The sequence below is a fragment of the Vipera ursinii genome (genome assembly GCF_947247035.1).
Source record: "Vipera ursinii genome assembly, chromosome: 2".
Classification (NCBI taxonomy): Eukaryota; Metazoa; Chordata; class Lepidosauria; order Squamata; family Viperidae; genus Vipera; species Vipera ursinii.
The window spans coordinates 241,243,970-241,352,608 of NC_139513.1; the positions used below are offsets into that span (position 1 = coordinate 241,243,970).

The 108,639-nt window shown below is 38.1% G+C and overlaps 1 protein-coding gene across 1 annotated transcript; it reads left to right on the plus strand.

The window, feature by feature from the left end:
• Positions 1 to 8,197: 8,197 nt before the first annotated feature.
• CEP120 (centrosomal protein 120) lies at positions 8,198 to 50,575 on the plus strand. The gene is made up of 21 exons (XM_083356250.1): positions 8,198 to 8,545; positions 12,231 to 12,387; positions 13,644 to 13,758; positions 14,504 to 14,645; positions 16,195 to 16,343; positions 17,329 to 17,526; positions 18,131 to 18,358; positions 18,492 to 18,696; positions 19,941 to 20,109; positions 23,764 to 23,913; positions 27,909 to 28,091; positions 29,881 to 29,977; positions 30,064 to 30,204; positions 32,124 to 32,213; positions 33,173 to 33,265; positions 33,741 to 33,902; positions 35,485 to 35,607; positions 36,757 to 36,855; positions 46,997 to 47,142; positions 47,729 to 47,906; positions 49,655 to 50,575. Exons 1-21 carry the CDS (start codon positions 8,491 to 8,493, stop codon positions 49,679 to 49,681), a joined length of 2,907 nt encoding a protein of 968 aa, XP_083212376.1. The 5' UTR covers positions 8,198 to 8,490; the 3' UTR covers positions 49,682 to 50,575.
• Positions 50,576 to 108,639: the final 58,064 nt, after the last annotated feature.

Below are 108,639 nucleotides of genomic sequence, written 5' to 3' on the forward strand. Positions count from 1 at the left end.
ATGGCATAATTAATTTCCCAAAGAAACGCATGCTGTATGCTTCACTCAACAAATTTTAAATATTTCATTTAACGTTTACTATTAAATTTATTCTTATAATGCAACTGATAATTTGTAATATGTGAAAATACTAAAGCTCTGCTTTCCTTTTTCAGCCTCCTTGACAAGTTAAGGGGAAATGAGGCTTGGAGCACACGATGTAAATAAAACATGCTGCTGACTGATCAGTTTGATTTTTACATGATAAATGAATAGTTCCACTACTAAATAGCTAGCTGACTATTATTAATTTGTGCAGGATAAACACAAAAGTAGCAACAAGATTTTTATGTAGGCATAATGATTTTTTGGAGGAAAAGAAGAATTGATTCACCGTTCATATTCCTGCCAGCAGTTGCAAAACAAACTAACATTATTTTAGTAATGTGAATGATTTGCAAAATATGCTTCATATATTTTATGGTCCATAAAGTCCAAAAGCTATTTTGCCCTTTATAGTTAAACTCCAGCATTTATTTATAAAGAAATAATAACATTTCAATTTTGACAAAAGTATGCTCCTGGGCTTTGTTTTGAAATTTATAATTAATTATGGTGCATAAGGAACTGGCCTTAACCAAGCTTTTGGTGATGATGAGGTATCAAAATACCATACCAGCAAATTCTCAAAGAAACACCTACTGGGAAAAATGAAACAGCAGCCAAAACAACTTCATAGAAATCAGGCACCAGAGAGCATTCTTTCCAAGTATACTTGATCATTTCCTTATCAAGATCTTCTGAAGAAGAAATACTTTACAAGAGATCATACGTGAGAAACATGCTAAATCAATAAAAGCCTTTAGAAACATTTCAAAGGCAAGGTATTTTATGCCCCATACAGGAAAGTCCATAATCTAGAATTGGTCCAGATAGGAGTTTGGTTCAGTGGTATGTTGCTATTCCCCAAGAAAAACTACTTGCTGGCTGGACCCATAAATCACATTATGCCATAACCCAGTTTGTCTGGTTTTTACCTTACCTTAGCCAATATGATGTGTAAATCATAGTTTTTATCAATTTTTTGCCTTTGGGGGCTTCTGTTTTTATTTGTATTCTATTTCTCTTGCTATTAAGGCATATCTCAAAGATATTGTGTGTTCAATTCCAGTCCCCTACAATAAAGCAAATTGCAATAAAGTGAGTAACACATTTTTCTTTGGTTCCCAATAAATATAAAAGTTAAGCTTACACTATACTATAGACCAGACATGTCATACTCGTGACATCGCGCGATGTATCAGAGCTTTTTCTCCACTGCCGGCAATGGGGTGGGCACGGATTCCTGGTGATGCATCCGGCCCACAGGCCTGCAGTTTGACATCCCTGCTATAGACTATTCAGTGTGCAATAATATTGTGTTTAAAAATGTATATACCTTAATTAAAGTTAAAAATGGTAGTCATCATCTGGGCCTTCACTGAGTCATAATCTTTTTGCGGATAGAGGATCTTTTGAAAAATTAAAGTGATATGTGTGAAGCACAAGAAAGGAAATGCAATAAAATGAAGAATGCCAGTATATTTTCATTTTTCATTGTTTTTCTACTACTATATGTAACTATATCCCCCACTGAGCCTCATAGTTGCATGTGTGTATTTCCTACTACTATATATTTCAACTACTAAATACATACACAGAAAGATGTGTGTGTGAGTGTGTGTATACATACATAGAGTGTACAGGTTTTTATAGTAAACTGGCTATGGTTTAATCAATAAACCATGATTAAAAATGAATTGCTTTTTATGCTTTCACATAACAAGCTTTTTTTTGTTTCTTTTAACTCCTTCAATGGGGTGGAATCAGGGTGATTGCATGGAGTTGAGTGTTTACTGGTTGGATGCCCTTCTTCACACTTACGTGGAGTTCACAGCAGACAATTTACTCATGCCCAGAGAGAGAAATATCTGCCACTACCTAGAATCAAACTTACAACCTCCTGATTGTGAGGTGAGAACTCCACCACTAGGCCACTACACTGCTCACATAACAAGCATCATTAATGCCAACAAAACAGTGATGAACATCCCAAGAAGAGCAACAGTGCAATGTATAGGATTCATCTTTAATATAGGAAAGAGAAATGCTACCTAAGCCCCATACAGTAAATAGTTGTGACTATCAGGTTTAAAGCAGCAGTAAATCAATCAGGCCTATCTCAACTTCATAAATTCAGTCCACATTTCAGGCACACCTATCAGGCTCATCAGACATGTGAATAAATTTGAAGGATGAGCAAGGGAAAATAACTGAGGGAAATGGTAGCTAGGAATTATAAGGCAAGAATCAGTAAGGTTTTCACAGAACACCATTGCTGATTCCAGGTTGTTTTCTAAATAATTGCTTCTTATCCTACCTGATCACAGCTGGCTCAGGCCTGGCTTCTTTGAGCAACTTACTGCAATGGAGCCTTGCCAGGTTTGCCTGAAGGCCAAACATTCCTGTATCACCTTTTGATGCCTTCTATTTGGGGCTGGCAGTCTTAAGGACTGGGGGGAGGAGGAGATGGTGGTTCCTGGTCTGGGTCAATTTCCACTGAGTCCAGAGCCAGAATGATGAAGCTAATTGCAGATTCAACATTTGTATGACCTCAATTTTCACACTGAACAGAATGGCAGGTGTTCCTACTCCCCAAATAGCACATTCTGGGTCTACTTTCCTATTGTTTTTCAGAAGCCCTACCAAGAAGCTTCCTCAGATAAAAGAAATTATCTGACTAATAATAATCTGAAATATCCAAATAATTTCTATACCTTAGAAATTCCTTTGAAGGGAGAACTCAAGGTCTGCTTTGTCCCCCAAAGAAAAGTGCAAGAAAAAGCTCAATTGTCGCCAAGGGAGGCAAAATGTCTGCTTTAAATAAACTAGGAGCCTTATTACTCAATCTGTATTACAGTAATTGGACCCTGAAACAAAAAAAATGGAAATACAGCTTTGTTTCCTTGTAAAATGAAATAAAGATGTTTTGTTGTGGGCAACAAATTGGCCACACACTGATATGTTTTTGCTAAAAGCTTTGACATCTATAATATCTAAATATTTAAACCAATGGGTAATTATCCCAATGTAACTTAAGTGCATTTTACAAAGTCTTGGATGACATGCCACAGAATAATAATGCAGGGCTTACATTTATATTTATTTATATTTTTCACTAAGAAAAAAATAATTAGAACAACTTCAATAAAAGAATGCACAAATATATGACTGAATATACATTTGAAATTACATAATGAAAAAGAGTTTGGGGTACGTGCTACATTAAAAATGGAACTTAAATCAGCTTCTTCAGTAATACAATTTAATCTGAGAATAACTAATAGAAAGAAAACAAGGAATAACATAAGAATAGCCAAAAATATACAGAGACCACCTAATTAGCTCTTGAGGCAATTTTTTTTTCAAAGGTAGATATCCTTGAGCTGACTTTGATTCCCCTTGACTGCATGAATTACAACAATAGGAAAATATTTTGCCATTCAATTTTTTAATTTCACTGTCTCATCTAAAATATTAAAAAGCATGAAATAGGAAAAAAAACAGACAAAATACTTTTCTATAATAGGCATTTTATCATAAATATACATGTTATTGGAAAAATTGCAGAGAGTTTAACTTCGAGTTAGTGCTGCTAGTTATATTATACCAAAATGATGGGAAAGTTAAGCAAGTAATATTTTATTTTCCCTTCTTTGGCATTGTATCATTCCCTCGCTGTTTACCAGCTTTTCTCTCAACTTTCTGCAGAAACTGTTAGGATGTCTTTGTGCACTTGCACCATTACAATGTTATAGAATTCAACCGGGCATGCAATCATCTTTCTTGGCTCCCTGCTTTCTCTGACCTTTAACCAGATAAATAATGTTACATTTTAAAAGTGGAATAGTGGCATGCTTTAAAGCAAAATGCCAGCTTTCTGCATTATTAAAGCACTCTTCTAAAAGGGAAAAATGGTGGGTGTTTGCACTCCAGTATTTCCTTTGGAAGTGTGGCCATAAACCTTTCTCTCCGCCCAAAAAAATCCAAAACAACTGATTTGAGTAAAATACAGTTAAAAGTATGCTGAAAGTAGGATGAAGCTTTCTGAAGAACATGGAAATGATGATAGGAATCAGATTGTGATTGGCTTTCCAAATTTTATCTGTCTCAGAGGTCCATATGAAAGGTTTTCCCAGCATGAAAATATAAGGAAAGCTTAATGTTACACATCTACCTGCCATTAAGTTGTTGAAAACAGGCTAGAATTTCAATTGAAACTGAAATCTTCAGTAGTTTTTCCATACTAAGGTCATGTCACATAATTAACAGGAAGAGTCAAATAATGCAAATATAGACGGTCTGTGTTCATTTAATTACTGGTAGAGATACATATACATATATTCTGGTTATGAATTTATAAATTTAAAAATAAATAGCTCATCCCAAGGAGGGTTTCTCTGCAATAAGGCCACAGAAGATCTACAACACTAAATAGAAAGATAATGTAAACACATTAGAGACTGAGTGAGGCACTTGGCTTCATTTCTGAAGATCACTGAAGCTAAAAATAGCCTTCCCAGTAATCTTAAAGAAAAAAAAAGATGTTAAACCAAGAGGAAGGATTATTCCTGCAGTGTATGCCTCCCAGCAACGGTCACTCACTTCAGGGAGGACCAGCCCATCTGCCTAGCGTGCGATGCATCCCCTTATGGGATAGGGGCAGTCCTCAGCCACTTAAGGGAGGACGGCTCGCAGGCTCCCATAGCATACTATTCCCGGACCCTGTCAGCGGCGGAGAGAAACTACGCGCAGATAGATAAGGAGGCCCTGGCAGTGGTCACGGGGGGGGTAAAAATAGTTCCACGACTACCTGTACGGGAGGGAGTTCCTCATTTACACGGATCACAAGCCCCTGCTGGGATTATTCACCACGGAGAAGCAAATGCCACAGATCCTTTCACCAAGGATGCTCCGTTGGTCCATTTTCCTTTCAGCATACTCCTGTAAGCTAATCCATAGACCAGGAAAGGAAATGGGACATGCCGACGGACTCAGCAGACTTCCCCTAAGGGAGGCTGGACCGGATCCCGCTCCTGCTAATCAGATATTAGCAATACAGGAGCTGGCTGAGTGCCCATTAGACGCTAGTGACATAGCAGCCGAAACTCCCAGGGATAAGATTCTTAGCAGAATTCAGTCCTGGGTTAGCAGCGGATGGCAGGACAAGTCACTGGGACCTGAGTTCACAGCATTTTTTACGCGGCGGCACGAGCTCTCAACCCATAAAGGCTGCCTGCTGTGGGGGAGCAGGGTCATCATCCCCACAAAACTTAGGGAGAAAGTCCTTCAGTCCCTTCTCGAGGGTCACCCGGGAGTGGTAAGGATGAAGGCTCTGGCCAGGAGTTACCTGTGGTGGCCTGGGTTGGATAAAGAGATAGAGGGGTTGGTAGCAGGATGTTACACATGCCAAAGGTCTCGCCCAGAGCAGGCACACGCTCCAGTCCACAAATGGGAACAAACTCACACCCCCTGGTCCAGGGTCCATATAGATTATGCGGGGCCATTTCAGGGACACACCTTCTTAGTCATCGTGGATAGTCACTCTAAGTGGTTAGAGGTGGTACCTGTGTCCAACATGACATCAGCGGGCACAATACAGGCACTAAGGGGAGTGTTTGCCACACATGGGCTACCAGATGTAGTAGTATCTGATAACGGAGCACAATTTACCTCCTCGGATTTCCAGGTGTTCCTGAGGACCTTGGGGATTAGGCATGCCACTTCAGCGCCCTTTCACCCTGCTAGTAACGGGTTGGCAGGTTCGTGCGGACTACCAAGGACACACTCAAACGAATAGTACAAGGGGACTGGAAACAGAGACTGGCCACATTCCTCCTCCATCAACACGCAACACCCTGCACAGCCACAGGAAAGAGCCCAGCGGAGCTCAGGTGGGGTAGACGCCTCATAACTACGTTAGACAGACTCCACCCAGACAGGGTATCAGCAGACACAGAACCCCCAGCCCTCAAAACCAATTTCAACATAGGGGAGCAGATCTGGGCCAGAAATTACAGCACAGGCCATCCATGGGTGCCAGGTGAAGTGGTGGAACAGACAGGCCCCCTCTCCTACAGAGTAAGGGTGGAGGGGGAACTCCTGTGGAGGAGACACTTAGATCAACTAAGGAAGAGAGCCCCTGAGAGGATGGATGGAGAATCAATGGAAACAGCAAGGGAGGAGGCAGAGCAAACACAAACACACACACAGCCACAGTCACAGTCACCCAGAAGAACAGCAGGAAGGGTTTTGGGGCATCCATCTGCCTGGCAGGGAGCTGACAGGGAAAGTAGGCAAGAGCCTGAGGGCAGCAGGTCACAAAGAGCCAACACAGAAACACATGCACACACACAAATCAGACCAACACAGCCAGACCAAGGAACAGGAAGCAGAACCGAAACCACTACAGAGCCAAGCCTGAGAAGATCAAACGGGACACACAGAGCCCCCAGCTACCTCAGTGATTATGTTAGCTCTTAAGCCTGGGGGGAGGAGGAATCTGGAGGGTTAAATGTAAAAATTGTAAATAAGCTGTATATAGTTAAGAAGGAAGGACAGAGGATCCTCCTCGCTATGGGGGAAGGGGTGCAGTGTATGCCTCCCAGCATACACAAAGGACAGCACAGCAGGAGGCTGATGGTGCAGATCAGCAGAGGGGCTGGACAGCTCTGGGCGATAACTGCTCACTCAGGATAAGCCTAAGGAGTTAAGCTGTTGATAGCCCTAGGCATGGTCAGCCTGGTGGGAAGCCAGGATCTACACCCATTGTCACCTGCACTGGCAGGAAGCCCAGGTTTGAACTGATTGGATGCCATCCACCTGGGCAGGTACAAATAGACGACAGGCTTCCCTGTTTCCCCAGTTCGTTCTGTTCAGAATAAACTCATCTTTACCCCAGCTCTGCGTCCGTCTCTATGTGAAGCACACAACTTTACAATTCCCTCCACCCTTCCAGAATTATATAGGGAGACGTAATGTGATTTGTTTGAGATGAGACCAAACTGGGGGAAAAGGGGGAAAACCTTTCATTAGACTGTTACATATGGTATGTTTGGGGGGGGAAGATGACTTATGTGAGACCGCCCAAACCAAGAGTGTGCTCCGTCGATTAAGTCTAAGTTATCACCCACACATTTGAAAATGGCAAAGCGGCTGAAAAGGAGACAATTTGGAGTAAAACCTTTGAGGGTGGGTGGATCCGACAGCTAGCACGGATGACCAAGGAATCTTCCGCAGAGAGTAAGCAGAGATCCCATTAAGGGATTTCAAGAAAGCATTGGAGAAACGCCCTCGCCGCCCACTTGCAATGAAAATAATTATTTGTACAGCTCTGTCTGGGAGGATGAGAAGGGCTTTAATAAAGCCCAAGGACTGGGAAGTTTATTTATTTTAATCCCATTTATATTTATTTATTTTTTATTTTATTTTAATTCCATTTATATCCCGCCCTTCTCCGAAGACTCAGGGCGGCTTACAAACTTAGCAGTAGCCTTCATTCTATGTATATGCCTGCTTATTAGGGCTTTCGCCCCCCAAGCAGCATTATTACAAAGTCAGCTTAATTGCCCCCAACAATCTGGGTCCTCATTTTACCTACCTCGGAAGGATGGAAGGCTGAGTCAACCTTGAGCCTGGTGGGATGCGAACCTGCACTAATTGCAGGCAGCTGGTGTTACTTAAGGAGGCATTAGCCCACTGCTCCACCAAGGCTCTTCCCGCCCTTCTCCGAAGACTCAGGGCGGCTTACAATCTAAGCACAAGCCAGTGCGCTTATCAAAGTTCACTTGCGCTGATTAATCTTTTGGTTTTAATCCTTCCCTCAGCTCCCCACCCCGGTAGCCGTTTCGGCCATCTGGTTTTGGATGGACGTTGCAGCTCCTTTGTGCACTTTGGTTAGCTGTGCGGGGAGTCCGGTTGCTAATTCGCACGTAAGCTGAGGACACCCACAGCTGTTCAAAACCGAAACGTATCCCTTCCCTGTGCGGAGACCAAATGGCACCTGCTGCTGCTTTTCGGGCAGGGCTCCCTTTCAGGATCATTTCCCGCCGCTCCAGTAAGTGGCGCTGTGGCTCTTCGCTCCGAAGACAAGAGACCGAGAGACGGAAGTGAAGCAAACGGGCTGGGCCGGCGGCGCTGCTTCTTCTTCCCTCGGCCTCTGAGTCTTGCGTTCCGGGCATGCCCTCTCCTTACTCCTCCCGGTTGCTAAGCGGCGCCTGACTTGAAAACGAGTCGGAGGCGCGAAAGAGCTTCGGGCCGGCGGGACTGGAGGAGAGAGAGAGACCTGCCTTCTGACGTGGCTCTTGGCGTCCGATATAGGAAGCCGAGCTTCGGACGTTACCAGCCGTGCTTTCTTCTGGAGCGAATAAGCCGCGAGCCAGCCAGTCTTGGCTCGGGAGCTGCCCGACCCGAATGAAAATGGACTCTAAGTCCGACCAGCTCCTCATTGTGGTCTCTATCTTGGAAGGTAATGTTTAAAGCAGTTCTCGGAGGATCAGCTCACCGAGGGTGTATCTGGGAGAGGAATTGGTGGGAATACCACCTAAATCAGGGGTCTTCAAACTTGGCCCTTTTATGACTTGTGGACTTCAACTCCCAGAATTCCTCAGCCAGCAAAGCTGGCTGAGGAATTCTGGGAGTTGAAGTCCACAAGTCATAAAAGGGCCAAGTTTGAAGACCCCTGACCTAAATCAACCCGGTCACTTTCAGATTTTAAACACTTATTGGCTCCTGGGGTTGAAGCAGACTTTGGGAGGAAATTATGGACCATCTTGGGTTTGGGGAGCGTTCAGGCATTAAATCTGAACAGCAAAGAGTAGTAGCAGAAACCACAATTGGTGCCGCTGCAGTGGCAGCAATAGTTTTTTTTTTCTTTTCTGAAGTGTATAGAAGTTTTCCAGCGCAATGAAATATTTTGAGGAAGCATGTGTGCCAACTGCAGATACTCCATACTTTTGCACAGATGGTAAGATCTTATCTCATCTGAATAAGCCAAGTTACATTCTAAAGAATTATTCCTTGAGCTCAGTACCATCCTGAAGTATGTGTTATGTGAGGTCTTTATTTTAACCAGTCATTACAGGGTTGGGCTTAAATAATTAATAAAATAACCATTAATTTCCTACATGGCTCCTATGAGAATAATCTTTCCTTTCTCATATTTGATCTGGAAGTTGTGAAAGGGTTTCCAATGGTTAAAATTGTCCTCACATTTTCCACTTAAGGACACATTTCTGGTTAGTGAGTTTCTGGCCAAAAGAATGTGTACTATAAAAATAAGTCCAGGGTTAGGGTACATTGGGGGGGGGGAAAACCCTACGAAAACACAATAAAGAATGAAGAATACATATAGTGTTGTTTTCAGATTATTATTTCTACGGTAGCAAGAATTATGGGTCGGGTTACATTGTTCACACTGTAATTTTCTATTTCAGAGCTGATAAAATTGATGTCCTTGATTTATGGGAGATTATTCTGAAACAGACAAACTTTACTCAAAGCAATACATTGATTTTGTCATTGTATAAGCATGCTTTGAGGTCACATTATTTAAACTTTTAGGCATATATTTATTTGTCCAATTTTAGTTTAGTTTCTACAATAGAATTAATTAAGCATCAGGAATTTTGGTTACATTATGGGTTGCTACAATCTGGTAAATTCATGCTTCACATTGTAGTTTTTGTAATAGCAAATGGTTTACAAATTTTCTGGTTATTACTCAAATTTTGTTGGTGGGTTAATCTGTAATGCAGTTATTTACAGTAGAGCTGAATCTGATTTTACATTGCATAGTATTTAAAATTTGAAATGTAACTATTGGAAAAAACCAAAACACAACTACAAGTTAATCTTCATACTATATGAAGATTATGAAGTATATTTGGTGTTAACTACATTTTGTCCTTGGCTTTAATTTCATTTGCTAGCAGGTCACACATGCATTGGAATAAACAATCTATCCATATTTACTCACAAATAATTTTTGGAGACCTAAATATATATAGGATTGCAACCATAGTATGTTTATTTGATCATATCATTTCAGAATTTCATAGTTTATGAAACTTGGCAGATGGTTTGGATTTTTGCTCAAGGGAATGCTAAAAGAATCTGTCCGATCTGTACATGTGTTCTACAGAATGAGAGCTGATGAGTAGAATAGTTGTAGCAAAAGGGCACCTTTTGACCAGAGAGAGAATTCCTCTTTCCTCTGCTCCGTCTATTACATGCTTGATTTGTGTGCAGCCTGAAGATGTGTGCTGCCTTGCTTCCCAGCTTTGGTTGGCAGCTGATAAAACAGGAGAGAAATTTTAACCATTTTCTTGATTGACATGTCGGAAGCCCCATACCAGATAGATAGAATACCATGTTTACATTGGTTATTCTTATAGTTCTGTTGTCCTAAAATATATTATGAGGCAAGACTTATATTCTAGAGTAAGCAAAAATAGACTGATGCTTTTCTCCTGCAGGAACCTTAAGAGACTGTAGGACAGTGAAGGTGAACTTTTTGGGCTCAGGGTATCAAAAATTTGGAAAATGCCTAACTTGACTCTGCTGGCATGTCCCATCCAATCCCCAAACAAAAGAAACCATTTTCTCTCTCTTCCCACCATTTAGGCCACCCTGAACAGCGGCATCCAAGGCCTGAAGTAGATGTCTTTGACTTCTGTCCTGATGCCACTGCAGCTTCTCAGGCCACATCGTGCCCTTTGCCATGGCTCATGAGCTGTGTATCACTTACCCTCAGGCAGTATTTGCTTTCTGTTGAAAGGCCCACACTGCCCTACCTTAGGCTAATCTGGGTTGCATGAGGTCTTTCTTGAAGCAGCTTTGGAGAGTGCTGTTCTACAGTCTCTGCACCCTGTTCTTGTGCAGTTTTCAAAGGCTGTGCCATTCCTCTGCACCCTTTGAAAATTGCATGAGAATGAGTGTGATTTCACAAATAGTTGTGTGTTTATGAACACTGACGCATCACCCAAAATATTGTGGCATATGACCTTTGATATGTGTGTCATATGTTTGCCATTACTGCTATAGAATATGAGTATGGGCTAGTCTAGCTGAGGGATTGGGGAGTACAGCCACATACATGCATTGGTTTTGATATATTGTGAAACACTCCATACTGTAAATTTTGTCAATATTTTCCTTAACAGGGAGTGGTTTTCTTTTTCTTTGTAGTGGCCATTTCTCTTAGAAGAGTGTAATCTGGAGCCTTTAAGTATGTGACTGCTATAAACCTGGTCCTAATTGTATTTGTACTTCATTCTTAATTAGAATTCTGGCTTACTGTGAATGAATTTGATCTCTCCCACTTCTGCTAACGTTAGTAAAGAAATGACCCATGAAAGCTTTGTGGTTCTTGTAGCAATATGCACAAACTGGAAAGATGAAAACCAGAAACTCCTTTTATTTGATAAAACAAACGAGGCAGCATTTCCTGTTAACATGTTATGCTAAACAAAATACATGAATTTCTGTGTTAGCTCAGCAGTAATAGAGAAATGGATTGTTTATGCTGTATGCTATAGCATGCTACCTACCTGTTCCCTTTAAGCCAGAATTTGGCTTAGCAGAATATGTAAATGCAAGCATTACACTTTTGAAGAAATCATCTGAGTTACCGTCCATTGCAGACACAATCAAGTTTTTTCTATAATTGGGAGAAGCTGTTCTTAATTTATTTGAAACCAGTCAATGGAAGATGCAGTTATTTTATTTATTTATTTTAATTCCATTTATATCCCGCCCTTCTCCGAAGACTCAGGGCTTACAAGCTTAGCAGTAGCCTTCATTCTATGTATATGCCTGCTTGTTAGGGCTTTCACACACCCCCCAAGCGGCATTATTACAAAGTCAGCTTAATTGCCCCCAACAATCTGGGTCCTCATTTTACCTACCTCGGAAGGATGGAAGGCTGAGTCAACCTTGAGCCTGGTGGGACTCGAACCTGCGCTAATGGCAGGCAGCTGGTGTTACTTAAGGAGGCATTAGCCCACTGCTCCACTAAGGCTCTATGCAGCGGTTAAGAATAGTTTTTGAATATTTGAATTAGCTTTGGCAATACATTTTGTGATTGATGAAATAAGTTTTCAGTTTTTCTATTTAAGAGCTTTTTAATTGTATTTTCCTTTTTTTTCCCCTAGGGCGATATTTTCCAAAACGTCCAAAGCGTATGCTGGTGGTAGAAGCAAAGTTTGATGGCGAACATTTAGCTACAGATCCTGTGGAACATACTGATCAACCAGAATTTGCCACAGAGTTAGCTTGGGAAATTGATAGGAAAGCACTTCATCGACACAGGTTATTACTCAAAAAGTTGTGGATTTGTAAATTACATTGACTTGCTTTACGTTCCTGAATTTGTTTTAATAATTATTATAGTGAGTTGATCTGTGATAGTGCTGTAAAATTCAAAGACACAAGAGATAAAAACCAGTTGTTGCCTACAGTTATTTTTTCAAAATACCTACACAATGGAAGAAATAAATGTAATGAAATATGTGATAGTCAACTATTATATTTATCTAAAATGAAAATAAGAGTTTCCACTCCCAGTTTTATTTTTCTTTTATTGGGAAGATTATCTTAGATTTGCCCAGAAAAAGTAATACAGGGATCTGTTCTCTTTTATAATTATCCTTTGGGGAAAGATTTTTAAATACTAGATTGTATTTCTTGTGAATAAAAAGTTTTTTTTCTGAGAGAATACTTTTAATTAGTATAGTTTCTGAAATATGTAACATATTAAGATAATTGCATTCAAACTCACAAAAGAAAAAATCAAAATCTGATTTTATATATATATATATATATATATATATATATGTATGTATATGTGTGTATATATATACACATATGCATATGTATGTATCTATGTTGTTAGCTGCGAAGTCATGTCCAACCCATCACGACCCCATGGACAACATTCCTCCAGGCCTTCCTGTCCTCTACCATCTTCTGGAGTCCATTTAAGCTCACGCCTACTGCTTCAGTGACTCTATCCAGCTACCTCATTCTCTGTCATCCCCTTCTTCTCTTGCCCTCAACCTTTCCCAGCATTTATATACAGTTATATGTCTTTCCAAAATATGTTAAACATATATTTAACTTGTAAATTTATTTCATTTTTAATAATGTTGGTTCAAACACAAAATAGATTCCATGCCATCTCTTTTAAGGCTGGTTCTGATTGTCTCCTCCTATATGTCAATATCATGTTGTTGTTAGTTGCGAAGTCGTGTCCGACCCATCGCGACCCTATGGACAACGTTCCTCCAGGCCTTCCTGTCCTCTACCATCTTCTGGAGTCCATTTAAGCTCACGCCTACTGCTTCAGTGACTCCATCCAGCTACCTCATTCTCTGTCATCCCCTTCTTCTCTTGCCCTCAACCTTTCCCAGCATTAGGCTCTTCTTCAGTGAGTCCTTCCTTCTCATTAGGTGGCCAAAGTATTTGAGTTTGAACTTCAGGATGTGGCCTTCTAAAGAGCAGTCAGGGTTGATCTCCTCTAGGACTGCCATATATATGTTCTTGCATGTGATTTATATTTTATACAGATTACAGCGTACACCTGTCAAGTTGCAGTGCTTTGCTTTGGATTCTCTATCTGCAGCTAAAGAGATGATAGGTTATATTGTGCTAGATTTAAGAACTGCTCAAGAGAAAAAGCAGGTATTTGTAATTTTGTATCTAATGATAAAATAGGTTCCTTTTTGTGTATTCCAGATTAAGTTGTTTTAATTTGGATTAATAATGTATCAGACATAACTTTGAATGTATATGTTTGGATTACACCATTTCAGATTACTGGTGAGCTTTCAAATAATTGTTAATCCTTCATAAAGGGGAAAAAAATGTAGACACAGGAAGGAATGTGTCTCGACTTTCTATCATTTAGCTTTTGAGTGGTAGAAAATTTCTCAGTGCAGGAGTTTGGGATTCCACCTGCAGTTATACAGCAGTCTAGGAAAGATACTGTTTTATTCTTCAGTGAAACTGGGCCTTATATTAACTAAATTACATAATGTACATGTTCATACAATATGTTACATAGTGGTTTAACCAGAGTTTATTGAAGCCCATAGCCAGCTATGTTCCACAATACCATAATAATATCTTTACGTTGCTTAATTGTTTTTGGCTTTGGGAAATTGAACTAAAAACTGATAGTACATAAAATAGATAAATATCTGCCTGTATACTGTACATCTGATGTTTTTTTTATGCAGTTATTATAATGAAAAGGGTTTGGCCACTTAGAAGTATTTGTTAATTTTATTTTTTGAACTCTTAAATATTGGTGCTTAACTGCTAATTTATCTTGCTGCACCTCAAATGTATTTTTTATTGGCTGCTCATTATTGATTCTTTATTGTAAGCATATTATTTATCTCTTTTTTAAATAAAATGACTACAGCCACCAAAATGGTATCCTTTACTCAGCAATAGATACACAAAATTTAAGCCTCAATTGCAACTAAATCTGATGTTAGAAACTGACACCAAAGCATCCATCAATGGCTTTAAAGCAAGGGAAGCTCCTCCCAGAGAAATGGCAGGTTAGTAGTAAAATAAATGCTTCTTTTTTCATAGAAAACAGTAGAAATTTTGTGAATTGTGATAAATTATGAATATTTCTAGGTCCAGAAATGGTTGACAAATTTGCCATACAAATGTCTTATAAACTTGTTTATTATTTCTAGTGAACACATTATTTTGTGCCTAAAATGAACTCGTCAGCTTCATGTAGTAGCACTCTATTTTATTAATTTTAAATATATGTCCAATTTTATTATTCATTTGATTTTACTTAAATGCTGCTGGTGGACCTCCAGGTTAGTTTTTTAAGTAGACCCATTAAGCCAGAAGTCTGCTCAGTCCTATTGGAAAAGTTTGAGACCTTATTTCTGACTGTTTTCTGTTTATAAGTGTACAGTATTATATATCCAGAAAATCTTGCTTAATAACTTTTATTTAAAAGTTTATATACAGTTATATGTCTTTCCAAAATATGTTAAACATATATTTAACTTGTAAATTTATTTCATTTTTAATAATGTTGGTTCAAACACAAAATAGATTCCATGCCATCTCTTTTAAGGCTGGTTCTGATTGTCTCCTCCTATATGTCAATATCATACTCAGACTAATTTACTTTAACAATTAAGACGTTAATCACACTTTAGAATTATAAACTGGATTGCATATCTACTATTTTCCCTGCATTGGAATTTTAATTTTTTGTTTTCATTACATTTTGTAATACTTATTGTTTCTCTAAATTAATCATTCTTACTACTGTTTTTTAATCACTTTTCAGCATGTGATACTCTACTTAAACTTTATTCAACATTATGGTTTTACTCTTCATACTTTTAAATTCTCTGTCCTAAATCTTTTTTATATTCTGTTGTAAATTTATGCAGAGTATAAACTTAACATGTACTGTATGTCATATGGTGGAATTTCTTTTCATCCGTATGCTTCATAACATTTTCTTGCAGCCTTTGTGTTAAATTTGTTTGATTTATAGACAGTTTGTATAACATAATGAAGCCAGTTTATTTAAACCCAGGCATTGTGCCCACTGTCTATGAACAGTGCTATAATATCTGTTTGTACTAATGATCTTCAGTTAAACTGGTATACTTTATTGCAGTCCTCCTCGGTAGTACACAGGAATAAATATATGGAAATGCTTTACAATATAAAAATGTGATATTTAGGAATCACTTTCAATACCAAATTATGCTAGATTGTTCCAAGTTGATAAAGAATTGACCGATTCATATTTATTAAAAGATAGGTTTAAAAATTTTGTGTGTAAATGTGTGTTTACCTACCTATCAAAGAATACACACATGCGTGCGCACACACACACACACACACACACACATAAATATATACACAAATGTGTAATAAATTTATACAGTTTTATGTCTACTAGGAAATGTTTTAGTTTTCTTGAGGCACAACTTTTATAAACTGCAGTGATCAAATTGGCATTGGTATTCACAGCATAAAAATCTATTAATACTTCTGTTATCTACCCAACTTTTGGATCAATTTTTTTCAGAAAGTCCAAGTCAAATTTCTTCTTTTTTAAAGTATCTTTTCAGTTTCCTGGATTGGACCCCAAAAATCTTGTACCTGTGCTGAATGAAGAGGAAGGATATCATCAAATTGGACCAGCAGAATATTGTCATGACTATTTTGTTTTGTCAGTTACTATTGCATTTGCTACACAGTTAGAACAGGTAATAATATTGATTCATGTTTTTAAATGGCTAAGTTCTTGTAGTGAATGCAAATTCATATTTGGTTACCATGTAGAATATTTTATAAAGCATGATCTTCACAGTGCATGATGACTTTGTAATATTATCAAACCTGGAATTCCATATACTCTTTAAAATTATTAGAAAGAAATATTTTGAACCTTTTTTTTAAATCCCATTTATATCCCGCCCTTCTCCGAAGACTCAGGGCAGCTTACAATCGAAGAAGCACAAATCAATGTGCTTAGCAGTAGCCTTCATTCTATGTATATGCCTGCTTATTAGGGCTTTCGCCCGGCATTTTTTACAAAGTCAGCTTTTGGCCCCCAACAATCTGGGTCCTCATTTTACCTACCTTGGAAGGCTGAGTCAACCTTGAGCCTGGTGGGACTCGAACCTGCACTAATTGCAGGCAACTGGTGTTACTTAAGGAGGCATTAGCCCACTGCTCCACCAAGGCTTTTTATTGCATAGCACCCATCTCTGCTCATTAAAGCTGTCCATATTTTTTTCAGCTGTGACTGCTTTGTGTTTCATTAACTTTAATTGCTTCTTTCAGTGGGTCACATCACTTGCACAGAAACCTGGAATTAGACAAGCTTTGTTAATGAGTATTAGTGAGGGACTGGATTATGCAAGTTCTGAATCACTTCAAATTATATTTGCATTATGCATGGTCCTGTTATCTATCTCTCTCTTTTTATTTCTTGCTCTAAAATCTGAAAATCTAAATTAACTGTATTCTGTCCTGATGAGAGTAGCTAAAAAAATGAGCAGGAGCTAATAGTTACTCTTATCTTCAAATCCTCTGATTTTATATTTGCTAAATATTTAAATGCCTAAATAAATTTAGTATAATGTGGAAGAATCTTTATAGTGGAAATGCAGGTGAATGCTCATAGATCCAAATGATCAGTCTGAGGATGCATAGTCTGTTTTGTGTTTTCCTCTACATTCACAATAGTTAATACCTACCACAGTGAAAATTCCAGAACGACAGCCTGAATTCTTCTTTTACTATTCACTCCTTGGTAATGATGTTACCAATGAACCATTTACCGACCTGATGAATCCAAACTTTGAACCAGAAAGAGCATCTGTTAGAATACGCAGCAGCATTGAAGTTCTAAGAGCTTATTTTTTTGCTCACTCAAAGTTGCAGGTAAGCAGTTTTATCATTTTTGTTCGACAGTTTAAACTTTAATAGTTTGTTCTAGAATCTGAGATAATCCTGTGGACTAATCACAGTCTAGTCTGGCATGTGCACAAAGGTTTTGGCCCTACAGAAAAGCAATATAATTCAATAGGCTCATGCATCAGCAAAATTGGAGATATTCTTGTTATACTTTAATGGCAGGCAGCATTTCCCTCGGCTTGTGGGGTGTTTAAGTAGAAATGATCTAACATCTACATGTAATGATGAAGTCTCTGCACGGTTTAGTAGTACAATTAATCTCTGGATCAGTTTTGCTGTCCTTGTTTGGGTTGTGAGTTGTGACTCATGTCCTGTAATATATTTATTTGAAGCTGCTGCTAAATTGTGACTTGAAGTATTAGGGATTTTGAGAAATACGATAATCTGAGGAAAATCAAATTCTGGGGAATCCTTGCTTCCATAAGAAGTTAATCTATGATTCATTATGAATATTTGTATATCATCTTTAGTGCTTGCATTTGGAGGTGATTGTGTAAGTTCTTGAAATATGACTAATCAGTATGATCTATTTGTTTACTTTTTTCCCTAATAATGCTCTTCTGAATTCTAGATTCATCTTTGTTGTGGGGACCAATCTCTTGGAAGCACTGAAATTCTTTTAACTAGCTTATTAAAGAATGGAAGTACCGAAATTTGTCAGCATCCAGTAGCTATAGAAGGAGCATTTATTCTTGTTCCACCTAATAGAGCTCGGCAGAAACTGCCACCCTTGCCTTTGGATATGGCACCTACTGTTGGAGTATCGGTATCACTTCAGAAGGATGGCAGAGTTTGTCAGGTGCAGCTCATTTTTTGTTACTTAGTTTTTGTTACTATTTAAAGTGCAGAATACAATAAAAATATACTGATGATCATTTTTACATGAAAATGAAATTAATGCTAGTCATAAACATTGCTTTCTGTTTGTTCAGCCTATAATCCAATCAGCTGCAAAGGCTGAGACTGAAAATGTGAAAAAAGGTTTGTCCCCAACACATGATAAAGAAGTGAGACCTGAAAATGACTCCCAAGATATTCTACCTCAGACACAACATTCTCCCCCCATAAAAGAGGATGCTACAGAAAGTGAAGTAGAAAGTATTCAATATGACAAAAATCCAAAATTAAAGAAAAAAGGTAATAATTGGACAGAGCCTATATCTCATAACCCAAACTTATTCTTTCCTTGTATCTTTTTTATAGCAGCCTCATAGAAATTTTTTTTTACTCTGCACAATGATTTGATTTAATTTAAAACATTCTAAAAGCTCTGAATAGATGGAATTCCTACCTATGGAATTCCTTTATGTTTAGTTTGAGAGCATCATCTGTTTATGGTTGTAGGTTTCATATTTCATTTTAAAATAAACTGCTAGTATAAAAACACCAGTTTTTATACCAGAGGTCTCCAACCTTTCTCGGTTGGTGGGCCGGAGAGAAAAAGAGGAGAAAGGATTTTACATGCTCACACACACAAATGGGGCTGCGAGCAGACATGATGCAAACGGGGCGGTGCTAGCCCCCGTGTGACACTCACTAGCGGCACCCTGTTTTCAGCTCACAGCGGCCCATTTTCGGCCCATGGCACCTCGTTTTCACAGTGGCACCCTGTTTTTGCCACATGGCGTTCAGGGTGCCCCATTTGCATGGCAGCGGCGCTAGCACGAGTAGGTGTGAGTACACGCACACGTGTGCACGTTGGCCAGCCTAACCCGTTGCCCACAGGTTGGCGACCCCTGCTTTATATGGTTTTGTCCTTATATGGAAACTTCTTGAAATGTGAAAATATATTTTGTAAATACTAATCTGCCAGAAATATTAGCCTGAATATTTGTCTTCAAGATGCCACATGGAATATTTTTTATGAACCTATAATAATAAATATATACATATGGTTGAGAATTGTGTTTTTAACAAATAAAACTAGAGTAATAATGGAAAAAGTTTCCTCTGTCCAGTCAAATCTGACTCTAGGGGCAGTGTTCAACTCCATTTCTTAGGCAAGGGAGCCAGCATCGGCCAACGACACTTCAATGGTCTTGTGATTATTATATGCTGAGGTGCACAGAATGCTGTTACTTCCCCACCGAAATGGTACCTATTTATCTAATTGCATTTTGCATCCTTTCCTACTGCTAGGTTGGCAGGATCTGGGGCAAATAATGGGAGCTCATCCTGTCATGTAGCACTCAGATCTCGAATCCAGCTGTCAGCTTTCCAGCTGACAAGTTCAGCATCTTTAATCACTGAGCCATCACACCACCTTAGAGTAATAGTAACTTACACTTATTTAAAACTATTGCTACTCTATGTGGAGAAGCTTTTATTGGAAAAAAAGCTTAACACTTTTTTAAAAGTTAATTTTGTGTTTATATTTGCAGCTTTGAAAAGCAAACACCCTGCTTCTCAGACTCAACATCCCAGTACTTCTGAATCTACTACAGGACAAAAAATTGCTGTTCCTGCATCATCCCATCATTTTTGTTTTTCGGTAGATTTAAGAGCTGTACATAATCTGGATGCTGGATTTCCTGTTAATTGTATGTTAAGGTATGAAAGCTTTACATTGTAATGCATTGGGAAGGCATGATTTATTTTTGCTATGTAAAACAATGTAAAATCTTAAGATACAGGTCTAGATCTTAAATAAACACTGTGAAAAAACTATTTTATGGGATTTACTTTGGAGGATATTTTCTTGTTAATAAATACAAAAACCTTAAATACATTGTTTTCTCCTAGAAATGTTGAGATTCTTCGCGCTCATTCCTTTCTGATATATTGTAACAAATTATTATTTTTGAATACCAGTGTATCTTTTCTGGGATTCCAGACATTTTGAGATAAAAAGCAATAAATTGGCTAGCCAGGATGCTAAATTGGAGATTTCCTGCTTAACAATGGAATGATATATAAGGAAAATAAAATAGTAATGTTTTAAGGTAAAGGTAAAGGTTCCCCCGCACATGCGTGCTAGTCGTTTCTGACTCTAGGGGCTGGTGCTCATCTCCGTTTCAAAGCCGAAGAGCCAGCGCTTGTCCGAGGACATCTCCGTGGTCATGTCAGCATGACTAGACGCCAAAGGCGCACGGAACACTGTTACCTTCCCACCGAAGTGGTCCCTATTTTTCTACTTGCATTTTTACGTGCTTTCGAACTGCTAGGTTGGCAGAAGCTGGGACGAGTAACAGGTGGTCACTCTTACGCAGCACTCGGGATTCGACCCGCCTTGGATTTGTCATACTATGGCAGAGTTTATTAAGCTAAATCATGATGTGCTTTTCTAGATTCTATTCTAGAATATTATATGTGGCATTATTAGTAGCAAAGTATAATTTATAGCTTAACTTAGTTTAGTTACTAATCTAAGGGTGGCTTGTGGATTTAGTAAATTTGGTTTAAAGTAAATTATGGTTTAATATACTATGTGAATACAAGTGGTATTTATGTAAAAGTACCTCTTAAAGAATGCAGATATTTTAGTTTCTTTTTGTAAATAATTTTCCTGAAAGTTCCTCTTATTTTGTGTACTTTTTACAATTGAAAATACTGCTGTAGCCACTTAGTTTCTAGGTAGGGCATCACTAAGTAGTAATGGAAGCATTTAATTTTTGTCTGGACCTCTTTTAGTATTCTGTCGTACATGATGTGATTTGGAATATGATCATTCTATTAGACATTAAAAAACCCTTGGGATACAAATACAGGGAAGAATGTTTTTATAGGAGAGAAGAAAAGTCCAAATGAAATATATCTCCCTCTCGGGTCTGGATGGGGAGGAACAGACTCCAGCTCAACCCCGACAAGACTGAGTGGCTTTGCATATCTTCATCCCGGGTTTATTCGGACATTCCACCTCTAACTATGGGGGGTGAATTATTACCCCCCGTAGATAGGGCTCGCAACTTGGGGGTCCTCCTAGATTCACGGCTCACCTTGGAAGATCATATAGGAGCCGTGACTAGGGGGGCCTTTGCACAGGTTCGCCTGGTGCGTCAGTTGCGGCCCTATCTTAGCCGGGATGATCTGTGCACGGTCACTCATGCGCTCGTGTCCTCTCGTCTGGACTACTGCAACGCTCTCTACATGGGGCTGCCCTTGAGGACCACTCGGAAGCTCCAACTGGTACAGAATGCAGCCGCGAGAGTGGTGTTGGGAGTCTCCCGATACTCCCACGTTACACCTCTGCTCCGTGAGCTGCATTGGTTGCCAGTTGTCTTCCGGGTGAGATTCAAGGTACTGGTAACGGTATTCAAAGCACTCCATGGCATGGGGCCGGAGTACCTCAGGGAACATCTGCTGCCGGCATCAAGCTCCCTGCGCCCTGTGCGTTCCCACAGAGAGGGCCTCCTCAGGGTGCCACCGATCAGAGAATGTCGATTGGTGGCCCCCAGGGGGAGATCCTTCTCTGTGGGCGCTCCGGAGCTGTGGAATCAGCTACCGGTAGAGCTCCGGATGGCGCCCGATCTTCGCTCCTTTCGCCGCGATCTCAAGACATTTTTGTTTGTACAAGCCGGCCTAGCCTGAGGGGGAGTGTTGGGGTTGTTTTATCTTTTGTTTTTTAATTTTTTTGGGGGTTTTTAGCGTTGTATTTATATTGTTTTTAACTAGGGCAATTGTTTAATCTGTTTTTAATGTTTGTATTGGTTATTTTATTCTGCCCTGTGAACCGCCCTGAGTCCTCAGGGAGAAGGGCGGTATATAAATGTTATTAAATTAAATTAAATTAAATTAAAATTTAATATTAGACCGAATTGTGATATGCACATTCAAAACTTCACTATATATTTCTTGTACAGACTTAAATTTGATCTTGTTTTCAACCTGATAGAAAATCCACTACAGATGGTGATGCCATCAGATGCTGTTCTAGATTTAATATGTTAATGTTTTAGAAATAGCCATCAGCAGCAAAAAAAAGTCTCTAGTAGGAACTAAATAATCCTTTTTAGGAGTCCCGTCCCATTCATGTTGGAAAAACTGAGGCACTTCTGGGTTGAAAGGATTAGCCACTGACATCACCGTTGCCCAGGGGATACCCAGTTGAGGGCTTCTCTTAATGTCCCTGTTAATGAGCCCCATTTAATTGGTACCTATTTATCTACTTGCACTTGCATACTTCCAAACTGCTAGGTGGGCAGGAACTGGAGACTTTTTAGGAGTGAGAGGCTTTAATCCCACTCTTTTATAGAGAGATAACATCCCTTCAAAATACTGCCAAAGATCACTTTTATGTAGACTGATTTTTTATGTCTGATTCCACCATGGTTTGTTGAATAAACCACAATTGGTTAGTTTTATCAACAACTCATAAACCTTGCTATGTTTGATTGAAAGATCACATCAGATCAAAATCAAATAAACTGCATGGCTTGGCATGATGTTAGCCAAAACATTCTCTTAATCATGTCTCTTCTGATAAATCATCTATTCCCAGTTCTCCTCTGCCTTTTAGTGTCTCTCATATGCACACACATATTCCCCTATTTGGACTGGACTATAACTACAAAAAGTATTTGTATATTTTTAGCCTATTCCACAGAAGCAGAAGACCTTTGCTTGATTAGTAGAAGCAGTTTTATTAGTTCCGTGGGCAATATTTTGAGATAATTTAAATTATTTTCATTTGAAATTGTATTAGGCATGAGGTTATTTTGATGGTATTAAATATAAGTTTCCACTTTTGTCTTATACAAAATGATCTGGGACTGTTAAGATAATACACAAGATAGGCCTGTTCATTTGAGGGGAGGGGAGGAGATCACTGCTGAAAATAAGCTGCAAAAACTTAATTATTCAGTGATCTTTGGGAAAACTGTGTCCCTGGTAGAATATAACTTCCCTTTTCCTCCTCTTTTCTCCTTTTCCTTTCATTAGTTTTTCTTACCCTTATTCAGATAAATTAAAAAAACTATCCCAAGTTTTTTTGTTTGCGATATCAAGGAATCCCCATTTCATAAATAGAATTCTGCTCAATCTTCTCTGGATGTATTGCAATAAAATGAGACCTACAGATGTGTAGTGAGATTACTATTACTTCAGTCTCCCTGACAGATTTTATAATTAATACTGCACTTTGCAATTTTCAAGTTCAAAGATGTTATTAAGCTATTAGTACTTTGAATTTAAATTATATTTCCTGAAATTTGCTTAAAATTACTGATGGCCAGATTGATTTGATATTAATTTTTTCTTCCTCCATAGGTATTCATATCCATTTTTTGGCAGCGCTGCACCCATTATGACAAATCCTCCTGTGGAAGTAAGAAAAAACATGGAAGTATTTCTTCCACAATCTTACTGTGCATTTGATTTTGCAACTATGCCCCATCAGCTTCAAGATACCTTTTGCAGGTAACTGATGTTCTAAGATATTGTTTTAATAATGGATACATTAATACATTAATGGATACATTAATACATTAATGGATACATTAATACATTAATTGTTTTAATAATGGATACTTCTATGTAAACTACCTTTCCTGTACTAAGATGTTTACCGTTTAAATTTGTTCTAAATCACTTTTTTGTTCAAATAGCAAATGTATCTTGTCCCTACGTTTGTGCAATGTTTTTTAAAAAAAGAAGTTCTGGTTGTTTTAAAAGTATGTGATCCTACCTTTTTATGAGGAGTAGAATTTACAACTTTGAATTGACCTATACAAATCATAGATTAACAAGCAGAAAAAATAGATCAAATTGTCATCATAATTGCCTCAGAAATTTGTGATATTACTTTTAAAACTAAGACCATATATGCCACTGCAGGAACTAATAGAGGTTGTTAGTTTTGTAATGCTACAGTGAAAATGCAGAACAAGTATTGAATTTAATAATTGTATTTATTTATTTGCTAAATTTTCTCAGGGACGCGGTGGCTCAATGGGTTAGGACGCTGAGCTTGTCGATCAGAAGGTCGGCAGTTTGGCGGGTCGAATCCCGAGTGCCGCGTAACAGAGTGAGCGCCTGTTACTCGTCCCAGCTTCTGCCAACCTAGCAGTTTGAAAGCACGTAAAAATGCAAGTAGAAAAATAGGGACCACTACGGTGGGAAGGTAACAGCATTCCGTGCGCCTTTGGCGTCTAGTCATGCTGGCCACATGACCACAGAGACGTCCTCGGACAAGCGCTGGCTCTTCGGCTTTGAAATGGAGATGAGCACCGGCCCCTAGAGTCGGAAACGACTAGCATGCATGTGCGGGGGAACCTTTACCTTTACTATTTGCTAAATTTATGGACTACCCATCTAACCTAAATGACTCTGGACAGTTTACACTATTGTAATAAAACCATATAAATACATGAATAAAAGCATAAATTAAAAACAATGAAAAACAGGTAAAATTTCCCAAGCACAGATCAAATCAAGGTACAAAATTCAATTGCACCAGCTGAAGCTTCTGAATGTTTTTCAAGGGCAGCCCCCTATAGAGCATGTTACAATAATCTATTCTAAAGATGGCCCGGGTATGAGTGACTGTAAGTAGAGCTTCACATTCCAGGAAGGATCACAAGTGATACTTAACACGAAGCGGTGCAAAGTAGGAGTTGTGAGTCTAGAAGAAACCTGTGTTGCACACTAGATCCCTCTGGGGCAGTGTGCCACTTCATCCAGTACCAAAGATGGTAACATCCCAGAAGCAGAAAGCCCCCAAATCCAGAACCACACAGACTTGCCAGATTTCAGCTGAAGCTCCCCATACAAACCCCTTCAAGTTCCCACTCTGGGACAAAATGTCAGCCACATCACTCCACTACAGGTAGAGATATATAACCGAGTATTGTCAGCATTCCTCACCTCATGGCAACAGATTATTTCACTCAGCTTCATGTAGATGTTAAAAAGGACTAGAGAGACTACTACCAAACTCTGCAGAACTCTACATAGCTATGGACCTCTCACTTCCAATTAAAAGTATCATTAGTATGCGTCTCTTAGCATTGTTCCAGTAGGCAGGATCAAATAATTTTCCTTTGTATCACTTAGGAGGCAGTAAAGAACAATGTCCTAGCCAGTTTTTACTCTTCACTAAATTTACACTTTCTTATTTTTTTCTATATCCATATTTTAAATATCAATTTCTCTTTTCTTTGTGGGTCTGTATGGACCTCTTGACAATCCAGGAAGTCCCTGACTTTCTGATCAGATCAGAACAGTCTTAAATGGCTAGAATTGCTATTTCTGTTAAGTCCTTCAAGCACAGCCTTATTGATAAACATTATCCACTTTATTCCTCATACTCATGCCAAGACGTTTTTTGTCAATTGCCTAGGAGGAGGCAGGAGCCACGTGGGCTACTACCTCTGATTGATAATGTTAAACCAAATAATCCGATGAATCGTAGCAGCATAGTGGAGAATATTTCCCTCAGCATGAGATTGGTGGGACCACCCTCCATCTGTATTTCTGTTGCTAAATCAGACAAGTACCGTAATCTTCACCGAATCTCCCTCTGATCCCAGTATTCTTTCCCTGGGAATCTGAAAGGCAATTCTTTTTTCTTCTCTGAAAGCCGTACATGTCAGGCAGATGATTGAACAGGACATAGGTTCAGTCTATTCAACATGAATCTTGGAGAGCAGATCCTCCAAGGCTACTGAGATCACCATGAATGTGTCAGACTTTAAATAGACCTCTTTGCATTGCTAATCAGCTGCAAGTTGCCCTAATTCATTTCCTGATTCTTCAAAAAAGAAGCATTAGCCTAGGATGCTCTAAACACAAATTAGCAAAATATCTACACATCTTCTCATCACTCCCCTTTCTAAAATATCTGGAGAAGGTAGAAATCGTCCTGGTGGCTTCCAAGTGGCCCAGAAGACTTTTATATTTAATTACAGCAGCTGTTCATGGGCTCTCCTCATCAGGCTGGATCTTCTCAATCAGAGATACTGTTTCACCTAGATCAAGTTTAGTTTTAGCAGTTAGGCTGTAGGTTGATTACAAACATTGTGGACTTTAGGTTGCAATGCAGCCCTCATTCAAACTGTTTTAGCTTCTTGTACATGGTCAGATTGTCTGGATTCTCAAAACCATTAAGCACATCTTTTTGTTGTACTTTTTGCCCCTGCCCTTTGCAATTTCTCAAATAACGATTTTAAAAGCAAACCTAATGATTCAAGTTACTACTCATATCTGCATAGAGGTATTTAAGAGTAACTTAAACACATCTACTTGTCAAGGGATTCTTACACAGAGTTTCAGGCTCCATAGCAGAAGCTTCCTATGCATACAATCCAGTGCAGGTAAATAAAAATCTGCATGGTATATTGGAACACAATGTTTCTCTGTTAACATGGTGTCCCTTATAGCCATGTTAGTTTAATTTTGGCACTTTTTTTCCTGCTGCTTCAACAGTTTAATGGACATTTGGATTTGTGCTTCTAATCTTGGAGAGAGGAGGTTTTGGTTATTGACATATCAATACTACTATTCTTTGGTGCTGTTACTAATATTGTTCATCAGCCCCTTAATTGGTTAAAAGATCATTCTTGTTTGTAGCCACTAACAAGGCCTCTAAAAAAAGGTTATTCTTGGGAGGAGCATGTCAGGTAAGGAAATTCATGGTGGAAAAATAAGATTTCATTATATGTCCAGTATTCCAACCTTTGCCTGCTACTGTCATGAAAAGGATTCTGTATTTTATCATGTAGTGACCCAGATTAAACAACTGAAGCCTATAAAACTAGCAAGGCTTATTTTAAACCAAATGTACTTTTAGAAAATAATACTTGTCAATTGAAAAAGTAAATATATCAGAGCGTGTTTATGAACATTGATAGCTGTTGTGACAATGCAAATGTGTTACAATGAGCTTTCAAATATCAATGGAAATGGAATGGAAAAAATTAACAACTGCGTTGAAGTTCCAATCTAGAATTGCCTCCTATTTTTAGAATTGTAAAACATAAAATGGCAGATGAAGTCTAAAAATATATTGTAGTACTTTGATTTCTTTTAGGATGAGTTGCCATATCATTTGAGTAAATCACAAATATGTGTATCTTTAAATTTCAGGTTATGGTATTTTTAAAGCATTTACTTAGGCTTATTTGTTTATATTAATAGCAAAACAATCTAATTAATATGTGCTTATTTCTTTATATTAAAAGCTAAACAATTTAATTAAAATACTTTAACTTGTAGAAAAAAATATAGTTGTTTACTGCATTCTTCCATTCCTCTTCTGTATAACTAGGTTAGAGTACTTATAGTTTGCACCTTAATTCCAAGCAAAGTGACATTTTAAGAATAAAAGGTGCATACTTTCAGTGAGGAAAAATAGGGGAAGACTGACAAAAAAAAGTAGTTTCTAGTAAATTACCTATTTTCTTCCTGTATTTCAGGTTACCACTGCTGGTGGAACTGTGGCATAAAGATAAAACAACTAAAGACTTGCTTCTAGGAGTTGCAAGACTCCAGCTTTCAAAGATTTTGGCCATGGAAAAAACACGTTTTCTAGGAGGAAATGGCGAGCAGTGTTGGCGTCAGACCTTCAGTGAAACTATTCCTTTTACAGCCGCACAGGGGTAAATATTTTGAAAAATTGGGATTCCTGCAGTACAGCCAATTCTTTTTAATACTATAGATCAGTGTTTCTCAACCTCAACAACTACGATGTACGGACTTCAGTTTTTATGTTGGCTGGAGGAATTCTGGGAGTTGAACTCCATATATCTTAAAGTTGCTGAGGTTTAGAAACACTAGCATTGACACATTCTGTATTATACAGGTAGTGCTTACTTAACAACTTCCCTGCTTAGCAGCTGCTTCATTTATGAGGGCACTGAAAAATAACCTTATGACCGATCATACTTAAGACTGTTGCAACATCCTTCAGGTAATATGCTCGAGATTTGAGCCCTTCACAGTTGGAAGACATTTATAGTTGTCAAAGCATCCCCAACTGCATGATTGCCATTTGTGTGCTTCGCAACTGGCTTCTGACAAGAAGAGTCAATGGAGAAGCCTCCCTTGACTCCCTTCACAACTGTGACATGATGTCTCATTTAATGACGGTAGTGCTTAGCAATGGAATTGGTGCCAATTGTGGTCATTAAGCAGGGACTGCCTGTAATAAAAATGCAGAGTTTAGTTTTATATAGATTAGAATGAAGAGTTTACTTTTCTCTTTTTCAACTTGACAAATCTGTTTTTAATGATGTAATATTTATTAACTTATTTCATTACTTAATACTCATTTAATAACTTAATATAATGCAATAATACTTTGTACACCTTTTTCCATTTTAGGAGAATATATTTGAATTCCAAATTGTATTTGATCATTTAGATTTGATATTTCAGTATTGCTAGAAGATAAATCATGAATCACTGTGTAGCCAAATATAATAGCCACTAGATGGCATTGCTTCAAATCTAATTAGCTTTAGCCCCTGATGCAGGGAAATATTTCCCTCTATTTTCTAATGTAATTACACTAGTTCTCTGCTTAGGTTGGACTATTCCAGTTATGCTATTTATATTTGTTTTTCTTATATCTAGGTACTCAATATTTTATTGTACTTGCATAAGGAATTATTAGGTATTAATGAAAATGAGTGGGAAATGTAAACTGTAAATAAAGGTTTTGCCGAGTGAAGATTTCATTTTTTGACTCAACCAAAACAATTAAAAGAGCCTATAATTCATCAAGACTTGTCAACCTATATCCATACTTTCAGATTTTACAAGGTGTCAAAAAATTGGTTTGGATTTTTAAACTGGTTTTCCTAATTGTTCAGGAAAAGAAAGAGTAGCTTAAAAGGCTGACTTTTGTTCTTAAAACATTAGCACTCTTATATGGACTAATTAGGGTGTGGTGCTATACAACTGAAGTACATATGAATATATCTAAGATAAATAGTAATAGGATTTGAGGACATACTTGATATACTATTAAAAGGCTAGCTAATATATAGGATTAATAATCATCATCTCAGTCTCCTGTTGGAGCATGGGCCAGCAAATCTAATGCAAAATAATTCTCTGCTTTTTGTTTAAATGAAACACATCTTTTAAATCCTGTTGGTCTTTCAGCAGGTACCAAGTTATCTCAATTTAAAAAAAAATCATGTCAAGATGTAAAGAACCTGAGCTTTTAGAAGAGTCTGGGAAATTCTGGCAATCTTAACAATAGCAATATAAAAGTATGCAATTTTTTAAAAAAAAACATACTTCCAGGATTAAGAGGGAAATCCTGTTTAATGTCAAGATATGATAGCTATGTAGTTTTATAATTGAAAAATGTTTATCTCTCTCTCTATTGTTTGTGCAAGAACTTTCTTTTATAGCTGAAATGTGTTATTTGCTTTATAGGCCAAGCAACAAGATTGCAGATCTTTCATATATTGTGACTCTAGAAGACTATGGACTTGTGAAAATGCATGAAGTTATAGTGTCTGATTCTTCTCAGGTAAATGAATATGTATCGTTTCAGATTAAGAGAGAAAGCATTCCATTAGAAATCATTTGAAAGTATTTATTTTACTCCATGTTTAGTGTTTAGGTGCTGATGAGCTACTAGGAGTTCCTAAAGTACAGCCTGAAGTCCATACTGAACCAAGAGAAACACTGGAATATAAAGCAGCACTTGAACTAGAAATGTGGAAGGAACTACAAGAAGATCTTTTTGAGAATCAGGTTATTTCATAATTTTTATAGCTGTTAAACTGTGGATCTACTTAGATGAGTGAAAGAAAGAATAACCTCCAGTCCTTTAGCTACATCATACAACTGCATTTGCTGTAATGTTGGGCAAGCACAATGAATGAATACTTCACATGGTTTGGAATTCTTCAGTATAAAAAAATCAGGCTGATACATAAAAGGTAGCCAAGTAGGATAAGCAAAGAGGAAAACATTAGTTGTGGCAATACCCAATGCAAAAGGCAAGTCTAGAAGCAGAAGGCTCTTTATGCAGCCTTCCTACCATGTTTCCTCAAAAATAAGACTTGGTCTTTTTTTTTTTGCCCCCAAATGAGGCTCCAGGTCTTATATTCAGGGTTGTCTTTTCCACTCACATAGCAGCAGCGGCACTGACAGCCCCACCCAGCCGGCTCACTTCTTCTGTAGCCAAAGGAACAGCTGAGAATGGAGCTCCGGCCTGCATTTCACCATCAGAGATCTTCCAGAAAGGCCTCTGCATCCAAGAACTGAGCTAAGGATTAAATCCATAGCTCGGTTCTCTCCATAGCTCAAGTCTCAGCTGCAGAGGCCTTCCGGAAAGGCCTCTAACGGCCAAGTGCAGGCCGGGGGATGCTGCAGAAGAAGTGGACCATTGAGAGGCAGGCTGCAATGGTAAGTGGGTGCAGGGCACGTGGGGCAGCTCCACCCACCCCGCCCTAGGGCTTATATTTGGTGTAGGGCTTACATTAGGCCCATGCCCCAAAATCAAGCTAGGGTAGGTCTTACTTTTGGGAAAACATGATATAAACAAAAATCAGAAACATCAAATTGTTCCCAAAGTCTGTCAATACTTAAATGTAGAGTAATTGCAAAGTAAAGGTTTAAAAGCCCAGAGGAAAGCCAGTGTGGTGTTTTGGTTAAAGTATTGGATTAGGACCTGAGAGAGAAAGAGGTTTAAAGCCATCTTCAGGCATTGTAATTCACTGGGTGATACCACACATCCACCCACTAAAGCAGCAGATTGCCTTTTATAGTATCTGGCAGTGGAGTGTGCAGGATTCTACTGCTTTTTTCAATATAAAAGGCAGTCTGCTGCTTTGGTGGATGGATGTGTGGTATCACCCAGTGAATGGCAATGCCTCCATCCAACCTAACCTCCAAGATTTGTTGTGGGAAAAATAGAAAATATTCATGCATGTCATGAATATCTCTTAGACATAAAGCAAGGTGCAAGTCTAATTAATTGAATGTAGACATAACCAAGGTGTGGTAAAACAAAGAGATCCATGATTGAGTTGTAGGGTATGAATAAAAACTTTTTAGGTCACTGACTACTTCATTAATTTGGAGTAAAATTACAAAAGCTATTATTCCAAGAGATAAATAGGCGGGAATACATAAAACAAAATGACCACAATAGATATTCAAGTAATGTTTACTTGCTATTTCTTCAGGATTTGACCAGGTTTTAAATTATCTAATTTAAGCTATTCTCATGAAATGCTCAACTAGAGTGGGGATTTAGACGGGCAATTTCTCTTACAAATCATGATTTTCATTACGATATATCGGAAGTCCAGAATATTACTGTTAATGTTTTGATCTAGCTGCTCAGAATCTCCTATTCATGGACTTTCATAATATTGCAAAACAATATTATCTACATATTAAACTTAAGTACCAGGAGGAAACCCAGAAAAATACAAATTATATAGTGTACGTGCACATGTACTTGTCAGTAATGACTCTTTAGATTTAGTTTTTCACCTAAAGGAACTATCCATTGATAATGGGTCTTCAAATATCATGTAAGTATTCTTTGTTATATCTGATAACCTGGACTGTACGTGATACAATAAGTGGAAGCTTTAATGATAGAACTGTGTACGTTGCCCTTTTTTTTCCAAAATAAAACAAAACAGTGCTTTTTGTAGTTGAAGAAGAAGGAGTTGGCTCATATGCAGGCACTGGCAGAAGAGTGGAAAAAAAGGGATAGAGAAAGAGAAGCCTTGGTAAAGAAAAAAGTAAGTGCTTTAGAATTCTCATATGTCATTGTCTTCTGAAACCATTTGCCACGATAATCTTTAAACAGGAGCAGTACCAAGAATTTTCTGTAAATGGTAAATTACATAAAATACCATAGGTAGCTCATTTTAAAAATAGAACAGAATTTATTACTATTCACATGTTTGTTTATTTATTTATTTTTATTTTAATTCCATTTATATCCCGCCCTTCTCCGAAGACTCAGGGCGGCTTACACGCTTAGCAGTAGCCTTCATTCTATGTATATGCCTGCTTATTAGGGCTTTCACACATACCCCAAGCGGCATTATTACAAAGTCAGCTTAATTGCCCCCAACAATCTGGGTCCTCATTTTACCTACCTCGGAAGGATGGAAGGCTGAGTCAACCTTGAGCCTGGTGGGATGCGAACCTGCACTAATTGCAGGCAGCTGGTGTTACTTAAGGAGGCATTAGCCCACTGCTCCACCAAGGCTCTTCTGTTAAGCTGCATTATTTTTTATTCCTCTTAAGTGTGTAAAAATGTCTATTTTCTCTAAACAATAATGCAGGTACAGGGAATCCATTTCATTCATTTTATACAAATGGTTCACCAAGTCTGAAAGACTATTAAATAAGTCATACACAGAGTTATAGTCTAGGTCTAGGAACTTTTGGGGGTTTTTTGATTCAGAAATTAAGGTAGTCTGCCATTGTTCGAAAAACAGAAAATCTATATTGATACTTCAGAATTCAGTATGTATGGCAGAGCCTAATTGTGCATCTTTAATCATTCATTTTCTTGGTTTTCCGTGATATTATTAGTTTTCCTCAACAGAGTTCTGTCCTGTTTCTTCAAAAGTTTGAGTATCAAAACTATGAGCCATTCAACTAAAAGGACAATATTTAGGTTAAATTTTTAGAAATATTTCAATATTTCCCATTTGGTCTACTTTACTTTCTTCTATATACACCTTAGGTTGCAGAGTATACAGTTTTGGAAGAAAAACTTCAAAAAACTTTAACCGACTTAGAAAAACGTGAAAAACAGCTTGTCAATGCTGAAACTGAGGTAAATGGATGCCAAACTATGCTATCCATTGTACAGTACATTAAAAAAAAACACAGTCTTTTTGTCACAGTGATTTCCAGTCATTTTAAGTATTTTTGTGTTATACTTTTTGTCAGCAATATGCATCTGGATTTTTTTCTTGATAGATCCTTGAAAATTGGCATAAAATGCCATATTTTATTTTCTGTGTGTAACTTTTGCTGATTGATAAGGTATATCTTTGCAAACTTTTATCAAATGTTTTAAGATCTATTTCAAGCTCTCTGGATAAAGATAACTGGATAAAGTGATAATGTACAGTAGTTTATTAAAAAAAAGTTAGTTAAAGAGTTAACTACATGCAGTGATTTTTGAGAGTACAGAGAAACAAATGGACTCATTTGTAATGGACTCATTTGTAAAGTAATGCCAAATACTAAGTTGTTCAGATGTGAATGTGTGTTTTCAAATTGCTTTTATAAAAACTCATTTTAAGCTCCAGCGGTTAAAGAAGGAGCTCCAAGCAGAACATGAACGAAATCAGCAGGAAGTTCAAGATACAATACGGCGAGTCAGACAAGAATGTGCACACCAGATTGAGTTGGAAAGGGGGAGAATTAGGCAATTTGAGGAGGATAAGATCCGTGCACAAGAACAAGTACGTGCTGTTTATATTTTCCAACTTAACTAAATTATTCATTAATTCTAGAAATACATATAAATTTTAAAAGCAAATCTACTAGTGCTCTCAGTTCGATTAATAAATGTCTAAATCACGGGTCTTCAAACTTGGCCCTTTTATGACTTGTGGACTTCGACTCCCAGAATTCCTCAGCCAGGCACGCTAGCTGAGGAATTCTGGGAGTCGAAGTCCACAAGTCATAAAAGGGCCAAGTTTGAGGACCCCTGGTCTAAATTATCTAAGAATGGCATTGCTACTAAAGCATCCCTTTCTTTAATCCTGAAGATCAACTATATATACTTAACACTGGTTTCTCAATTGTTCAGTGTCAGGCTTTGAAGGGACTTGACATTAAAAACCTCACGGAACAGCATTTTTGTATCTATTACGTTTGTTTCGGTCATGTGGATTTTATCCACATTTTTCATTTCCTACAGCTTTCCTGTGTGTGTGTGTGTGTGTGTGTGTGTTTGTGTTTGTGTGTGTGTACGTGCACGTGTGTATTGGGAGTTGCCTTGTACATTCTTTGCCTATAGGAATTATTTTTTTCCTAGTCATATGTTGTTTTAAACTTCATTACAGCCATTCATAAGTAAAGCCATACATTTTGTTCATATTCAGTAATTAAATTGTTAATATAAAATGTAAGGATAAGACAATACAACATCAGCTAATAGTAACACAAAAAGATAAAGGCAAGCAAAAAGCAGTACATTTTATCCTCTGCCGCCACTTGAAACAAGAGCAGAAATCCGGCATATTTTCTAAGAACTTCCACACAAAGACAACGTTAAAAATTGTTTTTAATGGTCAAGCCAAACATCTGGCTGTACTATCCCTAATAGAGACATTAAGTTAACTCCCACATTCTCACCATAACATTTTTATCCTCAAATATTTGCTTCCTTTTTTTTTTTTTACATACTAGGGAAGTTTTGAAATTCTCTGATTTGACTTCAAATGTTCTCCCAAAATATATTTAATAGCTTTCTAAGTTGTATTATGAAGCTGGTGTCTTTTTTGTACATTTGGAAACACAACATATGCTTTATATGAAAATAAGACACCTCACTACTAGTGCAGAAACTAAACTATAACAGTGGAAGTTAATCAAAACTGAGATTGATAAATAGTTATTAAAGCCATTTTGTATTTAATTATCCTCAGTGTTGTTCTGTGGCAGAAAGTCCAACAACATGTATACACATCAGCCATCCACACAATCTCCAGATTCTGTTGAGTTTAACTTGAAGTTAATTAACTTTCATAGGCAAGGTGTATGTATTGTTCCCAAGAATGGTTTTATTCCACCCAGTGATGAGCGAATCAAAGAGATAAATCCATGTTACCAGAGAATTGTTATTGATACACTTTCTATTTTCCCTCTAAATCTGTTCTTCTAGAGGACTTCGGAAGTTCTGGAGAAGTTTTGGGAGCTTATGAGCATATATTATAAATGTAATATCTGTTATGTTGGCCAAAAAAATGTTCCTCTCAGCTCTGTGTTATGGACCCTGCAAGTGTTAAATCCATTCAGATTATTTGTTTCTGAAAACAGCTATGCCAGGCAGAAAACAAACATAAGGCTCTGGAGAAAGAATTTCAGCAATATAAGGAGCAACAAAGTAACAGACCGGAAATCCGAATGCAATCAGAAATAGGCATTCTAACTTTAGAGAAGGTACAGCTATCAACTTCTAATCCCACCTCCTTTTCAGTTGTATTTATTCCTAAAGCACAGCATGCATTAATAGCATTATAACTCACTTAAGAAAAGCAGGAAATCAATTTTACATTTTAACAGCAGCCAAAATGTGGATAAAGCAAAGTAACCGTTACTGTACAGGGAAACAGCCAGTGATAGTATCCCTCTGTAAGCCGTGGTTTATTTATTAATTTATTGGTGCACTTTTTTCAAATTATTATTGATAACTAAAAAATCATGATTCATTCTAGGTCAGAGCTTTATTTTGATGGCTTAGTACAGAGGTCCCCAACCTTTTGGGCACCAGGGACGGGTTCCATGGAGAAAGGTTTTTCTGTGGACTAGAGGGTGCGTGCTGCCTGGATCTCACGGATGGGGCTTTGCTTGTTTGTACGAACCAGTTGCTGGCATACCGCAGCCTGGTACTGGTCCACGGACCGGGGGTTGGGGACCCCTGGCTTAGTACATTAGTACATTATTAACCTAATATTAACAATATAAGGTCCTAAAAGCTACCAATAGTATAATAGTGTACTAATAGTATACCAATAGAATAATTCAGTTTTTCCTATCTAAAACAGAAGTAGGTTTAAGAATGGACTATTTTAGAAGTCCAAATGGCAGTATTACTATAAGAAAGAAATCAAAGAGTATACTATTTTCTGCTAATTTTGAAGGCAGGTAGTCATTTATTACAGAAATGTGATTGTTCATATTGAGGATTTAACCTTACAGTCTGAGCAAATGGAAAACAGACATTAACTACAATTCACTGATAATATATACAAAGACACTTCATATTCAGTTAAACTAAAAAAGAATGCTAATGTGCATTATACAAAAGTAAATGTTATCTAACCCTTTGAAATGTTTAAAAACTGTTTATATGAACTGTCTTGGAGTACAGATTAATCTAATTATGCTTTGTTTGAAAATAAAAATAAGGTTCTCACTTAAATGAGAATATTATGTCACAATATTTACATTAAGTTGCATAACAATTTAATGGTGCATATTGTACCAAGCAATTTTTGAAATCCAAATTCTGTGTATCTGTTTATATAAAGAGTCGTTCAGGTTTTTTTTAACTGTACTATATATTGATAAGATTATATTTTTTACTAGGGGGATCTTGAAAGAAAGTTGGAATCAGCTACTAAAGCAAAACTACATTATAAGCAACAATGGGCACGAGCTTTGAAGGAACTAGCAAGGCTAAAACAGGTGTGTAACAAAAATAAAGTAAATGAATGCATAAGGAATTTCTCCATAAAGTGTGGTAGGGATTGCTGGACAAATCTAATAATTGATCTAGTTAAGCATCCCTGCTATGATGAATTCATAGAGAGCACATCAGATGTCTGGCTGATTATTCTTTTCATCAGCTTTTAGCTTTGTACTTCTAATAAAAAAAATTTTATTAGATTCTACCTTTCTGAAATTGCCCATTTTATTTTTACTCCTCTGTTGTATACATTTCTCTCTAATTTCTGCTGTAGAGAAATTATAAGGGGTAGGATGTAAAAAGTGGTGGCTAAAGAAAAGATGGCTTGCCATTTTTATTAATTAACTGAATTTATGAGAAGAAATTTATCCAAGAATAGATATAGTTGTGCCTCTCAAAATATAAAATTTTAAATTCTAAAGAAAAATTATGGACATAAGTCTTGATGACATAACAGTAGCAAGAACATGCTTTCCGTCATATTGGTGGAACCAAAGCTACCGCTCCACAAAATTATTTTTTGAACAAGTTATGGTAATACAGGTTATCCTCGACTTACAACCACAATTGAGCCCAAAATTTATGTTAAGTAAGACATATGTTAAGTGAGGTTTGCCCCATTTTACGACTTTTCTAGCCACAGTTGTTAAGTGAATCATTGCAGTTGTTAAGTTAGTAACACAATTGTTAAGAGAATCTGGGTTCCCCATTGGCTTTGCTTGTCAGAAGGTCACAAAAGCTGATCCCAGAACACTACAGTTGTCATAAATATGAACCAGTTGCCAAGTATCCAAATTTTGATCACATGATCATGGGGATGCAACGGTCATAAGTGTGAAAAATGGTCATAAGTCACTTTTTTCAGTGCCGTTGTAACTTTGAATGGTCGCTAAAAGAACTGTTGTAAGTCAAGTATTACTGCACTAGCAAAATAATCTTTCAAGTGTCCCATTAGAGTTCATGGTTGGAGAGAAGAGAGTGCCTATTAACATGTGATCTGTGCCAAAACTCAACATAGAATGGTGTATTTTTATGAGGTAAACTCTAATCTGGAGTATTGTGTCACTCATGAGATGTTTTGGTTACAATTCATATTAAAGTCAATTGATATGTCCAGGGCCATGAAATATAGAAATTGAAGAATGCTATGTTGTTATCCTGACTTGAAATGGTAATTTGATCATGTAATTCTGATGTGCAAGTAGACTTTGTTGCCTGCAATTTTGTATTTCTGCACTTGTTAAACAAAGCAGACTTTCTTATCTGTGGTAAACGTATCTACCTTTTGGAGATTATTTTATAGATATGCAAAATAGTGAACTGAGTTTTGCATATAGATTAGTACTTCAGTACTCATCGTTAATTGATTCTGGAAGGCACACTGAGTATCAAAAACAATGAATACCAAACAAATTTACCATAAGAAATAATATAGTGAATCACAAGCCCGCCAACACCAAATAATGAGTACCGGAACAAAACTTTCATGTCAAAATGGCTTTGAGTACCAAATTTTATGAGTTTCAAAGCAGTTGAGTACCGTGGTACCACTATATATATTATTAACTGTCTTTTTATCTATGGCCTTGTTACTCATGGTTGTTTGGCTGGATTAGAGCTGCAAATAATGAAGGCCACTTATTAGAAATATTGCAACACTAATTGTCATTGGGTGTGTTTGTGAAATACAATCTGGATACAGTGCTTACATATTTAAAATGCTGCATTTTAGAATAATAGGTTTTGAGCTGCTGCTCTCTTAATTATTTGAGGGATTATAGTACACATAGAACAAGTGAGCTACTGCTTATTTTGTAGTGTCTTGTCTGCAATAATGTGTACGGATAACTAAGGTTAATGGGATGCGGTGGTTTAGTGGGTTAGGACGCTGAGCTTTTCGATCAGAAAGTCGGCAGTTTGGTGGGTCGAATCCTGAGTGCCGCGTAACAGTGAGCACCTGTTACTCGTCCCAGCTTCTGCCAACCTAGCAATTCGAAAGCACGTAAAAATGCAAGTAGAAAAATAGGGACCACTACGGTGGGAAGGTAACAGCGTTCCGTGCGCCTTTGGCATCTAGTCATGCCGGCCACATGACCACGGAGACGTCCTCGGACAAGCGCTGGCTCTTCGGCTTTGAAACGGAGATGAGCACCGGCCCTTAGAGTTGGAAACGACTAGCATGCATGTGTGCGGGAACCTTTACTTAACTAAGGTTTATTAGCTGCAGAGGAGATTCTCTGGTTCCAGTAAGCTTGTTAGCTTTATTTCAGCCATCAGTGCCTGAAAACTGCATTGCGTGAGCTGTTATACTTAAGAGTTTATTTTTTTTCTGGATCTAGTAGTATGCCTAATACCAAGACCCCTAACCCTGGAGCCGCAAACTGGTACTGATCCATGGCCTGTTAGGAAACGGGCCACACAAGCAGTGAGTGAACGAGCAAAGCTTTATCTGCACTTGCTCAGGATGTAGGTGGTGTGTGAAACCATCTCCCTCTCCTTCCCCAGTCCCTGGAAGACAATTTTTCTTCCAAAACTGGTCCTTAGTGCCAGAAAGGCTGCGGGCCACTGCCTAGCACAATAGTTAGCTTATTTGATGTAATTTTAACATGCAAGAGAAAGTGCAGAAATATATAAATATTTGTACGCTTAGCCAATTAAAATAAGTTTTTTAAAACTTCTGAGCATACTTTTTTTCCTTTTGAGTTTAGGCTAAAGTTAAGCTTAAAGATTCTTCTATTATTGAAATTCAAATGTTGTGGATCTTAAGGAATATTAAGCCTGCTTAAATTTTTATGATTTGTGCCTGTGTGTTTGTGTTTAATTTGGTTTAATATTATTAATTTCACACTGATTCTCATGAATAGGCAGCAATTTTTGCCAAAAATGTGTCACTCCAAAGCTCTCTGGAGATTTGCACAAAACATTTGTATAGTGAGAATTAGAAACAGAAAACAGTATCTTCAATTGTTAATAAATATTAATGATAAAACATAACTGACAAAATTTTGGAAAGGGGATGAAATGCTTTGAGGCCACTGCCAAAGAATTGTTTAGAAAGATTTCTAATAAAAAATGACAGGCATAATAAAGATATGAGTTACAGGATCATGTAAAATATACAAGTATTTTGCATAATATCCTTCTACTTAATTGCTAATTTATATTCCCAATTTTCTGTGCTGAGGTCAGTAACAGTCCTTTCTGATGGATATATTAAAATATAAATATAAAAATTTACATATTTCTACTGCAGAAATATGTAACATAATGCTAGTGCTAATTTAGGCAGAATTACAGCAATTGGTTTAAACTGGTGTCAGTTCAATAACTATAATCATCTATAATACTGAGACAGGATTTTAAACCTTGATTTATTGAACAAGCCAAAAACAAACAATATTATGTATGAGTCAGGGCAGGAGGTAACTGATATACAGGTAAGTGTACATTTTCTGACTGGAAAACTCAGATTGCTCCTATAGAGCCATGTTAGTTTATAGCATCTTTTCCAACTAACAAATGTTATTAATATGTGTAAGCTTTTGAGAGCTGCAGCTTATTGTAATGGATTTGATGAAATGACCTGAAACTCTTAAAAGCTTGTCTTTTAATTAAAAAAAAAGTTGAAAAGGAAGCCACCAGGGTCCTGATAGATTGCTATAGAATCACAGCTACTATATCCTTAAGGATGAGAATGACATCAACAGCACACGGAATAGCTCCCATATTTGTTTTCTCAAATTGAAGACTTCTAGATGTATTGTGGTGGCAACACTTAGAATTCCCAACCAACATTGAACTACACAAGTTGGAAAAAGCCTAGTTGTTTAATGAAATTGCACTAGCAAATTGGCATGGCGTACATGATCGGAGAATGGGGATGGGAGTTTGCATAAGCTTGTGGAGAGTTTTCAAGGATGTGGAACGTAGTGGGCCTTGGAGTTATGATCTAGGGCTTGCCATTTCCTGGTGTATCCTCACAATTGTAGTGTATTAATAAAATACAGCGGTGAACTGACGTGGTTCTTATTCAAGAACTAGTCTGCTCTAGACTAACTTTGGGGGAAATTATAAGATAATAGATCAACAGCAGTTGGCCAGCAGAGTAAGGCTAGAAAATACAAAAAGAACTTGCAGAAAAGTTGGTATTTAACACAATTGTGCAAGACATGGCAAACTTCCCCTTTCAAACTTTGCATGTTCACACCACATAACATTGAGGAAAGGTGATTTGATTTGCAATTTGAATCTGTAATCTTTACAGCAGTTGCAGAAATTACTATTTTTCTTTACATGATGTTCCTGTATGTATAATGCATGTGAATTCCTATATAAAAGGAACTTCCATTTAGAATGTAAAAAGAGATCCTCAGATAATCAAAGCATGTATGTCAATTACTTATTACCAACTTTACATAACCAAAATATAATGGATTCTCATATGCATGTTAATATTCCAGTTTGAGCTTTTGTCAAGAAAATTACTTATATTTGTTAATATAAGAAACCTTAAATTAGAAAACTTATAGCATATTGCTTTTGAAGTTATAGTTAGAAAGAATGTTGCAATCCGACTTGGTGATTACAGAAGGATCTGTCTGGATCCTGAATGTTTCTGTAAAAACTCAAAGTATGTACTTTTGAGATAAGTGGTTATTAAAGAGTTTTCATACTATATGGGGGATTTGTCTGCAGCACAACCAGCACATTTGTTTTAAACAAACACAGACTTTATTGGCTGACACTGTCTCTATCTTGTCCAGCCTCCTGCTTATCCTCTCAAAGTAATTAATGTGATTAATTTACAAGTAATTTAGCCAAGAAGAGGATGTAAATCTTTCCTTAAAAAAACAGTTAGAAGTCCAAGTCTTAGTTAAAAACTGTGTCTTGAAACCATCCAGACCCTCCTACTAACTTGTCAGCTTTAGGTTATTTTCAGAAAACTTGAGTTGAGTTGCTGCGACTTATTTGTACGGGTTTTTTTCCCACAGATTTTTTTTTTGGTATGTGAAAGTGGGAGAGTGAATAGTCTCTGCTATTTAGCCATTGTTTAGTCTAGTGTATGTATGTTTACATCTTCCCTCTGGATGTATAAGCTGCTACGAAAAAAATAAAGATCATTTTCGATTGATTGAAGAATTTCTTAACTATGGCACCTGGTAGCATGCAAGAATTGTTTTCTAGACTATTTTTTTTAATATTAGTAATTTATTATATGTTTGATTTGTTGTTGACATACAGTCTAGAGTCCAAATGAGACACAATTGAAATAACATTAAATATCTTACTTTGTAAATTTGTAAATTTACTGCTAGTTAAATAGAAAACATGAGAAATATAACAGAAGTATAACTAAAAATATTACTCTGCTTCTTTTTATAGAAATAAAGAAGTAGTATCTAGTTAGCGTACTGTATACTTTCCTACAGATTTTACTTTATTCTAACACAATAGGGTAATGGAGAGAGAATGTCTGTTGTTTAGGTATTCAAGTGAAACTTGTGATTACAAGGCTTCTTTTCTGTTCAGTCTTTTTGCAACTGATATATGCCGTTATTGAAAGAGTTTTTCTGTAATATTTTCTGTCAGGATGATACATATTGTTGTAATGAGAAGTCTGTGTTTAAATATGTATAACAAACACCATGCTTCTGCTTTCAAAGAATTTATCTGGTGTTTCTACAGACGTATGTTGACAATGCCACTCAGCAGTCTCATACCAACAATTATTTCCATTCTTCACGTTCCATTCTTCATGTAATGAAAATGAAAATAATTTCTTTCTTAGTGTTTTAAGAATTGAAGAAGGATCATGGATTATAGTTCTTCAGGGTTATAAATATTAGTGGAATATCAGGTGAAGATTACAGCAAGGTTCTCAATGAAGGGCAAGATATCTCTGGAAAGATGCTAGATCAGATCTGATAGCCTTGCATGTTTGTCTAAAATGTTATTGAAACAGCAAGTTTTAGAAAATTAGCATAGTCAATAACTATTTTCTGTCAGTATGTGATTAATGAATGCGTATTTTTAAAATTGTATTTATTTATTTATATCCTGCCTTTATTATTTTTATAATAACTCAAGACAGTAAGCATACCTAATACTTCTTCTTCCTCTTATTTTCCTAACAACAACCCAGTGAAGTGAATTGACTTAGAGAACCTGATTGACTCAAAGTCACTCAGCTGGTTTTCATGACTAAGGTGAGACTAGAACTCACAGTCTCCTGTTTTCAGGCCTGGTGCGGGCCAGTTTCTTCATACCGAAGCTGCACCCACCCCATTGCCAGTAATGCAAAAAGAGTCGCAATATGTCGCAACACGTCACGTGATGTGGCAAGTTTGACACCCGTGCACTAGAGCAAACTGGCTGTCATGAGATCACTAAAATGGCTTTTAAGAAGTCATTAGTTCAAGCACTAATGTGTGTATAAATACACTGCACATATAGGTAAAGGTAAAGGTTCCCCCGCACATGCGTGCTAGTCGTTTCCGACTCTAGGGGCCAGTGCTCATCTCCGTTTCAAAGCCGAAGAGCCAGCGCTTGTCCGAGGACGTCTCTGTGGTCATGTGGCCGGCATGACTAGACACCAAAGGCGCACGGAACGCTGTTACCTTCCCACCGTAGTGGTCCCTATTTTTCTACTTGCATTTTTACGTGCTTTCGAACTGCTAGGTTGGCAGAAGCTGGGACGAGTAACAGGCGCTCACTCTGCTACGCGGCACTCGGGATTCGACCCGCCAAACTGCCGACCTTCTGATCGACAAGCTCAGCGTCCTAACCCACTGAGCCACCGCATCCCTAAACACATATAGGCGCGTACTCAAAATGAGGAAGAGAAACTCTTTGTTTCTTTGTTTCATGTTCAAAACAAAATAGCCTCATTTAGAATATTCCAATTGGACACCATTCTAGCATAGGATACAATGGCAATTTGCAACAAGATTTTTCCTTTTTTTTCTTAGGTTCTCAAAAATAGATAAGGTGGTAGTCCATATCTGACATCCCCCTACAGAAAATTGGCCCAAAGACCAACTTTTTTAAAAAAAAATCGTAATTCAAACAAAATATTTTAATATTTTTACTCCCATTTTGCAAACAATTTGAAGAGATAAAAATTCATTCTTACAGTTGCCTGAACGAAGAATCTGAACCCAGCAAAGAAACAATAGGCATGGATTCACTTCAAGAAAACCTTAAACAACATAACAGAAAAATATACTTCCTTAGTGATTGATTTGAGGATTCTTCCTAATACACATAGAATTACAATTGACATTTTTTTTATATTTGGAAGCCTCCTTGCCAGATTAACAGACAAAGCAACATTATTTTTATACTGTGCAGTTTGAAAGTTGGATATTGTAAGGGCGCTTTTTTGTATTTGACAATGGAAACAAAAGCCTAGCATGCATAAAATGACAATAATATTATGTAATAGACTATGAGGTCTAATTTCCCCATACAGGAACTTTAAAAGCAGCAGTAAATATATACCCAGGAATGCTTAGTGTTGCTCAATGTTTACTAATTAACTTTTTGCTTAACTCACATTCCCTTGAGTAGTCTGCCTCAACTAATATTGGATGGTGCACATTCTAAAACTCTATGAAATAGGGTTTTGTTTTGTTTTTTTAAAAAGCTAGTTGCAAAATATTAAAACAATTGAAAGGGCAACAAACTAGCCTTCTTTTGTCCCAAGAGAACACAGATATGTTTTGTCCAAGCTTCAAATAAAATAGCCTTTCCATGCTTTGAGTGCTTTGCACATCCTTACCATAAATATGTGGGAAAAATAAACCATATGCGCTTGTGCAGTTAAGATTGTTAAGACCTTCATTATTGGTAATCTTGTTGTGGAAATGTATACATTGCTATTTAGAGAAAAATTGAAGTGCATTTCAAGTACTTTGAATTGTTGTCCATATAATTAGGACACTTGGCTAGCGTGGCTGTAAACTTTCAAAAATACGCAGAAGGGGAACGAAAGTTGTACAGGCAGACTAGAATCACGGAGATGGTTGGTGCAGTTTTCAGTTATTTAAATAGTCATTAAGACATTAAAATATGGGGTGTTTGTTTTCTGTAGTATATTGTGTGAAGCGAAGGTATCTGAAAAAAAAACTGCTGTAATGGCTCTCACTTCAGTACCAAACATGGATAAAAAATCTTTTCAACCAAAAATCTGCCTTACAGACAGTTCATTCTTTTTATAAACCTCTACTCTAATCATCATAAATCATCTACTTCAGACATAGTCTGGGAAGTTTAGAATGATTTGGATCCTACAGTCCTATCAGACATGTAGAACTTTAAAGTTGAAAGCTGGCTAATTACTTTTGCTGTTTTAACAAGAATGTAACATGTGCCTAATATCATGTATCACATGCTTTCTAAGAAAATTATTTTAATCCTTATAAGGGCTTAAAGCACAGGCAATTTGTATTTGGCTTATTCAACCTTTGAACAGACATAATATCTCAGATATAAAAAACAAAATTTTGTTTGGATTATTGAAAGAAAGAAGACCAGTAACACATGTTTTTAATCCAAAACCAGATACTCTGTAATAATTTCAGCAATGCAAAACTATTCAGTACTAAATCCTATTGAGTTCAATGGAATTTGCTTCCATCAATGTATCCATAAGTCTGCAGCCAACCTCTGTGTGCGTATGTGTGTGTGTTGTGTACTAGATAACCCATGACCTGTTAGATCATCGTTCCAGAGACATTTCCTTACAGATTCCACCGTTTCCTTCAACATTGACAGGGCTTCTAATGTACCTGAAAAGTTCTTAAACATTCAGAGAGATTTTTGGAGATGTATCTGCCTTGAAGGTAGTCCATGTTGAACACTTGTAGCAGTTTCAAACATCAAGAATTTTATGTTTTATGACACTTTACATCAGGGATCTTCAAACTTGGCCCTTTTATGACTTGTGGACTTCAACTTCCAGAATTCCTCAGCCAGGCACACTGCCTGAGGAATTCTGGGAGTTGAAGTCCACAAGTCATAAAAGGGCCAAGTTTGAAGACCCCTGCTTTACATCATGGCATAAAATGCTTTATGATAATTTTTATATCTTGAATTTTTTTAAATTAAATTTGCCACATTTCAATTCCACAGGAGTCAGGGTCCCCAGATTATGGGCACACTATGTAAGGTAGCTCATTTGAGGTATCTTGGTTGAAAAAGTTTTGCCCTACGATGCATGAGTTTAAAAGTTATAGCCATGAGAATTTTAGTAGATTATAGAAAATTTCATCCAACTTGTATTTCATTACAAGTAGTCCTCATGTAGCGACTACAATTGGTGCAAGCAATTTGGTCAGTAAGTATTGCTGTCACTAAGTGAAACTGCTACTGTGCTTATGATCTTTATCATTCCTTTTTCATCACCACATAACTATGATTGATCACTAAACCAGGCTATCACTAATTAAGGGCTATCTGTATATTCTTTCTTATGTTACCAGTTCTGCATCATTATCCTCATCATCATAAGGGCATAAATCTACCTAGTTTATTTCCTTCATCCTTTTCCTTGGAGATTTAGGAAAATTTTAATATGCTGTTTTAAAGTATATTATATACATTTTCCAGAAGTGGTGTGTATTCCAATGAGAGACATCATTATTTGGGGTGTATAATTAGTCAAACTATTGGGATGGTACATGTTTAAAAAAACATAACATTTGTAGCTTATGATGTTTTTAATGCATAGGCAACTGAAGGGGCAATCACTGAACAATGAAGTATAGGCCACCTCTGTTTTAATCTTTTTTGCTGCCCAGAGATATGGAGGAGTGGGTGGCCCTAGAAATTAATTAAATTAATCGTCATTTATTTCAACTTTTAAATAAATTAGTAAAAGGGGGGAAATGTACAAATACATGGGTTTTAAGTCTCTTTCTGTGTATCCCTATTTCTGTATGTAACTCATGTAAATGGTTTCAGCACTTTTCAAATAGAAATGTAGATGGTGGTTTTTATGATGCTTGCTAAGTACTCACTTATGGTCTGTCTCAGTTGCATACGCACAAACCAAATCCGCAGTTCCTGATTAAATAAGATAAGCTGTCAAATACTGTGGAAATATTTCTGTAAAATTAAATGCAGTTGGCTTTTCCTTAGCGTGAGCAAGAGAACGCTATGGCCCGTCTTAAAAAGCAGCAACAAGAACTTGAACACATGAGACTTCGGTACCTTGCAGCAGAAGAGAAAGAATTAGGGAAGACACAACGGCAAGAGATAGAGGATATCAGAAATGAGCTGAACAGGTATTGTACCATTTGCTGGATTTTTACTTCTGCTGCTGAATAGGTGAAGGTTCAGCTAAGTTAAATTTAATTGGCTGTCAGTCCTGTAAAAGAACACAGCTTTCTGTCCCTTAGGTAATATTTGCCCATTTATAAAATGTAGCAACCTTGTTTTATAGGAAATCTATGCCAAAGGCCACCAGACCTAGTTTTTTATCTTGACTCTAGCAAATAATACAGCAAGATATTTTTTTTTTACCTCCTGTTCTAAGCAAACCTGTTTGCTGCATAAAAGACATATTAATAGTTCTCACATCTCTCACTTTCTATTTTAAATGGCCGAGTGCTTCCAATACCCTTAAACGATGTAGTTTTGAATGTTTTCAGACAGTTTAATTCTTAATAAAGATCACTCAAATTTATACACATGAGAAAACCACTTGTGTCTTCCAGCAGAGGGCTTTTGCAATCAAATTAGCATTGAGACTCTTCTAATTAGATAATAGTGTCTGTTTCTTTTCATTTCGACTAATTTCAATAGAAAGCTGGCTCTGAAAAAGCAAAAGAGCAGAATGTAGAGTACAACTCAGTGTATTTTTCCTTTTAGATTGAAACAAGAAGAAGACAAGAAAAAGTCACAAGATACCCAAGAGTTATTGGGAGTCCAACTGCAAAATTCTCACACTGGGAAAGGAGATGAGGCTTTGGATGACTACCTTGCACGTCTAATAGAGGAGAGAGATACCTTGTTGAGAACAGGTGTATATAATCATGAAGATCACATTGTAAGTGAGCTTGATCGTCAAATCAGTGAAGTGCTTGCAAAAAGAAATAAAAGCAAGTAGCAGGATTCAAGAGAATTAGTCATAATTTTTTTTTAACTTCCAAGATTCAGGTTTTAGCAAATGGTAGATTGAATCAGATTTTTGAAGGATTTGTGTATATACTCCTCTGTCTCCCAAGACTTACTGCAATACTAGAACATCACTACACTACTTCTAAGAAATGGGAAGAAGCATTGACTACTTCGATTATTTTATTATTATTTTTACCTATTTATTTTTGTCAATTGGTCAGTATTGCAAAAGCTTTCATTTACACAGTGGAAGTATTTCTTGTCAGAATTTATTGCTTGCTTATTTTATTACATGCCTGCTTTTTTAAAGAAATTTCAATAAAACTGCATTTAGGAAAATGTCCTACAGTAATTTGTAGTAACTTTTAAGCAAAATTGAGATTACATCGCAGCTTGACATTTTAATACTTTTCTTTATTTTGCTTTAAACAAACTACTTTACTTATTCAGATGATGAATTGTTTAACAATAGGTTGTACAAATAGGCTCTTATTTAGGTTGAAAAGCACAATTCTTACTGACAAGTAGCTAAACAAGTTATGTTAATCTCTCAATTCAACTAAGATCCATCAAGCAATGGCACCTGGTTTAACTGGGCCACATTTGTAGTGAAGTAAATGGTGGAAGAGTATTTGGAAAATTTGGTAGCAGATAGCCAAGCTTTTAAGTGCATTCCTCTGATCTGTAAAAGGAGATGGCTTACTTAATATTACATCCAGTTTATAAACACTTTGCATATCAAATAGTTGTCAGGATAGATTAATGTTTTCCTTACACCAATATTATTTTCATCCATATATTAAAATTGTACGGAATTAAGTGAGGGATTATCTGTATATCTGGAAGCTATTGCCTACATCAGTTGTCCAATCCAACACTAAGCAAGGGCACAGTTGCTTAGATATTACTATGCCTGCATCTTACTACACAGTGATTTTACATGTGTAGGATTGTTCAAGACAGATTTTGCGATATAAATAATCTAGCATATCAGGTTATGGCTCTGTGCTTAAAATTAGAAAATAGAATGGTTAATTCAACAGTGTAATTTATTGGATTTAATTATTTAATTAAATTTAATTATTAAATATCCATCTCTCTAAAGGATATTTTAAAAGATGTTGGTAACTTGGGCTATACTCAAATAATTTATCTCCTATGTGATATGTAATAGACACACACACACATTCTAATCCTAATTCTCACTTTATCGTGATTACCATGTTTTCTTTATATTGTTTTACTGATTTTCCTGCTTGATCGTTGTGAGAGGCCCAAAGTCATTGAAAGTTGGGCAACATACAAATTTAATAATATTATATTCACCACCAAGTAAAAAGTAACAGTGGAAGAAAGCTTCAACATAGAATTGATTTTTGACTCAAAATCATATCATGCAGTTTCTGCCTGAGTTAGCTATATCAACTTTGGTGATGCATAATTCTCAGCAATATGTTCAGTGTGTGCTTTTTATGGATGGAGTGTCAAATGTGCATGTGAAGTATGGGATTGTTTTATTGTATGATTTGGATGGGAATCTGCATCCTAAACCTTTAATAGTTACTAGCCTGAATGTTTCCAGGCCAGAACATTTCCTTTGTGCCTACAACTGAAAACATTCAGCAGGCATTTTTCCTGAATAAGGAACTTAGTTTATCTTTTATTTTATATCCATAGTTTAAAATGACTGAGGCTGCAGCATAGTCTTAATCAGGTTGGTGCCAGAAATGATAGAATTCCAGATGTGATGATGGGCAGAAAGAAAATGGGAAAACATCACTATCACCTAAACGCTGGACAGTGTGTCTTCAGTAATAGGCCCCTTTCCTTTTCCTGTCTGTTATCTAATGAGAAACTCAAAATAACCTAAAAGATTTGTGACTTTAAATGTTGTAATTTGAACACTGGAGTGTTTTTTTTCTGATGATAGAATTTTATTTTTTTCCCATAAACTTAAAATATGTTTACATTCAGAATTGAATATATGGAAGTAACGTGAAAGTTAAAAAAAAATGATTTTAAAAAATGCTGGTGATGAACTCCGCTTTTCAGTATTTTGAGACAAAATACACACATTTGTATTTTCCACACATATTCTGTTTGAATAGTTTCATTATACTTCAAATCTCACTTCTACATCGAACACCGTATATTTTATGTTATTTGTGGCTTTGTTTGTATTACAGGATTTTAAAAGGTATTTTAAAATGTATTTACGTTGTAGATCTATTCACATTGTAAGCAACATTTGTGCTGATTATTCTTTTAAAGGACTGAAACAGGAAGATATTTTTTCTTCAAGTTAATTTTCATTAACTGTACCACTTGCATTTAAAGATTTTGTAATGTTGAACAGTTTACTGCTATATGTGATATATTTGCAATAAATCGCATTCATAATTATCATCCTAGAATTTAAATAATGCAGCAGTGAGCAATTATAATTTGTAAAAAATTTAATTTATTGCATCGTTAACATGTCATAAAAGAAAATGCCAATAAACCTGAAATATTCTTTTATGTTTCATGCAGTTAAATTGTATAGGTCTAAAATGTAAATCAAACATTGAGTTTGCAACTAACTCTCAAACACTAGAGGGGGCCTTAACATTAAATAAAAGGCCTTTTTTCAATCTAAAATGTATTTTAAGGTTTGGTGAGCATGAATTCAACACAAACCTTGGAATGTGTATTATTTAACTCCTTTTAAAATAGCATTAAACACAATTTCACACACATTCCTTTAAAGATAAAATATACAAATTGAATCCACTACACTTTTTAAGTATCTCCTTATGCATATCTGTGAAGCTTATGCAGCAGTTGATGCTCTGCAGCTCCAAAGATGGCTTTTCACAAGGAATCAGATAGCATAATAACTTGTAACAGTTACCACAGGAAAAGTGAGCTAGTGTTTATCGGTCTCCAATTTATCTCCACAAACATGATAAATATGGATATATTTGGTTTCATTGTTAATTTTTCTTTGGTCTAGAAGAGATCCCTATCTGTGCAGAATGGAGCATTATTTAACACATTCCACTTCCATTGGAAGGTTTTGACACTTGTTAATAGTCTTTAGGAGAGCCAGTTTGGTGTAGTGGTTAAGACATCATGATGGAAATCAGCAGACCATGGGTTCTAGTCCCATCTTAAATTACAAAGCCAGCTGGTTAACCTTGGCTTAGTCTCTTTCTCTCAGCCCTAGTAAGAAGGCAAAAGCAAAACACTTCTGAAAAACATTGCCAAGAAATCTGCAGGGACTTACCCAGGCAGTCTGCTGAGAATGCGACACAAACATAAGGAAGCAAAAAGTCTGTAATAAAACAATTATTTATGAATATGTTCTTAAATATTTATAACATTGCTTTACATCCTTTATTGACTTGATTTTCATTCCAAATAGCAAAACATCACCTTAACTCATTAGTCATTATCTAATTCATTTTTTCTACCTTCATTGTTAACAGCTACACAGAGATAAATAGTAAGAGAAATTAAGCAGCATAAATAGAGGCAATAGAATCTATTTTTTTTTTAAAAAATGTATTCTAGGGTAGTCAAATAAGAAATCCCTGCCTGCCCTTTGGAATGATTTACCTGTGGAACTCCGGACTGCCCCCGACCTGCGCTCATTTTGCTGGTACCTGAAAACCTGGCTTTTCAATCTATCTGGCCTGGACTGAGGGGGGGGGGGTTAGTTTTAAATTTTAACATTGTTTTATTGTTGGGCTATTATTAATTTAATTCTTTTTAATTCTATTTTTATCTTAATTTATATTGTCTTTTAAATATTGCCCTGTAAACCACCCTGAGTCCTTTGGGAATAGGGCAGTATAGAAAACTAATAAAATAAATAAATAAATAAATAAAGTATAATTATTTGATTATATGTGTTGATTCAAATAATGTCTATTCCCAGCAGAAGACATTGCTGGCAAAATAATTTATACTTCATTTTATTTTACTACTGCTGTTTATAAAAAATCATGACCTACAGTATCTTTAGAATGGGAAGCCCCAAACATGCAATTGTTCAGGGAAAACCTAGAAAACAACGTCTCCATATGCTTAGATCTTATTTCATTTACCTCTCTGGAGGCTTGCATTTCTGTTTTCATTAGAAATGTTTTTACAGATGTTGGCTCTCCAGATATGAACTCTCTGGTGGAGAGGTGGTAGGATATTTGGCATCTAGAACAAAAATCAAAAGAAATCGGCTCTGAAAGCCTAATATAGTGAGAAATAATTTACTGTCTTTATGATGTATAAATGTATAACAGCTCTACAGAGGCTTTAAGGCTGAGTAATTGAATTTGAGCTAATACAGAAATATTTGCAATTAGTCTTTTAGAATGAAATATATCATTCATCATGATAAAGGACTAAAAAAGCAGCCATAAATAACACTTCTGGAAAAATTGTGCCCACTAATTTATATTATTTTCCTTTTCATGTGAAATAATTATATTAATCTGGCTATATATCCAATAGTGTGTAGTGCTTTGGCCTATGTTACCAATGTGGCAATATTGATGTATGTCAAATACTTGAACCCAGGATAGGCATCATTGGGAAGAATATCTTTTTTGTGGCAATGTTTAATTTTACTAAATAATCAAACTGGAACAAACATCTCAAACAGTGATGGCATTCAGACTAATTTGAGCTGCAGCAAAAAGAAAGCATATTTTGAAAGGCTTTGCACAGGAGGATTTTGACTTTTCTGTATTCTGTGAAGTGATGACATCTATTATTCAAATTTCACTTGTCTTATTTCTAACTGAAGCAGAAAACTTACATTTGCTTTGGATAGAATAATGTTTACAATTTCAGATTCCAAAACTATTAGTGATACCCAATATTGTGTGAACATACTAACTTACCATCAGCATTCCACTCTCTGGAGCCAATTTGTAATTAGGGGAAATTTCAGAGATGAGAAGATGGAATCTGCATACCAACAGGGTCTCTTCCACTGGCCAACAGAAACTGAATTTTATTGCTTAAAATAATAAAAATGAGTTAAATATAACTCTTAAAAACATATCCGGACCGTTGTCATGGTACTTTTATGGAAGTGACTTATTGACTTCTGCTAAGACAATTTTCAACATCCTAGTCTACCAACAACCATGGAATTCTTATGTCTTAACTATGTACCATACTTAAAACAGAAGCATGATTATAGTTTTATTCCCTATTTTTGCTTATTTGAGACTCAGGATGTGCAAGGATTGCTTAATATGTTTGTGGCCAGCTACAAACATACTCCAGATCACGTTATATTGGTCTGCAGTTGGGGAACAGATCATCCCAATTTGTTTATGATTCTGGTATTCCCTGTCTTTCCAGAATCTAATATGCAAAATATAAATGTTTAATAGCTTCTATAACTTTATTAAAAGAGGATGAGGTTTTGAGGAAAGTTAGAGATGAGCTGATTATCTGATCAGTAATTCATGTAAAAAAAAATTTTAAACCACACAATCATTCGACCATAGCATGTACTTCTATAAGACTCAGTAGTCCAACATGACGATATATGTAGGGACTTGGACAATCTCTCGAGGGTCAGTGCCTAATCAGAGCTAAAAGAGGTAATTTTTTCCTAAGAACTATAGGTATGGTTATTATATTATTTACAGTTAAAAATAGAAGCTAATAATGATGAGAAGAAAAGATGAATTAGGAGAACTAGGTAAAAGAACTACTACATTTTAACTGTTTATTTTTCTAAATTAAATGCATGAGTCTTCTAATTTGTAATGGTTATATAAAAACACATCCACTACAATGAAAACAAAGAAGATGATAATAGCTGCCTTAAAAAAAGCTAAACTATATAAACAGGGAAGACATGAGAAAAGAGATAGGAAAAGCTACATCAACTGAAAAAAGGATTAAATGACACTGGGGATGAGGATAAAAATGTGAGTATTTTTTGCAAGTAGTATTGCTGGGAGTACAACCATACAAACAAAAAATTGAGCCACACTCAATTTTGTGAAGGCAAGAGTGAATATGCATCTGTCTTTCTCTTAGCTGTTCTCCTCTCCACAAAGCAGGGTAACACTGTTTCAGATCAATTTGAATTCAGTACTCCTGACTTCCGGTTTGCCGATGCAGCCGCCATGGACGCCTGGAAGATGAGCTCTGTCTTCTTCGTCCAATTTCGCATTCCTGGGGGACCCTGAAAAGGGTCGAAGGTTGCCCTGTAGGGGTGGCCAGCAAGGAGAAGCCCTTGCTGGATCACGGGAGAGCGGTAGCTCTGCTGCTAGAGTCGGTGCAACCCTCCAAACCAGCAGATGAAAGACCGTCCATAGTAATATGGCCCATCACTAGGCTGCGGATAGCCGAAGTCACATTACCATGAGGCAACTTTAAAGCAGCATGGAAGACACTGGGTGAGATCTACCTCTTAAATCCTAACTACTTTTGTTACCTGCATAAGCTGCTAAAGTATTTTTCCCTCTGTGGAGAGGGAAGGGAGATTTTTAGCCCTCCCTCTAGAAACAGTGGCGACCTATTATTCAGGGGAGTTTAAAATGTTAAAAAAATAACTGGATCCCAATCGGAATTTTATTTCCTAAAGTTTGTGGGCTAAAGGATTTTCTATTTTCTATTCTTTACTTTTTATTTTTACTGAAGATTGGGGTTTTTTCTTACAAAATAGAAGCAAAACTGAAAAGATTAAAATAACCTTGGGATTCAAAGGAAAACTTCAAATGGTAGGGGTGACATCTTGTGTCTAAACCTGATACTTCAACTTGTTATTGTTTAAAAGAGACTTGGCTGACAGCCCAGAAAATAGACAAGACTCATGTAACCTTGAAATACCCGCTGTGAGAAGTTCAGCTGTGCTCCTTACTCAGTGGGAAAAAAACACATTTCTTTCTGGATTCCCTGATTGTAAAACTTCTAGTCTAACACATCATTATGGAAGAAGATCAAGAACAGATTTTTCCAGTGGATGAAGATCAGGAACAAATGCTTTCTATGTTGAAAGCAATTTATCAAATCCTCCTTACAGCTGGTGATGAAATAAGAGCCTACAGAAAAGAACAAGAAAGCAGCCCGGATATGCAAACTCAAACTTTGACTACAACTAAAAGATCAACTATACAGAATACAACAGAAAAAGTGAAACAATTAAATATTATGACAGAAGATTTAACTGCTCAACAAACACAGATAATGGAAAATCCAGAAAAGAAACTGACAATATGGAAAAAGGAAAAGACTTCCTTTATAAATCAGAAGGAACCTGAAGATCAAGAAGAAGAACAGAAGATAAACAGTTCAGGACAACTATGTTGAGATGGAAAAATAAAGAGTAGACCTGCTAGCCCTCTCAGAAAAATGATGACCACATGGTTTTTTCAACATCAAATAATATATATAACAATAAAGGAGATTTGTTTGACAACTCAAAAGCACGGAAATGGAAGACAATTTAGCAAAGAAAGAAAGCTAGAATATGACTGAAGAAGATGGGGTTTTGACCTACTTACAAGAATTAAAATAGAATATACTCAAATAGATAAGATATGTACTTTGAATATAAGATATTGTTATGAATGGAGATAAAGAAAACTTTGGTCATTTAAAATTTAGAAGTATAAATATTAACAGTTAAATTTGAATATTGATTTGCTCATAAAGGTCATGTAAAGGTGAATAAAATATTTGTAAGCTAAAAACATTGATGAATCTAATAAATATGTCTTGACATAGCAGTAAGAATGAAAATTATTAGCTTAAATATGAGATAGTAGATACAAAGAGGAAGAGAGAGGAAGTATTAATCGTTGAAATAAAAAAAATTGGTTACTAAATTTAAGATATTTGGAAATTATTTGAAAATTAGTATATTATATTGTATTATTAATTTGTTGATGTAGATGGTGAGAACTTAAATAGATAAGGCGTGTACCCTGAACCCAGATTTTGTGAGGAATTGTGATAAAGGGAATTGGGGTCATTTAAAAATTGGAAATGATAAATATTAAATTTAAATATTAATGGAAAATTAAAATTGGGAAAAATTCTCTAGGTCATTATTGTCTAAAAGATTGAATGTTAAAACAAGATATATATAAACTAAAAACTTGATAAATGTAAGAAAGTTATTTTTCATTTGATTGATAGAATGAGAAGTGTATTGATTTAAATATGAAACAGTACATATTAAGAGGAAAAGAGAAGAAATATTTACTGTAATAGTTGTGAGATTTGTACTAATATTTGTACGTAATTGAATTATTACAACTCAGCCGCCACGTTGCTTTTGAAAGATATAAATGTAACACTAGAAAATCAATAAAAAATTTTTAAAAAAATGAATTCAGTACTCCTTACTTCCACTGACAAAATATGTGGTTGGGCTTCTGGAGAAAGAAATGGTGGGCTGAAGGCAGCTCCATGAAAAATGGAGTTGACAACTTCAGCAGAGAACAAAGAGCCAACAGTAGACTGGCTTTTCAAACTTCTCCAGACAAAGAGGGGATGGGAGATCACTCACAAGTACTCCAGAGAGTTGCTTTTCATGAAGTAACTGCAAAACAACAGTTTGCAGCGGATTTTAAACATGGGCAACAAGGGAACAGCCATCAATTAGAATGCACCAGGTGAGTCTGCCTTCAAATCTTAATGAAAGAAAATTTTAATTACAAGCTTAAAAACTAAAAAAAAACCTAGGAAAAAGCTAATGAAGACTTTGATTCTAGAAGTTATAAATGCATCAAGGGTCCAGTTAAATTTGAAAAAAGGCTTTGAAATTAATTTTCTTTTATATATCACGTTTTCATGCCACATAAATTTGGAACAAGTGTATGTTTTCCATCACATGAAAAATTTTCATAATTCTGATTCTAAAATCACAGATTATCTCATTGTACTTACAAGTTACTACGTTTCCATCGTCTTCGCGTTCACTGACTCCTGACATTTCTGTGTGGAAAAAACAAAGCTTTTACCTTCTGGGGAAATGGTCAAAAACATGTGAGGTAGCTTTATTTTTCAAGCTTCAGCAGCTTTTTCTTACTGAAGTGATACTGGTCATTTTAGCAGGAAATCCTACTTTTTTATTACATTTATCTACTTCACATTGTGATAAACTTAAATAGAAAAATGATTCTTAGCAATCTTTCACATTTTGTTTTTTCATTATATAACTGTCTGATTCTAAATGGGAGAAAAGGGTACATAGTATTTCATTCCACTCAAGCTTATTGTTTTATGGAGATAGTTACAATTTCTGAATAAATTTAATATACATTGATGTTGCAAAGCTTTGTTTTATACTGAAATGTATACTTTTTTCCTAAATATTCTGAGAAGGAATTATTCCAAAATACTGAGGAGATTGGATGTCTTGATGAACCAATATTGTTTCTCTTTTTGGGAGGGGCAACTTATTGGCTATATATTAGTCATTTACATCCCAAAATTGTGCTGCTGAAATTCAGTGATAAAACTATTGATTTGGGGCTATTCAATTTTGGCTTGACTTATGTTGTTGCAAAAGAAGGATAGGGAAGCAGGAGGCTTCTCGAACAAATATCCATCTTTAATTCGCTCTCATACAGCCCATGAACGTTGATGAACAATTCCAGGCGTTTGGGACTTTTTCAAGGTGGGAATAGAAGGAAATTGACCTCTAACCTATCCCAGGCTCATCTCCACCCAATGATATCAAGTGTGGTCAGGGAAGTAAGTTCCTGCCCCCAATCCTGGGAAAGTTGCCTTTCTCTGGCCTAGATGTTTAACAAAAGACCCAAAGGCTGGTGTTTAGTTTTTCTCTGAAAGGTGTTTCTGACCTGATAAAGCAAACAAATATGCAAGTTTGCAATTGCTGGGGAAGGATAGGCAGTTTTTGTCGGTGGTGTGAAGGGAGCTCTGTTAAGTAATAATGCCTGAGAAAACTTAATGTTAAAAAACCCAAATAATAACCACTACTACACTAAAAACTACACATATAACTATATATTTACTACATATTTTTACACTGGCAAAATGAATAAACAAATATTCGTATATTGAAGGTTTTTATCTTCTCATTTTATTATTAGCAGTTAATAGAAGGCACATTTTTACAGTTTACAAAGTCAGGCTGGTAAAATAGTTGTAACATTTTGAATGGCATCTCCATTTTAATTTTATGCAGATCCTTTTTTTTTTCTCTCTCTCTGCCATTCTGGAACATTCCCCTAAAACCAGACCAGTAGGTTTCATACTCTACGATTCAAGATCCAAGAGAGGGAAATGTTTGCACAGGGCCATCTCCTTCCAGTTGTCTGAAATGTGTGCGATCTGCTCATGCCCCACCAATAAGCAAATTAAACAACCATTTCAGTTAAGTTTTTTAAATAATTTATGTTCCATTGTTCCTTCTCAACAAAAATTCCAAAGTAGAAACTCATCATAGATAATGCATATCAGAAATAAAAGCATCATCAACATCATCAGTAGTAGTAATGTTGACCATCAGGAGAAGCTACATAACCAGTTTTATCCTATTTGGGACTTTATCAGGCATGGGAAGCCAGATACTATTCTGGGCTTCAAATCCTCCATCAGGAACTGAATTTATTGACTTTTGCACTTTAGATGACTATATGCAATGCATTAGCTTTAGGCTCTATCAAGGTCCTGATGCTTAGTGGTTGCAGGAACTGATACACAGGATCTATCTAAATGGTGCATGCAGTCTGCTTTCCATTAAGCACTTGGGGTAAAGAAATACAGATGTTATTTACGTTATACAGAATTTACATGAGTTATATCTCCCTGTTGGAAGGTGGACTGGGTATACCATTCTAATAGATACTATTACTAATGAAGACTAAAAAGATTTCCAAACTAGACAATATAACACCACATTACCATATGAAAAAAGAGCAAAGCTTTTAACCAATAACAGTACCACACAGATATGTCAATGAAAGATACTTTATTTTTTTAAAGACCAGAAACGTGGGTGAATTGTCCCTTACCAAGATGTCCCTGTCTTTAATCCCTGCCAATGTCACAAATCCTAATGATAAACAAGGAGGTAAACTTTGAACTGATCATATAACAATTTATTAAAATGTCCCATTATAGAACAGTGTGCGTAGATTTGGAATAAAAAAGCTGCTACCCATCACTGTTTCATGTAGTCTCAAAAAGTGTTGTAACCTTTTCTCCCCCTTTACAGCTTCTTTGAGTATTTGATACAGTGAATTTAAAAAGGATTCTGTATTCCATATTCAATATATTTTAAGAAAACAATCTAAACTGATTTTCTTACATTCCATTTTTGGTATCATAATAACTATTGTAATGGCTATTAGGCTACAACATTCATACCTTATCTTTGTCAGTTAATGTTTCTAATTCCACCATTCCTGGAGGGAATAAACCCTGAAACTAAAGCCTGCAATATATTACAGAATCAAAAACCGCTTAGGCAGAACAAACAGGGGATTTGGCTTGGATAAACAGCAGAAGGCCCTGGTCTTTTATGTCCAGAGTTCAGAACACAAAGTAGAAAATGACTATAAATCATTCCGGCCAAGCAACATAACATGAATGTATGTTTATTTAAATCTCCATACTATCATTTATCTGGCTATTGTTGAGTTTCAAAAAATACTCTGCTGCAGTAAACCAAGCAGTGCATAATGCAAACCATTTTACTGTAATAAAATTAGCTTACGAGAAATGAATTCATTTAAATGGATTCAACATAGCTTGATCCAAAACATCAAGCAGTGCAATAATTCAGTAATAACAAACTTAAAAGATTTAAGCAAACTTCAAGTTCCTTTTGAATACCACAATTTCAATGGTCTGAACTCTAAAGAAGCAGCACTATATGCTGAAAATATACAAGGATTGAGTATAATGCTGTTTTCTAAAAGTGAAATGTCGACTTTAAAAGAATTCTTTAGTTTATTGTTTAATTAGCAACCCTAAAATAATCTAAAATGGGTAATAATAAATCTAAAGTTACCAATGTTATTTATATTTTCTTGTTTATGCTGTTTGCTTTTCCTTCCAGAAGCTAAAGGTGCAGCTTCTTCCAGTGAGATGAAGTAGACAAAGTGATAATAATTAAGCTTACTACATAACAGCAATAACTTTACTGCCCAGCTAATAAATCATTATATAAGTCATAAGCAGATTAGCAAACATATTAGAGAGACAAAATACATTCTACCATTTCACCAACTCTCAGCAACATAGCAAATGTGTTTATCTGCAGAACTTTTTAAACAATAGATGTCATAGCATATTGAGCTAAGCACATGTTTACTGGTTCTGTTTCAGCATGTTAACCCCTGCCCTGCAGTGGTTCCCATTTCAATAGCAGATTTCATCTGGAATCAGACTTACAAGTATTGCCTTGTCAAAAGTGATGGCAAGCAGGTGAATAGTATTTCTACTACTGATGAATTGTGTGGCAAGAAGATAATATTACACAACATCAAATCTGGATGCCTCTCAATTATACTGATGCAACCACCAGATTGGTGATTGGGACAACAGTTTTCAGCAGGATTACCTCAAGATACTTTCTGGCCTGAGGGGAAGTTAAAAACAGAAAAGTCTCCTATTTTGATATGAAGACTTTGGCTTGGCTAGCAACGGAATTTCATTTCAGCATCGGCTGCACTGCTTTTCACCATTACATTAAAGATAGCTCTCTTTTTCAAGCCTTGTTATAGACTAGTCAATTACACTGATTTGCAAACCAAATTTAGGTGCCAATAGTCTTCTATTATAGATGAGGATCTAAAAGATATTTCTCCCTTATAAAGTTGCTCTTAATTAAAATCTCATTAACTATCTTCTTGTATTTTCTTACCAAAAAATGTTGCCGTTAGAAAAATGACTCAACGGCAGCGTCCCACTTCTAGAATTTTTCATGTAAAACAATGAAAATATTTCTATTTCATCTATATTTTAATAGTTTAAATGAAAACTAATTGGAAACTAAAAAAAATACTCTGTTGGTGGTTTCATTTGATAAATCATGGAGGTGGGTTTTTTTGGAGTAACATGTAGGACTAAATTGTAGTCAATGTTTATTTGAAAAGTTACAGTGTCCTTAAAGTCTATGCTGAAAGCCTGTGTCCATTTGTTCAGTGCTTGATTTGCACAGACCATGTAGATAACTTGTCTCTGTACTAATGGTTTTAGAGTTACAATTGGAACACAGATAAGGTCACACACCAAGCCTGAACCTGAAATTCAGCTTCCCTTCCAATCCTATTTTGACCCAGAAATCTCTCCTCACACAACTTGCTGCCCTTTATTAAATCTTAGCCTGGTTCACTCCTACCTAGTATGGTAAATTCTTGACATTTTTTCTTTTTTTTTTTAACAAGTGCAGCTTGATTGTAAATACTACCTAGTTGAGAAACCACATTTTCAAAGGGGAAGGGAAAAATAACTGAGCAGTGTGTGTGCTAGAGAAGGCAGGAATAGCACACACGTAGCTATCAGTAGACTTAAGAATGGTGTCTGGAAAGCTTCAGAGGATGCTAATCTCAATTCAGGTTTTTCTTTTAAGGAATAGCAATAAAAGAGACTGGTGAGATAGCAGAACTGTTTACATCCATTTTGTGCACATCGCTAACTGAATGTTCCTTCCTTTAAACATCCAGAAGAAAAACCTGACATTCTGAGCAAGGTGTCTTACTTTGTTGTTGTGAAGAAATAATTCTGTTGCATCTCAACATGTCTAGCCAGATGTTTAGAAGAGGATTTATTAGTTGTTCTTATGCTATTGAGGGTGGTCTGTTTGTTGTTTGTTTGTTTGTTTGTTTGTTTTCTTCTCAAGGAAAATAGGCTTTCCAACTATTACACTTGGTAAAATGCTCTGAGCCAAGCTGGAGTATAAAATCTGCAGCTGAGAGCATTGTGGGCTATCACTAGCTCTACCAAATATGTTTCTTCAATATATTTATATAGCTGGCCTTACAAAACAATTGCAGATGAAGCCTCCATTAAGCTTAACAACAATTAAGCTACACACTCAAAAAACAAACAAACCCCAAAACCTTGTGTTGCTAATGCTGTAATTAACTCTTCAATAATGATGAGCCAGAAGAATGACTTCTAATGCCAAACCTGAAGATTAGGAAGGTTCAAATGGGTTAAATAAGTCCTTAAATTAATACAAGCTATTTCTACAGTGACCTTAATTTAAAGCATATGCCTAGAGAATGCCAACACTTAAGAAGTGAAGACTTTGCTTCCTCCAGAGCACTATTTGCACAGGAAGATTTCAGATTTCTTACCTTCCTTCTTCCACTCTTATTCTCAATGAATTTCGGCCATCATTCCCTCTATCCATCAGACATCTTTGTATGACATCTGAGCTTGCTAAATTGCATCAGGTAAAGAACCAGGATCAAGCACTCAATTAAAAAAAATCTCTCTAAGTCATATTATTGCATTAAATTAGGGTGTTTAAAAATGCCACGGTGAATGCAACCCTGAATGTACAAAACACGGTAATGAACTGTGGGAGCTTTGATATAACCTCAAAGAACAAGGATATGTTTATTTAAAAGTAACTCGACTTTAGTGATTTAAGTGAAGGTCCAAGAAATCTAAAAAAGGGAAAGGTATGGATAATTACCTCAATAGAGCAGGATAATGCCAGCAGGAAATTGGAAATGGTGCCTGGTGACTCAAGTTTTTCTTCCCTCTTTGCATTTGTGATGTTTTCTGGTACGTGACCAAGATTAGCAATTATATCCTGGTGAAATTTTACACAGTGCATCCAGTACAATTCAAATGACAAACAACATACACTCCCTCAAGTTAATCACTTAAGAAGTATTTGTGATAGGCACTGAAATGTTTGGCTAGAAAGAGGACAGCTCATCACAGGCAGCTTTGTTTCTAATGTATACAAATGCTGGAATGCCTTTGGTTTCATCATGAAAGCCTGTGAGCATGCATTGGTTGCAACCTAAATAAATGTACTGTTTTGCCCCAGAGCTTGGATAAATTTATTATGCTTTAGATATCTCAGAAAAACACTCTAGGAAAAAATTTGACTTTTACGATCTGAAAAGATAAGTACTATGTGCGTGAGAGAAAGAATTTCATATTCTGAAGATTCCCAGGAAGAGAGTTATTATGGATTAGGTCAGAAGAGTGACTTGGACATTAGATGATTTTTTCCCCCTCCAAAGATAGAGGTGTTCATAAGATTTACATTAGATCCTTTATTTCAATTTCTCACTTGTGCCATTAACAATAATGAGAGGTATAGATCTCATAATTTGTACTACAGCAAGTTCTGATTGTCTACTTCTGGACTTCACTGTTTGTCTTAGATAAATGGAGTGGGCCCAATTAATACAAGCCGTGGCCAATGTGACCAATCATTTTTTGACAAATGCCATACATGTTGGTTACTTGCAAATAGATTTCCCATGGTGTGTAAGTATTTCACTGCTGTCAAAACCTATGGGGAAAAAGTTTTCAAATTGTTGCTATGTCATGGGAAGCCATTTTGCAGAATCTTCTGTTCATCCCACATATGTATAGCTGTATCTTCCCCTGTGAGTTGCTTTTTCAATCATTGGGCTCTACAACAGGCCAAGGAAAAATGTTTTTACTCTATGGGTAACAGCATACTTGCACTGGATATCAATGTTGTAAGCAACTGGATTCAGAATGAAGGATATGATTTATTCCACTTTTGCCATCGAATATCCACTACTCAATGCCACTTACATGGATACTTAAAATTTTAAAAAGACTGTTGGACTACAATTACTATTGTTTCTACTATTGATCTCCCAGACTACAGGTAATGGGATGGTCTCAGATGCCTCTACTATAATAACATATCCCTATATGTACACATACACCATCCATGTAGCCCTGTAAAACAATTGCCATATGTTGCATCAAGAAACAAGTAACATTTCTGTAAACCAAATCATCCTCCTAAGTTAGGATAGAAAGTGCCAAAAAAATTGAACAGTTTGGTATTACTTCCACTTCTTTTCAATTGTCAGAGGAGCCACAATTATTTACACTAAACAATACCCTCATGGTCCTCTAAAGGTAAAGGTAAAGGTTCCCCCGCACATGCGTGCTAGTCGTTTCTGACTCTAGGGGCTGGTGCTCATCTCTGTTTCAAAGCCGAAGAGCCAGCGCTTGTCCGAGGACGTCTCTGTGGTCATGTGGCCGGCATGACTAGACACCAAAGGCACACGGAACGCTGTTACCTTCCCACCCTAGCGGTCCCTATTTTTCTACTTGCAGTTTTACGTGCTTTCGAACTGCTAGGTTGGCAGAAGCTGGGACGAGTAACAGGTGCTCACTCTGCTACGCGGCACTCGGGATTCGACCCGCCAAACTGCCGACCTTCTGATCGACAAGCTCAGCATCCTAACCCACTGAGCCACCGCGTCCCTCATGGTCCTCTAAGGCTGTCCTATTAGATCTTCAATCAGAATCAGAATAGGACTGGAAGGGACCTTGGAGGTCTTCTAGTCCAACGCCGTGCTCAAATACTCTTTGTTCAGATGAACTATATACAAGGAAGAAAAATAACCTTATAACTAAGAGCAAGAACTGTATTAGATTTCAGTTTAATTTCCAATTAGGTGTTCCAGAACCTCCATAGCAAGGTCTTTAGCAAAAAGGGTGTGGGTGTGGGGGGGGGCAAATGCTATAATGAAGACTGAGCTAAGCAACAACAAATTCTCCCCTTCTTCCAAGCCCTTTCTCCTTTACAAAAACTTTTAGTCCCCTTTAAATGCATTAATGCATGCACTCATGTTTGGCTGTGATTTCAGTAACGCCAGAGTTACTAGAAGGGCATTTACTGTATATTATACTCTGTCTTCTGTATCTTTCATAAGGGAGTTATTATGTGTCACTTGGAAATACTGGATAACACTCTTTATTAGCCTCATGATACTGAAGCCCATCAATACCTGTCTAAACCTGATGAGATCATGATTGTTAATCAGACTGAAAGAAAAAAAAGTGAGAGGATGAAAAATATCTTTAAGGGAAAAAATCAATTAAAAACTGTAGAATACAGGTAAATATACTGAAATTCCTGCATAAAGTAAACAGCTGATTGGCTGTAAGGTTAAAACGAAGTAGAGTTTTAGCACTGCAGCTACTGCATTAATTTAGTGCTTGTGGCAGAACATGTGATTTTGCAACTGTGTTCTATTTCCATTTTAAAAAATACTGTTGAATCGGAAATATTTCTGTTTGAGCAGTGGCATTAAAATATAGTTGTGCTCTGGTTATTACTGTCTTTAATTTACTAGATACTTACAAAACTTTGTAATATAAACATTCCTATGTAAATGTTCCCCACTTTTCATCTCTGGGCAGTTCCTTTCTGTTCTCTGGATCTGCTGTACCAGTTTTCAAGAGAAGGTATATATCGTTAAACTTTATTTTTCTGGAAGAGACCAAAGCTCAGTTCACAGAGCATGTATTGGGCACACAAAAGGTCACCTGAGTTCTATATTGAATTATAAGGCTCAAATGCAGGAAGAAACACTTTGGCTAGAGGATCTGTGCTATCTAGAGACGAATCATAGAGGTTGCAGTGTGTGTCTTTTCTTCCCATATTCAAAATTCTGCTAATACCTGAACCTCTATTTCCATTCCCACCATAGCAGCCATTCTTTGAACAAGCACTTTCTATGACAACTGTTTGGGAACAATATTACAATATTATCCTCAAATTTATTTAGTGGTTATTCTCATAATCAGAATTTTCTGGGCAGGTTAAATCAATCAAATCAGAATTCAACTTTAAGTTGATAAACATACCTGTATAAATATAGTACTAAAAACAAATGACAGGAGAGTTAACATAAACGAAACCAATACAATTGGATTTCACAGCAGAATCAGATCTTACTGTCTTCTAAATATCAGAATCTTCGGAACTTTATGTATTTGCAGAAATATAAAAAGTTCCCCAATAACAGCTTGGACAGTAAGCACCCAGGAATCTCTCCAAAGCAGGCCTTCCATCACTGAAAGCAGAATTAGCCTGCAATACAGCATTCTAACCGCTGCACCACCACACCTCTTTAAATACCTTTAAATACCATTACCCAAGTTATAGTTCCATCCATGCAGAATTCCAAACTCAGTGGAATTCTGAGCAAATGTATCCCCCACAGGCAATGGTAGCAGCAGGAGACAGACAAAATGTCAGAGGTACTTATTCCTGCAAGTGGAAACCCCAAGGCCATCTAGCTCACTAAAGGTGGACAGGTGGCTCCCCCCTTTGCCTATCCTCACCTTGTGAGGACCAAGAGTGCAAGGGATGGCTCTGGGACATAGCTCCACAGGTTCCACAATGCAGAAAAACTTTAAGCAGGCCAGTGTGGTACCAATTCAAAGTTCTCATCCCCCTCATACAAACCCCTCCCCACCCCCGGGCTCCAATAGATTATGTATTAAAATGGCTTACTTATATTGGGCCAGTAATCACTGATACATCTAGCTTCTTCTTTTCAAATTTGATATACCCGATTCGTGCTTAGAGTTTTTCTCCACCAATAAGTTTTAGAGAAACCCAGCCTTTGCTGTGGGCAACATATTGCCGCTAACATAAGGATGTCCTGGCTTTCTTTATCTATTAAATTTATATGCTGCCTATCTCAATGTCTGTCTTTGGGCTATGTTTGTATCTACCAAGTGTTTTGCAAAATGGGTAACAGATGGGCAAGAGTGTGTAAATCATGGCCTGGGGATGAAACAAGGCCAGAGTTATGGGGAGCAGGGATAAACCTGCACTCTGCAATAATAACTTGTTCTGTAGTTTTGCCTTGGCTGAATTGTCCTGATCAGACTGACTTATCTGTGAAAAGGTCTATTTGATTATTTCCCTTTTCTTAAATACTTTAGTCACAAAGTTTTAGATGTAGACCCTCCATATGGCTGGCTATATAATTTTACGTGGGATTTGTCAAGAGTGCATTCTTTTTTTCAGTGTCCAACAATATGAGATGCTTTATCACAACTAGAGGGTTCCTTTTGGTTTCTGCTGTGTTAAAAGATAAAATTTGTGAGCCACGACCTTCTGGGATGCTCACATTTTCCAAAGCATTCCTCAAGCCTGGAAAACTTAAGCAAACTAAGAATGGATCAAATGAAAGCTGAAGCTTTGACTTTAAACTAAAATAACCAAAATTGACAGTTCAAGAGAAGGTTTGTTGAAAACTATGTGCTAAGTTAAATGTAGCTAGCATTAATTATAGGACACTGAAATAATCTATGTATATATTCTGTTCAAATGCTGTAGTCTTTAATTATGTTGGCTATCTACCTGGGAAGACTATTTTTTATGGCCCTCATCCTCCAACCTCAAATATGCAAAGCATACTTCCTGGAAAAAAAAGCATTTCAGAATCTCAGATTAGGATAAACCTACATTCCTTTGGACATCCATAATTCTATGTGCTGGAAATATTAATGGCTAATCTGGAAAATGAACCTTTTTGCCAGTTTGTTCCTTCCATTTGCTCAGCTCACAATGTACAGTTCACACTGCAGAAAATCTAAGGGGACAGCTAGCAATTCATGCAAGTTAAGTCAAGATGACATCAGACTAATATATTCATAATATGCAACACCAGGCAGGAAAGCAGCATCTAAAATAAATTAGATTGATAGGCTGCTTTGGGGCTCTTTTAGAGAGTAAGAGTCAGTGGCTTCTTTAACCTTTAATGCAATTTAACCCCTAAATGAACGACAGGTAGAAATACAACACATATTTCCGTTTACTAATTGCCATTATAGATTCCATTCTTGCAGTTTACTATGTCAGTGATCACAGAAGAGGGGGGCAAAGTCACCAGCTTTTGTGACTTTCTGCTTAAAACTAATGGGGCAATTGATTTCACCCTTGATTTTATTTTCTCAGTGTGTCTTCTACACAAGTTCCGTTCTCAGTCAATGTTTTTTTGTTTTTGTTTCCTATCTCCTTTCCTTTGGCAGCTTAAGCTGTCATACCTTGGCTGTTCCCCTCATTTTATCTTTGCAACATAGTCTTATGCTCTTGACTAAACTGAGATAGACAGGATTTCAACATCTCACTAAGCTAAAAGAAATTGGTTTGTTTACTGTATGTGGATCCGGTTTGTCAACCGTAGTTTATAGCTTCATGTGATGTGTGACAAACTTTGATGAAATGAGCAGACACTATATCACCCGTAGTCAAGTGGGGACTTGAAACTGGGTGTTTCCAGTCTCTGTCCAGTACTGCTGCACCACACTAGTTGCATCAGTTTTCGGTAATTTGGTCCATTAAACTGCAACATCAATTAATGTGAAAATTAAAATGACCAGATTTAGCAAAGTGGTGCTTCTCAGACCGATGATCCATCCTAACTATCTAAAAAGAGTCCTGAAGGGTCAGATCTAAAGGCCTGCCAGTTTTACTGAGAATTTCCTGTCAGAGTTGCCCTCCGCCTACAAACCTGCAGTGTATGCTAAGAGACAATGGGTCCTATTAGATTCATTATTCATCATAGTCTTCCCCATCTCTGCTGCCCTCCAGCTGAGAGAGTTTCTTGAATTATTTTTGGAGATGTACACAGTTAATGGGTTGATTAAATCATTCCCGTTTATACTGTACAATGCCATTTTAAGTATACAGTCTTCAAAGTATAAACTCATGTAGAATGTATTCGGCCCCGTTGCTTGTTTTAATTCTGAAAAGTAGCACTTGGATTCTCCTAAATGGCTGCTGATGGATGTATCTCATGTAAAGTTGCACAACACTTCAGATTCAGAGGCTAAAATGTTCTTTGGAACATGTGAGGGTGATCTGCAACTTTTTAAAGGACCTGCAATTCTTACAGTTGTATAGCTACAGTACATCTGCAGATATGTTTAGCCTAAGGATTTGGAGAAAATGCTACATGCATGTTCCTTTGTGCTGTTTACCTTCAAAAAGGAAATGTTATAAAACCATACTTTTAGGCACAAAATGATTGGGACTCAGAGCACAGGACAAGGATTGTTCTTTTTTGATTTTGGAATAGGATATTCGTTATAACTTAATAGTAATTCTATTCTCCTTTAAAAGTTGATTGTGGTACAGACAGCAAATTTGGTACAGTGGTTAAGGAGAGAGAGTCCCATTCTAGTCCCATCTTAGGCACAAAGCCAGATGGGTGACCTTAGGCCAGTCTCTTACTCTCAGCCCTTGGAAGGAGGTAATGACAAACCACTTCTGAAATCTTGCCAAAAACACCTTGCAGGGACTTCTTAAGGTAGTTGATAGGAATTAACACTGACTCGAAGACACTTTTTTTTCAAAGTTCTATAAGCAAATAATACACTGGTTTAATTTGTTTATCTCCATGTCCTTTCCTGCCTGTCTTTTGTGACTTCTGTAGTGATGTGAAAAGATCTCTGCCTACACATGAATTTCCTAGGAAGGAAATTCTAATTTTTGTCATATAAAAATCACCAAGCTGTTTTATGCAATAGAGAAAGACAGAGATGGAGCAACAACAATATATTTATTACTTTACTATTTATCACACTTGTATGCCACCTGACTCTCAATGATTCTGGGCACTCATAACAAAGAAGAAAATTACAATAAAATTAATAAAATATTTTTTTAAAAAAATACAGCATGGCAAGCACAATAGACAAGATGGAATGAAGCAAAAGGTCTCACTCTTCTTCACCAAAGACCTAGATAAAGAGCCAAATCTTTAATAAAAATGTCAGGGCAGAAATAGAGGCAAAATTAACAATACTTTCTCATCACTTTTCACCTGTAAATTCCATACAGAGATTTATAGATTGAATTGAATTCAGAGTTTGAATTCTAAGTGTCAGAGGGAGAATGTTGCCCCACATATAGCTCTATTAGCTGAGCTCCCTTCTTATTGATATATAGCTCAGGACTCAGAGGCAACCACAAAGGGTGTCAAAAAAGTCAAGATTGTGGCTACAATCATGCAACCATGGTTGCCACCTGGACTTTTTTTAACCGTCTCCCCCATGCACACCCATCAGACAGGGGTGCCTTATCAGAAACATCTGCACCTTTTGAGGTGTCTCTGTTTTGATGCTGAGTGACTGTCTCTGGTGAATGTTCACTAACAGGGAAAATCCATTGTAAACTTTCTATTATTCTCTAGAAAAATATCACAACTCACCCAACTGCTGCTGCTGCTACACTGTGTCTGTGTATCTCTGTGTCATTAATATCCACTAGACAGAGGTTAGAATTGTTGATCCTTCAGTCATTACTAAATTATAATTCCTAAAAATCCTAACTAGCATGATCAATGAGAAGAGATAATGGGAATCATAATTCAGCAGTATCTGGGAGACATTGGTCTTCTGGATAGCATTAGATACTAAGATTGGATCCTAAGCAGTAACAAACCAGTGAAATGGCTTAAAAATCAGGTGGAGAGTCCAAATAGCTGAGACCACCCAGAAACAAAATCAGTTTGTATGTACATGGAAACAAACAAACAAATTCTTTCCCATTGTATTTACATAGCATACAGAGGAATTTACATGGGTGCTCAATATGGTTATGTTCCAAAAGAAAATATGTAAAACAGAAAGGCACTTTCAGGTTAACACATTCAACATTTCCAGTTTCTAATTATTCTTTCTTTCCTACTTTGTTTGCACTGATTATGTTAACTATCTGGGTAACAAAACACTGCAAGCACACAATCAAGCTCAGAGAGCTCCAAGAACTCCAACCCCAAGCTGCAGATCCCATCTTGTATTGTTCATCTTTTTTTATATTGGGCAGCCTAGACCAGGCCTTTTCCACTTTTCACCCATTGTACCACTTGGCAACATCCAAGTACCACCAGTCGCCTAGCAAGGTGTCAAAAACTTGATGACCAAAAAAAAAGAAAGAAAGAAAAGGAAAAAAGTGATGAAGTTAAGGTAGTCCTTGACTTACAACAGTTTGCTTAGTGACTGTTTGAAGTTACAATGGCACTGAAAAAGTGCCCCCCAAGCCACAGCTGAGCAAGACACCTGCCTGCCTGCCCAGCGGCGCTCTTCCTCCTGTCCGAGGTTTTCATTATTGAGCATTTCTGTTGAGGATTGGCAGCAGGGGTGGGGTGTTTGGTTTTTATTCCCCCCCCCCCCGTCTGCTGGGTTGGTGCAGCAGGTTTTGGTCACTTCACATGACCCTGGGACACTGTGACAGTCATAAATATAAATCAGTTGCCAAGCATCTGAATGTAAATCACAAGACCCTGGAGATGCTGCAATATTCCAGCTGATTGGTGCTTCTTGTGGGCTCAGCAGAAGCTCCAGGATCAGTGCCGAGCTCCAGCTGGAGCCTGGCGCTGATCCTGGCGCTTCCGCTGAGCCCTGACAGCCCTGCAGCTCCAGTCATCTGTCTCTCAGGCTTGTGTGGTGCTGCAACTGGTTCTGCTCATTCCCCTCCCCCGCTACCACTTTTCTAGGATGGTTGCCTAACTACCTGCTAGGTGCCAATGTACCACAGGTGGTACTTGTTGTGTACTGAGTTTTTTGCTGGCAATAAGCGAGATGAGAGGTTGCAAATGCAAACAGGAACATTGCTTTTTTGAGGCAAACAGGAACAGAACAGAAACAGAGGCTTCTACGCAGCTTCTTCTATGGTTGGCCACTAGGTGGCGGCCAATAGGTTTAAAGGAACCCATTCCCGCCCCAAATCATCCAATGATCTTCTTGGAGACAGCAAGTCTGGCTAGTCAGTGACCGTTACACAGACACACCAATTGAGCAACCTTAAGCAGCATTCAAACAGACACGTGAAACAGTTCAAGTAAAATCCCAATACATTACATCCCTCCCCCCTAGAATGTACATACATTATTTAAGAATATAATCTAGTAAATATTGTGGTGGTCTACGCGACCATTCTGAACACCTGGGGGATCCAAGCAACTTCCAGTCTACCAGCTTGCCTGCCAGGATGGGTAGACCTGGGTTTTTAGGTTCACATGAGTCAGATTGACTCAAGTCCCTTTGGCTGCCCATTCCTGGTCGGCCCAAAAGAAAGTCCAATGAGGTAGCTGTATCAGCCAAGCTGCTGCTGTGTTCAGGTTGACTTTCCCCGTCTGGAGACCCATGTTGCACTCCCAGACTGTCCATCTACAGCCACCTTCCCATTGTACTGACTGATTGAATTTTCAGAGCGTGTGAACTGTCCTGTTTGGCTGCCGGTTTCTGGCTCTAATTGCGGACCTTCCATGAGGTCCTCGTTTAGTGCTTCTGCAGCTGATCAATATGGCGGTGAATGACTTGCCCACCATCTATAGCTATCTCGTAAGAACGAGGTCTGGAAATTTTGACAATTTTACCTGGCACCCACAAGTTCCCATGTCCATAGTTCCAGGCCCACACCCTATCACCCACTGTCAACCCCCTTGGAGCCCTTGGGCGTGCGGTGTCTCCTGCCACCCGGTCAGGATGCAACCTGTCCAGTTTCGTGATGAGCTTTCTTCCCCAGTGAAGCTCTGCTGGGCTCTTGCCTGTTGCTGTGCAAGGTGTAGTGTGCTGTCAAAGCAAAAAATCAGCCAGCCTATGGTGCCAATCCCCAATCACAATGTGCTTGAGTGACTCTTTTGTCATGTGCACCATCCGTTCGGCCTGCCTGTTAGTCGAGGGGTGAAAGGGAGCAAATGTTGCATGCCTTATGAGGTTAGTCCTCTAGAAGGCTTGAAATTCTGCTGCTGTGAACTGGGCCCTGTTGTCTGAGACTATGACATCCGGCAGCCCATGTGTGGCAAAAAGCTTTCTAAGCACCTGGATGGTCCTAGCAGTAGTCATAGTAGATATAGGAATTGCTTCCAACCATTTAGAGTGGCTGTCGACCACTATCAAAAACAGCTGTCCCTGAAAGGGCCTAGCAAAGTCCATGTGAATCCTTGACCATGGTGTATGAGTCTTTTCCCATTGGTGGACAGGGGCCTGTGGCATTTCTGGTCTGGACTGTTGACATGTGTAACACCCATGTACTTGGGCCTCGATAGCCTTATCTAACCCTGGCCACCGTAGGTAGCTCCATGCCAATGCCTTCATCCAGACTATGCCCAGATGGCCCTCATGCAGAGACTGAAGCACATGGTGCCTTAATGAACGGGACAATAACCCTACTCCCCCATAAGATGCAGCCTTTCTGAGCTGAAAGCTCATGTCTACATGTGAAATAGCTCTGGAACTCTGGTCCAGGGCTATTTTCAAGCCACCCTGTATGAATCCATGACAAAACTCTACTTTAAACCTTGTCTGCAACAGTTTCTGCAGCCACATCCCCAGCATGGAGGGGAAACTCAGGCAAATCCTGAACTGACTAGATGCGAGCTGCTGGAGCCAGATCTGAGTCTACCTGTGGCAATGGCAACCTGCTAAGGCCATCTTCCTGGCCCATGTCTTTGCTGGGTTTGTGCACCAGCCTGTAGCTGTAGGCTGACATAAAAATGGACCATCTTAACATTCTAGGGGACAGTATTTGAGGCATCTGCCTATCTGTAGTAAATAACCCCAACAGTGGCTTGTGGTCTGTGAAGATCATGAATTCCCTGCCATACAAGTAATCATGGAATTTCCTCGCCCACAATGGCCAAGGCCTCTTCGTCAATCTGAGCATAATTGTGCTCAGCTGAGGACAATGTCCTTGAATAATAGGCAATGGGAACTTGAGTCCCATCACTAGACAAATGGCTTAGTACAGCCCCCACCCCATAAAGGGATGCGTCACATGCAAGGCATACAGGCAATGTTTCATTAAAGTCCGTAGGCACTGAATTAAAGGATAGTAGTGATTTTACTCCCTTAATACTATTTTCATGAAGCTTGGTCCACTTCCATGGGGAGTTTTTGTCTAAGAGCCGGTGTAACAGCTCTGCCACTGCAGCCTTGTTAGGAAGGAACACATGGTAAAAATTAAGAATTAAGGAATGCCTGCAGCTCTCCCTTTGACCTGAGGCTTGGTGCCAGCTGAATTGCCTTCAGCTTGGACTCTGCAGGGTGAATGCCCTCAGCATCAATACAGAATCCCAGGAACTCAGTGGAAGGAACCCCAATTTTACACTTGTCCCTTTTCACTTTGAGTCCCACTGTGCGGAACCATTGAAGGACGGCTTTGAGCCTCCTTGCAAGCACCTCAGTGGACTCACTGGCGATGAGCACATTGTTGAAATAGGGGCAAACCCCCAGAATGCCCTTGAGCATACACTCCATAACTCCCTGGAAGATTCCTGAGGCTACGCTAACCCTGAATTGAAGGCGTTTGACTTTAAAAGCCCCCCTGTGTGTTACAATTATTTATGCAGCCGCTGTGGCCTTGTCCACAGGTAACTGCTGATAGGCCTGTGCCAAATATAACTTAGCAAACACGGTACCCCCTTGCAGTGATGCCAAAATGTGGCTAACGACTGGCACTGGGTACGTGTGCTGCTGTAGTGTCCAATTAATGGTGCACTTGTAATCAGTGCAAATCCTGACCTCCCCCTTGGCCTTAAGTGGCATGACAATGGGAGTTTCCCACTCACCCCCATCTATGGGCTGTAGTACCCCCTGACTGACTATCTTGTCCAGCTCTGCGTCGATTTTGTATTTTAGTGCAATTGGCACTCTATGGGGCTTGATCCTAATAGGTGTTATGGTAGGATCAGGCTTAAAGGCTATTGGAGGGCCCTTGTATTCTCCCAGTCTCATGTCAAAAACATCTGCGAATTCCTCGCATACTGATGCCAAGTTCACCGCTTGTATCCGGTGCATCTCGGTTACTTGAATGCCAAGGGCATCAAACCAATCAAGCCCTATTAAGCTCGTTCTCTGGCCCTCTACCACAATCACATCTAGGGCCCCTGAAAACCCCTTGAATTTGATGGCCAGTGTGGCCTCGCCTTTGATGGCTACTCAGGAATTCTAGAAGTCAGTAAGGATGATGTCGGATGGCCTAAGCTTGGCCCATCTCTTTCTGTGGTTGGACATGAACTGGAAAGTCTCCAGGGAAATAATGGATACAGCTGAACCACTGTCCAGTTCTATCCTGCAAGGAATGCCTTGCAGCTTGACTTGAAGCTGAAGTTTTGGCTTAAGGGGCGATGAGCTCCAGTGCAGCAAATGCTCCAATAACTGGAACAGAACCCTACTCTATGCTGCCCTGGGCCCCCGGTACCTCTCCTGATTGAATCATCCGATTGGCGGTCCTTCTGGCGACCTCTACAGACTGCTGCGATGTGGCCGCTTTTCCCGCAGGCCCGACACATGGCTGTCCGGAACTGGCAGTCCACTTTGTGGCGGCCGCCACAGCCCAAACACCAAAGGAAGGGAACTACCTTGTAAGGGGGCTTCAGTTTCTTGTTGAGGTGCCATTGGATCTTGTCGACTTCATGGTCGGAGTCGATGTCTTCTGAATGCTCGGTATCCTCGTGGTGGACAGCTTCCTTGTGAGGAGTGCTTTTGGCAGGCTGCAAGGCCTTCATGGCCCTGCTGGCAGCTTCATTTGCCATGATCTCTTTTAAGGCTTCTTGGAGCGAGAGAGTCTCTTTTGCAAAAAGTTTTTGTTGTAACTCTCTGCTCTTGAGTCCACAGATGAGTCAGTCATGAAGCCTTTCTTCCAAGTCCGAAAATTGGCACAGGTGCGATGCTTGTCTCAATGCCACAATGAAATCTGTGGCTGTCTCGCTGGGTTGTTGAACTCGTGCCTCCATGCTATCACCAACAGCTTCAGTTGGAAATGGTTGCTGAGCCGTTTCTTCAGGTCTGCATAGGTAACAGATTCCAGTTGCACCAGTGCAATTAAGTTCTCTGCGATGTCACACGTTGCAGACCCACAGACACAGAGAAGTGTTGCGGCCTTCAGGCCATCTTTGGAGACTTGGTTGGCTCGGAGGTAGTTCTTTGCTCTTGAAATGTAGGACGACCATCTCTCTGGGTGAGTGATGTTAAATTCCTCGAGCTTTCTGACTTTCGCCATGGTGGAAGTCTTCGTGTCTCGTGTCTCGCGTTGTCTCATGGTGCTTTTCTTCATAGGCCCTGGGACTGGTCTGCTGGGTGGGGTGATCACTAGTGTGGCTTGCTAGGCTGACCGATGGGTGGGGGAACACGGTTCCTGCCAGGTGCTTTACTGGCCTCACCCCCTAGTGACTTTCAGCTCTTTTGGAGAAGCAGCATCTCACCTTCGTCGCCAGTGTTGTGTAGTGAGTTCTTTGCTGGCAATAAGTGAGATGAGAGGTTGCAAACAGGAACATTGCTTTATTGAGGCAAACAGGAACAGAACTGAAACAGAGGCTTTTGCGCAGCTACTTATACAGTTGGTCACTAGGCAGCGGCCAATAGGTTTAAAGGAACCCATTCCCCACCCAAATCATCCAATGATCTTCTTGGAGACAGCAAGTCTGGACTAGTCAGTGACTATTACACAGACACACCAATTGAGCAACCTTAAGCAGCATTCAAACAGACACATGAAACAGTTCAAGTAAAATCCCAATACATTACAGTACCCGTACCACTGGTTGAAAAGCCCTGGCCTAGGCTGCCTGTTTTTGCACTTTGCAATGAAGAAAACACATTTAGAAGCCCCATATTTGCTATCTTCCTCCAAACTAATCTATTCTAAGCCCTTTTGCCTATGTCTGAATTGATACAAAATCTGAACTACAATATTGAGGTTGATAACCACCACATTCTCCCAGCTTAAGACTTTTGCTTCCTGAATGAAAAGTTGCACTTAAAAATCCACTTCCTAGTATTCCCATATAGAGTGTAGAAAGTGGATGGGTAACACATTTTCCCCCACTCTGATTAGTTTTCTCATGTAACGGCTCTTCTTAACCATTTAACAACTACAGAGCCTGCAAGAAAGTTGATGAAAGGATGATAAACAAGAAGAGTTAAGTAAAGTAACTTACTCAGGGCTCCATATTGTCCCCAAAGCCATTTTTGTGGGCCGTGGTACATTTCCTAATCCCTGTAGTTAATTTGGATGCCTGCCATTTTTATGTAACAATCCCCTGAAAACAGAGTTTCCATTAAAATAGTCTTAAAAGGAATAAGTAAAGAAAGAGCAGTGAGGAGGAATACCGGTACCTTTTTTTAACAACTCATGCTTCTCCAATTAAAAATAAACCTACAGCAATAAAGAATCATGTTAAATGTGTACTCACAAACCTATTCAGCCCACTGATAGAAAAGAAAATTTGTAGCTCAGGATTGAACTATGGAGTCCTTGATGCTCTCTGAACTTGGCAGTTTTCTTGAAAATGTTTCATTAACAAACTAGGTAACATCGACAGTACTAGAAGGGAGTTCAACTTTTTCAACCTTTACAGTTGCAGACCATGGTTTTATATATATATTTCTGTGTTAATGGTGATGCTTCACAGTAATACAGACTTTACAAAGTACAGCTTCATCTAGTAGTAGTAGTTGGGATTTTTTCCCCAGCCCAGATGTGGTAGCTGTGACAAAATAATCCCATAAGTCATGTTTCAATTTGTCTCCAAGTTATTTCAATATACATCTTTGGTGTTAAGTATGTAACAGTATATTGTTTCAGTGTTTTGTTCTTGTAATTCATTCTCAAGTAAATATTTAAAGTGTAACTTTATTATACTTTATGGGTGAACGATCAAACCTTAGCACATAAAAATTAAAAGGTCTGTAACACAGCCCAGGCCAAGAATGTAATAATAAAGGATTGTTCAGTTTATTTATGTTTTTCAAGAGAAGGGGGAAAAACTGGTAACAAACTCTGTTTATAATTCTCTGTCACATCCTGTTTTACCTTTCTCCTGACCCATACAATACCAATTAATGTCAGTTTAAGGACATACAGTTTCTCTGGGGGAAAATTCCACACCTTAAAAACATAGAAGACTGAGAAGAAGAAAAGATAACTGACATTTCAGCCAATGTTATCACCACTAGTGCTCAGGGAATTTAGTGTGTGGTCATTGTCAGTCGATCATCCTCATGCACCAAGCAGGCAGCCATTACGATGTTGCTCAGCAATTTTACAGGCAGGGCATGTTTGTATTTCTCATTAATTTGTCAGCTTCCATTTTAGAGACATTCTTGTTTAATCAGTGAAAGTCAGAAGGTAAACCAAAATATTTTTGCAGACTCTATCTAATGAGACTATTTAGTCAGCTGTTGACAGCAAATGTGACAGGAATAGAAGTAGATGCTCGAGAAGATTTATACCAATTTATACAACCACATACTGTGTAACCCATTCTAGCTGCGTCCTCAATGAAACTCCAGGCACCACTTCTACAGTTCAGTAACTATAAGATTATACTTTACCTACTTAGTTCTCAGAAGGTCCCAGGCTATCTAAGTGGAGCTGGAAAAATTCTTTCCTAGACTTCTATTGTGGACTTCCATTATCATACTACTAGTCAGTATGAGCAACATTATGTTAGATGTACCAATGGTCTAATTCAGTATCAAGGTGGCTTCTTTAGGCTGCTATATCTTTTTCTGAGCTTGTGATTAAATAATGGATTGATGCTTCCAATACCTAGCAGTACTTTTTATTTACCTTTGAAATGATTCTTAGTTGTTTAAGATTGCCATGCTCACATGGTGCAATTACAATAAAGATAATGTCACAAGATATGGATACATGGAAGGGAAATTATGACAAGCTACCTCATATATATCTAAAAGAGTAAGTACATCACCATTTCAGTGGGATAGAAAGCCCTTGGAATAAGCAGGACTGAATTCTGTGCCCCATGCAGAAGAAGTGGAAGAAGAAAACAAAACTGTGCACAAAAAACTGCATATGAATTGATTTTATGTGATAACCAGAGGGTTTTTTTAAAATTCCATTTATATCCCGCCCTTCTCCGAAGACTCAGGGCGGCTTACAAGCTTAGCAGTAGCCTTCATTCTATGTATATGCCTGCTTATTAGGGCTTTCACACACACCCCAAGCGGCATTATTACAAAGTCAGCTTAATTGCCCCCAACAATCTGGGTCCTCATTTTACCTACCTCGGAAGGATGGAAGGCTGAGTCAACCTTGAGCCTGGTGGGATGCGAACCTGCACTAATTGCAGGCAGCTGGTGTTACTTAAGGAGGCATTAGCCCACTGCTCCACCAAGTTTTGTGCTTTTAAGATAGTTAACTGAATTGAAAGCTAAGCATGTAGTGTTTTTTTAACACTAAAGAAAGGGTATAAGGAAATAAATGACAAGGAGACTTATGGTTTGCCATGGTGGTCACCGTGGATGCCGGAAGGTGAGCTCCGTCTTCCACGTTAGGTTTCACTCTTCTGGGGGGCCCTGGAAAGGGTTGAGAGTTGCCCTGTAGGGGCAACAAGCAAGGAGTGGACCCCCCGCTTAATCATGGGAGGGCGGTAGCCCTTCTGCTCAATCCAGGGCAGCCCTCCAAACCAGCAGATGAAAGACCAGCCATAGAAATATGGCTTGTCACTAAGCTGCAGACAGCCGAAGTCAAACTTACTCCCAGGCACTTCTAAAGCAGCACGGATGAGACTGGATGAGATCTGAACCTCTCTTCAATCCTAAATATTTTCTTCTCCTGTAAAAGCTGCACAGAGTATCTTCCCCCCTGTAAGGAGTGAGGAAAGGGAACTTCTATCCCACCTTCTAAGAATAGCAGTGACTGACTATTCAGGGGAGTTAAAACACTGAAAGAATAACCTTAATCTAACTGGATTTATATGCTTCTAAAATTTGGGGACCAAAAGATTTCTTATCTTTACTGAAGACTTTGGTTTTTATTTACAAAAAAGAAATAAAATTGGAAAAAGGATTATAAAAATTTTGGACTTAAAAAACCTTAAACAGGATTGGTGCCATCCTGTGGCCAAAATTGATATTACAACTTGTTATTTAATAATTTTATAATTTAATTTGTATACCGCCCTTCTCCTGAAGGACTCAGGGCGGTGAACAGGGCAATACACAATAAAAATAGAATACAAAAATTAAAAAGCCATTAAACCTTATGCCCATAAAATTAATACATATTAAAATTAAAACTATTTATAAAAACCCAGCCCCATCCCATCAGACCAGGCCAGCTTGTTCGAAAAAGAAAGTTTTGAGATCGCGCCAGAAGGAGCGAAGGTCGGGGGCCATCCAGAGCTTAACCGGTAAGCGGTTCCAAAGGTCTGGCGCACCCACAGAGAACGCTCTCCCCCTGGGGGTCACCAATCAGCATTCTTTGATCGGCAGCACCCTGAGGAGGCCCTCTCTGTCGGAGCGCACTGGACAGAGGGAAGTTGACGCCGGCCACAGGTGTTGCCGTAGGTAATCCGGCCCCATGCCATGAAGGGCTTTGTAAGTCATCACTAACACCTTGAACCTCACCCGGAGAGCAACCGGTAGCCAATGCAACTCGCGGAGCAAAGGTGTAACAAGGGAGTATCGGGAAACTCCCAAGACAACTCGCGTGGCTGCATTCTGCACCAGCTGGAGTCTCCGGGTGGACCTCAAGGGCAGCCCCATGTAGAGAGGATTACAGTAGTCTAGACGAGAGGTCACGAGCGCATGAGTGACTGTGCGCAAGGCATCCCGGTCTAGATAGGGCTGCAACTGGCGCACCAGGCGAACCTGGGCAAAGGCCCCCCTAGTCACAGCTCCAATATGCTCTTCCAAAGAGAGCTGTGAATCTAGAAGGACCCCCAAGTTGTGGGCCCTATCTACGGGGGGTAATAGGTCACCCCCCATGGCCAATGATGGAATAATCGGAATTTCCCGGGATGCCGGCACAAACAGCCACTCAGTCTTGTCAGGGTTGAGTCGAAGCCTGTTCCTCCCCATCCAGACCCAGACCGCCTCCAGGCAATGGGACATCACGTCGAGGGCATCGCTGGGGTGGTTTGGGGTCGAAATAAAAAGCTGGGTATCATCAGCATATTGGTGATACCCAACTCCAAAACCACGAATGATCTCACCCAGCGGCTTCATATAGATGTTGAGCAGGAGAGATGAGAGAACCGATCCCTGAGGAACTCCGCAAATGAGAGGTCTCAAGGTCGATCTCTGGCCCCCTGCCAACACCGACTGTGAACGTCCCAGAAGGTAAGAGGAGAACCACTGGAGAACTGTGCCTCCCACTCCTAACCCTCTGAGACGACGCAGCAGGATAACATGGTCGATGGTATCAAAAGCCGCTGAGAGGTCTAAAAGGACTAGGACAGAGGAGCAACCTCTGTCCCGAGCCCGCCAGAGATCATTCACCAGCGCGATCAATGCTGTCTCCATGCTGTACCCAGGCCTGAAACCCGATTGGTACAGGTCTAGGTAATCAGCTTCATCCAAGAACAAAGGGAGCTGCTACGCCACCACGCTCTCAACAACCTTCGCTAAAAAGTGAAGGTTGGAGACCGGACGATAGTTGTTTAAAATTGCTGGGTCCAAGGCAGGCTTCTTGAGGAGGGGTCTCACCACCGCCTCCTTCAAGGCGGCGGGAAAGCTACCCTGACTCAAAGAGGCAGTAATCACTGCCTGGAGCCAGCCTCGTGTCCCATCCCGGGCTGCATAAGTCAGCCAGGAGGGGCACGGGTCCAACAAACACGTGGTGGAGCTCAGCTTCCCCATGATCTTGTCCACTTCTTCAGGAGTCACAGGATCGAGCTCTTCCCAGATTAAATTGACAAGGCCGCCCGTATCCTCTTCGTCAGACTCTGCCCAGTCGGATCCGAGCGATTTTGTCCGACAGAAATCGACTAAACTCCTCGGCTCGACCCTGCAAGGGTTCCTCCCTCACCTCCTGATTAAGGAGAGAGCGAGTTACCCTAAACAGGGCGGCCGGGCGATTATCTGCGGACGCGATGAGGGTGGCAAAGTGGTTAGACCTAGCCACCCTCAACGCTGTGAGATAATTTCTCATAAACGACCTTAGTCGTAACCGGTCGGATTCGGATCGGCTGGATCTCCAACAGCTCTCTAGGCCCCATCTCCGACGCTTCATCTCGCGGAGCTCCATGGAGAACAATGGGGCCCGTTGAGATCTGTGTCGGGTCAAGGGCCGCATGGGTACAACTTGGTCAAGTGCCTCTGTGGCTGCCCTTTCCCAGGCTTCCACTAGGGCATCGACCGAGCTGTGAGCAAAGGAGGCAGGTGGGGGCCCAAGCGCCATTTGGAACCGCTCAGGGTCCATAAGGCGTCTAGGGCGGAACCATCTTGTTGGCTCAGCAACCCCACGACAGGGAGTGGCAAAACGGAAGACCATCCGCAGGAGATGATGATCGGTCCATGACAGGGGTGAATTAATTGGAGAACCCCCCCTAAGATCATCTAACCACCGTCTGGATAGAAAAACCAGATCGAGCATGTGACCCCCCCATGAGTTGGGCCCAGAATAACCTGCTTCAGGTCCATGGCCGTCATGGAAGCCATGAACTCCCGAGCTAACTCAGATGACCCCCCCAGGGATGGTAGGTTGAAGTCACCCAAAACTATAAGTTTGGGGAACTCAACCACCAACCCTGAGAGGATATCGAGAAGCTTAGGCAGGGCTGCTGCCACGTGTCTAGGCGAAAAGTACACCAGCAGCAAGCCCAACTGAGCTCTGGGACCGCATCTCAGGAGGAGGGACTCACACCCGACTATCTGGACCATGGTGGCCTCCCGCGGACATAAGGTCTCCCTCGCAACTACTGCCACTCCACCACCCCTACCCTGAGCCCGAGGCTGGTGCAGCACCCAGAAGCCTGATGGGCAAAGATCAACCAGGGGGACCCCACCCTCTGGGCCCAACCAGGTCTCCGTAATGCAAGCCAGGTCCGCATGCTCCTCCTCAATCAACTCATGAATGAGAGGAGCCTTATTCATTACGGACCTGGCATTAAAATACACGAGCCTGAGTTCAGGTGGCTGCTCATCCTCGCTCCCGGTACCACGGGCCGAAATCAGAGGGTCGGAGCGCATCACCACTTGAAGACAGCGGGGACGCACTCCCGGATATTGATACGGCCCTCTGTTCATACACCTGCGGCCATTCCCTACTGCCATGGGAATAGGCAATCCCACACCCCGGTCTGGGGCCCTGTAGGCCCCCAACCCAAGCCCCACCATGGCGTGAGCAATCCCCGGCCTGGTCTGAGAAACGGTTGGTGGAACCCCCCCAGTCTCCAACCAAACCTTTTTAGAACCCTCCCCTCTCCCTAACCCCATAAAAAATTGAGCTAAAAAATGCACCAGGGGCCTCTTATTAAATTTGTGATGGAGGCTCCTGTCCTTGCCCAACCATCTTTCAGGGTCCCAGTAATTGGGCCCGTCATCAAGAGGATAGATTGAAATAAAGGCGGGTCACACCCAGGAAGGGGGGGCACCCTTGAGCGCGAATAAGTCCGTGCTTGAGTAGGATAAAACCATTTATCAGGTAGATCCAGCCAGGCAGTCCCATAGTCACTCGGAAAGATGTAAGACAGAAGATCAACAATGTCCAGTCCACCAGCTCCCTGCCACTTGAGCTGGCCAGGTGACTCCCAAGACAGATCGGGCACCTCTCTCTCACAGAGAACCCAGACCTATCCAGAAGCGGACAGAATACCAACCCAAATAAAGCATACCTCCCTAGATCTCTCACCTCTAGGGAGATAGCCGATGGTATAGGGTGGTGCCATTGATGGTATAGCTGAGCCACCCTCTCACAGCGGCTCAGCTCCAGACCCTCTGAGTCCGATGGGTTCGTGAGGGGAAAAGAGGAATTAGAGCAACAATTAACCAACATAATCTGAGGATGACAAAAGTTCCAGTCACAAGAATCTTCTCAAAAGCAAGAAAAGCAAAGAAGGCTAAAACAGCAGATTGATCCAAGCCGAGTAGCTCAAGTCCAAATGGCCACAGGCCACGAGCACCATGAGCTGACCTGTGCTGCCTGACCAACAGCGTGCAGCGCCAGAAATCCAACGCCCAGCCGAAGGTCCCCTTCGCCAGAGACAGGCACGAAACAGACTCCCAGTGGCCAGCAAACAGTAGCAGACAGCAAGAGCAAAAAGCCATTTCGCATACTCTCAGCTTTCAGCGTTCCGCGTTCTGGAGGCCGCTCTAGGCCACAGCTCTATGGCTCCAAGAAACAGCTGCTCAGAGCCCTCCAAGCCGCGGCAGCTCACCGCTCCACAGAGGGTCTGCGAAGAGGAAAAAACGCTGGAAAACGCTCCGAAGAAGAAAACGCTGGAGTGCTTCAGAACGGGTCTGCATCGCCGACAGAAATATCAGCCATCTCTCTTCCTAGCTCTTTCAGCTCAGCAAATTCCAATGCAGAGGGGAAACACCTCTGCAGCCCCCCCCTTCGGACTCCGAGGACGCCAAGGACGCCAAAATAGCCGGAGCTCACCACGGAGCTCACCCAAGCACGTCCGCTATCTTGGGCAGAAGAGACTGAACAAAAGAGACTTGTCTAAAGATAAGATAAGATAACCGTTATTGTCATTTTTTTTACTGTGGGCACAACAGCACACATCAAGAATGAAATTTACTTGCCCGCTCTCAAAGTGAAACACATACAAGACACACACCTAAACATACTATATACAACATATGTATAGACCCACACCCCTACATATACATAACAAATAAATATTAAATACTGTCCATCTTGAATATATAATGGAAGGAGGAAGCTTGAGAGTTCACAAGGTTAATGCTGTATGAAACTATGGCTGAATCCGGATGTTCTGCTATGGATACCAAAAAGCCTCCTCTCAGAAGGCAACAAGGAAAACAGGTTATGAAGAGGATATGTAGTGTCTCAGATAAACTTAACAGACCCTGCTCAGGCAATGTTCTGTGCTATGTCCTGGATAGGAGGGAGGGAACTGCCAATGATCTTTTCGACCATCCTCACCACTCTCTGCACCACCTTCCTGTTTGAAGCAGTGATGCTTCCAAACCAGACTGTGATACTGTATGATAGGATGCTCTCAATCTTCCCCCTGTAGAAAGTGGTCAGGATAGGGGAAGGAAGATGTGCTTTTCTCATGCAATGCAGAAAATGCAGGTGCTGCTGTGCCCGCTTCACCAGTTTCTCACTGTTAAGCAACCAAGCCAGCCTACTCGTTAACTGCACACCCAGGAATTTGATGCTGGTAACCATCTCCACAGGTGAATCATTAATGCACAGAGAAATGTGGCTGTGCCTGTCTTTTCTGAAATCAACAATGATCTCTTTGGTTTTTCCAGTATTTAAAACTAGGCTGTGTTCCTTACGCCAGTTCACCAATTTGGCTTGAAGCCCAGACTACAGATAAGACTTTTTCAACCTTGACAAATATCAGCTGTGAGAAGCTCAGCTGTGTTCTATACTCAGTTATAAAATTATTTTCATTCTCTGACTTTAAAGCTCTCAATTTAACAGACCATTAAGAGAATATGGATGAAGACCAGGAGCAGATTATTTTTATGTTGAAAGCAATACATGAAACCATTCTTTCAGCTTGTGATGAAATAAGATGCTACAAAAAGAACAAGATGTCAGCCTAGATATATGAACCCAAATTTTGACTACAATTAAAGAATCAACTATGCAGAACATAACAGAAGAAGTGGAACAATTAAATACTATGATAGAGGATTCAACTGACCAACAAATATAGTCAATGGAAAATCCAGAAAGGGGACTGACAACAATGAAAATGTAAAAGACTTTCTATATATACCAGAAGAAACACGAGGAGCAAGAAGAAGAACAGATCAAAGGGAAGACAACTATGTTTGACAACAGATCAAACATATCAGGACAACTATGGGGATCTGGAATAATAGAGAGATGATTCGCTAGCCCTTCCAAAAAAATGGCAACTGGATGGTCTCTTTTATTTCAAAATATATATATAACAACAGAGGGAGATCTATTAGATGACTTAAAAGCATTGACATGGAAGGTGAACTGGCAAAGGAAGAAAGCCAGAATAAGGATGAAGAAAATTGGGGTTTGAATTATTAGAGAGGATTTTATATTGCTAATTAAAATAGAATATACTCAAATAGACAAGATGTGTATTTTGAATACTAGATTTTGTTATGAATTGAGATAAAGAAAACTTTGGTCCTTTAAAACTTGGAAGTATAAATATTAAAGGTTAAATTTGAATATTGATGGGAAATTAAAAATTAGGGAAAACGAATAGGATATTAATTGTCTATAAAGATTGAATGTAAAAGTAATTAAGATATGTATAAGCTAAAATTTTATTGATAAATAATAAACATGTTTTTACTTAGTTGATATAATAAGAACTGTATTAGCTTAAATATGAGACAGTAGATAGTAAGGGAAAAAGAGAGCAAAAATTTGATGTTGAAATAGGGGAAATTTGGTCATTAAATTTAAGACATTTGGAAATTAGTTGAAAATAAGAATGTTATACTGTATTATTAATTAGATGATGTAAGATGGTGGGAAATAGAATATACTCAAATAGATAAGATGTGTATCTTGAATATTAGACTTTGTTATGAATTGTGATAAAGGAAACTTTAGTTACCTAAAATTTGGAAATTATAAATATCAAATGTTAAATTTAAATATTGATGGGAAACTAAAAATTGGGAAAAACTATTTTCAGGACATTGATTGTCTATAAAGATTGAATGTCAAAGTAATTAGGATATGTATAAGCTAAAAAATTATTGATAAATGTAAGAATGCTATTTTTACTTAATTGATACAGTAAGAACTGTATTAACTCAAATATGAGACAGTAGATATCAAGGGAAAAAGAGAGGAAATATTTGATGTGGTAGCTTGAGATTCGTACTAAAGATTTTTGTATGTTATTGAATTATTGATTAACCCAGCCACCACGTTGCTTTTTAAATACTTAAATGTAAAATAAGAAAATTAATAAAATATTTTTTTAAAAGGAAATAAATGACAAGAACAATGGCCTTTTTAGTCAGCCACATATAAATGTGCTATATGTTGGGTTTCACTCAGCCAGCCAGGACAACATGGGGTGATGCAGTTATTCTCTTCAACTAGTATGATTGCCACTATATAGCTTTCCACCATAATTTCCTTCTTTTAATCAGCAAATAGGAGCAAGGTGAAAAGGATGAAACTGTTTTTCTCTTTGTAATTGAAACCAAACAAAAAAGAAAAAATGACAATACAGTATCTTGGTAGTCAATTTGAAGAGGCCTATGAAGTATATAACCATATTATAACTCCCAAATTGGATTAAAATAATATCTTGAGTTTAATAATATCTTGAATATGTAGTAAAGAGAAGAAAAAGGTATTGCAGGGTCTTGCCTAAAGAAAGGAGACCATCCAAATTTCTAAAGAATTGGGGAAAGGTTTGAACATAGCCAAAATTACAACCTGCAATCAGAAATCTGGAGCTACTGGAATTTCTTTCTAAATCCTGAAATATTTAATAAATGGTTCTGGGCTCAAAAATATTTCCTTCCCCTCAGCTAGACTGCTTTTTTCTCAGGGAAGATTCAACGAACAAAAAGCATTGAGTAAACTTTTCCCTGGCTATTTAACCTTGGAGTGGAACTGTATTTGTTCAGAGATGTAGCTAGTGAGCTTTCTTAGGCATTGGTAGTAGATGTGGTAAAAGCAGAAGGAATAATAGATGTAAAAGGGATTAGATTACATGTCAGTTATGTATACATTCTTTAACAGAGAACTCTGGAAGCTTGCTGTAAGAGCCTGTTATGTAAGATAACTGAGATCTGTATATTTTCAGACACATTATTTATCATGTGGTAATAGGGAGCAAAATCTTGTATGTAGGCAATGAGAATCAAAATAAACACTTTGCATTTCATTGAGCATAAATAAATGTGCGTATGCATGTACTAATCTTTCTCAAGGATTACAAATACAATGTCAGGAAGCGATTATTCTTTTAGGCAACTTAATCCAGGTTTACAGATATCACTTTGGTGCAACTTCACATTTGTTTGTTTTAATTAATACGCTTGGGACTCCAATGATGGTATTAAAACCTGTTAAGTGATAACTAAATAGATTAGTATTTTGAATATAAAAGAAAGCTCTAGATCACGTGTGTCAAACTCGATTACATCATGTGACATATTGTGATATATTGTGACATATTGTGATGTTCTTTGCCTTTGCGGAACCAGGGTGGGTGTGTCCTACGCGTGACCCATCCAGCCTTCCAGTTTCACGCCCCTGTGCTAGATCTTCCTAATTAGGTATTTTGTAGCTGTCTTGGGACTGCAACTCCCATCATGTTAGGAAGTGGTAGTCCAATACATCAGGGGGATGGGGAAGTGGCAGCTTAACACATCAGGCTTGGGGAAGTCTCATGTATTCTAAACTCCTTGGAATTTGTATCTCCAGCTCAAGGGTTTCTCCAGCTGAAGTCATGATCTAAATTCTGATGCTAGATTACACATATAGTTTGTGGCTGAGAATCTGCTGAAGTCTTTCCAATTTTATAGCTCTGTTTCATCAGTAAAGGCCATAAAAAGCGATGTTTTTAAAAGCTTAATGCTGTACTAACTCTCTAATGTAAAACCTTGTTCTTAGAGAGAAAAAAACGATATCTCATTTTGTGAGCTTTAGGGTAAAATTTCATTTCAGGGCTCTCTTTTTCCCAGACCACGTACAAAAGAGATTAATGTCTGAAATTTCAACTGTATTTGTTTTACAAATTTGTCCAACTCCCTTGAGAAGAATTGTCTTGTATAATTTGAAGACTAGTAATTCCATTGCAATGACCTCTAGTGTTATAATTATAGAAAGAAAACTTGCACAAAGTCAGGCAAAGTGAAAATTAATAGTTTCTCTCTCTCTCTCTCTCTCTCTCTCTCTCTCTCTCTCTCTCTCTCTCTATCTCTCACTCACTCACTGTGTGTGTGTGTTAGTCCCTATGCTGCTATTGCTATGCTGAAATGTTTGCAAAAAATGCCATGTATTCTGCAGTTATAAACATTAGAGGTTTTCTTGAATACTCACTTCTTTTCTAGCTTAAAAAGTACTATTTTATCATGTCATCTTTTTTATGACCATGCTGTAGTATAATAGTCAGTTCTTGTAACTTGGCCTTGATCAACTTCATGAATATTTTATTAATCATGTTTATATAATATAAGCAAATGAAATAGTGCTGGCATTGGGTGTTAGAAAAGGTGAACAAAAGCAAGTATGCGCCATAAGTAGCTCACCTTTTTTCCCTTTGCAGATTATAATTTCATCACAAACCAGAAACAAACCTCGTTTCCAAAACATTACTCAACACAAGTTAGCATGGTGCTTTAGATATACAGTTGAAATTGACCAGATCTCTTTCAGATGAAATAGATGGAAATGTCTGCTGTAGTCTTGCACAAAATTAATAAATGGTTAACCCTCTCCCCCGATCCTATTACTTCAGCAAGTGTACTCTTTCCCAAAGCTCCCTGGGAATAAAAACTTGTTGAACTAGGCAATTCTTGATTTTAGGTACCAATAATTCTAAAAGTGTGACAAACAGAGGGAGTCATATATTAACATCTCATGGCTTACAGTTTTTCTACTATCATACTACTTAAAAATTATATTAAAAGAACAATATTGGTTCTCTGGCCCATATGGTGCAGAATAAAATATGAATGGAATGAATATAAAATGTAGCATGGAACATCATGGTCCAAAAGTTCTATCAATTTATTTTGAATGAACCCCAGATATGTGGAAACAAAACCTTTAATGTTTCCTTTATTCCATGTTTTGATAAAACAAAAACTGAAGGATCTCAAAATTCTTCTAGGGCAAGTAGGGCCCCATCTGATTGCCCCCATCTCCCAAACTCTTCTCTTTCATATTCCTCAGATGATGTAGGTGGTACCTTGCCCAATATTTGTGCCATATATGCCCCCAATTTCTCTTTTTTCTTCCCTTTTTCACTTAAGCCATCAGTGTTGCAGCCTCCAACTATCAATAGAGCAATGTACCACAGCTCCACTTTTGAAGTTTCAGATGTCACAATAGCATCTTGGTCTCTTGTTATTTGTTAATAATGGCCTATATGATGTCCTCATGCGTATTCCTACTGCACTGCAGACTTTCTTCTATAGACTTTAGATACTTGCCTTCTCTTCTCATCCATGCTGTGCCAAATCACAGCATTGGATATGTTCCTCAATGTCATGTTTTGGGGCCTTTTTAATCAGATCTGGGGCCTCAACAAGTACCCCATAATATCAAACTACAAAGCACTGAATATAGAAAACAAGATTTGCAAAGCATCCACATTATCCAGTCACTGATCTATACTTAATGTATATGAGCTGTCTCCTAGTTATGTTAACTATTGAGATAAATTCATGGTGTCAGCAAGCACACCCATTCAAGGTCATTGCTTTCCCTATCACTGATCTAAAAGAAGCAAAGGCGTTAGTCAACTAGAGCACATATCATGCACTGCTCCAGATAACCTCTTGTTGCTAGAAGCTCTGATGTCAGCTTTCCTGTAGGCATTTACATAATTAACATTAATGTCTGAAGGACAGAAGCCACACTGATTTCTACATGAACCCGGACTGAGTTCTGCTTACAAGAAATCCAATATATTGTCTGTCTCACAGTGAACATTCTGGATTAAAGCCTAAATTGGGCTTCTATAATCCAGTGAATAGAATCTTTACCTTTTTTCTTTGTCCAGTTTAGATGAACAATACCCCTTCAAGTACTGTTGAATTCCAAGTGGCAAGGTCAATTGTCAGAAGTGTTTAACATTTAGAGGACCATATATTTTTCAGTGAAGCAGTTTTACGGTAGGTTTATTCCGCTAGGAAAATGTGGTTTTTTTTCTTCCTTTTATGGAAATCCTCACAACATTCGCATACTAGATTAAATGAAATATCTTTGTATACACTGTATGATATTTTGTTAAATTAAATTTAAAATGGGTCCCAATGAGCAGAGAAAAAGAAGAACATCTCCATGAAGTTTGTATTGAGTACAATAGGTTCATAGGAAGAGCCTTGCTGAATTACACCAAAGTTTAATATACTCCAATACTCTGTTCTCTACAGTGGTTAACTAGTTAACTAGCTACCTATGGAAAGTTCACAATAATCTGATGAACGAAGCTCATTGTTTAATGTACTAATGAAATTAAGAAACCTGTGACATCACAAGAGTTTTATTGATACCAATTAAGTTGACATATTTTATTCCAGTTTTTAAACAGCATTTAGTTTAGATGCTGTTCTAAATTTGTGTGACTGCTGCTGCTATGGGTATTTTCATTCCTGCAAATGCCAACCATTCAGAGCTTGGTGGTTTTGAGAATTGTATGCCATGACCCCACACAGACATCCTCCATGCTAGAACTTGGAAAATCAAAAATTCTCCAGGAGATCATGAAGAAGGAATGTTTTTACTTGATGTATTTGTTGGAAAAAATATGTAAAGTCTTGGCTCTGTTAACATATTTGACCTAACAATTGTTCCCATAGCTTGATACTCCTGAATTCTCACACAAAGCAGTAGGAAGTTTGAGCAAGGCCAAAGAATTTAAGGTTTGGCAGGAAGGAAAAGAAACAGAAAAAATAATATTTTTGTATTTGGTCAAATTCTTTGTTGTTTCAAAAAACCAAAAATTGAGACGTTAAGAAGAAGACATCATATTAAGAGAAGTCAAGCAGGAAGAGAAATCTTTAAAAACTATAATAAATGCAACCCCTACAGAATCTTAATAGGGAAGTGGTGGCTCAGTGGGTTAGGACGCTGAGCTTGTCAGTCTGAAGGTCAGGAGTTTGGCGGGTCAAATCCCGAGTGCTGCGTAACAGAGTGAGCGCCTGTTACTCATCCCAGCTTCTGCCAACCTAGCAGTTCGAAAGCATGTAAAAATGCAAGTAGAAAAATAGGAACCACTACGGTGGGAAGGTAACAGCGTTCCATGTGCCTTTGGCATCTAGTCATGCCAGCCACATGACCACGGAGACGTCCTCGGACAAGCGCTGGCTCTTCGGCTTTGAAACGGAGATGAGCACCGGCCCCTAGAGTCGAAAACGACTAGCACGCATGTGCGGGGGAACCTTTACCTTTACCTTTACCTTACAGAATCTTAGCTTAATAGCCTCTGTTCCTAAAGAATTCTGTATCTCTCCATATTATTTTTGGTGCCACACAATAGGACACAGAACTTAAATATTGTGCAAGTTAGATGCTGACCAATGTTTTTGAAATTATGCCCAAAGGGCAAAATGTTAAAGGAACTCTCAATCCTATCACTGCAGAGGAAGCAAATAGTCCATTAAGAACAGCAGATCAATAGCTATTGCAATGGAACTTGTACAAAAACTGCAGCTAGTGTGTACACCTATAGATGAAGAGACCAGAAGTGAGGACTGGTAACTGCTAGCAAAACAAATTGTCCTGAGCCCAAACAGCTGCTTAAAAGTCCTGGTAGTACTTCTTTATCTCTCTGCAATCCCATTTGTCAAGATTTGTCAAGATCTGTCTCTCTCAACCTATTGTTCCATTTTCATGTTCATATAAGGCACATATGAAGATTATGTGGTTAATATATCATCAACATTGTGTAAGAGATACTTTTGTCTGTCTTTTCTTTTTATCTTCACCCTACTTGCCACTAATGACTGAGTTTTAATTTGTATTAAACAATGTATTGTAAAAAATAAAACAGCAATCAGGTTTTTATTATACAACCCAACAACTCATCATACCAGTTTTGAGAGCTTGAGGTGAGATACTTTAAGTATTCATAGCACATGTACTGTAGATTGCTGCAGCCAATGAGGCATGGCGAGGAGAGTTTTGGACATGTTCATTTCTTTCTCCTATTTTGCACAAAAGTGGCAAATCCTTTTTCTGGCAGCTCTTTATTTATTTTACTTACTTCAGATGCTTCCTGTCACGTTTTTGATTATCTGGTCTCTGATCATACAAGTACCCTCGCAGGTAATCTAGTGGGATTGGCATACCAGAAGGGGTTAGCACCAATTTACTTTTTTCAGGTGGTGATGTTTAGCAATAAACACATTTTCTCAGTAACTTCTTTTGTTGTTTTTGTTGTTGTTGCTCTTTCACCCTCTTCACTAAGTGAGACAAGAGAGGGAACAATAACTTTTGCCAGAAATCCTGTTATGAATTTCTTCTTTTCATAAATGATCCAGGTTTTCCCTTATTATGTATGAGTTAATCAGAAAAAAACACACTTTCATTAGCAATGGAAATCATAACTGATTCATCAACTGGAATTTAAAATAAGGCTGCATATTTACTTAAAAGTCAGCCTCATTAGAATCAAAGGGATGTAATTTCAAAGAAAATATTTTGAGATGAGAACATTAATATGAAATACAAAGTTATTTCTTTTGGAGAAATCCATCATGAGACACAAAGCATGCTCTCTCAATATAGTGTCACGATCCAGTATTAGGACATAGAAGTAACTCAAAATCTGTCCATTGTATCATTAATTTAAAATCTGGTCTGGATGAATTTACCATAAGTCTTTATTTGTCTTGAATCAAGGGTCATATATGTCTTAACAAATAATTTCTCTTTGGAAATATCTGTAATTGAAATGATGCTTCTGCATAATCTATTAGCGGGTTTTGTTTAAATAAAGGCACATTAAGTTTATTATTGGTTTGTAAAGAAAAAAAATATATGAGCTAAATTAATCTGATAATTTATTTGCAATAAATATGCAACATAGCCAACACAATTCCTCTCAATGTCCAGCCACAGTCATTGCGAGTAACGATGACAGGTAAATGATCAATCCTGAACAGTATTGTCCCCTGCCCATAATTCAAACATTTATATCGTAATGTAAATGGAACCTTAAATTATGGCCGGATGGCTGCTTGGAAGTTGCTGTACCTGTTTTCAAAAAATGTTGTAAGTAAAAATTGATGGAATTTTGAAAATGGAAAACTATTGTATGGGAGTCTGTAGCACTGAAAGAGCTCATTGGAATAGGGCCATAAACTGCATTTATTTGAGTCAATTTTGCATTAATCAGTGTGTGTTGAAGATTATGTTCTCTATTTTATATTTAGTGGTTCATATATTATCAGAAGTGCCTTTAAGTGTTTTGAAGAAACACATTAAAATACACTGTAGTGCCTTGGCAGCTGACAATTTTAAAGTATAACAGATACAACTTGCCTTTGAAATCTGAGTTATCTGAGAGATTGTATTATTATTTTAATTATTTTTTTAAAAAAATTCAGGAACCAAGGAATTCATTACACTCTAAAATGATAATAGCTTTTTTCACATTTATGTTCAAGAAATAAGCAATAGAAGTTTGTCATGTTTGGGATAATAGGTAAAAAATGGCAAAGACTGAAAAGATGTGAAACATATATAAAGCTATATCCATTCTCTAAAGCACATATTTTCCTTGGTAACTCAACAAAATAAATCTAACATATCAGAAAACTGAATATACCCAAACAATCATAGATCTCCAGCTTTGTCTACAGCATTTTCTACAAGAAGAGAAGCTGTTCCCAGATCACAGCAGTAAGAAAAATCTGTAATTTATGTTATTTAAAAGCAGGTACATTACTCTGCTATTGTTGAACCTATTTATAAAGATGATCCCCAATTCTCTTCTATCTCCAGGTTGTTTAATGCAATATTATTAGCAATTTAGAGACTGGGCTTAAACAACTTTCAGCCTATTTCATCAATTTCCACAAAGATTCAAGATATCAGTGCAAGTAACTCCTACTTAGAGGAATGCTTATTACACTTTCACAAATAAGGGCCTGGATGAGGAAAAACTCAGCTGCAATTCAACTGTAGCAGGACAGACTGTTTGTAGGGTTTTCCACCCACTCCCCCTTTCTCCCTTCCCAGGAGAGTTGAATCTCTGATTATGGCCAGTGTAACACTCCCTTAGACAGATCACTTGTGCCATTTGGGGGTCCTCTTGGACTTGCAGCTTTTGATGAAAAAGTAGGTGACAGCTGTGGCCAGGGGAGCCTGTAACGTATTGGGCCTGTTTTACTTGAACTGTACCACGTGTTTTGATTGCTGTTTCAGATTGCTTAATCAGGGAGTTGAGTAACGGTTGCTGGCTCCTCAGACAAGCAGTCTCCAGGCCACCATTGGTTGGCTCTAGGGCGGCAAAAGGCTCCTTCAAACCTATTGGCCGCCTCCTAGTGTCCAGCAGCATAAATAGCTGCATAGAAGCCTTGGTTAACAGTTCAGTTCCTGCATTCAATAAAGCATGTTCCTGCCTAAACTCTCTCGCCTCGTCTCCTGCTTGCTGCAAAGAACCCAGTACCCAACAGAGCCTTTACATAAATCCAATCTATACGCCAATTTCTGGACCACGTGGTTTTGTTCACAGTCACTCCTGGCTTTAGTCCCCTCCTACTTTGACTACTGCAATGTGCTCTACATGAGACTGCTCTTGAACACCATCCAGAAGCTGCATCTAGTTCATAATACAGCAGCCCACAGTATTGTGCACCCTGTGGTTTACCCAAATAACATCACCGCTGCATGAATTGCACTTGCTCCCAGTTGCTTTCTTTGTGCATTTCAAGGTGCTGATTATCACCTTTAAAGCCCTAGAGCATGGGTGTCAAACTTGCGACATCACGTCACGTGACATGTCATGACGTATCACAACTTTTTTCCCATTGCCAGCAATGGGGAGGCCACGGTTTTGGTATGATACATATGGCCCATGGGCCGGCAGTTTGACACCCCTGCCCTAGAAGCACAGAGCCAGGTTACTTGCAGGATCGCCTCTTCCCAAGGGTATCTGCCCATCCTGCTAGGTTAGATAAGGAGGTGTTGCCACCTGATGAGATCTCAGAGATGTGCCGTTTTGGTGGCCATCCCAGCCCTTTGGAATAACCACTCATTTGAGATCTGAGAGAACTGACCCTTTTAGCCTTCTGGAGGTCTATGAACACTCTTTCCCCAAGTGTTGGGCTAGGATGGGAGATGAACTGGGATGCTATTTGGCACCTGGGAGAAAGGTTACCTCTGTTTTTAGCTATGTTTTAGTGGATTGTTGTGAACTCCCTAGAATCATTATTGAAATAGGCAGCCATATAAACACTGTAAGTAAATACTCAGACATACTTCTGGTGCTCATTTCCCCACTACTATTAGCGCTAGTCTTGTCAAGATTGCCAATAATATTAAATCTAGAGTGTATTGCCTCATCTCAGTATTATTTGTTTAGTTACGTTTTTGGTTGTTATAATTGATTTTTCTTTCTTATTTCATCTAAGCAGGTTTTCTTCGCTTTAGGTTTTATGCCCCATGGATCATGTCCTAGAGCTTCCAGTCTTTATTCAGGCAAAATGCCCATCAGGACTTCAAGACAGATTTTGCCAAAACATAGTCTGAACAAGAAGTTACATTCACAGATGAAATTATCTTTGATCTTGCCTGAAACAATCACTGATAGATCATAATTTGGAGGAAACCAAAAGCAAAAATTGCTTCACAAGTATGTTTGTTCTATACCAAATGGATTTTTACATCATGAATACAGAGCAAAGAAATATGGCATGTGTAATATATTAGGACAAGGCAGTAGGTAAACATGGTCAGTCTGGGAATAGGTTTGTGTGAACAAATGAGTATTTATTTCAGACCTAGACCACACAAATTCATGCCAGTGACAATTCTGTGTAAGTGCATTACTATAATTCATTGCATGAAGTCAAAGTTATCAGTATTTAGCTAGGCTCTTGACCCACAGAAATAGTGTGAAAATAAAGTGTATTTTTTTTTAAAAAAAATACTCACGTCTATGGATGTACATTGCCAAAGCACTTTTCACCCAACTTTGGGCTGGCACAAAACAATGTCGGCTTTAAATTTGCTGTTCCTGTTGCCAGTCCTTTTCACACTTCTTCCTCTGTTCCAAAACCTTGCTAAATGGTGTCATGATTGTGAGGTGCCAGTCATTAAAAAGACATGGATTTTGTATATCAGCAATGCAGGGACAAATGATAAGGTAAAGGTAAAGGTTCCCCCGCACATGCGTGCTAGTCATTTCCGACTCTAGGGGCCGGTGCTCATCTCCGTTTCAAAGCCGAAGAGCCAGCGCTTGTCCGAGGACGTCTCCGTGGTCATGTGGCCGGCATGACTAGATGCCAAAGGCGCACGGAACGCTGTTACCTTCCCACCGGAGTGGTCCCTATTTTTCTACTTGCCTTTTTACATGCTTTCTAACTGCTAGGTTGGCAGAAGCTGGGACGAGTAACAGGCACTCACTCTGCTACACGGCACTCGGGATTCGACCCGCCAAACTGCCAACCTTCTGATCGACAAGCTCAATGTCCTAACCCACTGAGCCACCGCGTCCCTTAGGGACAAATGATACCACCTGCATAATTATGTAATCATAAAAATGTCACAACTCATGTACTTTAATTAGACATTCCAATACTGAGTGCAATTACATCCTGATTCAAATATGTAATATCAGCCTTTGTATAATTACATCATGATTGCTTATTATTTTGGCATCAATGATTTGCCATGGCCATGCTAGTCTTCTCCTTTGCTTAACCTTTTTTAAATACATTGTCAGCCAGTGAAGGAAAGATCAATCAATGGAGGACCTGAAGCATGAATGGGAGGATCCAACTGCAAGATTTTCTTGGCTGATTTGTCTGCCCTTCCTTCCATGTCTACTTATCTACAAATTGCATCTCTCAAGCAATAATTACGGTACATATAAAATAAAGGAAAATATGGAAAAACACTGAAACAAAAATAGTCTGAGAGGAAGAAAACAGCTTCCGGCATGACTGTGTAGGCAATTAGATCCTGCAAAGAATGATAATTGAAACTCATCAGCAGCTTGGCCACCACATCTCTTTCTTCAGGGGAAGGAGAGTGATCGAAAATTTAAGTGTGTGCACACACATGGACAAACAAACAATGTCTGCTTAATTTTCTCAGCTTTCTAGAATAATAATAATAAACCTTTATTGTCAAAGTACAACATGTGTACATTGAGATTAGCTGAGCCTCTCCCCATGCTCCCTCCCCCCAACACACAGTGACAACAAACCCTCCATCCTACCACACCATGTGAAGCAACTACACCACACACTGGCCTCCCAAGTCAATTCTGCATAAGTTCACAGAGATTATATCCCATTCAAAAGCCTAACAGCCCACGGATAAAAGCTGTTTTTCAGCCTGTTGGTATGGCTGGCTTTACTCCTATATGATGGTAGGAGAGTAAAGAGATACAGTCCAGGGTGTGAGTCATCCCTGAGAATCTTCCTCACTCTTCCAAGGCAACGAGCCCTGGCGATGTCATCCAGTGGTGTCAGGGGACAGCCCACAATGTCTTGTGCTGTGCTCACTACCCTCTGTAATACTTTCCTGTCTGCGGCTGTCAGACCAGCATACCAAACCACAATACCATATGAGAGGATGCTCTCTATAGTAGACCGGTAAAAGAGGGTCATTAGCTGTTGTTCTACCCTATTCTTCCGCAAGACCCTAAGAAAGTGAAGCCTCTGTTGGGCCTTTCTAGCCACCTGGGTTGTGTTAACTTTCCAGGTCAGATCTTCACAGAGGTAGACTCCCAGAAATTTAAAGGAGGAAACTCTCTCCACACAGTCCTCCCCGATGTAAAGTGGGGCAGGTTCCTCCTTTTTTCTCCAGAAGTCTAACACCATCTCTTTCATCTTGCCAATGTTTAGGTGCAAGTTGTTGTTACTACACCATATGAATAGTTTTTGTACCTCCGCCCTGTATGCTGTCTATTCCCCTGGATTCTTTATTTTTAATTTATTGCTACTCTGTTTTCACAACTAATATCCTTCTCATGCTCCAGATATTTCTATTGTCAATTCTGGTCCATGGTTCTAATCAAACTTTAAACATTGAATTATGAATGTTAAATATATTTAGCAAAAAATGCTTGATTTACATAATTTATTCTGATCACATAACTGAGCCCTAATAGCATGGAATTCTAGATCTCCACCTGTCCCATAGTTCTAAAATATGTTCTCTGTTGCAGTAAGACTAGTGAAGTTTCCATGCCATTCTCTCTTTCAAAGAACAACTGCAGAATTTAAGCTGCCAAATGTTAAACATTTGGTTTTGTGCAATTGATTACTAATTTCAGCAGGAGTGTTGGCAACGATAATAGAATGGGATAAAAAGAAGCAGACTGTTTAAAGAAAAACATGAAAATCAATTTTATGGAATTCTCAGAGCAGCTCTGCTTTGGCTTTTATTCTAGGACTGATCTATACACAGGAAGAATGTGGCTATTTCTATCTACATTAATTCTCTTTCTTTGTCTCTCTCTGTCTCTCTCTCTCTCTGTCTCTCTCTCTCTCTGTGTGTGTGTGTGTGTATTGTGTGTGTGTGTTTGTGTAAAAATAAGAATATTGCAATTTATAGTACAATGTTACATGAATAGCAACTTACTGTGAGTTATAAAATAATGTATAAGAGTGTCCAAAAAAAGGAGAGGTTGCCAGACATCTTTTTCTGTTTCAAAGCTCCATTCCCAAGGTATAATTGAAGCAAGGGTTACTTCATAAGCTACTGGTGGAGAGGGAGCAGCAAGTGCTGTGCAAAGCTGGTTTTCTGAATCTCCTTCTTTCCTTGCCATACTTTTCCCATCTCTCTTATGACTTTCTTTTTCTTTTTCTTTCTGCATATCCAAAACCAATGGAGAAAAGATACTGAGCTTTTTCCAGAGTCTGGAGTTTTGAGTCATTGGTTTTTTTTGACATTAGGCCAAAGACCACATGAAATCAAGATCCGAGGCTTATCTGTCTTACAGAGGTTGCCTCATGACCAGGGCTTTTTTTTCTCATAGAACGCTCAGAACGGAGTTCCAGCACCTTTTTTGAATGGAACCTTGTATTTATTTATTTATTTTATTACATTTATATACCGCCCTTTCCCGAAGGACTCAGGGCGGTTTACAGGGTGATTAAAAAACCAAGATACAAAAGTTAAAAGCAAATTTAAAAAAAATTATATTTGTCCCTGCATAAATAAAACCCCATTTAAAATAAGATTAATCCTCAGCCTGGGCCAGAGAGCTCGAAGAGCCAGGTCTTCAGGCCCCGGCGGAATGAACGGAGGTTGGGGGCAGTCCTCAGCTCCACTGGCAGCTGGTTCCAAAGGGCAGGTGCCCCCACTGAGAAGGCCCTATCCCTGGGTGTTACCCGCCGGCAATCTCTTACCGGTGGCACCCTGAGAAGACCCTCCCTGTGGGAGCGCACTGGACGAAGGCAAGGCGGGTTGCATGACGTGTGAGTTCCGGCAGTTTTTTTTTTTTTTACAAAAAAAAGCACTGCTCATGATAGCCACATGCTATTCTGCAAGCATGTGCTCTTCTCACCAACCTGTAAGGGGTTCCCTTTTTAAGGACGCTCCAGAATAACACGTGGTTACCACAAGAAAACTAGGCCTCACATTGCATCATCTGGGCATCTGACAAAAACAAAAAAACCAGAAAGGTAAGTTGGGTGCTGCTGTATCCTGAAGCTGGCTAAGGAGCAGAGAAAATCCTGCAAGTCCCTGGCTGGTTTCTTCTGCCAGCTTTAGACCTCCTTGGGAGGCTGAGTGTGTGTGTGGGGGGGGGGGGGGGTTAGAGATCTGTGGGAGGGAGAAAAAAAAAGTTTGCTTTGGCTAGACAAATAACCTATCATCTAAATGAAGCCAAATAAAATACTTTGTTTGTTTCACATCCCAGGCCTAGATCATCCTAAATTAGTGGTTCCCCTTCTATTAAAGCTTCAGCAGGTGACAGCGCATTGCTGACCTTGTCAGGGCTTAGAAGCTAAGCAGGCTCTGGCTTGGTTAGTATTTGGCAGGAGACTGTTATGAAATACTATCAACTGAAGGCTAAACTAGAAATCAAAAACATATTTCAAACTGTGGCCAATTAATGTGTCGGTGAAGTCAGTAGGTGGAGTTAATAACAAAGGACACATACTTAACTTTTATTAATTTTCAGGAGCTTGAAACAGATATAAGGAAAAGCCTGAAAAATAGCAGCCAATTAATTTTTTTTCTGTTATGAGCATTAACAATCAGCTGACAGTAGATGAAGCAATGTAGGAGGAGAAGCCAAGAAACCCCTGGGAAAGAAAGATAGGTGTCTCAACAAGATGGATGAAAGGATGATCCCTAAATTCTGCAGTTTGGGGATGTGTTTCTATAATATAAAGAATGGAAAATAAGTATGTATACTTTCTCTCCTCAAAATTACACAGAGAAACATTCAGAAGAAAAAGGATTCTACTTAAGATTAAGCCATCAAAGGGAAGTGACCTAACAAGTGAGTTCAAAAGGAATTTTGATTCTATATCCAGATTCTCAGGAACATTCATAGAAATGATTTTCTTTTCTTTTCTTTTTGCAGAGCCAAACAGTATACAGTGTTTGAATTGCTTAAGGCTCCCAGCGACTTCCAATTGATCTTTAAGCCAATGCTGAAACATTGACATTCAATTCAAAAATCATCCCCAAATAGCTATTTGTGTGCAATTTTTGAATACATGAATTCATCATATCTCTGTTATCTATTTTGTTATTAAAACAAAAGACAAACTGGAAAATTAAACAATTAAACTTGGTATATACGGTCCAAATTTTTAGAGTTCCCCAACTGAGATTAATGCTAAGATTTCTAACAAGGTTTTTGATTCTGCCTTGATTAACTTCATTTCTCTAGCAACCTAAATGCTTTTCTAACACTTCTCTGTTTATGGCTAGCTTGAAAGGAAATAAGAGTATAAAAATGTCAGCAACAGTTGGAATTAATTTCTATTCCACATCTGGTACCGGTTAAACTTATGTATAGCACAATCATTTTCTTTTCTAAAGAATCAAATTAAGCATATCTAATTAAAAATCCATTTGTTAGTGATTCTAACAACCAAGAGAAATACTTCAAAAATGTTGATGATGATTTTAAAGTAACAAGTTCTCAAGAATCACAAGAAGAAAAAAATAGTAGGCTGTAAACTGCTTCTTCCCATCAATATTCCAAAATGTGAGTTCCACAGATAAAAAAGACCCTGATATTGGGTGACATTTTCCCCATCTATTATATTTCTGTTAACAGGGAGAAAAGAAATTGGACCTCAAAAAATGGAACAACTTCATTAAATAGGCTAATGCAGAAAAAGGAGAATCTTGAAATATTTGTATTTCTATCATACTTTAAAAATAAGTCAATAACAGAAATTGAATAATGCCAGTTCTGCTCTTCTGTTGAAATTGTCTGTTTTATTTTAGCTGTTCTGGAAATTCTATTATGTTTCATTTCAGTTCTTTGAATGGCAATTTATTCATATTTTTCTATGCTACTTGATCTTTTCCTTTTGTATTTTCTGATTATGATTAGTAAACACACACACAGAACACTGAATTCCGTGATTGAGAAGTGTGAACTCAGTTCATATGTTTATTTATTTATTTATTGTTTTAAATCTGTGGGAAAAATCTTGCACTTGTATTTTTATAAGTTCTGAATGGTTGAACAATAACAATTATTAATATCAATTTCATGTCCAGTATAAATTAGGCTGTTGGTTCTTACCAAATAGTACTAACGGTTTCCTTTCCTTTCCTGAATTTTAAGAATAACATTAGAATAACTTTCACTGGGAGCTTTCTTATTGGAAAACAATGTTGCTGACAGAGACAAAGTGCACTGTTGGGATCCACACAGCCCATTCTGGGTTTCATGGCTGAGTGATTTAATGTTTGTAGCAAAGTGTCCAAAACTTGGTTATTTTCGTTGCCAATTTGCTGGAAAGGACAATCGGGGAAAGCAAATAATTCTATTAACTGATCCTTAGTCAGATCTGTTTATTTATATTTTAAGTCTCAGCTTTATTGCAGAATTCTTTTTTAAAAAAATTTAAATGTACTTGTTGAAGAAGTATTAAACTGCTGTAGGATTGCACAATATAGAACTTTTATGAAGGTAAATCTGTTCTTCCTCAATCTTTTACTTTCTATACTGGGTTATGTTGTGCACCATTTTGGGAAGTTGGAGAGTAACATATTTGGATCCTGGAATGAATGACAACTTTGGCTTTCAACTCACAAACTACCAATGCATAATCAGTGTTTTTCAGCCTCACCAACTTTAAGAAGTCTAGAGTTCAACTCCCAGAATTCCCCAGCCAGCACATTAAAGTCGACACATCTTAAATTTGCTTAGGCTGAGAAGTACTGACATAGAGTGCTGTACCCTCAAATACAGTACAGCTGTACTTTTCAATTTTCCCCCCATTACAAAAACATTATATCCCTTCAACATATATCCCCTAAAACAGGTAGACATATCCATGTACATATGTATATTTCACAATGCTGCTACTCAGTGCTTTTTTTGTAAAAAAGGTGCTGGAACTCCGTTCTGAGCGTTCTATGACAAAAAAAGCCCTGCTGCTACTGCAGCGATGACATGAGAACTGTGTTCTGGCTTGAAGTGGGTTGCATTGAATACTGTTAGCAATTCAATTTAAGAAAAAAAAGGAGGGTGAGAAGAGAATGAATGAAAACAAGGAAGGATATAGAAGCAATAAAAGATCAGTTTAGAAGTTTGCCCATCACACTGTGCATCTGGAGTTCTATAAATTATACTACCAACTTGCTCATTAAATGCAAAAAAAAAATCAGTTCCAGATTTTTTTGGAAGGGGGAAATCTTTGTGTCCATATATAACAATATCAAACAAAAGTAGTAGGTTTAGTAGATTTAATATTATTATTCTAAGGGTTAATCTCCTTAAGCCTATGTTTATGTTGCTTATGTATGTGTGCAGTATAGTACTCTAGTTGTAAAAAGGCTGCCATGTCTGTGATCCTGAATTCACAAAACAGAAGTAAAATGTGAAATGAAAATGTCAAGACTGACAATGGATACTTTATTCCAGGGGTCTTCAAACCTGGCCCTTTTATGCCTGGCTGAGGAATTCTGGGAGTTGAAGTCCACAAGTCATAAAAGGGCCAAATTTGAAGATCCCTGCTTTATTCTTTTAGGTTGGATTCAGTGGTGGGATTCAAATATGTGGACAACCAGTTCTCTGTGTGGATGCCACTTCCGCAAGTCCATTCTCGGCCTGGGCAACAGAAAATTAGCCACTGGTTCTGCCTAAGTGGTGAGAACTGGCTGAATCCCACCACTGGTTGGGTTAGAAGTCCAACTCCCAGAATTCCCACTCAACAGTGGTTAATATCCTGCTGCTAAACATTTGAGGAGTTGTTCTTTCAACAAATTTACTAGACATCAGGTTGGGAAAGCTATTGTGGCTATCTTGTATTTATAGTCCTCAGCAGACATGCAAATAACAAAGCTCAGAGAATACAAGTACTCTAAAGCTATCATTTAGGACACTTTAAACACTTGTCCTAATCTAATTTTCTGTTGATTGCTGTAAACAGATTCTGCTCAGAACTGAAATAAAAAACACATCTGGAACCAAAACTGAGATTTGCTGAATTAGAGTGTTATGTTCCTTGGCAGTAGTCTTCTCTACAAAGTGGCAGGATGATATAGCAAGCTAGGGACAGAATATGATACCAAAGCACCATCTCAGGATTCCAGAGTTTAATATCTTTATAATAGAACACTTTTTAAAATAAAAAATTGCCAAGTCTATGAGGCCTTCTTAAATTCCCAGATGAAAAGTTCAAGAATTTATAGCAGCACTGTTAGATGTGGAGGCCAAGTAAACTCAGAATGTTGATCTTAGTTATGTTTAAATTCCTCCTGCCTTCTGGCACTATGAGCCATAGTGGAAAGAAATAATTTACTCATGATGCTTGGCGCATTTAAAGACTCGAGAGTACCTAGCTAGAATGTGAAGGGTGTAATTTATGTCATTGGTATGGACTTTGGCTAGTAAAGGTTAGCTGTGTTTTCTCTCTACTTTCTTATGGTGATGGTGGTAGCAGAGAATCCAAATATCACTCAAAGAGAAGGACTGGAATGCAGCATTATGCCAGCTCCTCTTGCTATCAGACTTTAATATAATTATAAACAAAGAGTTTTGACATATGAAAGCCACATTTGCCAGTTGGAACCCATACTTTTTCATTGTTGTAGAAGTCACATTTGTAGCCATATCTGACTCCTTTCGTTGTTGTTTTAACTATACATGGATATTTTTATGTGGCTTATATTGGCAAGAGGATGTTGTATACAAAAAATAGATACATCATCCATCTTTGGTCCAAAGAAAGTATAAAATTAAAAAGTTCCCTATATAAACAGTGTCACCTACATTTATAAATCATGATTTGATGATTTGAAACTATCAGGGTTTCAAATGAGTGGTTCTGATTTTTTTCAAAGGTTATAGCTCAAATGTGGAATGAAGATCACATCATTTCTTTGACCACATATTGCTTGGACACTTAATTTTATTGTTTTATAAATATGCATCCTAGGTTGTTGTAGTAACGTTTTCATGACAACTCATAAGAAACAGTATCAGTTTATTTAAAGCTAAACCTAAGAGCAATCAATACAACTTCAACCCAAAGCAAGATCTAAGAACAGAAATAAACTCAGCAAAATCTAAAGCAAAAAGATTAAAACCTCAGTTATTATTCTAAAAAATAGGTTGATTAAAGAGGAAAGTCATTTTACTTTCTGCCTTTCTCTGAACTGATTTTGTGACATCATGACCTAATTAAATTTCAGTGACTGCATGTTTCATCTCATACATTCTTTGAAATTGATACTAATGTAATGTAACCAGATGTGGGATGTTGTAGTGTCATCAAATAGTCTTATGATCCTCATTGTGTGGGCTCATAGAGCCAGAAAGAAGATGCAGGCAGAAGTCTGAAAACTGTTTTGAATATTTGTTTGATTTGTTTCTTCTGAATTCTGTCAAAACAGTTATTGATTGGGCTGATATGAGTTGAAAATATAATCAACAAAATAAGTGAAATTTTACTGGTGTACTTATGGTCAAATAATGCTTTTTAATCAAGGTGAATCTATCCAAAAATCCAAAGAAAAGTTGGAATCAGAAGGTTGTGACTGTCACTGGTTTACATATTTACAATGGAAAGAAAGGCTTAAATTATATTTTAAAAGTTATGGATTTGCCTTTGCAAAAATGAATTGGAAACTATACAGCAGACATGTCAAACACAAAGCCCGGGGGCCGGATGCGGCCCGCGAAGTGGTTTCATGCGGCCCGCGAAGCCATCCTGGAAACAGTGAGGGAACAGCCCCCACTGCCTTGGCCCTGGCCCAGAGACCCTCCTTCTGCCAGAGACCCTCAGATCTGTCCCACTCCTGCCCAGGCCCCCATAGGCACCCTTGATGCAAACAATGTAAAGCTGGCCACGCCCACCCAGTAGGCCACACCCACTCTAGCCACACCCACCCAGTAGGCCACGCCCACCCTGGCCATACCCATCCGGCCCCCTGAGGGCAAGCGCAATGCTGATGCGGCCCTCAATGAAATTGAGTTTGACACCCCTGCTATACAGTGTTTGCAATAGTGCCAAATATCTGTAGCTTGGGTGTAGGATGTGGTTGAAGGTTCGTTCTCCGAGGTGGGTTGGTTTCCAAAAATTTTATTACCAGGCTAGGTACTGTGTAGTAATGATAAACATATTACTGCTAAGTTTTATAAACTGTTATTGAAATTGCATTTAGAGAATGAGTATGTGAAGTATAGTATGATCCAATGGGCAAGGAAGTTCAGGTCTAATATAATGCTTGAACAATGGGAAAATATGTGGATGAAGGGTTTGAAATTTACATTAATTATAACTTGAAAGAATTTTTTTATAAAATGGTGTACCATTTAACACGTGATAAATGGTCAAAAAAGTATAAAGGTGTTTCAAATGTATGTTGGAAATGTAAATGTAAAGAAGGAATTTTTTTTTACCATCTGATAGACTTTCAGCAAAGCAAAAATATATCGGAGTAGGATTCACATCTTAATACAGAAGATTCTTAAGTGAATGTAAAAATAAAATCAGAGAGTTTTCTTTTAGGTTTAAAGTACAAAGAACTTGAAAATAAATTTGGATTTTTTTTATATATATACTGATAACAGCAAGAATGATCTAAGCACAAAAATGGAAAGATACTTTAATTCCCACAATGGATGACTGGCTAGAAAAACTGATGAATTAACAGAGATGACTAAATTGATAGCCTTAATCAAAGAAAAGAACACAGCTAACTTTGTTTCTACTTGGAAACCACTTCCGTATTCTGTGCTGGAGATGGGGGAAAAAATGAAACGTTGACTTTGGATTTTGCAGATTACATATGTTTGTTGATATAGAAATAGCTAGCGTATATTATTATGTAAAGTTAAAAAATTGAGCCTGTATGTTATTATATTATTGTATGTGCTAAAAAAAAGTCAGAAGTCAATGCTTTTCTTTCTTTTCCTCCTTTTCCCTTACACTTTTTCCTCTTTCCTTTTTCTCTCCTACTTTCCCAATATTTTTATTTGTATTTTGATGAACAAATAAAAAAAACTTGGAACTCAAAGAAAATGAGTGAAATTATATCATATATATCAATCTAAACCAATCATAAATGACTTCATTTGATATCAAGACAATTTCAAATGAAGCGATGATGGCCACTACTTCAAAGACATCAGGCATCAAGCATTTTATTTTCACAAGAATGAGTATGAAATTGCAAAAAGCTGTATATTTTAAGACCATTAGTTGAGGTTATTTTTAAAAAATTCAGAAGATAGCCATAGACGTTCTCAGAAAACCATTTCATATAGTCTAAGAGACATATAAATAGTAATTCTGTAAATAACTATATTATTTACATGACAATCATTTTGGAGCTGGAACTATACATTTGTTTAAATGATAAGACAGAAAGAAAGAATTAATTGATTCAAATGAGGAACTTAATTGACTCAAAACTGATTTTTTAATATTCAAATTGAAATGTTTACCTCAAAATATACTGTAAGTATTTTATTTCAGTATATAACTATTAGATGCCCCCAGGCTATGTTCAAAATAAAACATTATATAAAGAAAATAAAATATTGTAGATTCCTGTAGATTCTACTATATATGGCTACATTGGGATGCTTCTTATTTAACTGATTTAGCTGCTTTTATATCAGTTCCCTTACTGAGAATGCTATAGATGTAACTGTTCATTATAAACATAATTAGGATTTAAGGTATTAGACCTGACTATTGGTTATTTTAACAGTGTAGCTGGGCATTCTTTTAAAGTTCAATGCACACATCCTTTGAAGAAGAGGATGATGCTTGCAGAAATAAGGCTGGTGTGACAAGAAAAAGAGAGACTGTGTTTATTGATCAATAAATCACAGTCACCAGAACTGACCTGCTGACTTTAAGTTCTGTAGGTCAAGGAACTCTGTGCTGTTTTGCAACTTCACCTCTTTGGTGAGTCTTTTAATCAACACTATAAAGCTAGATAGCACATCAAACAATAAAGTTTGGGATGTTTCTGTAGCTTGTTTTAAATGAGTAAATTGCTCTGTAACAAGTTCTGAGGAAGTGATACGTCTAGTAAGACATTCAGCATTTTCTGTACCATATTGCAGTTCTCAGAAGGGAACACTGGAGAAAGGGACGGGAAATCCATTTTGCTATCAACAATTTCCCCTGTCAAGCACTCTTATAGTGTAGCCTTTCTGTCAGCTTTGATTTTAGTAGAATTTATGACTAAGAAACTAAATGAAGAATTG

Bases quoted from the DNA above. Each gene is read 5' to 3' on its own strand.
- CEP120 (XM_083356250.1), top strand. From the start codon at position 8,491: ATGAAAATGGACTCTAAGTCCGACCAGCTCCTCATTGTGGTCTCTATC. The intron at 23,914-27,908 runs GTAACTGATGTT...CCTGTATTTCAG, and splicing joins CTTCAAGATACCTTTTGCAG to GTTACCACTGCTGGTGGAAC. The intron at 35,608-36,756 runs GTACAGCTATCA...ATTTTTTACTAG, and splicing joins GCATTCTAACTTTAGAGAAG to GGGGATCTTGAAAGAAAGTT.